Source organism: Pleuronectes platessa, chromosome 1 (genome assembly GCF_947347685.1).
Source record: "Pleuronectes platessa chromosome 1, fPlePla1.1, whole genome shotgun sequence".
Taxonomy (NCBI): Eukaryota; Metazoa; Chordata; class Actinopteri; order Pleuronectiformes; family Pleuronectidae; genus Pleuronectes; species Pleuronectes platessa.
This window is the reverse complement of record NC_070626.1, coordinates 20,297,392-20,441,570: the sequence shown is the minus strand read 5'-3', so window position 1 is coordinate 20,441,570 and position 144,179 is coordinate 20,297,392. Positions and strand designations below refer to the sequence as shown.

Here is a 144,179-nt window from a genome sequence, read left to right as displayed (position 1 = left end):
AATTCACAAATGTCTGATAAGGTCGATCGACATCATAATGTTCTGCAGTAAAGATTTTCAGCACTTCATGGGTATATTGTGACCATATCTTCTGTTTGGTCTGATAATTAATTGTTGACGGCTTTTCTATGACACAAGGTGGAAAACTGCCTGAACATCTCCTTTTGTCGAAAATAACTCAGGGTCATAGCGCCACTGACTGATTCGCTCTGAAAAGTTTTTTTTTTTTTTAACTCCACTCTGCATTGTCCAATCAGCACCAAAATTCTCACCTATGAGCCGAGTCCAGGCCTGAACAGATTCCTGTGTCAATATTAACTCAGGGTCATAGCACCAACTACCAATCAGCATGAAAATGAAGTTGTTATAACTCCACTTTACATTGTCCAATCGGCCCCAAATTGCTCACGCTTCATCAGAGCCCCGACCCGAACAGATCTAATAGTCTGTAGTAACAGTGATGAAACCACATACTGGCAAATGGAAGTAAGCCTTGTTTTACCACTTTAATTTGATTTACGAGTTTGCAAGTGGTTGGGCTGCACAGTGCAGCTCACAGTCCTAGTTTGAAATTATTTTTATTGGTCTCAACTCATGACAATCTTCAAAAGTCAAACACCACAGTGAATTAGTAACTCAGACGTGGAGGTGGTGTTTTCACCCTTGTCCATTTGTATGTGGGTCTGTTTGTGTATTTGTTTCTAAGCAAGTTTACATTAAAACAATTTCCATGAAACTTGGTGGAAGGATGCGGTATGGGTCGAGGAGGAGCCCATTCAATTTTGGTACTGATGCAGGAATTTTATTTCGCTTTCTTTAACATCGTGCGATGGGGCATTTTTTTTTACATTTTGACAATTTTTCCCAGAAATAATTCATTAGTCTTCATTTAAAATCAGCCACATTTGGGGGACAGACATCTATGAATGTTCGGTGCAGCTTGATTGAATTTAAGGGGAGTGTTGTGCCCTGGCAGAGGTCTGTGCTCTACTGAGTGCCATTGTAGTTTACGTAGCGCGAAGAAGAAAAAGGAGAACAGGAAAGGCTGAGAATAGATGAGATGGATGGAGTTTTATCGGCTCCTCTTGATTTCTGCTCATACTTGAACTGACACACTGAACTCATGTGATTTTAAAGACATGTCCATTGTCACGAACAAGGAATGAGTCACTGAGAGTTAATTTTCATACCACAGTGTCATGAACATGAACTAGTGGGTGCCTGGATAAGGGGCCTTGGTTGACAGTAATGTAAGGAAGGGAAATTGGCGACAACATAAAAACACCAAAGCAAAAACACCACTTTGATCTAATAATCTGTACTCTACACATGTACAAACCCACTTTGGTGCCTTCATGGGGAGTAAAGCTCTAATTACTTCTCCTTCACCCACTATAGCTTTTATAGGCGTTGAACCTCCTTGTCGTCTCCTTCGTTCCTCTACATCCTCCTGAGTGCCGGTGATTTCACTAATATCAAATGTCAGATAGCCCAGGTGGAGGAGAAAGAGAGTGGTCTCAGAGACAGGCTGAGTTATGTGGCTGTCTGAGGTCTTATTACTGGTGTACTGCCTACAGACAGGTTAGCCATTAGGGAATACATTGAGCATCGCTCATACATTAACTCAACTTAAACAGCTGATCAATACTGGATATTTGGCGAGTTCTCCAAAGTAGGAATCATTACATGACACTTACCATGTGATACATCCTGCTGCTTCTTTTTAGTTTCTAGGATTCTTTATCTGATGTGGTCATTTCAGTTCTACTGCACTCAGCACAGCACTTTAAGTTATTACTTCCGCTATGGAGGTTGCTTCCATCTGCGTTTGTTTGTTTGTATGTTTGTTAGTTAGCAGGAGTAAGCCAATTAATACTGGACAGTTTGTGGAGGGGAGGGACATGGCCCAAGGAAGAGCCCCTTTGATTTGGTGTAGATGGATAAGTGGGCGGATCCAAGATTCTTTTCCTTCTTTTTTTCTTTAACATTGCCAGAGATATATTTACTTCTTCATTTTTGTTGATTTCAATATCCGGTGGAGGTATGAATTCTCTCTGAGTGCAATTCTAGTTAATAAGTGTAAAGTAGTGTATGTGTAAAGTGTAAATGCTGAAACAGCATTCACACTATAGTTTTCCATGTTTTTTTTGTTGGTGTTAACACTGATTCAGCTTTCAAAGTATTGATTTCCTGTGTATTATTTTCCTTTGATATTTTTTCAACTAACAATATTTAGGATTTTGGTCACCAGTAGCTTCTGTATACTTCAACCAATTTCAACCATGCAAACATCAAAGTGTCCAGCATGATGACCAACATTCCTTTGATAATCAAGCAGTCTTGTAATCATAGTCCATTATCAACACGTTTGACAATCCACCATCACGATCATGATCCATCACCACTATCTATGAACAGGATCCAACATCCACCATTTTAATCTAGTCCCTACTTTGTACAATCATATATTTTCAGCCAGTATTTCAGCAACTCAGCATTCATGCTGCATTTTCAACAGGAAATGCATTTTCTAGTCTTAATCTGCAACCCACTCATACTTTGTCTCTGTTCTCATTCTTCTTCGCATACTGAGGCACAGCATGGTGTTCTCTTTCTCTTAACCTCCATGATGCTCTTTTAAAAGTTTTACAGTCACAGTCTTGGCGTCTGTCGCACTTCCTTTTAAAGAGATTTACTTATGAGATGTTGACTGCTGGTCTCCCTTTATTTCTCTGTCTGCATTAAGGGGCATTTGCAGCCAAATCCAGCACATCTCTCGCTCTGTCCGTCAGTCAGCCAGACGGCCAGTGTGGTGGGAGGGGAGGGAAGGAGACGTGGCCCAAGGCATGCCACTACACACCAAGGGGGAACAAGGCAGACACGACAGCCAGATGACACTTTCTTTTGTGTATCATATCATTTCACCAATCATCTGCATTTCATTTATGTGAGACTTGTTACTCCAACGCAAAGTGTCAGGCCTTTTGGCCTAGTTAGGCTGAGAGTGAAGTTGGCTTGGTAAGAAGTGAGCGGGCGAAGCCCATCCTCTTCGTGGCTCGCTGTCAGCCCTGGCACTCCGAATGAAAGTGGAACGGCAGCCTTATTACAGTATGTTTTATGCAGCAAATGGGGAAACAAATGTGACTTGATATCCCAGGATCCCTTTTTATTGTTGTTATTACAGCTGTTGCTACTGTCGATAATGGTGACGATAATGCCTGGTGTTTTGTTTTTAGCGCTCTCTTGTTGTCTTTTTGTTGTTCCACCCAAACAGGGTTTTTGACAGAAGAGCGGTTGCAACAGGGAAGAGACCAATTTCTCACAATGAGGGTTGCACTTTGTTTTTGGAATACCTACTTTTTTTAAATGTAAAACTTGAAGATTAAACCCCAAGATCTCAACTTCATCTGTCATCAGCAATGTGGTAATCAGCCAAAATCCAGATTTAAAGCAACAAGTTTTGTCCTCATTTAGATTCAGTCTCGTATTGATATTTTATCTTTCCTGCACAGACGACCATGCTCCGTTTAGGAATCTTCTATGTTTTAAATTATCTAACACTTTACGTTGGATTGAACAGTGGATCTTTTGAGAGATTTTTACAAACACCTTCCAGAGTGTATATTTTCAAAAACAATGAGCATGCGCCAAAAAGTGTTTTCCGTCATTTTTGATCAACTGTGGACAGAGATAATTTGTCAAACGAGGGTCGTGTGGACAGAGATTTTTCTTTAAATGGAGGGAAAAAAAATCTGCAGTAGTGTAGACAAGGCCTCAGTCACTAGATGTGTCCTTTAAAGCTGTTTGCATTCTATGACTTAGACCTGGTCTGGCCTTTTCGGGCTGTCCCGACTGGAGGTCAGACGGTGCCTGTCAAATAATGCTGAAGGGTGGGGGGGTTACAAAATATTCTTGATGCTACCCATTGACTCGGAGCTTCCCTGATCTCGAATATCTAACAGGTTCGATTTTTACTTTAACCGCTCCGACAGAAACCTGCAATAGCCAATGAGAGCGAGCTGACCAGAAGGCACCACGAACCAGAACAATGCGTTTCAAACTCACACTCGCAATGCAAATTGTATATACGACAATTCTCAGCCCCATAGTTTTTACCTTATTTGGTTTTCACTGCAAACAGAACACCAAACGTCAGTCCTCCTCCATGTTTGTTTTTCTTCTGATATCACGTTAAATCACGTGTGTTTTCCACACTCCAGTTCAGAGGGTGGCGGTAATGCACCTAAAAGTTGTTTGCCAACCACCATAAAACTAGCTTAAATGTTGTATATTTTATGTGACACAAATGCACCTTAGTCTGTTGTAAGACAGCACAGATTAGCAATTAGGCCCTTTTTCACTCTTTGTTGGCACTGCTGTCGGTTTTCCATAGAGACAGGAGCACTCAGAGACAAACATTTAAAAGCTCTTCATGTAAAAACAGTAGGAGAACTCTGTCTGAAGAAGGTCTAAATACAGAAATGAATAAATAAATACAATAAAATGTGGGCACTGTTCTCATTTTGCAGCTTGGATGCAGCCTTGTCAAACGGCACTTAAAAGCAAGGGAGCTGGTCTTGGGGGAGGTTGAGATGTTTATTCTAATGGATGCCATAATGAATGCTTACGGACTCAGGCCTTGGCTTCGATAGGGGGCTCTGTGCCAGCATGGTTTTAAAGGAGAGCCGCCCCTGCAGCAGCCCTGGGCGCTTGGCACGCCGAGTTCTCCACAATCTCTCGGCACACACAGAAATGGCAGCAAGGACCTGGAGATAACCACCCGTGAAATATCTCATCACAAGCCTTTGATTACTTGTCCACTATTTACTGTTTTTAAACCCTGAACTTCAAACACAGCAAATAAAACACAATTCCTGTGAGGTCTCTCTCCTCATAGGGCCATGTTTATTGAAGATGCCTGTTGACAAATTGTCCCAATGTTGTGTTGTTTCTCTCTTAAGACTCTTTGGAAGAACAAAAAACTGAAATCAAATGCTGGGTTGTCACCAACTATCTAATTTGTACACAGTTGCGTGGAATCATTCAAAAATATTTACCCAACTTTTGAAAGCAGGGACAGCTTTTTGTAGATTTTATGAATCTGTGTCTGTTTTTCCAGATTATGGTGTGTGCAATTTGTATAGTGTATGCGTGCGTGTGTGTGTGTGTGTGTCTGTGTGTGTGAGTGTGTGTGTGTGAGCGTGCCTGCTGGGGGTGAAGACTGAAGCGCTTTATTAAAATGATGAGAGCAAGTTCAATTTGAATCATGCAGTGCCTGTCAGTGGCTTCTCGAATTGCAGGGCTGATGAAATTGCTCTTGCGGTTATTTAAAAGCAGTTGTAATCCATCTGAAAATGCTGTGATATAATCCATTTTATTTCTTATTCCTCGCAGCAATAACATTGAGTAACAAAAATCTATCAAAGCAATGTAGCCTGGTGATTTAGTAATTATCTTTATTCTACATTACTGCAATTCAGCCAGGTTTAATTGGAGGCTTATCTGAACAGAGCGGCAGGTCACTTACCTCAATACACCACAATGTGTTTTAATCTTAATCATCAACCTCCACAAACTCAATTGTGAGCCGCTGCGCCTTGATATGATTATTTTCCAATGCATAAAATCAGCAGACTAGTGTACTAAAACCAACAAATATGTAAGTGTTTTAACAGTTTAATTTGTAGAAAAATATAAAACATACAAATAGAGACCCCATTACAAATATACTCACAGAATATTGTAGAAAAATAATTGTCAATGAGTTTTGTGAGTGAGGGTCATTCAAAATTTCACTATATCACAATATCATCATTTCTTTTATTTTCATGATTAGACCATGTTTGGGTTGTTCATCCACAAGTACTGTACATTGTCATCACAAATAACATCTCTACCTACATTAACATATAATCACTTTTATACGGACATATATACATTATACACACATCCACATCATACACACATCACACACACGAACAGACAACACAACAAACAGGACAAGACCACACCAACAAATCTATGGAATCTGTGTACATTGAGCAGATCTTTTTTAATTTTTGTTATTTAAGTGCCTCTTTAATTTTCCAGTTATGCAATAGGAGCTTCTTATAAACTAATGATGAAAAGAGAATTTGCTGTCCAAATAGACAAATCATTGGTGGAAGTGCATACAAATCCATCTTTCAATGTTGTCCTGAGTCTTTCTTATTTTTCTTACAGTACCAGAAAGCTTGCCACACTCTGTAGGAGCTTGTGTACCATTTGTTGATATTGTCTCTGCTATCGTTTATGCTCTTCATACATTTTAATGAATTATGATAATTGTATGTGTTTTGTAAATTCAATCTTTATTCCATCTATTGTATGTTTTGTAGAATTCTTTTAAGCTTTGTTGAGAAATTCATATGTTGCACCTGTTAATAATAATTTCTTATCTCTTATTACAAATATTCCCACTCTCAGATCCAAATGTATTTTTAAAGTGAAAGTAATTATTTTTACAGTTTTCAAATCTATTAAATGTCCTTTTTTCTTTTTTTTGGTCTTTGGGGTCAAGGCTAGGATTTAAAAAAGCATACATTTCCTAACACCATTCTTCTTTGTTTGGTTTATTGGCGGATGGCCATCTTCTATGTATGCTTAATCTTTTCACTGCTTCTCTAATAATGTTTCCTTTAAAACTGCTATCATCTCTTCATCATCTTTGATGGGTTTATTGACTGTAGGCAAAGATGAAATGAATGTGTTTAAACACAGTCACACCTGAAAGAATCAAAGATCAAAACAAATTCCTTTGAGATCTAGGGCTTTATATTGTTTTCCTTATTTCCTTTATTAATGTAGTGTGGGGTTCGGCCAACATATATACAGTACGCACATAGACGGCAACTGAATTTGAACATAAAACCATTTAATTGCTCATCATTTATTCTAAATGGATAATGGAGGAGACGGACAACAAAACGGTGAAAATCGTAAGTACTTGGTTCATCATTTTGCACAGTGCTCTGATAAACAGTCTTTCAGAGGCCATTGAAGGGTGACTGATTCCCAGTTCAGTTCAATGAACAATCATGATTACATGATTCTCTAACTTCTCTTGCAGATCCACTACCCTTTCCCAGGAATTTACCAGCGGGTCCTGAAAACATTCATATGCTTATATGGAATGGGAGAATAAATGACGAAGTGTTAATTTTATGGCAGGAGGCTTTGGGGAACATTGATAATGACAATGTTTATCACAACAATAATGCACATGCAGGAGATGTGGGAGTTCAGGTTTATCAGGGTGTAGAGGATCAGGTTTATCAGGATGTAGAAGAAGATGAACCTCTGCCTGGATTATCCAGAGAAGAGGATGGACAGGACTCTGATCAGACAGATAGCGATGGATTTAGGTGGTGGGATGAGTTTTATGACAGTTGCCCTGATGTTGACAGCACCGACTGTGACGACCACAGCACTGACGAGAACACAAGCCCAGTCAAAAGTGGAAGTGCTGAAACGGAGGTTGTTGAAGAGGACCCTCTTCCTGGCCCCTCCAGGAGAAGATCAAGAGAGGATGAGACAGATGAAAATGAGAGATGTAAGAAAGATTTACGGCTGTGTCATGATTTTGCCGACGGCAACTGTGACAATGACACAGACAGAACAGTGCGAGATCTTGCTCACAGTAGTACTGGTGCTGCATATCTGGCTGAAAAGGTATGTGCTGTCGAGGAGACAGGTTGGGCAGTTCACCAACGGGTAGAGGAGGAAGTCACACACCCAGGACCACGGAAGAAGAGGTCAAGGAAGAGGTTAAAGAAGATCTCAAGAAAGACCTCAAGGAAGTCCTCAAGGAAGAAGAAGAATAAGAGGAAAAAGGGCATTGATAAGAGAAGTCACAAAAGATTCTGGTGGTGGGATCTGCTTAATAACAGCATCCCAGATTTTGACAGCATTGACTGTGACGATCATAACACTGACGAGAACACAAGCCCAGTCAAACGTGCAAGTGCTGAAACTGAGGTCGAGGAGACAGGTGAGGCAGTTGACCAACAGGTAGAGGAGGAAGACACACTACCAGGACCACCGAAAAAGAGGTATAGAAAGAGGTCAAGGAAGAGCTCAAGGAAGCGCTCAAGGACGAAGATGAAGACACTGAAAAAGGACACTGATAAGATAAGTGACAAAAGACTCAGGTGGTGGGGTGAGTTAGATGTAAGCATCCCCGATTCTGACAGCCCTGACTGGAATGATCATAATACTGACGAGAACACAAGCCCAGTCGAACTTGCAAGTGCGGAAACTGATGTTGTCCAAAATCACCCTCTTCCTGGCCCATCCAGGAGAAGATCAAGTGAGGATGAGACAGACGGAGATGAAAGATGTAAGATAAATCTGAGGCTGTGTCATGATTTTGCCGACGTTCACTTTGACAACGATACAGACACAACTGTTTATGATCTTCCTCACAGAACTACTGGGGCTGCTGATCTGTCTGAAAAGGAAAGTGCTGTCAAGGAGACGGGTTAGGCGGCTAAACAACAGGGAGGAGGAAGTCACGCAGCCAGAATCACCGAGGGAGAGGTCAAGGAAGAGGATGAAGATGAGTGAAAAGCAGCAAACGTTTCAGTTGAGGGATGAAGATGCTGACTCAGACGGCAGTTGACTTTAACTATGAGAGTTGGATTAAGGTTACCCCCCAATCCATCCTCTAACCGTTCTCTGGATGCAAGATGGACAGGGGCTAACTTTTACCTTCTCTTCATTTATTCTGTGCGTTCTCTCCTTATGTTCTGACTCTATCAGTGTCAATTATCAGTGTATGGGTGTTGGTTTTCCAGAGGTTCTCTGGTTTTACCCAAATCATAATTAAATTGTGAAATTGTGTAATTTCTTTCTGACTTATTTTGGTCACAACTCATGCATTCTTTGAATGATTTCCCACTGTACAACTACTAAAGCTCATTCAGGACATTACTGCTCTTATTTTTCTTATTCAAACTGCTCATACTGAATGGAATGAAACTATTGTTTTTTTTGGAGAAAAAAAAATGCGTTCACAACAGTCAGTTGCCAAAGCCATATGTTTTTGGATTATCCATGTGTCCTTACCATTTTGTGAATGCAATATTTCAGGAACACATTGAGGGAACTTGAGCACATTTGGTAGAAACATTTACTTGGACTAGGTAACTCTATTTGGATTTATTATAATCGTCTTTGTTTTCTAGAGTAACTCAGCATTCACACTGCCTGTTCAGCGGGAAATGCATTTTGTAGTTAAGTAAACAACTCTGCAGCGGTGTAATTTTAGATGGTAAATGGACTGTATTTATATAAGCTGATTTAATTCACACTTGTACATCGGTTGGAGATCTAAAAAGGATTCAGACCTATCTGATGAAACTCTTACTGTTCATTGCACTCTTTCAGTAGATATTCAGTGGATTTATACTTTTTGTAAAAAAACATCTCATGCTCTTCTGACTCCTGCTATTTATGTGTTTCTCTATCATTCCTCTATATAAACAATAGGGGGAGCAACGAGGGAAAAACACACTGGTGGTGTTTCTTGGAAATTAAGCAAATTGGGTCATTTGCTGCTTGGATGCGGTAGAATGATGTTCCTCCTCTTCAAATTTAAAAGTAAAGTACCTAATAATGCCAAGCAATTAGGAAGGACTGCCACTACACAACAGGGACTGGAGTGATTGCTAATGTGGATTAGGCTGCATTATCCAGCTGGTGGAAGGAGAGGGGTCGACACTGAAAGGTGGTGTTATACAAGCACCAAGGACAATGCCTTAAATGCCACACTTCAGAAGCGAGAAGGGATTTGTCTCTAATTAATTTCCAGAGATTTCTGTCGTCCATGTTTCTGAAGGCCAGTCTGGTGGAAACTCAACAGTGGAGTGCCCTCCAGTAGTTAAAGCCCTGAACAAATGTTCAACATCATTAAAAATATCAAGTATCTTTTGCTTCCTCCACTCTCCCACCACGTTATCTGCAGTGGATTTGCTTTTACCATCAGTGATAAAAGACTTTGCTGTTGCAGTTACAAGTTTGAGTCACAGTATAAAGACAGCATCCATTTTATTCCCTACACGAATAAGCTAATTTACAGCATTTCTTTTAACAATGGATCTCAATTGTAATGAGATCTCGTTCATCTGTTTATTAATATACACTTCACCAACTTTAAGAAAGGGAATATCACTACATTTCTCCCTCTGTTTCTTGAACTACGAATGTGCTATTCTTTCATCTGAGAAATAGCTGCAGTAGAGTTTATCTGAGCTCTTCCATCTGACGAGAGGCTTTGCCGGCAACGACAGGGGTGGTTCTGGATGACAGATTTTAATTACAGGAACACAGGCGAGTGGCACTCGAATGACCAGTGGCCGCTCACCATCAGCCAATCACCACTGATAACCAGATGATGAGCGTGGAGTGACCAATTAGGTGTGAGAGGGCAACAGTGCCATAACAGCTATAATGCTGCAAATCTTAGATGGCACAATTCAAAAGTTATCTAAACAGGCCAAAGTAAATTTAAAGGCCCTTGTTTTGTTGCTTGTAATAAATGACATGTCTTTTTCGTAAAAATCTTGACATTATAACAAATACTAGTCTAGTTAAAGTTTTTAGGCAAAGGATAATGTTTTGTCTTTTCGATTAACCAATCAGGGGCCATGCAACATCAGACCTCCCTGTCCAAGTAGGCACTAAATCCACTTAAACCAGTTTCTCCCATGATAGAGCAACACTTAATTAATGTGAGTTTGTTAAGGTGTTTGAATAATTATAATTGTTAGACATATTATACACTTGCGCAAAGTTGTCAAAACTCAATTTTGACACAGGGTCTCTCAACAAGACAATGAAAACAATGATTGTCAGGTTTTTATTGATATGTATATACTTTAGTGGTGACTAATACTTACATATTCGCAAATAATCAATCTACAACTATGACCTGATGTGCAGGGAACTTGGGGTTGTCGGAACCCCTTGCTCTGCCCAATTGGTAATCCAGCATTTTAATGGACATCTTGTCATCCAGATTAAAGCCGGTTTAAAACGAATGTTCCTGTTAATAACACGATGACTTAATTTCAATGTGTTTCCTGGAATGTGTTTAACATTAAAATGAAGTGAATCAAATGCTGTTCAAACTGTGGTAATTTGTTACCCGATTGCCCATTTTGATAGAACTCACCTGTGTCTGTATAAATTGTAGTGTGTATTTTTGTCATAACATACTGAGGAGCAACACATTATTTATGCCTCCAGTTTTACTTGATGCCGTGTTGTCTGTTTCGAACACACATGACAGTGAATAAAATAGTTTTCTTCAAAGTGCACAACAACTTTCAACAGCCGGCTTCAGTGCTTGATCGCTCTAGTTGTTGTAGCGAGAGTAGTTAATATCGTTAACTGCGATCATATTTGCTTTAGACCAGTGGTCGGAGCAGTGGTGTGATGCTCAAGCCAACAGCAGCACATTGCAGAGGCCTCTCCTGCTTTACACAGAGCGTAGAGTAGAACCCGAGCAGCTGCATTCTCGTTATTCTGTAGTCGCAGCCTGCTGGTCTGTAGATACATAAGCATTTGAGCGAGTGGCTGAGACTAGTGCAGTGTGAATGGTTACACCCAGGACAAATTACATGGCGAGAGAAGAGGGGCCTCTCCCCCGCTGAGCCATGGTGGCATCACAGGGGCGGAAAATGACAATTCCTTGAAAAGGTCATACACGACGCCTGCACTGTGATACGAGCTTACAGCCAATCTGACAATCTTAATTCAAATCATGACATTCTTCCAAAAAGTAGAACGTTTTCATCTCGCCATGTCAGAACAGCAGTGTGACCTTTAGCATGCAAGAACTTCACTGAGTTTTAACAAATGCTAATCAGAGCCCTTCATTAACAGATCTCTTGCACGTTCCACGGACTGGCCCATTTGCAATTTAAGCATTTCACACTGAGATTCAAAAGAGTAATAGGATTTCTGATATATTCTATTAATACACCTCTGCGTACAGTACAATGAATTGAACTATCTAAAATGACATGATGGATTTCAATATAACTAAGTGGTCAGGATAATACGAGAAACATCTTTTGTCAGATTCTGCAGCATTTAATTCGATGTGTGTAATCTCACATAATTCATGCCAACGAGAAGTGTTTCCTGTTATTTTCCCCAGAATGAGCATTTTCCCCCTGAAACTTAAAGAAAGAATTTGACAATGCATTTCAGCATGGCCAGTATCCCCCCCACACCTTAACACAGCAGCAGATGAAATGTCACTGGAATATCCACCTGTGGCGACACATTCATCAATACACTCTGTTTGTTTTTGCTTTGCAACACAGGTCAGATTACATCAAGGATTAGGTAGCAAGAATTCACTTAACAACAAAATATCCGCGATATACCACGATGTCAACTGCACCATTGAATTGACACTCTCTTTTCCCCATGTAAGATTTTTAAGCAGGTTATTACACAGAACACAGTAAGGGTTGTTCCTTTTATGGGGCCACTTAAAAAGATACAAAATAATACATTTTGACAATTTATCAAATCTGTTTGGTTCAGCTGAGATGAATTTATGGTACATTGAAATAATGGTCCATGAGGTGCCAGTTGGTGGGTTACCAGGATGTGACAAGTGTACTCACTCAAAATGTGGACACTCAATTCTTTCCAAAATCTGGTGAGTCTGTTTAACTGCTGCTCTGCTGAGGAAATGCATGATGGAGAAAATTTTATATTTTTGGTTCTATTTGATTTAGCTTTTTTTGCACAATGTTCAGACTTGATTTATTAACTTTGCTTATTTTGTACATAAAAACATCAATTCACTTAGAAATGAATATATAAGTGTATTTTTGAGGGAGAAAAGTCTCAATAAAAACTTCCCAGATATGTACTCAACATAATTATGCTAATCAAGCTGTACCCTGGAAAATATTGGTGGTTTTGTAATTACATTATGTTTCACTCAGAAAGTGGAAGCTAGCAAGCTAGGCTAACTTTACAATTCAGCTGCTTCCAGTCATGCACTGACCTCTGGATAATCTTCTGATATTCTCCGAGGGGGCTGTGTGTGAGAACTCATCTACAAGTCAGTCAAAATATCTGAATGAATCCATGTGAGAGGGCTTAGTCTGGAGTTCCTCTCTGAAACGGCTGCTGTTAGGGTTGTAATAGGATTGAGTAACTCACTCAGAAAGTGGAAGCTAGGAAGCTAAGCTAACTAGCTTACAGTTTCGTATTTATAGATGATGTTGTAGGCCTGCTGTCGAGTACTAAGTGCTAAAACATGTAGTTTGTGGGAATGCTAACACGTTTTTTTATTACTATCTCTACCAAGGATGTTTTCATTTGAGTTTAGGAAACTACTAGACATATTACCTTGAGACTTGGTAGATGGGTCAGAGAGAAGAAGAAGAAGAACATTTTCCAAGATTTCTCATGGCAAATGTTTTCATAATGGGACAGTTGGGCCTTGGAGGAGGTATGCTACTCCACTAGCTGACGTTCTAGTTTTACTTATTCTGCCTTTTTTGTGTCACAATTTTTGGGATTTCAACTACCAACAACCCCTGCATGATTAAAACCATTCAAAAGTCAAAATGTTCAGCTCTTTAAGGAAGTGGTTGCTGTCATTATTTTGTTTAGTCAACTTCTCATATTTTTGGTATTATTTAACCTTTTCTGACATTTTGGGATTTTATAATTGGTGTCTATGGGAGGATTCTAGAGTGGTGACATCACGCAAGGACCTGGTGACATTATCACATGTTCTCGCATTCACACTGCATTTTCATCAGGACATGCTTTCTCTAATTGTCAACTAAATCGTTATTACTATTATTATTTTTAATATTATAAACGTGTTCAAAGTGTATCTTTTTTGGTCAGTATAATTTTATTGGCTTGCAGTATATACATATATATGTATATTAATTGCCTAACAAAATATTTTTTCTATTTAACGTTTTGTGATTCTATTGGAGCTGCTAGGTGTCACCTGCAACATGGAGTTAAGCTGCTCCTTTGCATGACTTTATCTACCTCCGTGTTCATCTCCCTGCATCAAATACAGTTATTTATTGAGCTGAAAGTCACATTAAGTCGCTCATATTCCTGGTCTACAAAGGGAGCTGCCATCCCAAAGTACAGGTTCAAAATATTCACAGAGACAGACACAATCCATTCTGCAGCGCGTTTTGATCTGTGTTACATTGCAGTGGTCCCGAGGTTCTCGATGAAATCCAAACACGGGCAGCAACACCAGCGGGCTACTGTGTGGACCAGAGGAGATAGGGCAGCAAAGCCCTCCTCACAGCTGGGTGCCCAGATTAATAGGCAAGATAGACACAGTGTATGTGTTTACTCATCACCCTGATTGTGTCTGTCTGGGACAAAGGCTTTGTTTGAACAGGTCAGGGCTATAGATGAATGTGTGAAAAGCATTAGAAATGAAGATATGCTGAGAGGACAAGGTAATAGCGCGACGATTTTTCGCTCACTTTAATCATAAACCACATAGCAAGCTCATAGCTCCCATCAGCCCTGTCTGAACCACCTCTGCCTCCGAATGTTTAAATCTACATAACACAATTCCCAATTCTCCTCTCACCAACTATCCCTCACTCCAGAGAAAAGGGCCTTTTAATATACGAAATGCCAGTGCTGCTGTGTCAGTTGGTGAGAGTTCAGGTTTTACAAGGAGCACCACTTCAGGATGTGACCCAGCACCACGCTCATCCTCTGTCTCATCGTAACATTTCTCTTGCCGAGGTTAATGAGCTTGACACCGGGTGCCTTCAGCCCGAGTTACCTTGCCCTCCTCCCTCTTTTTCTCTCTGCATGCCATCAACCTGCAGCCTTACATCTCCGCACCTGAAAACAGCAGTTTCACTTAGCCCATGCCAAGGCAAAGTTATCAAGCGGCAAAGTGGTCACCTGAGCTCTTTCAAGGCTGTTCAGCAAGGTCACCGACTCTGCAATGAGCTGGAGCCACTTTGTCGGTAAGAGCCTCGGAGGTGTTAATTGTCCCCGCTCAGTCTCATTCATGGTCTTTGGCGGACACGTCCATGGTTTTTCCTTTTCATTTTGCGATTTAATATATAACAGTTCTTCAGTAAAATATCTAAAACCAACTAGACCTTATTATATATATTTGTTGATATTTGTGTACATACATTATCCAAAATGTTTCCAATACTGTTCAAACCCAGACAACTCCCCAGTTTTATTCAAGGTAACGGGACGTCTCATTTTGGTTGCCTTTTGAGTGCGTCATATGAGCTTTACCCGTGGCTTTGCCCGTCGCTACACAACTTTTGTAGCAAATGATGTAGGAGAAAGGACGAAGCCACTGCTCACAATGAATCCTGAAAAACGCACAAGGTAACCAAGCCACCCAACAAGATTATGGGACAAGAAATGGTGGTGGAGACAACATCCGTGCTGCTTCGCCACACCATCAAACTAGTCTTTTGTTAGTGTTTGATTGAGATTGATTGCAGCTGAATTTATGTTTAAGCTGCCTGCAGAGCAGTAGAGGCCATTTTTTTATATTGTCTATTTTTTTTTAGCCTAATTATTTGAAGATGAGTCAACACAAGCCATTTTTAAATCTGTGACCTCGTGCTTTTTTTTTATTGAATATGTTTGTAGCATTAACAGCTGAATATACAGCCAGCCTTTCCTCATGTCTCCCTCAGTACTAAGTGAAAGGGCCTTAAATTAAAAGGCTATAAAAATCAATACGGTGAGTGGTTTCCATGAGAGGGCACATATATTTGACAGTCTGTCTCCTAATGCATCACTCACCACACGTGTCTAAAAGCCTGCCTCAGATGTTGCCAAATAATAATTATGACTTTCCTGAAAGGTATTATTTGATTATTTGGACTTATTTGTAAAAGTGCTTAATGGAAATTTGCAACAAATTTAGACCTGACAACCAAAGTTTGTCTCAAAACAAAAATTCTACTACCATTTTATATAGACAAAACTGCTATTCTGTATGTTATCTGGGTGTCGATAGTATGCTGGAGATGATTTAACATCATGTTTGTGAACCACATCAAATAAAATTCATTTCAGAAAGAACAGTGGGGATGACTGGGAGACTGAATCTCTAAGCTTTCTGACACGGAGAGAGATGGAGGTCTGAGCTGCCCACTCCAGGTCATTTCCTCAAAACAGTTTGATACAAATTTCTTACTGGCAGGAGATTGTCCGTTTTCCTCTTCTTAAAGGTGTACTTCCTTTCTTGGTATGTATCCCTCATCTTCCTACAACTGCAGGCATTATCCTGCTTGTACACTGGAACACACAGATTTGTAAGAGTAAAATTGCGAATCTGCAGCTCCAGCAAACGAGGCTGCAGAGGACTGCATGAAAAGAACTCATTAAAACTCTGACTCACACGAAGGCGCTCCAGCTTGCACAGAGTTGAGATAATTTGGGAGTAAATCCAAGGCTGTTGTCCAACAACATATTTCTAATTGCCCCCGCGCGCACACATGCACGTACGCTTGTGCACATTTGCAGACACCTGTGCGTGCACGCACACTGTGGCACATAAGATCTTCCCTCATACAGCGAGAGTCAAAACTGAAAAATAGATGAGATCTTTGTCACTCAAATGGCTGTAGGTTTCTTAAGTGCTGTCAGAGTACGGATGAGGCCAACATGCATTATGGAAGACATTGGCTTGCTAAGCGCCTCAGCTCTCTGCCTAGTCCACAGCACAAAACTGTCTAATGGAGTTGAAGACATGGTAATTTCCTTAGCAACCTAAGATTCTATAATAATATCTAAAGTTAGAAGCTAATTAATCTCAGAGGTATATCACGGGCTTAAGGCCTCTCTGCACTGTCTGGGGGTGCTAAGTCCTCCCATATGGGGCATTTATGGGAGTTTACCAGATTAGCCCCAGACACAGGATCTTTAAAGGGAACTGCTTGTTCTCTTCAGATTTGAGATCTGTCCTCCTTGCACCCCTTGCAATGTGGGGGATAGGCTAATAAAGCCCTATTGTGTGCTTAAGTGACTGGTTTGACTGGAAGGCTAAAAATGGAACCCATTGCATGAGAGAAATTCCTTTTTTATACTGATGTGTAAAGCAGGACATGTGCAGTATTAATTTAAATCCATGTGGAGTGCGTGCCTTTCCAGTTACACTTGTATTGGACTTTCTTCCAGAACATGCACTTGCAAAGAAGCTTATGGTCCATCGAGGTAGATACGCATCTTTGTAGATTAACCAGAAGCTACTGTATCACACATTTTTTAAATGAGACTTATCTAAATCTGTTGTTGTCGCTGATGAGATGGCAGAGATCACCGACTTCTCATTACTGCTACCACACTATGGTTTATGGAGGCTAAATCTGAACACGATGACGGATGAACAACACATGTGTTTAATGGTAATGTTATGTCTTGCTGGTTTCTGTGAGATCTGGACCTGTCCTGATAAAACCAAGGTCATCCGTTAGCGGGGTCTGCATAGCAAATCAGCGGCAGCTCCCAGCAGACTCAGCAGGAAGGCTGAGGAAATGAGTTAATAGTCACTGCACTGGTTTTAAAGTCTGTCCGTGCGCCTCTTTGAGTTTCTCATTTTCTGTCCATGGGTGGAACAGAGAGAGGGTGAAAGAGAGGTTTGAGAAAGAGACTCGGTATAGCAGGGGGACAGGAAGAAAGAGACAGACGTGATAGTAAAAGAGACATAACACACGAGAATAAGGGTGTGTTCACGTGACGCCGTCATCCATCCCTTTCACCTAATCATTTTCAAAATCATGTCCCCCTGTGTAAAGCGCAGGTTTTCACTTTTTATTCACACACCCAAAATTCAAATTACCCACAGTGCTGCAGAACGGATCCGCAGTCGACTGCGTTAGTTAAGTGAATTTCCCCATGTGCCATTTTGGGTGGGCACGAGAAGCAGTCTCACCTCCAGTTTGTGTCAGTCACAGCTGGCAATGACGAATTATTAAGGCGGATTTGACATGAAATGTTGGACGTAGTCACCCTCTACCTTTTCTCCACCCATTAGTCTCCGAGAGGGGTACTTGACAGGGAGTGCCATCAGCTAGCATCAGCTCAGGCAGCACAGTTCTCTCCTCCCCCGCAGATGCACCTTGGGCCTGCAGTGATCTCCTCCTCTCCTTTGTTCGCTGCATCTGTTCAGCGTCAGATGACAGCACTGATTAGCCTCACTCAGGGTCTTAATAAGACAACCGGAGTATGGAGAGGCAGCTCAAGGCGAATTCAGACATACACACACACCAAATCACCTAGTTGTAATCACTTCATGCCCGGCTGTTAAGCTTACCCTACTCCCTTACACCCTTAACCTAACTATGAGTCTGTCCTTAACCCTAATGAGGTCTGGAGAATGTTCTTCACTCGTGGTGATTTGTCCAGCTTTCCCAGTCTTGGCATTTCTGCTGTTCTTCTTCCGACGTCCACACTGCATAGACAGAGAGCCACTTATTTTTTATTTCCTTTGCCGTGTCTGTAACTTTCACTAAATGTCAACCTCTGGATCATGCCCAAGTTTAGTTAAGGGTGAATTCAGCACTTTAATTCGCATTGCTTTGAATGTTTGCTCATCCTTTCTTTGCATTTTAAGGCTTTTTCAGACATTAACTGGGTAAAACCTGGATTATGGAGTTTGATCACAACAATAGGAAAATGTCCAGAACAGACAGGGCATGTCTGACGTATACATTTCACTGTGGAAATTAAATCACATGTTTTTGTTTAAAGCGCATCAATGCCTGTGCTGGCCCTCATCACCAAAAGCTCTCAGATCATTGTATTTCCAAGCTGACATCTTCTTCAGCGTCTTCTACGTGTATGGCACCTTTTTTATCATCTTGAGATATTTGCATTCTTACAGTTTCGCTCCTGTCACATGTTGGAAACATCATCATTCAAACATTTTCCTGCTGAATTCTCATATGTTCGGAGCAGCTGACATTTGCATTCTCCCAAACAGCCCCTGTGATTTCAGGAAATGTTCAGTGTATGTCTGAAAGCAGCTTTTGTAAAGCAAGTGTGCACCTGAATTTCAGTTTGACAAAGTCTTACGAGATTTTCAACCTTGATATGAGCAGAGATTGAAGTCACTGCAGAGATTTGAGCCTCCCTTTGTTTTGGTTGCTGTTCTCGTTTGTTGGACGTGAATCTCTCGTTGTTTAACTGTTTACTTTCCCCACATTTCTAAAGCAAGAAGATTCCAGCTGTGATCAGCACTGATGTAAACATGAAACCAGATTTTGGCCCCCTTTTCCCCATTGTAATGGATTTCACAGACAGAACGCTGTACACACACCTGTCATAGAAACACAATAGCTACAACTTATTTTTATACATTCACACAGCATGGCACAGCAATGCTAATCAGGCCAGCAATGCTAACAAGGCACTTGCTCCTATGCAGGCCTGCTGAGTGTGTTGCACTCTAAGGTTTTCCTCAAATCTCTAATCAATGTTTTTGTATTTTTGAAATTTAAAAGAGATGCAGTCTATCGCAGGTGGGACATGCACACAGAGCAGTACACAGGACATAATTTATTTATTTTTTGTTGTTGTTTCTAGTCAGATATGTTGCAACGAGTGGGTGTGCAGCCTCGGCTCAGTCTATAGGACGGCGTTCCTGCAGGGTGAACTTCTCCCACTCGTCCTCACCGTCTCCCCCACCGCCTCCTGGTGGATGCTCCTCACTCTGATGTGTGTGTCCCAGCCCACCTGTTCAGGCCTCATTACTGTCAGGCCTGTGTTAATAAATATCCAGGTGTAGAGCGCTGCTCGGTGCCTGTACTTCATCACCGAGGAGCTCAGTCTGCTGGGCGCGCCCTCCTCTCCTGCAGCAAGGCTGACAGGAACCATGATTACACTGTAAGCACTGTAGTTATTCACCTTCTGCCCAAACTCCGACACCACACTCCATCTTACACACTGGGACCAGGGCGCACACTCATACAATGCTCATGCACATGTATATACATCCATACAGGAACACACACACTGACAAATACTTACAGATATTTGCTCTTTCATTCCCATTATTTTTCTCTTCCGTGCAACTGTGTATGCAAGCAACATGGCTGATAATACTCCACTGCAGTGTTTGGTGACAGCTCCCCCATGAAGTCATTATTTTAATGTAGGTCCACAGCACCGAGCAAACAAATATTCATAAAAAACGTGTTGTTTTAAAATACAGTCAACAATCTGCATTGAACTCATGTCATCTAAAAGAGAACATGTTTGTGTGTTTCATGCTAAAAGCTTTCTACTGTCACTTGTTTGACGTGGGAACAAAAAGTGGTAAAAAGCCATTTCCGTCTTTGTCTGACAAACCGAGCCAATATTCGTTTTGTCATGAAGTCTCAACCCCTTTGAATGTTTCATAAATCAACTTTTTTCTTTATAAATTTGATTTCTTTTCCCTGGCGGCTGTGTCTACAGACATTTGCTTTTGCACTCACTGACTTTGCTTGTGCTGTTGTTCAGTCACCTAAACAAGTAACAGATTGTCCAGTGCCACCGTAGCTGCATGTTAGCAACTACTTTCTATTCATGGTTGATCGCTAAAGGTGGTGTTTGTTTAGAATCAACAAAGTAGCGGTTAAATCTAGTTTCTATTAAACATGTTAACATAATCTCGACATGAGCACTGAAATTAGTATGAATCACTTTTTTTTTCTAAAATGTACATAGAACTAAGGCTTAAGTTCTTAATCAAGAACGTTGACCATTATCCCAAGTAACTGTTTTTCTATAGTTTTTAGGTTGTGAACGCCCCTTTTCGAACAAACACAAACTCTTCTTAATCATTGTTTTAATGGAAGTAAATCAAAAGACTCTTCAACACATTATATGTAAATGTACCTCATACGTAAATGTGGATGTGCCTAAAATCAGTTTTTTCTCAAATAAATAGCAGGGGGCGACTCCAGGTAGCTAGAAGAAGCCTGTGTCTATCAGAACATGACCCGACTTCTCACTTGATTTATAACGTCAGTGAACATTTTCCCAAGGATTTTATGGATCCAATCGCTCTTTTCAGTTGTTTTTCAATACACCGTGATGATTATAAATTATGGTTAATACTGTGAGTTTGACAGCTAGTATCGTCCAATGGGTGCAGGTCAGCGGTGTAGGTGGGCGTGCGGTGTCCCTGAGCTCTCAGTCAGACTCACCACCCACTCTATCATGTATGGTTACTGCTGGTATAAAAAAAAGCAAGATGGCGCGGGCCAGACTGACAAACTTGTGGCTTCAATTGGCAGTTCACAATCTGATGGGTGACAACACGGTGGGTTGCCTCTTGGCCCTTGTAATTTGGATTTCAATGTCATAGCTGTCAATAGAATGAACAGGTTTCTTTGTTTCGTATTTCACTATTTCCATTTTTTTATTCAAAATTGTACAGTCTGAACTCTCTGTACACGACTCTACTTGACCACACAGTTGTCAGAATCGAAAGCATCCTCTGATGGCAAGGTTACAATAAATCTACAGGGACTATTTAATCATCTTTTGACTTTGGTGAAACCCTCTCAAAAATATCCACCATGTTTAATTTACTTATTTCAGTCTTGGCAGCCCTTAAAGCACACCATGAAAGTCTGATTCCCTCCTCTCATTGTATGTATGAGGTCACTGTGAATGGGGGAGTGGGTCAACCGGGCCTGTGTGAGGGCTCTCATCTCGGCAGCTCTGAGCGGCGATGGCAGTGGCCAGGGGGACGACAGGCAGGACACAACCACTTGACTCTGGAGAAGCAATCCGACACTTTGGGGTTTAATGCACTGCCTTGGGTCTGAGCCACAGCAATTGGGTTTGATAGCCGTGTCATTATGAGAGGAGGCCGTCTGGAGGTCTTCAGCGACCGGGGATTAGAGGGGAGGACGTAGAGACGGAGAAGAGAAGAGGGAGGAGGAGAGCGTGCAGTGGGAATCTTTCCTATTTGGATGCAGGCCTTTTCTGACCTCCTCAACTCTCTTGTCATCATCACACAGCAACCGCACTCACAGATTCCCCTTCACATAGAGAGAGCCAGCCTTGAGGAGAAGGCAGGTCACTCCCACATTGTGTTTCTAGGCTTGTTTCACACCAGACACATTTTAATTTGCTGCCATGGACACACAATTATAATTTACTTCATATAATAATCTTCACCAACAGCTAATTAAAAGAATACCCTATCAGTGACAGCGTGTTTCTCTTTTGTGTTCTGAACACCTCCTCCTCCCTTTGGACTTTTTCATCTGAGATAATCTCACCACAAATTTCAGACATTCCATGAAAATGACAATAAAATCTGACTTTTATAATCCAAAAATAATTTTACTTAACGATTGTCTTTGCCAATTTGATGGGAGGAATTGGCCGGAACTTTTTCCTGTCTGTTTACTCAACTCCCGTATTCATGCTGGTGAGTGAGAGCTCATGTGCCTTTAAGAGGCAGAGAGATGAGCGAGAGTGAGAGTGAAAGAAGTCAACCTGTGATGGATGCGATGGCAGATGCTCGGGTAAGAGTTGTCATCAGCATTCCCATAACCTTATGGAAGAGAGCCAGGTACGGGGCTTTGATTGGGCCTGCTGTGGCTGTGCTGTTTGCCACGGAGCAGCTTTGATTAGTGCCTCCATGAAAATGTATGTCCCGGTGCTCAAAGAAAACTGGGGGAGTAACTACCTGTCAGGAAATTCACAAACAAGGCTACTTAGACTACAGGGAACTGTATATTTTAAAGTCTAATATTCCCCCCCCATTTCGTTTCATTTCAGTGTGGGAGGTGGGGGCTCATGAAATCCCCGCTGGTGCCCCACCCCACGGCACCCTCGCAAAAGGTCCCCAGATAAGGAGGAGGTGCACCGCTATACACCCCCGCACCCCTTCCCAAAAAGAGAGTGTGGGCGAAGACGCTCTCTCAACCACACAACAAAGGCTCCCCGCCAGATGCTGTGAATACCAAAAAAATGCCTGCAACACAAACACAAAATATATAAATTAATCAGAGTGCAGGTAAATAAATAAATAATGTATATGAGGAGCTAATTAAATGTGTTTATTCCTGTTATCATATGCTGCCCTCATTTCCACCACTTGAAGTCATGAATCATTAAGTGGCTGCTAAATTGGTCTCTGGGGCCGTCCTAGTGGCAGGGGGCGGTCAGATCCTGTCTGGCAGGAGGCAGGTGTGCGGCGGACGGACGGATGGCCTGTGCTCCTGTAGTCCTCGGACAGCGGCGCCTGACAGAGGGGAAACAGGCGTCATGCTGGGAGGTGAGTGGCCGGTGGGGAGCCTGTAGCAGAGCGGCTGACAGGGCCGCATGTCACCGGGCCGGCTTCGCTTTGATTAATGAGGGCATTTGAAAGACAATTAGTGGGAGCAGATTTGCCTTCAACTACCTTATCAATCAGAAGTCTTTTAATTCAATGTGTAGCACCTTCTGCGCCGAAATGAGTGTGTAAGCATTGTGCAGCGGGGACAGCCTGCCAGTCAGCAGGAGGCGGGAGAAGACGGCCAGTCTATAAGATCCATGTTTCCACTGGGATTTTGGAGAATTAGGATGTTTTGTTGATGTAGCTACCAATACCAGCTGCATGTAATATTTGTTTGGCTTAATGCACACAGTAACTTAACTCGTACTATTACTTTTATTACAAATATAAAAAAATATTTTGTGATGAACATATATTTTTTGGGCCATAAAAACAGTTATGGTACTTTTGCATGCAGTTATTAATGTACAGTATCTATACCAATGCAACTCTTTCAGATATGACCTGCGGATAATGTCTGGAGAATTGGGTATAGACTTCACCTGCCATTTGCTTTTCACACATGGCAACTCAGTCTCAAAAGATGTAGTAGCTATGTTGGTCCACTTGTCAAAACGTAGCAACCTCACAAATTGACCTATCAAATTGTGAGATACCTAAGTTTTTGTCTGCCCATTGTTTTGCATTGGCCCGTGCCCACGTCGACTGACTCTCAAGTTCCCGTCTGCTAAAACGAAAACATGGCCGACATTCCTTGTATTTTTAAGAAAAAAATGTAATATTATAACAACGTTGGGGCAAGATAATACATTCTGACACCATTTCTAGTGAGAAATGTGCTCTTTGCTTCCACAATCCTTAGCCAGTTCATGCTTATGATCTATATTTTATTAATTATCACGATTATCTTTTCAATCTCTCTAGAAAATTGTAGAAATGTAACGTTTTTAATGTTGCTATCTATCCTCATCATTATTCAGCCGAGAGGTGGAGCAGCTGGGTGAGGCAGCCAGAGGCAGGAAGTGACGTATTAATTCCACTGCAGAGACCACAAGATTTTCACACAGAACCTCTGCTCGCTCTTATCACCACATTTTTTTTTTCTATTGTTTGCAACATGTCAGAAGCGTCATCCACCCTCCCCACTTGCTCGTTGTGAATCTAGCGATGGGGTTCCCCTGCTGTGTTCTCATATCAGACTCTGTGACTTTCTGCTGACTTTATACTCAGAGGTCAGTCGAAGAAAGCCGGCAGATACAATAATCCACAGGCTGTCACTTGGACTTTTGGGTTCACACATGCACCTCCTGTGGAGAATCTTCGGAGTTCAGTGCATGTTTGACAGCAGCTTAAGAGCGTCTGTTGTATGGAGAATAGTCAATTAATGAACAAACAAGTCACAAAGAGCAAAATAAACTTGAACGTTTAACGTTTCTCTGTGATTTTCTGAAACAACCCTGGCCACCAACATGTTGATCTATCACATAAACAAGTTCAGACAATCACACACACAGTAAAACCTGCTCCCCAGTTTCTCCAAGGCCCATTTTACTAGTTTCTGACAGCTGCAAAGGCCAATATCCAGCAGATATTTCTTTAAGTTCAAGACAGCTCAGAAAAGTGCTCAACAAACATACATATTAAAAGTTCACTTGAGAGCTGCAGCACTTCATCCCGTTCTATCCAGTCACCTTCTTGCACAATTACACTTGCCAATCATTTGAACTCAAATTATTTGAACCACTGGAGAAATGATGTAGAACTGCCAGTGTGCTTAAAAGGCTGAAAGATATGTTTTCATAAATCTGGAAACAAGCAAGTGAGGAAGTGTCTATTGATCCGACTGCCTGTAAATAAAACAGGGGCAATGGGCAAAAAGAAACAAAACAAATCTAGCGAAGACAACATGGAAAGAAAAATCAATAGGTTCCCTCACTGGTGGGTCTTCTCTGGTCAGACTATTCTCTGTGGGTTAGATTGTCTGCAGGCAATGAGGAGAGCACACAGTCAACATCCTCTTGATTTCCAAATTTCTCTTATAATGGAGCTCTGCAGAGGATGCAGCTTTCATCCATTTAACCCTACCTGAGGAAAGCACACAGTTTGTTTGGATGGAAGTTCATCTCACAAACAGATAATAGCAGTGAGCCCAAATTATATTATGTTATTAAATGGGCTTGTGAGATCCTATGTTCATGTTTTAAAGGGACACTGAACACAATGTCAACACGTTTAAACCGTTCAGAGGAAATTTGGCAAGTTTTAAATTGATTTTTAAAACTTGAGTGAGTTGTTATTTATCTGAGTTGATTTCAGTGAGAGTCAAAAGGTATAACAGACACTATTAACATGTCAACATTGTAATTGTATGATCCAGTAATAGGAACTAGAAGTCGTTGTATTTTGGCATCTGCATCATAAATTTTGACCTTTTTTTGAAAATCTATTTTGAAGCTCAAAAATACAATTCAAAGGGCGATTGTCCCAAATTATTATAAACAGGTTTAGTGAAGTATTGATAATAACAAGACATTTTTACATGTAAAATATGTACATTTTAAAAGAAGTTGACAAACTTGTGAGCAAAAACCTCCAGGACACATGAATCAACATGTAATTGCATCTGGCCATTTGACAAATTGAATTGAGGAGATATCTGTGCCCCCCCCACCCCCCCCCCCCCCCCCCCCCCTTTGATCTCTCAATGTGTGTCAATTTTTTCCCAGCTGTGTTTACATGCAAACTTTTATTTTGAATTTATTTTTCATTCTGATTGAAGATTTTGAGATGACTGTTGACTGGAAATACACAAATATCGCAAAAAAAATGTCTTTTGATCAGCTCATAACAATATTGATATCATAAGCTTTAATTACACAAAACATTTCTTACCAAGGTTTCATACAAAAAAAGAAATTCTGTTTTGGCTTGTTTACTCTGACTGAGTTTAAGGAACATTTTTATTCTGTTTGGGCTCTAAATTCAATTTTCATCAACATTTTAGGCTGTAACTGGTCATTCTTTCTGTTGGGATACGTTGCTCAAAATACAATTAAATAATCTTTAATTGGGAAAAATTCTCTCACAGCAATGCATCGTAAAAGCCTTTTCATTCTATATTGAATACTGGGGTGGAAGATAATATTGTCGCATGTGCAGATGGAGAATAGTATGTGGGGAAGTGACATGATATCATGAGCCAACCTATTTAACTTCCTCGTTTTACGATGGCCCATTTGGCTCCATTGTGTTTAAAACCAGGCCGGTTGTGGACATTCATGTGTGCCTGCCTCCTCTCCCTGTTCCAGCTTAGTGGGCAATAAGGAATGCTGCCCGCCGCCCTCCTTTTCCCATTAGCTGTTTTATTTCACGGGAAATTTACTTCCTGCTTGCTGTAATTGGTATGCAGGCACCTCCTGATGTGGGCATTAGGATTTTTAATACAATCTTTTACACAGGTGAGAATGTGCATGTATTACCCTTTCAGTCGCACATGATTTGATTGTCATTCACAATTATTTATCCACTCACTGTGCGAAACAGAGTTAAAGATTGAGGCTAATGTTATTACTTAAATACAACGAGCATACCCATTCCACGCCCATACTGCTCAATGGTGATAATCACGTCTTCTGGTGTCTTCAAAACTTCCACAAAAGGAGGAAGGTGGAGCATTTCCCCTCCGAAAGAGGGTGTTGTTTCAATATTAGACATTAGCAGACTTGCCCTGAAAGGCAGCACAATAACTCAGGAACACCAATGGACAAAGATTTCTATTCCTATTAGATGTGCACTAAACTCGGGACAGTTCCCTGATAATTTCCAGTGTGGCTTTATGTGAGAAAGCAAATGTCCCAGTCAGTAAACAGGGGCATATTCAGGAAATTTTTCTTCCTGACCATTGGAAAGACAGAGTCAGCCCATGTAAGGTCATGTAATATCGTTTCTGACACACTGGAGGTCAAACATATGAACTACAAAATCAATCCAAATACCTCAGGATGAATAAGTGGTGTCATGTTCTGCTGTAAACAAAAACACTTCACATTTATATGTCATATCCTGCCTCCTGCATGATCTACCCAGGCTCCGCCCCTCGCCTGGATCTTCCAGACGTGTTCCTGTCGTTGTGAGCATGGACCCACTTTCTGGGCATTTCTTGGAGTTTGTGTCTGAAGACGGCTCCAGTGACACTTGGCTTGAATTCACCACAGAACTGGCGACGACCACGTTTCCACGACCACGTTTCCTACGAATATTTTTTACATGTAGCACGAAAAGAAAAGAGTTAATCGTACCTCCTGGAAATGATTTCCGCCTTTGCCCTTTTAATTCATAGCATTTCTAAGGGTTTAGTTACTGCAAATTGGAAGCCAATTGTGTGTTTGGAATTCAAGACACATGCGGTATTGAATGGCCAAAATTGCAGCGAGTCTTTCTCCAGCAGAGGCCAGAACTGGGCGCAATAATGATATTCATTTTCAAACAGGAGAACATTCTAATGGGCAATTAAGATGATCAAGCCTGCCAAGATACACGTGAAGAACGGAGTGCTGGTGCCAGTGATTACATGTCCTCCGCCCCTGCCTCCTTCCTGCGCTGGCCCGAGCTTTGTGTAATGTGTGTGCATGAGTAGCAGGGAGTGGAAAGAAGGAAAAGGCTCCAAAAGCACAATATAATTGAACTTTCCACATTATTTCTCACTAATATGTGCTGCCACTTGGTCTCATTAGTGGAATGATGTGCTCTGCCATTCTGGAATGAACTCTTTGCCCGAGTAATTAAGGCTCCTAAAGTTTCTAGTCCTTTGTTTAAAGAATTCGTCCTTGTGCTCTCCATGCCCCATCAGCTGCCTAATTAGCAGGGCCTTTGTGTGATTAAAAATTCTCACAGAGATTCCGTTGGATATTTTCCTCTGTTAATGAGTGTTTGTGGACAGCTGGGAACGGGCGCGGGCTCCCTGCTCGTAGGACCTCCTGTGCATTGGGCAGACCTCTGTCAGGGCCCGGGAGTGAGGGCTGTCATTTCCGTAATGGGGATGGAAATTGGTCAGAACCCGCCAACGCCCCCGCAGGAATGGAAATGCCTTGAAATATAAATGAGGATGAATATTCATATTTCTCCCACTTCGATAAAAAAAAAGAAAAAGTGCTGAGTATTAATATACATGTCGGTTAAAGAAAAGTGGCATCGGGAGCTCTGTATGTGTGTCTGCCTATTAACGCAGCCCTGGGCTTCATTTGTTATTATCCTCAGGTTCCTTTTCTTCCTGAAGTTGGGGTCACCCTCTCCACTGAGAATTGTGCATCGGAGGCTTCCCTTTTGTTACTGTTCTCCCACTTAGTGAGTGAGAGAGAGAACGCCCCGCAAGAGCAAGAAAGGCATTTAATGAAGCCCACTCGGAAGTAAGGTAAGCAGGGGTCAAATCCAAATGAAACGAACAAGCCTGCAATGTGTACGGCTGGAGGACAGCAGAAATCCAGAGGGAGAAAAAAGGAGTTACGATGTGAGGAATAGGCCTGGAGAAGAAGTAGTCCACATTGGTTTAGCTGCCTGGGACAGATGCCCTTCAGACTTGTAGCCAGGTCCTTAGCGCCGCTCTGTCTTCTTTGTCTTCTGTTCCACATCGGTGGCAAAGGAGGAAATGTTCATAACATACCTCATATTTATCTGTTTAGTAACCCCACAAATCTCTGTCTGTATGTGCATGGCTCATCTGGAGAATCCTTCATCTTATCGGCTTTACTCTCAGCATGTGTGTTGTTATGGTGCGTACACTCAAAACACAAAGCACATTTTTACATATGAGTCAAAGCAAGAATGTGAATAGCTGCAAATTACAGTGATAGATGCCAAATCTGCTTCATTTACATAAATCACTTTAAGCCAATTAGCGTTGAGCATGAAACCCACCAGAGTCCGGCTCTGAGAGAGAAGGTCATGATACTGGTCAGCCTCAGGTTGCCCCTGGAGTTGGTCTCCTGGTCTTGTGGACCCACACACAACAGCTGGCTTCACAGGCTTTTCCACAGCAGATACAACAAAGCAATTGTATTCACTTCTGCCAGTTCTCCTCTCTTCTTTTCCAGAGGAGAATTGGCAAATATTTCAAAAATATTAAATAAGCTGGCAACTCAACTTATATGTCACGTTATCAATCAGGACAACAAGTGCATTTTGATTCTCCAGTTAAGGTTCTGCGTATTGAGTCTCGTCAAACTTTGAACAAACTGGTGAACATCTGTTTGTGCAGCAGCAGCTCCAGGGTTCTGAAGACCGAGTCCAGCAGCTGGTCTTTTTTATTGCCACGGCTCAATTACTGCCGTTCACTTTTACAGTTTCAGAAAGAAAGCTCCCGCCAGCATCAGCACAGACCACGCAAACAGCCCGTTCCAAATAGACATGCCCAGAACAGCCACTGCATTAGTATTTGAATAATGAGCTTTTTCCACAGGGAGGATTCTGCTCTGTGTCCACTGCTAAAACACACAGTGCCCTGCTGTGTGGAGAGGCGATGTGATGGTGTGTGTGAGTCTCGCCTCGGTGAGGCTGGAAGCAAGAGAGACAAATCAAAGCAACTCCTGCGACTTCACCACAAACTTGACTCACACATGAAGAAACTGTTGAACCAACTGATGAAGAGATGAAAACATCATTATAAATACAGACTGGCATAATGGGCTGATTATATTTCATTTTTAAAGATGGAATAAGATGGCTATCTGATTGAAGAATTTACACCCAAAAGGGCATATTTCGCTTTTTAAGTAAATTCGATTCAAATTCCCCAAGAACAAAGAGAAGTGGAATCATTATTAACCTCTGGTTGTCAGAATCATGGTGGATGGACTCAAGTGTCCACAGTGAAGGTTAAAGAGATAAGATTGATTATCAAATAATAAATCAGCCAGTGATGATTTCCTATTTTCTGGTCTCACAGGGTTTATGTGTTGATGTTCGGGGCCTCGTCTCTTATCTTATTCCATTTGCATGTTTTTTGATCTATGAAAGTCTTTTGATGTGTTAACTCCCCTCTCAACAGATTTTTATGAGCGTACCTGTAGACCTCCTTACAAGGATCGTTTCACAGTTAAAAGTTAGTGCTATTTGGATGGAGTTAAATTTCCTGGATGCATGGAGCTCTGGGTAATTTGTTTGTTTTTAATTAAAATCTAATGTAGCTCTCTCAGGGCCTGGCAACTCTGCAGCTCTGCCCAGTGACTGGGGGATATTTAATAAGCTGCAGTGCTGAAAGTTGTTTCATTAGGTGTGAAAAGGGCTGATAACTCAATAGCCAACAGCCAAACATCCTCTCTGTGTCGGTTTCCTGCCTCTTTAATCTGTTTTTCATTCTGCCTGGCATGCTGTAGCAGTACAGGGGACTTCACAAAAAGGAAAAGACATTCATCACCATCGGGCCTCCAACAAACCAGGGTGACAGAGCGGGGAAGCCAGTTTGGCTGAGGAAGGAGACGATCAGACTGCAGAGCACGACAGCTCAAGCACCTCATCTGAACTTCAGTTTGAGTTCCTGTATGTTCCTCTGTATACATTGAGTTGGAGGAGTGTAATCTTGTTCTCTATCACTCAAGAGTAAATGACACAGGTCTCCCCATAGCCTTCAAATGACTGTTTCGCTCATTTATTTTGTATTATTTCATCCTAATCTAAGTACGCCACCACGACTGTCAGGTATCAGCCTGTGCATGGAGGTTGTTGATTTATTGATATATTATAGAGGTATATTCAGTGGGGGGGGGGGGGGGGGGGGGACTTAAGTACTCGACACATTATGATCAGCCATCTTTTAGAGCAGGCTGTTTTGTTAGTATTCAATTTATTATTACATGGCTCGGCAGCTGCGTGGTCATATTGTAGCTTTGACTTATGATCATGTAAGAACAAGACTCCTGTGCTTCACGGCAGAGAAGAAGAAAACCTTTTTGTCTTATTTAATTATTAGTTTCAATGTAACAAGTCTTATGTGTGTTATATCTAAAGGGACGATCTGAGCTGGAGCTTGATGGATTTAACGGTTCGTCGATTAAATTCCGCAAATATAAGATATAGAGTTAGACATCTTTTGGGTGTTCTCCCCAGTCCGGTGATACATCTCTACTTTTATAACGGTTTCGGTGCCTTAATGGTGCCAGAACTGATTTAATTTTTTTTTAACTTAAATATACAAATATGAGTAAGTACAAAACTCTTAACAGATACCATGACAAATAAACCTGCCTAATTGGCAGCGGATTCCAGTGCCCAACCCAAAATATTGATATTGGCATTTATATTTGCAAATATTTACAGAATAGATCAGTTTACAGAACAAATATCTGTATTTTCTTAGTTCAAGCTCTAATCACCAAGGTTTTAATGAAAATTCCTTAGGAATCTATATATAAAACATAGGAATCTGTCTAATTATTGGTATCAGCATCAGATCCCTAAAAATCTACATCGGTGTGACTATAGTCTGAGCTGTGTTAGATAAAAAATTATATCATTTACTCATCAGTTTCCAAACTGATCGACTATCTATAAAAAATCCAAGGCTGCCTGCTGCTAGCCGCTAAATGCTAACAGCTTATTATAGGATGAAAGGAGAATTCCTTGTCAAGACCCTGAACATCTTTTCCCACATCAAATTACATTTTATGAATTGTGCAGTTTATTCTACAAAGACTAGACTTGAGACTTAATTATATAAGTTATTAACACGGAGCAGTATGACTCAAATCACTTATCTCCGAATAAGATGTGGTGGCAAGTGTTTAACCTGCGGTGTTTTTGTTTGCCTTTAATTTCTGTAATAACTTTGTTCTCTGTTTTTGATTCATCCTCATAAAGAACTCTGATCCTTTGATGCCTTTAGTTTTGTCTCCGCTTAGTGTTGGAAAATGATAGAGGCATTTATAAAAACCCACGGACTGCACAGCTCTAACAAACACAACAAACCTGTGTGAAGTTGCCTTTCTGTGAAATATTCTGTGCATATCCTTAAAATTAAAACCCATCACAGAGTTATTTTCCTCCACCTGAACATATCTGACAGGCCGAGTATCTTGCAGCCCCTTTTTTAGATAGTGAACAGATAACACAGTCTCTAATTTGCTGCCAGAGATCTGTGGCATAGCTGAGTGCCCCCCCTCCCTCCCTCACTCACTCCTCACTTCAGGGAGGACTTCTGAAGCTCTTACAGTAATAAGGCGACAAGTATGCCTCCGCGTGCTGAACTACATCAAGCCCACTAATCCTTGTGGATTGAAGCCGCCCACTGACTTAGATCGCCATTATGCGTTTCATAAACGTTACACTCTGAAATGTTATATTCAAAAAATGGGCTAGGGGTGGAATAGATGGCGTAAACGGCCCTTTCATTACCGCCCATCCGTCTGTGTGCAGCGTTTAAACAGGGCAACGCAGATATGCTCAGTCAGTGGCTCTGTTCCACCTGAGATGAAAGGCTATTTACATCCAGCCATGATGATGATGGCTGTGGGAGCTTGTGTCGTTTCCAGGCGACTGGGTTTTCCACACTTTAAGGAGAACACTGTTCAAGCTCCTCAGACGTTGTGACCATCACGCCTAATTGACCAGAGGGGCTGCGCCTTAAGTGAAACAGAAGTATAACAACTGAAGAAATGTCCTCTGCAGCACCGACGTGACAGCACCCCCCGGCAAATCACAGGTCACCCACTTTATACGTGTGACGCCATTTAATTGTTTAATTTGAGAGAAACCGAGCCTGATCTTTAAATGTGTAAACTCTCTATATATTAATATGTAAACTTTAATAAACTGGACCAGAGTCACTGAAAAGCCGCAAGCAACGTTTCTTTTTTTTCATGTCCTGCTCATTCCTATTTCATTTGGGGTTGATAAGTTGATCGCTGATAAATGTTATTCATTTTAGTGAGTAAGCCAATTAAAAAAGGGTTTTTATCTAATTTGACAGTTAGACATAATTTGCAAGAGTTTAGACTGAAAACTCTCAGTTAATAGTGTGGTTTAATTTAATTTTCCACTTTTTTTTCTGGAGTATTGGATTAAACGGATTGAAACTTTGTCTTCCAATTGCAACACTCTATCGGGCTATGGACGTTTTTACCACCAAGACATGCATGAGGCAAAATCCTATATACCAGAAAATAAATGAATAATTAAAATAAATGAAGGCTCAAAGGCAATTAAAGCAGTAACTGCCCGAGCGCCTACATTAGTAGCACTTATCCTGGAAAGTGTCAGTGAAGAAATGTAAATGTGCACACACTGTTACTTGAGGTCTTGCAGGTGGAAAATGGCCTCTCAGCAAACTCAAAGTCAGAAAATGGAGCCACAGAAACCGACTCCTCCATTTCTCTAGAATAAGGTCACTTATCAGTGAATGTAATGTCACCAAGTTCTCTTCATCAATTCAATAACAGCGCGAAAGTGGGGGGGGTTGGAAACAGTCGGGTCATTTCGTAGTAATACACCCCATGGGCTTTTTATTATGACTTCATTTCCGTTGTAATATTGGAACGTCTCTATAATTGTAAAAGTGTAATAGACTCTAATATAATTTCATTTTGAACCCTGAATGGTCCACGCCGTCTCTGCTCAATTTGAGTAGAATAATGATTTTTAATGTCCACACATGGCTTCCCGTGACCTTATTCAATCTCTGGGCTGATCAGGAAATATATTGATTCAATTACAGTGCTGATGACAAGCGAGCAAGGGAGAGGAGGGAAAAAAGGTCAGCGTATATTTGAAAATGTAAATCTTAACAATGTCTTTTGGGTTTGCTGAAAGAAGCTATTATCAAATGCCATTTGGCTCCAATGGCATGTAGCCCTCTGCCTTTTTCTCCCACACCAATGGGAATAGTTAGAATATTTAGGATAGCCACAGTGGATTTTCCCTTTGTCAGAGAGTGAGTTATATTCTGAGCATGTGCCTCTATTTTGCTATTTGCTGTGATTGTGTGGAATATAATGGCTCACATTATTTCTTTGACATTACGTGTCTACTACTGGCCTGTTGGAAATGTCCTAACGACCTTGAGGTAATGACTTTCCAGTGCTTTTGTATGTGCCGCACAGTTCTTATGCTGCATAAGCTGCTCCATGAGTAAATTAGCCTGTCTGCACTCAAACACTGAACAAAGCTCTCAAATTCATTCCTCCTCAAAATTACATGCACACCACACCGGGCCCCGCTAATTATTTGTTTGGTCATTAAAAACTCATTAAATTTAAATTGTTCATTTGCATACCACTGTGTGTTGCATCATAAATTATTAATTGAAGATAAATAAATGAATTCAATTAGAAAAATAAGTAATGTAACATATGCACCAGGAGATCTGGCGCTTGTCTTTGTTTTGACATTGAGAAATGCCGTGCTCCAGCTCCTTTTCCAGTTGTTTGAATGAAAAAAGGCTTAATGTGCGTGGAGCCGGGTTCCTTGTTGAATGAGAATGACTGGACTCGATGAGAATTCCAGAAGCAGATTTGAGTTGGTGCTGATCGAGTGCGGATCACAGCTCACCGGGCCGAGATGAACATACGGGTACACTCTTTCTACAGAAAGAAAGTGGAAAATATCTCCGTCTTTTCTGTTCTACATTTCACTGATTAACTCCCCCCCTCCTGCTGTCACTGTTTGGCTTTGATGTATTTGAACAAACTGACTTTTTCTCTCGGTGACAAATGTTTAAGCAATCCAGCCAAAGAAAGGCAATTTTCCTTAACCCAACTCATTACCTCACATCTGTATGTGTTTTGTGGTTGGATCGTCTTGTCTCCGCAGTGGAATGATCTTGCATCTCATCACAAACAATTACTCAGCAACCAAACTCTCGTGCTTTCACATGTGTGGAGTTTTCAGTTTTTCTTATGACGCTGTTGCTTGTCCTGTTGCTCTGGTTGTTTCAGTTATTTTATACGCCCACTATTTTCCAGTTGCATTGATTGGTAAATGTTCCCCCTTTTTCAAATCACTTCATTAATTAAATAGGATTGGGAAAGGTTCTGAGTTAATGGATTAGACTGGGGATGGCTGGTTCAGGCCTTTTACCAGAGGTCACATTTCATTTGCTGCCTATGTCAAGCAACCAGCAGCAGGGCCTCAGAGGCAATCTAATCAATGCCGGCGTGCCGTAGCCCTTGAATGAATCCATTAAAGTTATGTGGATGCATCCTGCACAGAGGAAAAAAAGTCTCCTGATACCTCTGATAGAAATTAGCCATGAATTAGGAGAGAGGCTGGGCTCATTTTGGATGTCAGCCAGAGCAGAATTAATAGGCCATCAGAGCCTCTTGTGTGTTAAATCCCATTTGTTCGCACATGGTTTATGAAAACTCCTCCTCTGTTGCTCCAGGCTTGGCGTGAGACCCCTGAACACCCACCGCAAAACTTCACTCATTAAATAAAGTTCTGGGAGGAGACGAGGCGGTGAGGACTGCAGATCGCAGGCACAGCTACAGTTAAGGCCCGATGCTGCCGGAGATGATGATTCTGAGGGGCCGGATGAAGCTCGGGGTGTGATTGCTTTTGGGGTTTGGATGAGCTTAGTCTGTGGCCGGCACTGGAGCTAAGAGGACTTTAGCAGGACGCAGGGGGGGACGATAGTCACGTGGGCCTCTTCAGTACCAACTTTATCTCAGCAGTGTCCACTAATCCCACACATTTATCCTCAGTGTTTCTGTGTTTAAGTGGAGGAAAAGCTCAGACCAAATCTCGGTGGAATAGGATGTCTGAATGCCTAAACCTATCAGAGGAGGAGGTTTCATCTGCGCAATGTTTCAAGCTCTTTGTGGCGCACAATCATATTCTCTGTATGCCTGGAAACACGGAGCATCGTGTGCGATCATTACTGGACACATACTTTATTTAAAGTGTCCCTGCTTTTGGCAGGTCTGACTCACAAAGTCAAGAAGTCAACACTTGGAGTTTCTTGCTTCGAACATGTGTTACAGTAATATTCTCTTCATTGTGTTATAGAGCTTCATATTTATCAGCTTCACTTGGACCAGTTAATCACATGAATAACTTTAAGGACTTTAAGAATATTGCTGTAAAATCAGTGCTGAAGACTTTGCTACAGGCCAAACTGCACAATCCAACAAACTGTTTAATGTTAGCAATGATTTTACCCATGCTTTTTGGATTTGGATCAATGACAATGAAGGTCCTGTACAACGCCACTGTAGTGGTGCTGTTTTGAAAGATACTCAGGTCACATCAGGGACAAACAATCTACTTCAGGTTGAAGGTCTTGTGTTTGCAAACATCCTCCCACAACGATTGCACAATTTGTATGTGCCATCGCCAGTAGACGAGTTTGTTATTTTGCGCCAGTGAGTCATGCTAGATGTCACAAACGCACTGGAAACTAGTGCATTGGAAACCTCCGCGTCTTGTCAGTGTTGCATCTTGCACTATACACGGAAATAATTGTTGCTGCACATTGTTCCCAAGAAATGGGTACACAAGCAGTTATGGCTATTTATAAGCCTATGGCTGGAAGTTCAATGCCCATCAAAAGGTTGCACCAGAAAAGGTGCAGCATCGTTATCTATATTGTCAAAATGAACAAGAAATAAATGCATTCACACCGGATATCATGTTTCCATCCCTAGTGATCGGAGCCAGGGACAATAAAAATCTGTCTATTTGGGTAAATTTGGAGTGAATGTCGATTGTGACATACACTGCAATTGTAAGCACGTCTGTCTAACTAACTTCAAACTGTAAAAGTAGTAGCTGAACATCATAGTTCTTCAGTCCGCAGAGAAAATCAATACTGATATCAACAACTAATTGCATTATCGGGGAGATTTTCAGATTTATTTGTGCGCTGGAAATTGTATCTTCCAAATCTGTACAACTTTGGAGGCTGAACGGACTCGGAGGGGATCTCGTGGCCTCATGTGAGCCGGGCAATGCATCGAAAAGCACTGACTCACCTTGACAAAAGCAGCTGTAACCTCCAAATGAACCGGTCCCGCCCCAAAACAAGCAGCCAACCAAAATAACACAGCGATGTGCGTCTCAGGGGGGAGGCCTCAAACTGCTGCTGCACACAGAAGTTTGCATACCAAATCCACTGGAGGGCCATTACAGCTCAACCGTTCTTTTCACTGCGCCGATAAACAACAATTCCCAGAGTCCCAGGGTCTTCCATTGTCCGAATTTACATGAGGTTCGGAGGCTTCAGCGCATGTGAGTGATAGAGGTCAGAGCCAGTGTGTATTCGGCAGCACACGCAACACAGGGAGAATGATAAGTATAATCTTTCCCCCACATAACTCACTGTGTGAAGCCTTAAAACAGAAAACTTTTAAAAAACTGCTCGAATGCACGAACGCATGCTGCATTCTCACCTGCTGAAACACGCACATGGTCAAAAACAAATGCATTTATTCTCCTGCTGTTATAGACACACTCTATGCAAATGAGATCTAAAATGGCTCTCATGCTTTGCCCTCTTCCTGCGGTGCCAGAGTCACGCATCATTGTCAGCAGCCAGCAAAACAAGATGAAATAAAATTCTAAGCCGTCCTGGCAGTCAAGGACACCATTCCCTCACCGTAATAGCCTGTATCGCCTAGCCACTCCATGTGTAGCTTTTCTTCATTGCTCTGGGCTTTTATTCCTGGCAATAAGCTCTTTATCACTCCTCAACACAATTCATTTAAAACCACCGTCAAGAAGCAATCAAACCTTAAGTAAGAGGATTCAAAGTCAGTGTGTTATTGTTAAGCAAAGTAGCATTACTTCATTTCCATAATGCACCCAGACAGAGATGCCACATAGGTAATAATAAAGGACAGTACACAAGAAAATAAACAGTTGATATTTTTCTCATTTTCGGGGTGGGGGGGCGGGGGGGGGGCTCTAAATCTAAATGCATTACTTTATCCACTCGTGTTGTCTCGCCCTCTCTTCTTCTTCTTTTTGTTTCTGCCTCCTCCTCTGCCTCCGGAATGACATTATGTTTGGGTTAGTTGTCTTTCTGCCTCAGACACCTATGATTTAGCAATTCTTGACATATCCATTACACCTCACAGATTGGCTGCGCTCCTTCCCTCGTGTCTTTGAAACCTATAGAAATGACATGTACCCCCCCCCCCCCCCCCCCCCTCAGATGTCCTCAACTCACATCACAGGTGGTGCGTTCAGAAAGAAGTGGATTCTAATTTCAGGAGTGTTCCCTTACTAGTAACTATAGCTACAGGACGGACATCAATCTTGACAAGGTCTTTTTGAGCCACATCTAGAAATGCAATGTTATTGTGTATTTTTAACCTGCTCTCCACAGCCTGACCGCAGATAGGCATTTTGACTGCTGGCTTCTTGATTTACTATCTGCATTATCGTTTGGTTTCCATTGCAGCGTTTGGGAAACAGTTCACATGACATCATTATGTATGTTTTATATGTTGATTGCTCAGGTAGAATGACACCTCCCTTCTATTCTGCGGCAGTAATACAATCTACTTTTATAACAAGTGCAATAAAAGATAGAATCAATGTCATCATCACCACAATCACCTTCACCACCCCCCCACCAGCAGTGCATACGTTACTGTTACACCGGCCTCAGCTTCCTCCTCCTCTTTCACTGATGTTTACTTGTGGTCTGATCGTCATCCTCGCGTATCTGCAGTTCTATTGAATCTTGAATTTTACATGCTTGACCATCGACATGAATTGATCCAGAGAAGGAGGAAGTTCATCAGGCAGCAACTGCATAGACCTATGAATGGATTTTATAAAACCACATGGCCACACCAATTAGTCTAGTACCCATTGTAATTACATTGTGATTTCCAATGGACAAAACATTTTGTTTCGGAGATTCCTGGGTCTTACTTCCACTCAAACACCTCAATGATTTTAACACAGATTATGAACATTATTTTTGCATTAGGAAATCTCTTTATGTATCAAAAACCATCCATTTCATCCATTATCTATTCCTTTGTTGCCTTCGCTGATTCGTCAGGTTCCTATCACATGACACCCTTTAGATAGAAGATGCCTCAGCTACGAGTGTAGAAGTCAACATAGATAATCACTTACAAGCATTGCTGACCTTTGTCTCTTTACTGACAGTTGTTGTGTAGTTAAATTCTGTATTTTACAATGATACAACTGCTTTCATACTAACTAGACTAACTATTATTTCGAATAACCTGCAACAGTTCCCATGCCCATATGGATATAACGCTTTTGCGGACATAGTAGTTTGGATGTAGCTTTGAACTGTATTATTTGATTGAATAACTAGTGCAGTTCCCATCAAGCTGGAGCGTGACCTTTAACGTCATCAATGGTTATATTAACATGATTACAGGAAGTCCAATTTACATTACAATAAATGGAGTCCCTCTCTTGTCCCTTTTGTCGAGAACTGCTCATGCAAAAATATCCACAGTCGTCAGTGAGCGTCCTTGGGTCCTCAGCAACACCCCCGCAAACTTTAAAGTCAATCGGATGAGCTGTTGTTGAGAGAATCCAGAGGCAGAGATTCCTCCATTTATGGTTAGACGGGGTCTTAGTTAGCAAACACATTTTGCAGGTTATTAGTTGGGAGTCATTATTAAACAGCCCAATAAGTGGTAGTGTTTGTTTAACATGGTTTTAAGTATGATGGCTTAATTCCATGTCCACTGTTCCCTCCCTCCACTGCTTTCTATTTAATTCACCAACTTCATCACCAGGGAGATTAAGGCTAATGCCTAAAGGAGCACAGCCCAAAATTGAAAAGAATTAACTGTAATTAGCGCACTAACAAATGGCTAATACGATGGCAATTGTTATATTTTTATTAAATAACCTGTAATCTTGCTCTGGAGAGCCTCACTTGAAATTATAGTGAAATTGGGGGATATTTTATTATCTTTCATTTCAATTTGTTAAAATCCATTTATCAGATAAATGCTGGGTGTAAAAAAAAAAAGGCACAATTCTGCTCTGTTCTCACCAGGGTCTTTACCTTTCATGTTACATCCTTTAGTAAGTGTGACACGACACTGCTGAAAACAGCTATGCCCAGTGTTCATCAAGCACTGAATCATTCCACCAACACCACAGCCGCAGTAGGCAGTGCCGGCACATAAAAGAGCCCGCTAACTGTTCCCCTCAGTCTGTAAACTCAGCTAATTAACAGTGGATTCATGCTTTTCGAACGCTGCCAGCTCTGTGTGTTTCTTCAAGGCCACGGGATGTAAGCCCTGCTACAATCTGCAAGCCAGTTGTCACAGAAAGAAAGAGTGAGACAGGCAGCGCTGCGCAGGGATTTACTGGCTCTGATAGTTATTGGATGGGTGCTTTTCCCATCTTTTCTCACCTTCTGCTTCGCTGTTGCTGCTATACCATCGCCAGTGTCTCTCCACACCAGCAGTAATGAAAATAATAACAGTGATAAGAATAGCATCACTTCAATCTCAGTGATTACATTGTTCCGCCCGTTTCCGTTTCTGCTTAAATTATATTTAACTTCATCTGCTGTGGTCCGCAAACAGGATTACTGGTACTTATCTAAAATGAAAGTGCATTTTTAACACAGTTTAATAACGAGAGTGGAAAATCCAGTCCGTTGCAATAAAGCTGAAACTAATTCATTTCAATGGCTGTCAGCAGAGAGTTTCTATTATTCCTCACATGCCCATTGCCACTGTTAGAAATGGTTAAAAAAATGAGGCAGAGGGCTACTTGTTTAATCTGCTGCAGCTTGACATGAGCGCCGTGATCACAGAAACCCTGAAGAAGCTTCATGCAGCCTTAAAGAGTCTCTCCAAAGAGCCACTAAGGGGCAACTTAAAAGAAACCGGGATCATCAAACTCCCCAACTTTCCTGAAGAGTCTTGAGCGGAGTGGAGGGTGAAGGGGGGGGGACCGGCACCACGGAGGAGAGTGAAACTGCCGGGTGTCCTCGTGCATCTAAAGTGGTCAGCAGTTTGAACCTGTCCGCGCCTCCTGTTCCATTATGGAATAGTAACACAGGGGCCTGTTTGTTCGCCAAACACAATTAACAAGGTTTCTGCGGCACATCAATACCGCTATTTGCATAGGGTATTGATCTGCAGTCCTTATAATCACAAAATGTTAATTGCACCAATTAATTCTCAATCTGTTTGTGCCCTTGTCTGGCCGCCTTGAGCCCTGAAGGTCAGTGTGAAAATGAACTGCTCTTTGATTCTCCTCCAGGAAAAGATTTTTTCCCAAGACAACACAGTTTGCTACTTCCAAATCAAAAGGCCCGGCCATCCTTTATCATTGTTATCATTCCCTGTGAGTAGCAGCTAATGGGTTTGAAATCTGGTGATCTGATTTGTCCTTTTAAACAAGGTTTTTCTTGTCTCCTTCATTAACCAGGGCTGCCTCCACTTCTCTGCAGAGCCCCGGCTATTTACGCCTCAAAGACACAGTATCCCCCTTTGTATTGACTAATAAGTCATTTTCGGAGACAATGCGTTGCCCATTTGATTCATAGCCCTCGCGTGGTGTGTGTGGGTTTCCCTCTGTCTCTGGTCCTGCTGCTACACCGTGTTATTACATGCTGAAACATGACCTCCTGGTTTATTGTCCGTTTGAGATGATCAGAATAATAAGTCAGAGCTGTCCACTCTGCTGCTCCTCTGTCAGTGATAGGTAGGTACGGGCCTCCTCTCTTTGTTGTGTGCGACACTCGCATTTTTCCCCCTCCAATCATTAAACCACCTCTATTGCTGCTGTCATATTTATATTGTTAGAGTATAAATACATTTAACGTGTAGTAAATACATATAACTCTCGATTAAAAATGAATGCATGTGTATTGCTTCTCTAAATTGTGGGAGTAAACTATATTTTCCCACTGGCTGTATTTACCAGTATTGATTGGAGTCTGCGTTAATTGCTTTTTGCTCTATCTTGATACGGCCAACAACAAGAACACAATTATAGGTTTCTGCGGCGTGTTTTCACACCCGATATCTGAGCATAACGCCGCAGAAGGCCGACTCTTCCAGTCCCCGTCATCCATGCCTGAACACAGCCAAATGACAAATGAGCCGCCCCTGTGTGAAAGATGAATTTCAATCCACTACACCTGTGCCACCCGACCAAATGAAAGGACTGATTGCCTCCAATTGCATATTTAAAATGCTTAATTCCTCCATTAAGAAACCTATTTACATGAATTAGGGACAATTAGCATTTTCAGACCCACTTCAACTTTGTTCGCCCCCATCCATTAACATTTGAAAGTGTCGGCTGCCAGACACAAGAAATCCCCTGCATCTGATTTGTACTGACCCCCCTACGGCGGCTGCCTGGATGGACTTTTTTTTTTATCTGTCCTACCTCACTAAAGGAGGGGTGGGGTGGGGGCGCGGCCTTGGGTCTATAGTAAGTCACCTCATTATGGTTAATCAACAAAAGCCGGAGAATGAAAGACAACATGGCGAAGGGAAGTGGAGAGGCGCTAAGGTGCAGGTCATCAACCTCGCACACCTCTCTCTGAGTGATGTTACATTCATTTTATGTTGCAGAGCTCCTGGGTTGTTTCTCTAATAATCTGTTGCGCGCCCAGCAGTCGAGAGAGAAGGGGGAAATGTGCAGCCTCTAAACCGACGGTGGTTAAGTGGAAATAATGAAGAAAAAAAGTTGATGAAAGCGGAGGCGACCACAGTCTGCACCTGCTTTCTCGAGTTATTGGACCTTGTAGTTTAATCCAATCTGCACAACAGAAAATAAGGTCTCAGTGAAGATTGTTTGTACACAGCCTTGAGAATTTTCATTGGTCGGCAATTACAGTGTCTGATATGAGGTCCTTACACATCCTTAAGAAGATTTCTCATATTTTTGATGGAGAAAAGATGGCATCGTCTAATGAAGATGACAGAGCCGGTCTCGCTCCTCGGGGAATTCATTGGGAAAAGGAGCCTTACATCATGTGAGTCATATGTAATGCTTTCTATTGCTGCAGGCGCAGGCATGTGAGGGAGGGAGAGCTTGTTTTGATGATTATATTCACTCTGCAAAATATATTATCCCGTTGAGTTGAATACATTTTGGTGTGTGTTTGTGCGTGCGCTCATCTCCAGCGGTGGTTGTGTGTCCACCTGTACATCGTGTTCGCAAGCATCTACTTATGTGTATCAAGGCTGTGTGTGAGTTTTTTGCTCTCACGATATTTTCAGAAACATTGCCTGACAACCAGGGGCGGACTGGCCATCGGGAATACCGGGGACATCCCCGGTGGGCCGATGGCCGAAAATATAAATCCAACGGCCCATCACTATGATGTACCGGCCCACGCCCATCATCGCATCAGCCCTACAATGGTTGAAACAGCGGCACAAGCGTAATTTTCTCCAAGAGCTATACCTATCTATTCGCACTGACTGCTTTTATACTGCTACTCGCAATCGGTCTTCACACTCATGGTGACTATTTTTCGATTTTTTTTTAAGTGTCTTTTAATATGTGTTTTACAGACTTCGGAAGTCCAAAGTAAGAAAAGATCTCCACCTTATTAATAAACACCTCTAAATTGGTTCTTACACAGCCGAAGTGTAGAGAATTTGGATTTGCATACATACACGCAACGCGGCACCCAGTTATACGCATGCGCACAACCCATGAGGCCCAGCTCTTCGTTGCCTTCGTTGTTTTGGAGAGTGCGAGAGCATGCCGTCGGCACCAAAACGAAAAGGTGGAGCTGAAAAGAGTGAGCTGCTGCAAAAACTACTCATGTAGTGGGCTTATAATAAAACTGTTATAGTATGGAGTATACTGATATTGTTTTTTATATCTATATATATATATATATATATATTTATTTATAACCATATATATATATTTATTTATTTATGACCTTAAAGAACCTGGGCTGCTAGTTTAGGTTCTGTTATGTAACTTACTGTTTTGTTATGCACCTTCAGCACCCCTACACACACAAACAATCACACACCCAGCATGCAACACTACTGATACCACTGATGTTCACACCCCATCGTATGTTCTGTTCTATTCATTTCTAATATATTGTTCATACAAATTCTACCCACTGATTCCAGTTTCTTTATTGTGTGGTCTTTCTCTGCTGACATTCATTCCTTAAGGCTTGGTAGTTATACTTGTATAACCATCTGATACTAGCAAAGAGTTAAGCATATTCATCTAGCAAACTATACCTACCTTGGAGTGTTACAATAGCCAATAATCATTTTATTCCATGTGTCCATCCAGGCAAATTGGTGGATCCAAATGTTATTAAAAAACAAACATACATATATGATGTAATTTCTTTGTAATCATCCAAAATAATGTTAAGTGTATGGGTATTTTTCCCAGAAGGCCACTGACTGTTCGATACGCGCGATCCATTGAGTGGGCAACGCGGCTACTTAGTGGGCCGCGCGCCGTGTATTGAGTGGGCCGGTCTGACAGAAACTCCCGGGCCACTTTTTTCCCCCAGTCCGCCCCTGCTGACAACCCTTGAGTTAAATGTCCGGGAAATGTGAGAGTTAGAGCTCGTAAGAGAGTGCAGCACGTGAGATACTGGGCTTGTTGATGATGTTTCTAATGCATAACACACACAAAATAGAAGAAAATTCTAGGAAAGAGGTGCCATGAATGGAAGACACATACAAAGATATCAACTTTGACGAAGAGACAAAGAGATTTGAGAGCTTTTGACCATATACACCTGCATGCTCTACCACGGAGCCACCGTCACCTGAATGTTCGGGAGCTTTTCCTGTTGTTGTGAACACATCTGATCAAGACAATCTGTGATCTTAGTGAAAGGAAAACCCCAGAGAATATCCGGACCCTATTTCTCAGAGTTCGTTTGTGAACACCTGAATACTCTTGTGAACTGAATTTAATGTTGTCACTTTTGAATGAAGAACGTGGTCATGGATCACTTATAAATTTAAGAGGAGAAAAGGTTCGAGGATTTGAACTTGAAGATCCAAACTGGTACCTGTAGATTCAAGACCCAAGCTGATCACAAATTGCAGCACGCTTACAACAAAAACTTGAAATTGCTCGGCTTACTACAATGTTTTAATAAAGTGAACGAAGAATATGTAATGGTTTTGGAAACATAGCGAAGTATTTGCTTCAACTAACTGTCTAGTTTGTAGAAGTTGCCCTCAATGGTGAATTTATGTTGACAAAACACAAAATTATAAGTTGTCTATAAGTTAAATAATGAGGTCATGGCGAGCAGTGACACCAGTGTATAAAACTCAAAAAGTTAAGTTCTTCTAACTATGAAATATTTAGAACAGCAGATCATGAGTTTGGCAGAACTGTGTTTAAGATTTAGTTGGCCTCAAAATTTTAATTTTAATTTTGAGTTTTTCTAAACTTTAATTATTTTCTAATTTGAGCGCTGAAGTGAAACCAAGACCTGAAGCTAAACAGCAATTTTTAATATTTCATTAGTGACTGTTAACTGTTGCTCGCTATCACATCGGCTACACTCCGTCTCTTTCCTTCTCCCCATCGGGCATTTGCATACTGAATTGCTCCACATGATGAAGATGGACGCGAGATGACGAACACAGTCAGAGAGAATAATGGAGAAATCTCATAATAAATTACATTTGAAAATAATCAAGGCCAACTGAAGCCTGAAGCTTTGTCAGTCCTTGTTGAGTTTGTGTTGGGTCGCAGCCGCTGCGGTTACAAAACACATCAATTTGGACATGAAAGAGAAAACTGACAGTGAAATATAACAGACTAATGTCAGGCTAATGTTAAAAATAATGTCAGGTTTTAAGGGTCAGGTCTCCTAAATAACAGGGGGAAAAACTACTTACCTGTTTGAAGCCGAGAGGATGGTTATGAGGGCTTTGAAATTCAGACCTTGAACCTGATTACAGTTTTAATTAAAGTTTTAAGGGAAATATATTCAGTTACTTGTTAAAAAGCAAAGTTTTTAGCCATTAACTCATGTAATATCAGAATGAAGGGTTGGAGAGACTCCATTGGCTTGAAATGATACCTTGAACAGTTCGAGTTCCACTCTGTACAAGAGGTAAAGCCAGAGGTGGTTGAACCTCAAGTTTGAAACAGTCTGCTCACCTGCTGACCTGCGGGATCCTGCGTTAAACAAATTGTAATATTTCAAGGATAAAGTCATAATATTAAGAAAATAAAGACTTGAGAAAACTCAAGAAAACTATACAAATGTCCACCCCCTCCATCTGCATCCCTTCACTCCAAAGCTCACAGCTTGCATGTAGAGAAACCGCTCGTTTGCATGGTGCTCTATAGTCAGTTTGTAGCCACATGCTGAACTAGTTGCATACTGTAAACATGCATTATTTAAGTATTGGATATATTGTATGGGCATTTATAAAAACGTGCAAATGAAAAGCACTGGACTTATTTGGATCTGCAACATTTCAGCAGAAGATGCTACTAGGATATAAATAAAGTTTGATTGAAGAAATGCAGTAAGAAAATGTAAAAATACACTGATGTGAGAGAATAATATGACAGATTATATCATATATATATACAGGCTGAGTAAAAAACTGCGGCTATCCTCACCAGCACATCCATAGGAGGTCATACATATGTACGAAAGCTATTAGGCATGTAGGCATGTGTGTAGATACCTGTCCACCTCCCAGATATATTCTCTTGATTTGCTGCTCCACAGCTTGTCAGCTCACATTCTCTAATCCCTGACTTCCTCTGGCCTGTGTGTGCTCAACAATTCCTCCAGCACTCATTTATTATGACACACAGAGTTCCCTGTCTACATGGGCAAGTTTAATTATTTGTTTTTACTTTCCAACACTTGAATTTTACCAACAATTGTGAAATCCTTGTACCTTTAAGTGTTTCTGAAAGAAGTTGCCAATGATTGATCATCCACTATCTAAGAAAACACATGAACTCTAAGAAATGTCCCAAAGATTGTCTTCCTGTATTCTTACATGGGTTAACTTACACTGGGATAAGTTCTGGAAAAATGTTGGATTAACTGACTCGGACATTAGCGTTCTCACAAACAGCCCCTGCAGGTATATCTGGAAAAGGTTCGGACTTCTCTGCAGGTCTGAAAGCAGCTCTAGTCTAATAGTGCTACTCTGCCCAGTGTCTGGTTATTGTGTCAACACGGAGACATCCCTTTCTGTCCATTTTATTTTTAGGTGGTGCTCTATTGCTGGTAACTGTATGCGTCTTTGTTTCCAGAACTTTTGAATCTTGACAGAGTGCCAATCTGAAAAAAGAAAGCAATTAGTGTTCTTGTATATATAGATGATGGACAAAGACTAAGTTGGTTGTTCACGTATTATTAAGATGTTTGACATGATGTAGAAATAAAAACTATGTGGAATCTAATATCCTGAACATTGATTCAAACACAACATTTTATATGTTAAACCCTATTGTATAGATTTCTTCCGTGTTACTTTTGCTGAAAACATCAGATCACATCCGCCGACATCAGATTAAGCTGCTGAGTGTGGAACACCTCACAATCCCTCCAATATTTGAGGGCACACCAAAGGACAATCAAATGCCATTGTCTCCCAGGATTTAGCAGCCTTATTGTTCTCTTCCTCTTTCAATCTCCTCCCGACAGATTTCAGAACAAAACTGGTAACTGCCATATTTTTTTCAACCATTCATGGCAAAGTGTTTGTCTCGCAAATCCCACTGTGCCCAATGAAGAGTCTCTGCCTCTTTTTTTTTAATAGGACTGTGATCAACATTTCAGTTCTATGATTAATTAGCTGCCTGAGATGTTGTGCGTCACCATAAATAACTAAAGTGATACCAGTATCAACACTCAGACAACCACACACGCTTGTGCTGTAATAAACACAATGCCGCCGGTTTGAATGGACTTATTGTGTGTATTGCACAGACAAGTCCTACATACTATCATAATTGTGCTATTGATTCTACATAACTCACTTTGTCTGATTATGATTACAATTTAATACTGACTTCCCACGTGCGATGAATTCACTCTCCTGTTGTCAGTCTCGTTGACTTGTATGATCTATGATTCATCAATACCATTGATTCCCCCAAAGTTCATCCATCCATATGTGACTGGCACATCAGTATTTTACATAAGAAAGATTGAGCGGAGGCAATCTGCACGTCAGCAAAATGTCACCATAATTGAGCCTGGCTGATGTTATTGTCCCTTAACGAAGTTCTGACTGTTTTATAAACAGGGCTGGGACAAGAGGCATCAGTCACAAGGGAGACTGTTAACATTACCAAGGACACAAGCGTCACGTATTAAACAGGAGCGGCAGATGTGCTGCTCTGCCCCTCCCGGGGAATTTGAATGCACTCTGCAGCTCCTATCTATCTATCTATCCATCGAACCATCCATCCATCCATCCCCTATCTATATATCCATCTATCCGTCTATCCATCTTTCCATCCATCCATCCATCCATCCATCCATCCATCCATCCCCTACCTATCCATCTATCCATCCGTTGATTCACCACTGTGAGGTTATACAGTAGAACAAAAGGAGAACCTTTGGTACTACAGTAGCATACAAAAATGACAACACACTGAGGCTAATTGGAAAAGGCCTGTCACTGATTACACACACAAACACACAACCAAACTTGTGTGTCTGGCAATAGCTGTGCTGGTGGACGCCGCTGTGGCACTGGGCTGCCCTCCGAGGTCTCTGGATATCCAGTGTAAATCCAGCCCAGTGGAGCTGTGAAAAAAGCTAATAATATGTTATTGCAGTCTGGGTCCCCCTGACGCCTCTCCATCAGAGCACCACTGTCACCTTACACATGGACCGCGGTGTGATAATGGACAATAATGCGGAGTAGCTGAGGGTGAGAAGTCCAATCTGCTTCCTGAGTGGTAAAAGCACACCCCATGTGATGTGTGAGAGCTCCTGACCACGAGGCCGCGTGTCATCCTATCATGAACCCCCGGCCACGTCACTTCCAAAGGGGGAAGCATACATCTGATTGATTACTCTCTCATTTCATAAAACTGAGGGTCTCCTCTGGATGTAGTTGGCTGGAAATGCTACATCCCACCTTCCAGCCTAATTTACCATTCTTTACACAGTCTTTGCATTTCAGTCAAACAACTCACGTGTGAAATGTTTATTGCAGCAGAACATAGTTAGTGTTTGGCGTCTAGGCTCCGACTTCATCACTCCTCCAGATACGGTGGATGCTGGGGTAATACTGACACAGCAGTGGCAGGGGGACATGTGAAGGGAGTGACGGTAAATTTTTGCACCTTGAAAAGACCGGCAAGTTAGGAGGGTGTGTATTAGAGAGGATTGTGGTGAATGAGAAACGTCACATGTTTGGAGCATCGCAGCTAGAGTTGGCTGCCTGAACTAGCTCGCAAGGTTTGCTCCATGATACACTTGTACGTCAGTAGATGGCGCTGAAGTGCTGCCGTGGATCAACTTGAGGGACCGTAGCTAGCAGCTCTGCTCATCCGCTAGTCAGAAATAAATGAGCTCTGGCACGAGGATGACGCTTAGTTCTAAAGTGACATCTTAAAGGTTTGTTCCTGATGTTACGTAAATGTGATGTTGTGTGTTTTACAATGTTGTGACGTGGTTTTGAGAGGTGTTTTTGTCAAGTAGTTGACATTAGCATTATGTTGGTTTTTGTTCACAGCACAACACCGGAAATGGGTGTTAGCCCTTATCGCCAAAATTTCTCAAATCTTGTCTTTCCAAGTTGGCGTCCTCTTTGTGTATGACACCTATTTTTTTAATTGAATTATTCTTTTTAGTTCAGAAACCGTTGCCTGTTCAAATCGTGATCAACACTTGCTAGCTGGGAATTTTCAAGACATTTTCCTACTGTATTCTTAAATGGGATCAATCAAACATTTTACTAAAAGGCTGACAGGAAACATCCAGAGCAACTGGCATCATCTGGCACAATCATTTGCTTTCTTATGTCAGGGCCTCCGGAAAATGTCCGGAAATGTCCTGAAAAAGCAAAGTGCATATTTGTTTCGGAAAATATTTGTGTTTAGTATCCGATGTCTAATATCCCTTTGTTATATTTGGAATTGTAATGAACATGCTTTACTGAAGTTTTATAGATAGAAATAAAGCAATTATCTCTGCATTATTTGACCCTTTGCCTTATAACCGATGGAGTAATTTTGACCAGTTTACAAATATTTGACACGACAATACAACTCATGAAAGTCAGCTTTCCACTGAACTGCAATCACTTCCTGGTGGACGATCACTTTTTTCAGATGACACCGATCCAGATCACCCCCTGGTCTGGTGTCAGTGACATTGACAAGAGAGGCCATGTGTGTTTTCTCAATGTCAAATTCTGTAATCACAACTGAGAAGTCAAATTTCTTTGTTAATACTACCCAACAGTTTGTTGTGCAGATAGTTTTTCTAACCAGCTCCACAGAACACCCTTGCCTAATTGTTTCATCATGAAGTGTTTATTCATATTTAATGTTAAGGCTTTTTCTCCTGCAAAAAACATGGTCATTAGCGGAGGATTCACAAAGAAATAAATACCCAGATTCATTGTTAGTGTTTAAATCTCTCAAAGAGATTCTGAAATCATGTTATCAGCTGTGACTCTAGGCATGTTTGCAGTTAGCGAGGCACTGCACGAGTTGATGAGCTATTGTTGTGCTTTCTTTGTTAAGAACAAAGTTTTATAAAATAACCCTCAGAATGTAAAAAACAACACAGCTTTCAGACCTAAACACATTAAATATGCTTCCTTTGATCAACCTAATATTTCTGGTTTTGCTCACAGTGAAATGTTTCTCTGCAGAGAAAATGTAAAAAACATAACAAGAAAAAAACACCAGCAGCAGCAGCAGCAAAACAGTGCACGGAAAAACAGAAGTGATACAAGTTTCAGCCTGACTGAGGCCTCTAGTGGCAGCTGATGGCAACGTCCTCCTCCTCCTCAATGAAACTTCTCTGAAATTAATCAACTTTAACATGACAAGATCAGACATGCAGTTCATCTGGCCAGCCCCAGAATTGAAGATGTCAAGAGTATTTTTATATATAAAATGCAAACTCCGGACCCCATTGTGCTGCCATTTTGTGGCATTTATATCTGCAAAAGGCTTATAATGTAGGAATTTTCATTATGATTAACCTAACCATCACACAGTTGACATGGCATCTTTGTGGGTGAAAAATATACCATTTTCTCATAGATCTACATAAATTATCTCAATCTTCAATAGCAGCTTAGCGATTACCATAAGAAAATCGTTTCCTGTTGTCCCTCTCACTCACATCCCTTTCTCGATTCATCAGGTTCGAGTAAATAACAGCAAATGACACTCTCCCTTTCTAATTGTGCTCATTGTGATGTCGAGAGGGCACACGGCGCCTTTTAATGCCCGATGATCGAGTTCCTGCCTCTCTCCTGCACCGAGCTGCATTTTTGGTGTGTGACCACGGGCTTTGTGGTTTTCCAAACCTTGAGGGACCAATTCCCATTATTTACTTGACTGTGACCCCGTATCGCGACCTCTCGGGTCTATCATTTTCCAGGAGGCTACTTTTAAATTGCCCAACTAATGGCAACCTGCATTTTTACTGAACTGTAATGAACGCTCCAATTACACTGAAGGTGATGGAGGCGATTTCCCTATCATAGAAGGGGGTGATTTGATCTCCCACACTCCATTTCACTATCTCTCTCTGCTCCTCAGTCATTCCCGCAGACCTGTGGTCAGCACTAGCTGTTGGGAGGAAGCTAAGCCTCCACTTGTGGTAATGCACCCTCTGAGTGCACTGCCAAGCCGAACACCAATGAGGTGACTACAGAATTAAGTGCTTGAAACAAATGAATTCATTCTGGCAGAAATGTGTCAAATGACCTTTCCGCTGCTCATTACACATGGCGCACATTACACCAGAGAAATGCTCCTGTTGTGTGGGCTCCTTTGTTTCCCTCGTGCTCCTCTGCCTTGTCAAAGGGGATTGGTAATTAATTGAAATCATTTCCATGTGTAAGGATGTGCAGACCCTCCCCAAGGTGTGTCAATGGATCGATAGGTATTTAGTGTGTATAGTGGAGCGAGGTGATAAGAACTCCACTCATACTTTGCTAAATGGCACCGAAAGCCCCATAAAAACCAATTCAAGGGCAGAGGATTTTTGAGGGCAGGAAGCAACTGAAAGAAGAGGTGGAAGGCATTGTCCCCAGCGGACGATATTCTGACAGCGGCGGCGGTGGTCACCATCCGCAGGAATTGAAATGTTTTGGATCATTCAAGGTTGGGCACATTTTTCATTTTCCAACCTTTTTTCGGTCTGATTAAAAGGTTGTTTGTGAGAACCGAAAGTCTCCTTGGAGGTGGTATCCTCCTGCTTGACTGAATAGCGGGGCGGTACACCCGGCGCGGGTGCACGAGAGAGGGGAGCTTATCCTAATGCAGAGGCTCCCTGTCTGCCTGCCAGGGAGAGATGTGGCTTTAAGAGGCCCATACATGGGCTTGATTAGTTTTACAGAGCGGGTATGCAGAGACCAATAAATTAAATATGAATAAATTAAAAATGTACTCTAGCAGAAAATTGCCGTGAAAACAACCACCTCCCCATTAAAATATGTATAGTAATGCCTTTTATGTGAAGTAACTTGGGATTAGATATCACTCTGAATTAACACGCCATCCAACCGTAGTCGAGAAGTTTTCACTTTTAACAAGGACTTATAAAAGAGGTATTTACTCCAGTGTGTTCGGTAATTAATTTGATATTCAAATGAGCTTACAGTGTGTGTAATAATTACAAATATTCCCAAATAAGAGTAGATTGCGAAAAGGGGTAGGGTCAACAAAGATTGATGAGGCTGGCTCTTGAAATTGCCATCTGTTTCAAATGTTTACTTGATGTCAGCCCCCCTCCGCCCCCTCTGTGAAAATAGAGGCATCATGCTTTCCTCCTGCCATTTGGCCATATGTATCTGTTAGTTTGTGGGGGTGGGGGGGGGGAAATTGTTTTATTTATTTATTTATTGCCGTGATGCAGCAGCACACATGAACACGCACGCGCGCCTCCGCACACAATGCAAACACTGAAGGGGATCAGGAACATCAGCATGTGTGATGAGCTCCCACAGATAACGTCTCCGCAACATTTCCATGACATTGTAGCTGTGTTACCTCATTACCACAATGTCACAGCAGTGGTGTGATGATGTTGTGTTTGGGGGTAAGGAAGGAGCGGCGTGGTGGTGGTGGTGGGGGTGGGGGGGTGTCAGCTGCAGGTATCGGGCCTCTGCAGATGAGCTGATTAATTAAAGGAAGCTCTATTAAGGTTATTGAGATGCACCCCCGCCTCCCCTCCCCTATGGCAGCCCTCGGTGGATAAAGGTGAATGGAGCAGAGGGGGGGCCCTGGGACAGGAAGCATCCTTGCCTCTTTTGACATTAGCCCGCGTGCGCCCTCTTCACAGGCCCTGTGACTCCCTCCACAAGTGCCTCTGCACGTGTGACGCTCTCTCCGGGCCACAAAACGGGACTGCAGAGTTTTTAATCCCTCTAGCCCGTCAGAACCCACCCACCCTCACTTCCATCTGTCATGAGCACTGCTGGAGGGGAAAGGGGAGGGGGGGGGGTTGTTTTTTAGGGGGAGCGGGGTGCAGGGGACGCATCCCTTGTTCCATGTGGGCGAATTTTCTAATTTCCTTTGCCTCCATGCTTTGTCCCAAATTCACGCCCCTAACCTATCCATCGGCCTCTTTAGTTCCCCTCCCACCTCTTCTTTCCTCTTCTTTCCCCTCCTACCTCTTCTTTCCTCTTCTTTCCTCTTCTTTCCTCTTCTTTCCTCTGTTCCTCTTATGGCCGAAGCGGTGAAACTCAACCTGGATGCTCCTGGTTCCTCCACAGAGATGGGAACTGACAGTGTTTTAACAACATTTTGAACCTGCTGTGAAGAAAACTGATTCTTCCATATTTTCTTAGTGTGTTTCCACTCCCAGGCATGTGTACGAGCTCTCCTATAATTTGCTGTAGGTCATATTCTCCTCGCACAAATCAATTTGAAGACCCCCCCCCCCCCCCTTCCCCCATAATTAATTAAAAAGTCTGGCGCAAGACAATGAGGACCATATGTTAGAGTCCCTTCTCCTCCTCTGACAAAAATTAGCCATACATGAGGTTATCTACACAGACTTCATGCAAATCACGTGAGGTTACTTAAAGGGAAAAGAGATGTAACAAACGAAAGGAGCCCGTGCTGTGTGTGTTTTCATTTTCCCCCCAAATTATCGACCACATTTTGTGGATGAGACAAACCCCCAAAAGAGAAGCCGGCCGCCACCATCAAGACATAACCATTCAGCATATTAATTAGTGACAGATTACATGGACATCACAGTTTTAATGGGCACCGACTCAAGCAATCAATTCTAATTACACATCCTCATGCACAAAACTAGGTTTAGGGAAAAGCACTCTGCTGTCAGATTAAGTCCAGGAAATGAATTCGGCAACTCGCTACAGCTCCATCTGCTGTTGACACTGGTCGGAGGAAACCGAAGGAGCACGGTACGTCAATAATGTTGCAGGGTTTGTTTTTTTATTTTTTGCAAGCAGCTGGAATCAAAGATAATTGTTCATTCAGTTTCAAAAATATATATATATTTAACAGTTTTGATTCTTTATTCATGATGTTAAGAAACATCAGAGTCACTTTATCTGCCTGAACAGACATGATGAGGGTAAAAACTATGCAGATGCGTTTTAATCCTCCTCCTTGAAATGCAGAAACACATCTTGAAAAACAGCTTCGTTAAATGCCCACTACATTTACACATGTGCACAAAAACACAGAGTGCGGCCATGAACACCGGGCTCCACGGTTGGCACTCATTCACTTCGAGATGCAAATGGGTGAATTTGAAATTCAGCCTCTGTGTGTTCTGCTTGGCTACTTTAATGTTGTATCTATGCTGGGGATTATTCTCTCGACAGCGGAAAAACCTGTGTTTGAATGGCAGTGTCCTCAAAGTAGCTCCGACTGCTTTCAATGGCCTCCAAACGAGATTAGACCCGTGGCTGCCCCCGGTCCCAATCCTCCGCATTCAGATGGAGCGTAACCAGCCTGTGTGACAGTTCCTCTGTTTTGACACTGACTGGATGCAGTCACTGCATATAGGGCATTTTTGGAATTGAGAGGTCAGAGCAGGAAAAAAAACAGAAAAGCCCAATTGTATTCGTCAGTGTTGTGAAATAATATCCTGTACAATATAATGATAACAGTAATGTCCTTGTAGTCTTTTTTGGTATCTGAATTTGAGCTTGTAAAAGTAGTTGTATTGAACATAAATACCCAAACAGTTTTGAGTTTTATGAAATATATGGGGCAAGTTTAAATTCCTTACTAAAAAAATGAATTACCAGGGAACAAATGGGAATTTATTTGAATGTTTAAAATATTGTCTGACCATATTTATGTTTTCCTTTTGACCCCTAACCAGTAAGTTATTTCTCAGTTCAATTAAAAAACACTTTTTAAATGTTTTTAAGTGAATGTTATAAACAGGGACACCATACATTGACTGTGTATGTAAATAAAATTAATAAATTAATAATGAAAACGTGTGCTTCTAGTATATACAAACAGTTATACTAAGGAAATAGCCGAGATGTCCTCACATCTCCTTGGTTCCTCTGTCTTTATTTAACTAACTCTATTTGGCTGCTCCACAATCAAAAATATTCAATCAGAAACGAGCCCAATTTGAAGAACTTAAAAACAGAGTAACAGTGAGTATTTTTCCAGTAGTGTTCTATCCCCATCTGGGTGAACCCCTCGGACCAGGACCCTTCCCTTTGGCACAAGGCCCAGCTGAGGCCGTCACTCGGCTCCAGTGGTCTTGGAACTCTTGTACTATTTTGCTGCTTCTGTGATCATCACTGTAAATCTTAACCACCAAAGCTAAAATCACAGAATGAAGTAAAATTACATGAAATACCGATAAAGTCTACCTCTAGTGTTCCTCATTTAAATGCTCCGTCTTATTTACCCTCTACTTCGACTGGATCTTCCTCCGAGCTCTCTGGTGTGATGTCTGTCCTCTGCTCACTGTCCTCCCCGTCCTGAGGCCTGTGCTGCTTTGCACTTGGCTGACTGGTTGGTTTCCCACTGGCATGAGACCGCAGTGATGAGATTCATATTCATCTCTCACGACAGAATTAACCATCACATTCATTTAAAAACAACTTTATTAGCATCTTCTATAATAGCTTAATCTGGCGCCATCTAGTGGTAAGTGGATATAAACAATATTAAAAAAAGTATGTAGGCACAAAGGCAGACTGATGAGAAAGTTGGCTTAAAATCAAAAATGTTTGTCTGATAGATATTTGTCGCTTAGAAAATTACAATTCAACTTCAGAAGTGCTACTGGAAATACAATGAATTTTTAAATCCTAAATTTTATGTATCATAATTTATAGTATATTCTTTTTATTTAAAGAATCTGTCTTACCAAAGATGGATACTGAACTCTTATGCTCAACAGTAAGGGTAACTGTGGCTTTTCTCCATGTCAGTTGCTGAAGTTAACTTGCACACACATGGATGACTTTCTTTATCTGGAATGTATAAATCTGGGCACAGGAAGCTCCTGGTAAACTACTGGTTACTGCTGGAGCTGATCAATTCTTCAATAAATTAATCCCATATTTTTTTATCATGTTTTATTATCACATTCCCGAGGATGTTCACACACAAGCACTACTATCACAGGGGGGATAGGATAGATAGGGTGGTAATGCACATGAAGACTGAACCGGAGCAACACAAGTTTAACAAATTTATAAAAATGCTGGCTACTATATTATAATAATATAAGCATCAACTTTTTTTTATTATGTAATTTGTCAAGTAAAAAATGTTAAGATGCTGCGTTAAATGCATCTTTTTGAAAAGCATCAAATTTAGCAATGGCATAATGTAGCTTGTTTAGCATTTGCATTACTGCACCAATGGGCACATGCAAGCTCACAGCACCACGACTGGTAACTCTACAGAGCATATAAGAGCATCATAATGTAAATATAAATAGTTACAAAATACATTTCTAACATTCCAAAAAAACATAATTACTCTCACTCACACTTACAAACTAAAAACCAAAATGTGTAGGAATTGAAACGTCTCACTTGACATGGAAAAATCTAAAGGATACTGTGGCAGTTTGCAATGCATGCTGGGTACAACACTCATTCAAATGTATTGCTCTCTGACTGTAGTCATTTGTTTGGAGATACAGGCATCACACCTGTATACGTGAGAGTTCCACAGGCCTCTGCCATTTTCTCAATCCCTATTTACCGCCTGACTGCACAGATAATCCAAAATCTGCCATTCAGGTATAAAAAAACACAAAGTTATTCAGGTAAACATGATTGAGATGTGCTGTCAAAACCCATTTTATATCCTTTGTCTCAGGTAATCTTGTGAATAAAACAATGATGATGAGTTTTTTCATGAATGCCTTCATGGCTGTTAAAGCTGTGCAAGTTCACATATTTGCAAAAGGGGTATCACAATATTGCAAAAGAAAAACCTCAACAAGAGAGGACTAACTACTGCGAAATGAAAGTGACTTGTCTGTGTGTGTGTGTGTGTGTGTGTGTGTGTGTGTGTGTGTGTGTGTGTGTGTGTGTGTGTGTGTGTGTGTGTGTGAGTGAGACAAAGAGGAAAACACACAGAGAGGCGTTTATCCTGTGCTCTAGCCTTGTTTTAGCTCCCACACCATGGCTGGCTGGTTGTCAATGCACAACACACGCTGAGCTCAGCTGGTAATTTGTTTAAGGATACAGTTGAATCTCTGTGCAGGTGGACTATAAAGGCAGACCAGGGGGAGTCTGCTGTAATGAGGTAGTATTTAAAGCCTTTACTAAATATAGAGATCAGAGATTGGTATTGGGAGAAGGGATAAGAAGCAGCGATGTAAAGCTTCACAGTCTGAGTTACCATCTTACCTTGATGTACATCCTGTCGTTATCACTCTCATCGGGAGAATCTGTCACAAGAATGTTCTCTAGTTTCAAGTGTCCGGGAAATGTGAGGAGAAAAACAGTTGAGTGTGTGTGACATTTGTGTTTACGCTATTAAATGGGTTTAATCAATACTTTGATACCTTATACCAATAATGGATTGAAAGGCTGCTCGGCGTAGTGAGGAGAACAGTCGTCGTGGTGAAAGAGTTTCATGTTTCCTGGTGGTTGAGACCCAAACAGAGCTTAAAGGCTCAAATTAATCTGCAGCAGACACAGGTTTTTCATCTAGCTTCATCGCAGGTGATTGAAATACACACACTAATTTCAACTTCTTTTTGTTTCGGCTGCTGACACTTCCTGAATGTGACCAACAGCGACTGCAGCTGATGAAGCACAGCAAATATTTGATCCAATATAAAAAATTTAAACAAAACATTTATAGATACATGGCTGTCATGTTGGCTCATTTGAAGAAAAAAAAAAGGGATCTAGTGATATCATTACTGTGTACAGAGAGGAGTTAAACTAACATGAGGGACTTCCCATGTGAAAACACACCTATTAATAAGTATTGCTCCTTATCTTGTTATAAATTAGTCATTAGCCACATGTAATGATGCCTTAATTCCAGACAGTGTGCTTAATTACCTCCATCCACAGAATTCACCATCAGACAAGGCAAATTCATTTCCAAATATAACTGTTAGATTTAATTAAAATCTTTATAATGTTTTTTAACTGCCAATTGTTTTGTTATTTCTCTTTTATCAAAATAAGCCACATTTCTTCTTTTAATGGCTGAAAATGTTCCTGTCAACAAATCTCATGGTATTGAGAGCGACACAGTTAGAGTTTTATAACGGGACTGTGGAACCATAACAACCTAGGTGAAGCACTTTTCTTAATTCCACCTGCAGTAGGTGGGATAAACAGAAATATAGTAGTAATAGTCATTATCCTATGCCGTTCAATACTAACGTTATTGGGATGGAGGCTCGTTTGTTTATTCACTCACCATTTTTTTAGGTTTCTTTGGCAGTCGTTGCCTATGCTGGAACAGCAACCCTTCCTGTAGGAGTTTCAGCCATTGATTCACGACAAGCGTGTCATCAAAGGGACATACATGTGCTGCTGCTTAGTAGAGCAGCCAATAGGAGCATCGGCTCTCTCTGAACTGCCCTGTGATTGGTCAAAGTCTCTTATCAATGGCCAGACTTCCCCTAAGGATGGAAACAGAGCCTGGAGGAAGCATAGAAGTCTATTTACGATATGCTGAAAAGTTCTTATGGAATTATTGCTACAAGTATGTTACCAGCACTAGCTTTAAAAGCTCCATACCAAGATGTAACTGTTAACATGTCTGTTGCCACTATAACAACTGAATTATGTCTCACTTGTAAATATCCTTATCAGTGATTTCAGGATTCAGTCATCATGACAGCAGCAACAACATTTTAAGCTAATTATTAATTTAACTATGCAATACTTCTTTAATGTCTCCTCAATTTCAATATATTATATGTGTACTCCTGTTCACAGTGTATACAGTATATTCTGCCTATATCATATATATTATACAACCCTTTTGCATATATCTCTTTACGTATTTCTTTTACTTATTACTGATGAGTCATAAGCTGTAAAACGTGCTCTGCGGCGGGAATCTCATCATATCTTATCTTAAATGATTTTCAATACTGTCAAACTGTAGAATAACATTCCCTCCATTGTGAAGGGAGACAACGGCATCAGGCGAGGAGCAGATGATGTGCCTCGTCTCATCCTCTGTAAAGCACTTTTTCCGCTCTAACAGCTGCATCAGTTCACCTCCAGCGCACAGCGGAGTAACCAAATACACCTTCTGCAAACAAGCAGAGGAAACGCATCTCACCATAAAGTCACTTTGTGTGGGTTTAACACAAACGTTTGTGAAGACACGCACAGCAACAGGAGATTATGATGTGTCACATGCATCACTTGTAACCCACCCCCTTAATTCGGCTTATTTTGAGTTTGTGACTTAAAGAACAGTGATGCTCCCCCTGGGCCTGTTGTAGCTTCCTTTACATGTATAATGTGGGGATGATTCACTCGTTTCCTCTGCCAGAGAGGTTGTGTTTTCAGCCGTGTTTGTTTGCTTGTACGTTAACTGGGAAGATTATGCAAAAACTACTGGACAGATTACCACGAGACTGGGTGGATGGCTGGGGTCCAGGTCAGGAAAGAATCTATTAAATCTCGGTGCAGATACGGATCATTGAATGTTGATGAAATAAATCAGTTTTTTTTAGGGGACTGGTGGGAACTGATTAATGAGTGTGTGCAATTTGGTGCAGATCCAAATAAAAATCAGGATATTGTGAATTTAAATGTGGTTTCATTAGGGGACTGCTGGGCCTTGGTGGAGGTGGATTCAGCATATTAATAGTCATTTGTTTTTCTTTTTAGTGCAACTTTTTAACAGATCAAAAAACAGACTTCCCACAGGGAGGCCAAATACTGTGAACCATCGTAATAGCCCAGTTTCTTAGTGTCTTGATGTGAGCGGTCTCGTATACAAAACCAGCTGGACCCTACCAAATTTATAAATTCCCTATGGGGGATAGGAAAGAAAGAAAACATTTGTACAATTAAATCTCCCATAAGTTAGGGACAGAGAATTTCCCTGCAAACTCGTGTTTAGTAATTTAGGATATTTTTGTTGTTTTTGAATTGAAAGAAAACACATAATGTCATCAAAAGTGTATCCTAATTTCTAAACCCTCTGAAGAAAGCTAAAGTTGTCTGGTCCCCGGAGCTGCAGAATATAGTATTTCTAATCAAGTTACAAATGATTAAGTTGCTGCTGCAGTTCGTTCAATCTCAGGTCTAATTAACTTGATCATTATCTGTGTGCATGCAAGGCTGAGCACTGGCTGTTTTCGAATTTGGCAAAGGGAGCAGTGAAATTCCCCGGTGAAGGGGGTGGGTGGGCCACACGGCAGAAAAGAAGTCAAATCTGATCCTCCTGGTGCCGATAGAGCGTATTCTGTAGAGGTCACCACTGAGTATGTGTGACTCCACTGGTGACCACATAGCACAACACAGGACTGGAGTGGACTAATGTATCGAAGCTCTCCCTACCCTGAGTTCAGCTGCATTCTCAGGGTGTTTTTCCATACTTGCTGGTTCGCGGGGACACCAAGTCCGTGTCTAATCCACTAATATCCGCTGCTGTCATTTACAGATGGAAGGAGAGGGCAGTCATTATCGCTCTGATTGTCCTCATCAAGCCGGGAGATAATTGGGCTGCCCATGACAGATGAAATTCTTAGTGGACAAATAATAACTGCATCGCTCCGACCAGTCAACCACTTATTTTAATGGAACATCTGTTGCCATGGGATTTCTTAAAATCCAGTTTTTAATAAAGACCAACATGTTTTGTTGTGATAATTGTTGTGATCCAATAGAAATGGATATTTTACATCAGTTAGTGATTAAAGATTTAGAGCAGGCAACACTTTTAGAAAATATGCAGCCGATACATCCCATTCCGTCTGGCTGAAGACTACAGACATGTGCAGTTAGAGCACAGACAGTCAGTGTGCAGGCAGGCAGGTTCATTAAGGATGGACAGGTACGCCAGCAAATCATGTAATTCGGTCTGAATGAAAAGATTCAGGCCACAGACGATGGCTTTGGGAACGTGAGAGGATTTTAACAAATAAGACAAAAACTGTTTCAGTAACAACTCACCAAACCGTTCTTTAAAAGCTCACGTTCAACCTACAAACAAGACTGTACTTTACATTCTGTCATGACCCACTTACTGTTGTGCCTAATCATTAGAGTCTAACCAACAAAAGACATTGGTCAACTCAATAGCTGGCTATTAACTTTACTATTACTGGTGCAGTGGCCATGTTAATCCTGCCTGTTTGCAACGGGCTGTTGGTTTGGCCTTTTTTCAGAACCTGTAAAAGTGACATGCAGTGATGAGCTATAGCGAGTAGGTCTCAGTCCACATTCAAAGTTCAGTGACTCAGGGCACCGAACCTGAACCGGTGAATCAGTCGCCGTTGCTACAGAGCACTGATCACATGTTTGTTCGTTATTTATTAACATTGAACATTTTGTGTTTCCAAATATAAAATATGTCGAGCCTACAAAGAGCAATGTTTCTAGTTTTGTCAAAATTTCAAAATCAAATATTAGTGACTACCCCAAAATCCTATATGTTCCCTAATAGGAACCATCACCACTGCTGGTTTCAAAAACCACATTTAGAAATTAGTTGAATATCTTTTAGAAAATCATTCTAACAAGTATTGAAGATATTATTCTTTGTTAATTTACAAAAGGTTAACTCAACAAGTCCCCACTTCAAGAAGAGTTGTACAGAATCACTGAATCTTGTCACTTTCTTTATCATTGGTTTATGTCCACCCTGCTGTCTCTGTCTGAACCCATATTAACTTTAAGCACAATTTACCCAGTTTGAAAAACAGTCTCTCAAGCCAAATTAAATGTAAAGCAATTATCAAGTGATGCCTGGGAGCAATGAAGTGGATCCACCACACGCACAGCAATTAATTATTAACAAGGAAGCGGTGTCTTTAACCTCTTCACTCTGATACATTATTTTAGCCCTGACAGGGCTCTCATAACAGGCCTGTCCTCCCCATTATCTCCTGTCTATTTTCCAATCAAAACGATTGTGACAGCCTCTGGAAATTCCAATCACCTCAATCACAGCTCATTTGTGGAAGACAAAGGCATGTGACGAGTGTATCACTGGGGACTTGAAGTGACTCTAGAGGCGGAAGGAGGACGAGGGTCCTGTGCACCTTGTGCGCTTCCCACCCTGACCAGTCGTTAGCCTCAGATCCCACACTCCAAGAAAGTGGGATCAGAGGGTCAGGTCACAGTGAGAGGCCCGACCTGCAAAACGAGTCACTGACAAAAACAGGTCTTACGTTGCTTTAAAGGACCAGTGTTTAGGATTTAAGAGGCTCTATAGATAGATAGATAAATAGATGGATACTTTAATAATCCCGTGGGAAATTTAGGTCATCCAGTAGCTTATACACTTAACCGACATACATACAAAAAACACGTATACATAGGTAGAACATTGCAGATACAGGTACATGAATGGGTCTGACCCTATGCTACAGAATGCAATGATGTGATTGTGTCAGTGTCTAGTAAAAAAGTGTCCTTGTGCTGCTGGATTGGAGTATTACAAAAAGATAACTATATAAATATAAAAGCAACAATATATATATATATAAATATATAAGAATATGAAGTAGTAAAAGGTAAATCTAATTAAATATTAACAACAATGTCTATGTCATAATTAATAATGACTAAGTATTAAGGCTGTATTGACAAAACAATTCAGAGGTGTCAAAAATAAAGTCATAATATTACAAGAATAAAGTATAAAGTTGTAATCTAAAAAGAAAAAGTGTATAATAATACAGGTATAAAGTCGTTATTTAATGAGAAGAAAATCACAATAATACAGGTATATAGTTTGTTTTTCTTTACCCATGGTACCTGATGAGGGGGAGTGTGTTGAATTCAGCTAAAGGATAAAGAACACAAAATCAGTGTCATTTTGGAACAACGGGTGACTGGGATCCTGTGTTTCTTCCCTTTAACCTGCTTGTCTTTCATTAACTTGAGGTCAATGTTTATTCACTCTTTCTCCCGCTCTTAATGTCAATATCACTTTTACTCGCCCCTTTGGTTTGCAATGTTCTTAACATCCCACAACATCATAACATTTTTTATCCTTTTTTATAAGGGTAAATTCAAAACTTTTAGCTGTTGACTGTTGTTCTCACCTCGGGCTTTCAGTGATAAAAAATGTATCACTATTTTCAGATTTCTTTATAGACTAAACAGTTTATCGATTCATTATTTGCCGGTGGAGCAACAACATACCACACGTCAGTGGTTCTGTATCCCAGAAACAAACAGCACAGACTGCTGAGGCCAGCGTCAACACTCTTTTCACTTTTAACCCGATATCACACATTTCTATTCTTTTACTTTACAAGTTGTTTTTTTTGGTGAGTGGCCTGAACAGTCGACTCTGTAATGACAGAGCCTCCAGCTGCAACAAGCAGCTGCTAAACTACAGCCTGGAAATCAAATAAAAAACAAAATCTCACTAACTGCAATTAAAATGTACACTGCTCGCCGTTTTGCTTGAGCCCAAATATTACATTTTCCTCATGTGAAACTTAATCATTTATTGACAGCTTGGCTTTGATGACAAATGATAAACTTCACAGTCCTAATGAAGCGTGGAATTACATTACCTGATGAGGCAAGAAATTGCATGTTTAGAATGCAAATATAGAGCCAGTCTACTTCACTAAGTTATGGGGTGAACCCTAATGTTATGCAGAGAGATTATCAAAGCTTCTGGTCTAAATGTAATTAAGTCATTAAAGAACAAAACACAAACACACAACAGAGCGGTGAGGAATGCCTGACAGCTGTACGGTCGACACGACTGACAAAAAGGAGCTTTTCACTTCCTCTTTCCTGCACACGGCCAACAAGCAAATGCATGTAGTGTCCCTGTAAACAAATCATTTAAAATGCCCCTCCAAGAATTCCTCCCGTCTTCAATGGTCATGTTTGATAAGTGTCTAGCGCAAGAAAACACGCTTTGCCAAAAGGAGGCGAAAAAGATCAAATTCTGCTATTTGCCCAGAGCACTCCACATGTTGCTATGAGATAAGGGCCAACAAATTCAAATTTTCTCATTGGTTTAATCCTGGTTAAAGCTAATCTCTGCCCTTGCTGGGCTCAGCTTTTGGAAGCTAGGAGGGCAAACATCTATAAAGAAAAAAAAAAAATGTGGGCCAAAGCAGAAACAAGAACAAACCAAATTCATTTCAATGACAAGGGAAGTCAGCACATTCGTCTCAGAACACACACGTCTCCACCTGCAGTTCTAAATCACCCGTGGTCCATCTGCCGAGCTGATTTTATAACTATAATAAACGAGCGAGGCTTAATGACCGAGATGTATTTTCATCAATTACAAATTTTGACAGTTTGTAAAAGGGACCATCGTGGACAGGAGTCAGTACTGAGTCATCCACTGCTCCAGACTGACTCCTGACTCAAACCACACAGTTCAGAGGGATTTTAATGGTCTGATATTTTTTACAGTTAATTATCTTATGATCAAGGTGAAACATTTCAATTTCCCCGATAACTTAATATATTAACATCTAATTAAAAGCATACCTCCGACACAGAGCTGAGACACTCGACTCCACCAAGCTAATCTGCTCTTATTAAAACATGAAATAGCTCAGAAAGACCAACGAGCGACATTAAGTTTAAACAGCATCCACAGTGGCACACGTGGTCAAGGCAACGACACATACATTTGCACAACAGTCTGCTCATGTGCACGTGAAAGTAAGTTGCCATTAGGGAAAACTTTCTTACCTTTTATAAAATGTAATTTTCATCAACAAGTTGTATTTGCAAAAACATTTTTTTCAGAGTGAGTAGGGATAGTGCAGAATTGGCTGATGTGTGTCGACCAGATGTTGTAAAGTAGAAAGTAACAATCATTTTTCTATATGTGTAAACTAAAGGGGAAACAGTGTGTATGTATAATTCCTGGTTCTTGGTCTCCATCTAGTGGACAAGTATTGGAACTTATTAGTCTCTTCCTTGAATATGTTACTGATTTATTAGTGTTGACACAATAATTGATCAATTAAATCCACTGAAATTTGGGACTCAACATGTTTTTTAGGAAACCAAAGTTACATTGTTAAGGAAAGGTTGAGAACAGACGGAGCTTTCATACACTAAAACACAGATTCCTATGATTAAAGCTACTACAGCCTAAAGATTATTCAGTGCCTTCTACCATAACAAGATCTTTGAATATCTGACTACAGTATTGGAAATACTTGCAGGCTACACACATTATCATTATAATTTGTTTGATATGGACTGACAGACATTCATAAAAACAGACACATTTGCAGAGTGTCTCATTATTATCCTGCAATGTTAATACTGTGCATTATAACCAAAACACCTCTGCCATATCACTTATGTGTTCTTTAAAAAGAGACATTGAGCAGTGATACGGTAATTAAGAGGTAACTATCGATCATGTTTTATCCTTGTCCCTAAATAATCATTAGATGTTACAAAATTAGACAGTTGATAATGATGTTTATTAATAGTGATAATTATAATAAGGGTTTAAGGACTGACAACACTTCAACCGTGAACAGTAAAAGTCAAACTAAAGCATATGTTTTGTATCTAGACAATTCAATGCAGTTTCTGTTTTTACAAGGTGAGAAACCTAATTAAAAGTTGGTTCAGGCTGAATTTGAGTTTCTGCTTCTTTCATCATCGATCTTCCCCAATGTTTTCAGGGATGCTGCAGGATTATCGATTTGTAAACTTTGTTATTACCAATATTTTAGTTTATTTTTCTGAAAAGACTTTGTTCCCAATGTGTTTGACACAACCCTTACACAGCCCCTTACATAACAATCTCCAGTGAGGCCTCCACTGCCTCTCACAGCCCTGAAACCATTTTATATCGTTCAAAACACTAACACTGGATTATCAAACTCATAGAGGGATTTGGCATTGAATATTATAATCATCACTTAGTTTAATCAGAGACAACACGATAATAAAAAAGTAGATGATGGACCTGAGAATATATTTTCAGAGGGAGCCAAAAATCCTGTTTAATTCTTGGTCACCCAAACCTGCAGCATCCAAATCAAATGATTACTGATCACATCTCTTTCTATTGGTTTTACAGTGTTGAAATTGTCTGCACGATAACGTCCAATTTTAATATGATACTGTATTTGAACAACTGGAGATTCACCATCTCCCAGAGTGAATACAGGTGAAATAAATATTAAAGTTTTGAATTCCCTATATTGCTAATACTTTTTTGCATCTATACTGAGATCAGTATGCTATCCAGCTAGTCCCAGCCCGACTGGCCCGTCTGGTCACTTTCTGATAGGGAGTCATCGTAACCTCCATCCGATCTTTAAGAGGTAAAACTCCACAGAGGACGAATTATGTCTTTTCTTGTAAACATAGCAGCGGCTGAAGCTTTTGGCAAACAACCATCACTCCCCTTGCTCCTGTCAAGAAACCATGTTCAGTGGTGGAGAAAACTTACATGTAACAGGATAAAGTCTAATTATAAATGGCAGCAGTCAGTGGTTTGGATGTAAGTAAGTACTTTTAATTAGTTATTGTACTTAAGTAAATTTTTCATTTATCTGGACTTAACTTAAGGACTTAACTCTATTTTCAGGGACTTTTCCCTTTTACTCCTCTACATATATTAGCAAATATCTGTTCTTTTTACTGCACTGAAGTTTCACAATGAATTGTGTCACATGTACACAAAGTTTTTTATGGTTTTAAAAGTAACCAATAACAAAAATGTATTTGTTCCATCGATCTGATCAGAGCAGGCAGGTTAACATTAGACCGTCCTCCTGCAGCAGCATCACTGGTGAAGAAACATCAGAAATGTATTCTTTCTTTGGTTTTTACTGAATACATTTTTGTCTACTCGTTTGTACTTTTACTTCAGTACTGCCTCCACCACTGGCTGCAGTAAATATTGAGTGCTAGTTTCACACAGTACATTTATGCAAACTCACTGTAAAAATCTGTGGGAAGCATCTGCCCTCAGAAATAAATGGCTGTTCCTACAAGGATTAATAAGGGCAGATAGTAAATAATGAGAATTATAAATATACATATAATTTTTTCTCTTGAAAGCATTTTATTGATTTTAACATATGTCCATTTACTGTTGACTGTTACAGTAAAAAAAAGTTCTCATGAAAGATTGACAGTAACTAAAGTTAATCAGTTTTCCCTTCTACAATAGGATATATGATCACATCTATTGATTTAAAAGGAAATAACATTACATACATGTATATTCATATTCACTAGTCTTGATGATGATCAGAGAAGAAACAGACTTGTGCATTAATTACTGTAAAAGTCAAGTAAATTCTACCTCAAGCAGCAGGAAGCAGGTAAAGGAACAAAAAAACTGGAAATGCTCAACAACAGCGTGTATTCTTATTATTAATAATTTAAAATGACTTTGCTCTACAAAGTTTTTAAAATAATCCATTCTGAATGATATCAATACCTTGCACTCTTATTCAGCCTGAGATATTTAGATATTAGAGAAGTTACGTAACGAACACACAAATTTAATCTATGGTTTAAAGCAAAACAAATATTTTCTGGGATAATATAATTTAGATATTTCAGTAAATCCCCTGACCAACATGATAACACAAAAGCCGTGTTTGAGCTCCATCACCAGTTACACTCGCTCAGGATTCACTGCTGCTTTTCAAAATAAAAGCTACTAAGACACATAATTATATCAACAATCATATATCATCTATATCAAACCTATGATAGTAAAATAAAGTTCTGTACAGTTACACATGTATAAATATGTCGAACATTTACGAATAAATACAGAACTGACTAATATCAAAGTTTCAAAGTGCTCGAAGAAGTTCCACTCAGTAAAGAAGCAAAGTGAGATTCATGAACATCCAACCACAGCATCATCTGTGTATCATGTACATGGCATATATAGCAAATTAACTGATTGTAAACACAGTAAGAAATGTCCAGTGCATCAGGGGCAAATCATCAATGGCCTAAATATGATATGATACAGTAACAAGTCGACTGGTACTCAGAAGAACGCATATAACTCCGCCACGTCCCGGCAGCCATCAGATGGCAGCACTGGGATATTACTACAAAAAAAAAAAAAACATGTACTTTCAGATCTCAGAATGGAAACACTGCTCAATTTAAACAGAACAGTCAAATGAAACACTAATAGCATAATTGTGTTTGTAGCTGCCTCCATTCACCTCTGGTTAGAAGTGTTGTCTCCTCGACTTGAGCGAGTGTCTCCTCTTCCTCTTCCTGTGGCTCTGCTCCCTCTTGTCGGGCCAGAGGAAACCCCCCTCGGCGGTTCTGTACGCCTCGTCGTACTCGTCGCTGTCAGAGTCCGCCTCCGCTGCCGAGAAAACTCGGTCTGGGAAAACTTCCTTCAGCTTGGAGTTGAAATACGCCACAAGGCTGCGGCCTGCCTGGGCCACCTCCGAGTCGGGCTGTGGTCGGACACAGAGAGCGGCGACATTCAGACAAAAGTATTGACTGATTTAACTGAGATTATTAGAATAATGAGAGAAAGTGTTCATTTAATACACACATGCACGATCAGTTCTTAACTTACGTAATTGAACTTTGCACAGTTGCGGAACATGAGATGGAAATCGGCGACCAGCTGATCTGCTGAGTTGTAATGCCGAGCGTTTCTCTTTTGGAGTCTCGCTCTGATCACCGACAGGTCCATTGGCCTCTTGATGATCTGGTAATAATGACGAGCCTGCACGAAAGAGCAGTGACATTTCCCACTGTTATTCTTTCCACTCAGCCACTGTGGTTCCCTCCAACTCATTCCAGTTTAATTACCTCGGGGGTCTTTCCCCTTCAAAACACGACAAACCAACGTTCCAGGGATCGCACTGTGCATCACTTTGACATTTTGTTCCTCCACTTGCATTCATGGTATTTGTTTAGAATCTAATATGAAGGGTTATGAACAAATAAATGAATATGAACTGGACTCAAAAGAAGGTAGACGTCAACATGAGGGTTAAAGGCTTTGTCATGATTTTTTTTATTGTCTTTCATGTGCAGTAAAGCCCACATGTATGAGCATTATCGAAAAAAAATGTGAATATAATTAGAATAATGTATATGTGTTTTTATTTATTTGATAAATGTGTTGATAGCACAGGCTAAGGCTCTGACGCTGATCTGCTCAGACTGTTGCACATGTGTTAGAGAGAGAGAGACATCAAAAACACGATTAAATCAAATTAAACTAAATAAATTTTAAATAAATCACTTATTGGCAAGAATTGACGAGATCACAGCACAAATGAAAAACTTGTTTGGCCCTAAACAGACAGTTACTGTGACAACCTGACCTCAGTGACTGGTAAAAACCTGAAGATGACATTGACAATGTGCATTTTATAAAATTCCAAGAAAAATCCCAGCTCATTCAAAAGGAAAACAACGAAGTGCTGGCAGCTAAATATGACACTTCCTGCCACAAGAAAAGAGACCAGTGGGACATAGACATGTAATTTATTGTTCTACCACCATCTCCTACTGTGTTATTTTTCTTTCATTGTGTCTTTATTCAGTTATTCCTTGTAATTTAGAGAGAGAGAGAGAGAGAGAGAGAGAGAGAGAGAGAGAGAGAGAGAGAGAGAGATAATGCACCGGAAAAAACTGCTGTGACAGACGTGGATATTGAAACTCTCATGAAAGTTGTACTGTTGTTGGTATGATGCCAAAATGATTATAAACACATCACTGATTTTCAAGACCACGAATCTCTAGAATTACTAATTAGTATTCAATATTAGATTAAAACCCACGAACCCCTTCAAAGACAGCAGCTACTTGTTTGAGTCCAAACATAAGAAAAACTACTGAGATGCTACTGTGATCTAAGTACAAAGGAATCTATGTAGATGACACTGAAGCCATAACTGGACTTTAAGAAAAGTGTGTTGACTCACGAGTGGACTGACGGGCTCGTGGAAGGGAGAGCTCAGGACGTTACTGAGGATCAGAAGAGTCAGCCGCTCACTTTTCTACAAACAGTCGACCAAGCATGAGAGAGAAAAGGGTTATTAAAAAGAGAGAAAAGAAGAGTCACAGAAATAACCAAATCAGACATAAACCCATTGGTTAACAATTATTACCTCCGTCAAGAAGGTCATGTTTTCATTTGTGTTTGTTTGTTCGGTAGCAGTGTTACACAAAAACTACTAGAAACTTGGTGGACTGAAGAGATTTGGGTGAAATCAAGATCAGGGGGCAGATCCAGGAATATTTTATTATTTCTTAAACTAAGAGAACAACTAATGGGTCTCGATGAAACTAGACTTCCTACACTGCAGTTGTATGCCTCTGACAATCGGTGCGGTTTCCTTGTACATATTTCTAAATAATTATTTTTCCAGATTCCTACAAGGTCACTGTAACGTTTGACCTTTGACCACTGAAATGTAATCACAACAATGACACCTTATCAAAAGTTTAAGAAATTCCCTAAAGGCAGTCTCGAGATATCACATTCAAAAGGCCTGTGACCTTGACCACCAAAATCTAATCAGCTCATTCTTTTGTCCGAGTGAACGTTTGTACAAAATTTGAAGAAATTCCCCCAAGGTGCTCCTGAGATATCGCGTTCACAATAATGGTACGGACGGGATAACCCAAAAACAAAATTCCTCCGGCCACTGATAAAATCAGGGACATTTAGGGATATGATATCTTTAAGTGTTTGGAATCTAGTGCAGTTTGAATGAATTTCAAGAGACTGTTGGGCCTCGACGGATGTTTGCGCTCTACTGAGTGCTATTCCAGTTTTGAATGCGGCTGATGAAAGGACCTACTCTCTGGTCACTTGCAGGCAGTCCGTGTGCCACCGTGTGTTCTCCAGATGTTCTCTCATTCTCACAGTCGTACTCAACCTCTGGCTGCAAAGCATCTCTGCACAGGCTGCACACCCAGTCGCCCCTGAACAGGATATGAAACAGCATCAGGAAACAGGAACTGAGTAAACAGTCTCAAAGGAGGTGAGAGGCTAATATGTATAAATGTCATGTTTCTGTATCAGAAGCTTACGTGGGGAAGGTCAGCAGAGACGGGACATGACAGGACAGATGAAAGACTTTGGGACAGCGGTCACAGCACAGCAGGTCGCCTCCGATCAGACACACGGCACAGAAGTCCTCACTCTCCATCTCCGCTTCGTCCTGCTCGGACTGGATGTCGTCCGTCCCCCTCAGAGGAAGAGGGTTTGCGATCAGAAGTGACCTCAGACCAGGTCCGATGGGGGACGACTCCTCCTCCAGGTCAGAGCGAAGCGGCTGCGGCTCGTCAGTTGTGAACTCAGCCTCCGATTCAACGTCCAGCTCGGACTCCTGAGAGTCTGGAGGCTGATCGGACGCTACGTTGGAGTCGGTCTCCACCAGGAAACGGGGAACATACTCAGGCTGAACGTCAGACTCTGTTTCTGCGTCCGCGTCCAGCCCCTGGCCGTCCTCTGATCCCACCTCTCCCTCTGATTCTGGGTCCTCGTCATATTCAAGACTTGGCTCTGAACCCCCTGCGATCTCGGTGTCACTGCAGGGCCCCATGTCGCCCGCGGCCTCTGAGATCTCCTCAGCCAGATCTCCAAGTTCAGCCTCCGATGAAGACTCCGCGTTTGGGTCAGAGTCAGGCAGTGATGTATCTGAGTCTATCTGTGGGTCGGGATCAGCGGGAGAAAAGGCTACGTCGTCCGACAACGATTTTAGATAAGAGTTGGAGTCCAGATCCAGTGGGGAGTAGCTGTGTGAAGCATAGTTGGGGTCTGTGGAGGGAGGTGTGGATGCCTTACGAGAGCTGAGTCTCCCTCGGCTCTCAAACTCGCTGTTGGTTGACTGTGCGGTGGACTGATTGCGAGTTTGCCGCTCGGCAGCATACAGTGGCGCTGTGAGCGAGTGGGAGGTCCTCCTGGTCTCAGAGCCTCCAGATAACCTCTATGTTTACAAGAGAGGAAGAGGAGGAGGAGGAGGAGGAGGAGGAGGAAGAAGAGAAGGAAGGAGAAGACGATGTCGCTTTTATTAAATATATTTCTTATATTAGCTGCTGAAGCAAACATCCTGTTAACAAGAATCACTTGTGTTTAGTGATGAAAAAGATAAAACAAGAACTTGTAGCTAAATAGAAGAAATAAAACATACTTGAGTGTTTGCATCGTGCCAGAGTTTCTGCTGTGGGAGCGTTTCACTCCTCTCCATCGAGCCGGCAGGTAAAGGGTCGCTCTGCCGTCGTCCGTGTGGGGGGAGCCGAGAGACCAGTATCTTCAGACGCTCTAAGCAAACCACTGGAACCCTGGGCCTCGCTGAGTCCTTGTGGACATCCCCGTTACTGTTAAAGCAGGAGAGTTATTATTATTTTCATGATTTATGCACAGACAGATGTTTGAACTATTACACACCTGTTGTGGCCGTTCCTCGACAACCTGCACTTCTCCTTGGCCTCACAATCAATCTCTTCATCTACATAAGTGAAACAATGATCTACAAAAGAGAAAGATGGAGGGCACCTTGTCACAAACTTTTCTTTTGAGAATATCAGTAATAATTATTGTATAGTATCATTTCAATGCACCTGGCTCTGTCTTATAGGACAGTAGAGGATAACGGTGGCTTCTGGGCAAGGCCATGTCAGACGAAGTTTCCTTGACAACACAGAGCACCCCATCTGACGCTCTCCTCTGTCTGGGATCCGCATACTGACAACAACACAAACACAACAATCATGTCAACCGTATCAACTTCTTCAACAGAGAAACTGTCTTATTGTTTACCACAATTCTTTCAATTTAATTTAAAAAATAGAGGTCAGAGTTTGCCAAGCACCCTCCGGTGCCACAGTAGGCTTTAAACAACTTTTTTTCACATATGCAGTTGTTCTATCTAAAGTAAACAGACTTTGATGTGTAAAATCAATTACCCTTTAAATTATGCATTATGCCAGAAACAAAGAATAAATATCTGGAAGGTTACAACTTGACCTTGATAGCAGCAGAGAAAACAAACGCACCTGAGGTTGTTCAGTTGTCACAAAAATCTAATAAAAATCTTCAACTGTTTTCTTGTTAACATGGATGAAAACAAAAACAACAGTGTTTGGAAAAAACTGATATTTAAAGAGAAACAATTCCATGAGAACTGAGCATCTTCATCTGCTGATGAGGATCATGCAAAATGATGGAAAGCTCCATAAAAGCTACTAAACAGAACTAAACAGAAACTGATGTCCTATTCTGAGTTAGATATAAGTTGAAATATTCTTGTATAATTGTGTAGAGACTGTTATCAATATTTTTTTCCAATACCAGAACCAGAAAGTGAACGTGATAACTGGGATCACTAATGAAGCTTAGTGAAATTCAGTTATGAAAACTGTCCTCTTGTACATGCCTCCTAACTCACATGCACAGTTCATCCAGTCACAACTTCACAAGCTCGTCTTGAGCCAATTTCCTTTAAACTGTTCAAGTTCCATCACAATAAATTCATATCATTCTTATTTACTCATTTTCATTCGATCAACAATATGTCCCTCCTGATTGAGCTGCTGTATGTGTGACTATATGCTGATGTGGCGTTACCTTCTTTCCTGCCTCTGGGGCGTGGGTGCATCCTGTGGGCCTCTCGGTGTGAGGGCTGGTGGACGGGGCTGCCAGTTCTGCCGGGATGCTCTGGGAGCGTCGGGTCCTCCTCGCGCACGCTGAGCTGGGGCTGAGCCTGCTGCTCGGCACATCAGACACACCGTCGTGGGCTGTCGCCGGCACCTCCAGGGACGTGGATCTCTGTCAGAAACACACACACAGAGCCGGGGTTCTCATGCTCGATCACATGCACAGATGCACCTGTTTGTGCCTTTAACAAGAGGAAGCAGAGACAAGCAGTGGGACGTGTGTGGTCGCACAGGTGTGCAGAGGAAAACATCGCTCAGTGCTTATTCCGCCACTGAATCAAAACGACTTAAAAAAAACACACACAGAGAATGACCCACACAGCTGCATATATTACATTTATTGTACAGAGAATGAAAGGTTTGGTTACTGCAGCAATTATCACATGTAAATTCACCATTAGACTCAGAGTGCCCTTTGATTAAGCCTGAAAATCAGCCTCTCCCTCCCTCGTATTAGAATTTAACGAAATGCAAGCGTCCTGAAAAGCTCCTTTAAATGCCTCGGCTCTGTGTCTTCAGCTAATATAAGCAGGGTGTGTGTGTGTGTGTGTGTGTGTGTGTGTGTGTGTGTGTGCCATCATACATATTCAGGCCGGGCTGACACTGCGTACTCCTAATATCATGCGATTAAAACATTTACCTGATCCATGCCCCTTGGGTGAGGTGTGCAGGATTCAGAGTGTGGAGGGAAATAAGAGTATAATCCTTCTCTCTGGAACGAAGGGGGGGGGTTGCAGGAATTTATCTCGGAGTGCAAACCAGCGCTCGACTCAAACTCCCACTATTCCCTCAGTGACTCATTAATGACAGGTGAAGCACATAAATGACTGCACCCAAGTGGATTCGTGTCGCGTTCACATGCGGTGGCCTTACAACGCACAAATAACGTATCTTCTCGCTTGTAATCTTGAGAGAGGTATTTTTTCTCTTTTCTGAGAGGTGATTATGAGGCCGCTCAACCCTCTGGCATCGAGTGTGACGATGATGAACAGCGCTCTCTCGCATTTTTTAGGATGCACCCCTACCAACGGCTCTGCTTTAATTGTCAGAGCAGCTCTTTGTTTCCCCATCATCCTTTCTTCATCAAAGCAGGAGCCGGTTTCTGTAGCGCCATCTGTTTTCAGGCAGGCTGTCAACTGTGGGAAGTGATCATTCTGGCATTTAAATAAACACTGCTCCCTTTTAGTTTGGTTGAGCCATTTATGGATATTAATTAAAACTGAATGCTGCCGTCCATTTTAGAAATATGCAATCACTGCTTCCCATATGTGAAACATTTTCCTACTAGATATATATTTAACTTAAATGTCACTTTCTCATTGTGATATTTTTGGAATTTGGGTTTGTTGCATTTTTGCCTTGTTTTTCTCCAGGCGGCTGTGGCTCGGGAGGTGGAGCGGGTCGTCAACTAACCAAAAGGTTGGTAGTTCAATCCCCAGCAGCTCCAGTTGGCTCTCCGAAGTGTCATTGGGCAGAATGCTGAAACCCAAATTGACCCACTGACTCTTCCAAGAGTGTACGTACGGTCTGTGATAGTAAAAGCGTTGCATATAGAATGTGTGTGTGAACAGGCGAATGCGACTTGTAAAGCTGGTTGGTGAATAAGACTGGAAAAGTGCTTTATAAATAAAGTCCCTTTACCATTTACATTCTCTGTGAAGAAAGTTGTGCTTCATAAAAATACACTTGACTTTGACCGTTACGTTCTGGTGCACGAAGCAGCCCTCTGTGGTTTACCATGTCATGAGCCTTGTTAAATTTGTCTGTGCCTATAGAAACTCTGCAGGAGCACGTGTGACCACAGATAGACTGAGCTGCACAAACTCTCCCACATGGTCTGCTTCGTTCTCAACTTAGAAGTTAGTTTACTCTTGTTTCAGAAGCCAAAATATCTTGCTCTTTTCATGCTAAAAGTTCAAACTCAAAAAAGATCTATTGTCAGTTCTCACCCTTCCATCCCTGTGGTCCCCGAGTGTCAGTGAAGGTCTGGTCCTCTGCTGTTCTTTTCTCAGCTCTGCTGCAGGAGGAGCACAGTGCTGCTGCTGCTGGGAGGCAGGACCCTGCTCTGCCCTGTCCTGTTGCAGCTCCTCATCCAGCAACTCTCTGCTTTCCCCTGTTGCTGCGTGGCCACAAGTCTCCTCCACTCTGCATCTCTCCTCCCAGCTCTCCTCAGTCATCACATCTCTGTCCACCGCTGCTCGGCTGAGCTCCTGCTGCAGAGCTGTGCTAATCGACAGCTTGCCCTGACACTGACCGGACCTGCTGCAGTCTGCGCTCAGCGGAGCCTGGCTGCCTGGGGGAACTTCTCTCTGATGCGGGTGATAAGATAGATAAGATTTGGACTGAGAGTAGGGTTGGGAGTCGGTGGCTTGCAGCAGGGATGTGGCTCCTCGGCCGCAGGTGAGCAGGACGGGTGTTACGAATGGGACGGGTGATTTCGGGGGAGGCCGGTGAGAGGAGCTCTCTGTGTCCCAGCACCTCTGGAGCTGCTGGCTCTGGTGCAGGGGGGGAGAGATGTGAGCAGGTTGAACGCGGCTGGTATAAAGAGCGGCCTCCACCTTACTTTTGTCCAGTTTGGAAGGATCTGGCTGAGAGGGGAGGCCGTGCAGGCAACACATCTGGGGCTCACAGCAGGACTGGCACCCACAGCCTGGCTCTCGTCTGGGAAACACAGGCGGCAGAGCCAAGCAGCTGATTGGCTGAGGCCTCATAATACTGGAGCAGGACAAACTCTGAGGATAGATGCAGTTTCCCCCTTCAACAGTCAGCTGGCCTGCAGAGCAAATCAGAAACTACATGTCATATGTCATAAGAATAACATTGATAATAATAAGTGAATAAGTGGTTTGTAAGTTAAGTATTTTAAATGATATGTTTGTGTAAATTAAAAGTTATTTTGAATTAATTTGACATTAAAGACAAACTGACATTTTGTCAAACACAACATTTCATTTCATTCTTATGCATACACATTTTATTTGGGGGCTTATTCCTGAGTTCAATAACATTTCTAAGAAATATTGTCACATTGTCTTCTTGCTTCAGTAGCCTTCATTTTACCTAGAGAGGAAATGTGCCTCATCCAGTAACTTGCATCCCAGTTGAATTTGATTTTGACGGGACTCCAGGACTCTGAGTGCAGTGATGGCTCCAACAGCTGCTGCATCTGGAGTGAAATCTGAAGGTATCAAATATATTATATTCATTTTTCCACACTGTCCTAAATAATAACTGTCGGTCTTTCCACAATAAAAAATATGACAAGAAGTGCATTCATAAGACGTCCCTGGATAATGATATAAGAAAACATATTTAGATTTTCTTTGAAACCCAAGCTGCCAATATCACTGTACTTTTGGCAGCACCAGTGGATTTGAGTTTAGTTGGTTCATTGTTTAGTTTAGGTGCCAAAAATACAAAATCCTTCTGTCCAGCTATTTCTGTTTTTAAAACCCTCCCTTCCTCTAATGAACTTTACACATAAACTCTCAGTTCACAAAAAGGCTTTTCCGTAAAAAATGTGTAGTTTCAAAGCCCAAACTGAAACAAATCCACTGATACAACTTCAGTAATTTTTACTTAAACAAAGAACTTAAACAAAAACACTCAACACAACATAGTCCCACCGTTTCCACTGGTTCATTAACCTGACCATTATGTGTTTAATTGGTGGAGCTCCTCTTTAATATAAACGAGAGGGTTTATTTCTCTGACGAAGATAAAACTAGGCATTAATCATGTTCTACTCTCCTCATAGAAATGTGTGCGTGTGTGCGTGTTTGTGCCTGTGCCTGTGCCTGTGTGTGTGTGTGTGTGTGTGTGTGTGTGTGTGTGTGTGCTGTCAGCGTACCAGAGCCCTACTGAAGAGCACCGGGCCTCTGCAGTGGTGGGACGTAGCCCAGGTGATGAACTTCTGAACGTGGTCGAGCTGGCCACACATCTCTATCGCCCCCTGCAGCTGGTCGTCCAGACGCTGCTGAAAGTCCTCTGAGATTTTCTGTGAACACACCCATAAAATATACGCTGTTATGTGTGATTACTGGCACAGGGAGAGCACCGGGACTGGACTGTGGTCTGAATCAACGATTCTTTATTTGCTGTCTTAAGTCACGTTAATATATTTGTACTGGCTCACAGAGCTCCCTGATCGCGGCGCTAACAGATTCTTCGCATGTATATTCACGGCTGGCTGAAGGATAAGAAGGAAAGACAGTAAGAGAAAGTAATTACCTCCAGTTGCTCTATTAATAGGTTGGCTCGTTTGTTAAGCTCGTTCATCATAATCATCTTTGCCATTTTAATCTGGTTCTCGGCCTTCCTGTGTGCAATCTTTACCCCATGAAGGCTGTGAGGACATAAAGGACAAAATAAAGGGCTCAGTCCTGGTGGGAAAAATCTGAAATCTGGAAGAAGATAGCAGCAGAGCAGTTCATTTCTGCATAAGCTTGCGATTATTCACCCCTGGTCCTGCTCAGAATATGACGACTCTGTGTGAGTCTAAACCAACCTGCCCTCTATCTCTTTAGCATTGTTCTCCACCGCAGACCTCCTCTCTTCCACCTGCACCATCAGGCTCTCAAACAGCCACTGCTGATCCTGCAGGGCCTTCTCGATCTGCACCACCCTGAACACACGAGAGATCACAGCACCAGATAGAAAGTTCACTAATTTATTCCTCGGGAACGCAGAGCACCAGAATTAAATTTGTTTTCACCCCGGGGACACAACGTTGTGCCGGTGACCTTAGAGGCAGCTACTGTACTGTAACATCCCAGAAAACAAAAGCGCATGAATACTTAATGGGTATTAGGCAGGCCAAGGGTAGTGTATGCAGATACAGACGATAAAAGTGACAAGGCGGTTAAAGAGTGTTGTTGCTCAGAGGAAGTTTGTAACCTGTGGTTAGCCCCTCGCTGCGGTGTCCTTGTGCTGCGCGTCTGAGGACTGACCTGTGTTTTTTGTGGGCGGACAGGTGACAGCTGCTGCAGCACAGAAGGTCACATGACTCGCAAAACAGCTCCAAGGGCTCCTGTCTGTGAGAGTGGCACATTAGGAGGGAGCAAGGATACGACCCCGGGCCTAAAAGAGACAGGCAAGGGAGGAGGGGAGGGAGAGGGGAGCATTAGTAACACACTCTGGGAGTAGTTTACACCCAGAGCCAGAGGAGGGCCCCCAGTGTGCAGCACTTAAACATAACACAAAGAGTTTATGTTAAAAATGATGCAAGTAAATGTATATATCACATGTTCACATTCATATATTTTCATTGTACAAGTGGTCTGTGAAACTTGTACTACTACTGTCCCATAGGCCGGAAACGCAAGAGGTTAAAAGATGTGACAAATCATGACAACAGGGTCTAGACTTTATCTGGACTTTACCTTCCACATATTAACTAAAATAAACAACGCAGGAGATTGTCCAGGTCAGCGCGACCTGGACAATCTCCTGCGTTGTTTATTTTGCATCTGTTATGTGTTAGAAATGTCATCAACATGACTTATTTGTGTTCTTACATACTCTGTAGAAAAGCAGCTACAGTATGTTGACATGTGAGATTAAAGGTTAAATGGTGTAAACAGTTTAGGTGAAATTGATCTATTGTTAGAAATTAATATAAAATAGTGTGTTTCATCCAAATTGTATGAATTGTTGTTTTGGAGCCTTTATATTTAAACACTTCATATTTACATCGGTAGCGGGTCCTCTCTTTGGAGGCCGCCATGTTGTTTTTTAACAGCTGTTCAAACTGGACAAACAAAACTAAGTTTGCATCACAACTGAAGGCTCCTACAGGTTCTCTTTCATATTATTAAGGAAAGGGTGAAGTGAGGGGTGCTCAGCTGCAACATGCATCTTTACAACTAGATATCACTAAACTCTACACTCTGAACCTTTAAAGCTCACTTTCCTGTGCACTTTCAAACTTAGACAATGGCAAACTGGGACAGCTGGGTGTCAAAGATGAAAGTGAACAACACTTCAGTGCTGTCCAGCAAGCACACACACACACCCAACACTAAAATATCAAATAACTAACACTAAAAATATCCCTCAGATATTTCTAAATGGGTCACTGTGAAAACTGTCGACTTACAGAGGGTTTATCTAACAATAGCTGGATGAGGCTAATGAACGCAGGCCTGCTGCTCTCTGATGGCCAGCTCACCTCAGCCAACCCTGCCTGCACATCATCACATCTGTGGTGCACAGAGGAGCTTCCCCCTGTGTGCATCAGATCCATTTGACTGACCACATCCTGTCAGTCAGCGCAGTCACACAGCGTTTCTCACAAGTGCAAAAGCAAAACAGTGACACTGCCATGGCACAGTCAATGTGTCTACGACGTGTGCGTTACGATTTGACAACTCGAACGAAGCAGACCTGCAAAAGCAGCCGCCAACGGACCTGCCAGGCAGACTGGAGGGTCTTTAAATAGCAGCACACTAATATTAGCAGAAATGAAATTGTGTGAGCCTTTCAGAATCTGGGCCACGTGTTAAAGATGGGTGTAATAAAACACAGGGATCTCCAGAAGCTATCATCCACCATCGCCACGTTCATGCATTATTCATAACAATGGTTCCTTGGGAGACATGATTAACAAACAGAGCACAGAAAGAAAAACAAAGGAGCACAAACAGGTTTTCAGGGGACACAGAGAGAGACAGAGTGCGTAGCCCCATTAGGAATCTGTCAAACGAGAAGTGAGAAGTTGATGTGATAAAGTCCGGAAGCACTCAAACATCTTGCCTTGTCCGGTTGGTGGCATGGAACTGGAGCCTCTCTGGTGCTGCTCAGGACACTGGGGGGCACTGGGCCTCTGTTGCTGGTGCAGGTCTGCGCACTGGGAAGTAGCAGGGACTCTTGGATGCTGATGCACATCTGTGCACTGGTAACACAACCACTTGTTGCAGAGTGTACACAGGGTCTGTGCAAGTGTTGAGTCTGAGCACTCTGAGCAGATCTGACAGGGACACACAAAGAAAATGTACATTGAAAACAGGTGCACACACACACACACACACACACACACACACACACACACACACACACACACACACAGACACAGAGCTATGTGATAGTAAGATAATGTGACATATGTCAGAGCTATTCGTGTTGCTCTCATACTTTTTGTTAAATCCCACTCGTCGTTCTTGTGCTTGTAAATGGCTTTGAAAATAAAACTAAACCTGTGTTAGAGATTACTGTGTTTACAATCATTTAAATGCTGATTTAATCTACCATTTAAAAATCATAATGTATGTAAACAAATGTATGTAAAATCTGTTAAAATTATGATTTTTATATTTTTATTATTCAATAAGAAGATTAAAGTCCCTTGTGTTCACTTGTGATTTTCTCCCAGTTAAGAGCAAATAAAAAAGCACATTAGCTGTCAACTGAAATCTAGTGAGAGGATTCGCAGAGCAGCAGTTTTCACCTAAGTAATACTTTATTAATCTCTGTGGGGAAATTCATCCTCTGCAGTCGTCCCTTCCGACCAATTTAGCAGCAGTGAGCAGCACCTCAGGACCAATTCTCACTCTAATATCTAACGTGGCTTTTGCGTTGGGAAGAGAGCAACACAAACATTCAAAAGATGCCAACTCTGCACGGCCTCAAACTGCCCCACAGGGGTTCATTCACAGGATCAACTCAGACACTGGTGCAAAAAAGAAACAATCTCCTGACGAATTTAATCTCAAGCTGTGTCAGATAAAGAGGGAAACAACGGTAAACAAAACAAAATCCCCTTACCTTCTCCATTTCCGTGCTTTGAGAGTAGAGCAGTTTGGAGGGAGAGGAGAGCGAGAGCAGTCTGACGCCTCAGCAGCAGAAACACTGACGCTTCTACCTAAAGGCAGGAAGCAGTGCGCACCGAGAGGTGGCCCCAGAGGAGACGGCTTACATGACAGTCTCACTGTGCTCCCTCCTCCCCGAGTTCATCCATGTGTAGGACCCCCTCGCTGCCGCAGAAGAGAGAGGCATCTCGTTCAAATCCATCCCCTGCCTGATGGTGCAGCTAACACACACAAAAAAAGAGAGAAAATCTAATCCTTTTTCTTAAATAAGCCTGTGCATAATAATTGGGAATTAGGGAGATAAGATAATTATTTTTTTTGTAGGGCAAAATATCCCCGCAAGCCCTTTTCCAAAATGGAAGAAGGAGGACCAAGTGACCTACAATGAGGAAGGAGGGAGAAAGTGTAATGTAAGCAACTTTTGGGTGTGTGGATGGGGCGTAGTGCGGCAGCAGTAGGTGATGCTAGGCTCCGGTGGTGTCGAGCCGGGCGAGGGTGGGCCGGCTGTGGCCTTCTTCTCCTCGTCAGCGCGAGGAGGGGACAGATCCCAGCGGAGCAACACACTAACGTAGCACACGGAAAGCGGGTCAGGCTCTGATGAGCTCCAGATGGGACCAGGATAGTTCTGCACTTCCCTCTAACACTGTGAAATCAATTAAGATTTTTAACGCAGCAACCACACAGAGAAAAGAAAAGGAGACAACTTCAGACAAAGGAAATTATCTACAAAAGCAAGAGTTGCATGGTGATATGAAAGTTGAAATAGGGGACGGGGTGAACCAAAAAACACACACTCATCATCAAATGTAGCCCAGAATCAAACCAGTGGGATATCTGGAGCTGGGAGCGAGTCTGCCTGACAACAACCCCTGCAGCCTGACCTACAAATCTGACAACTTTCTCATCCTTGGGTGCTTCAGTGGGGAGCTCAGAGCAATCCCATTCCCCATTGTGCACTCAAAGACCCAATTTGAAACACAATTAGTGAGTCGCAGTACGCCCTGCCTCTTCCTCACTCAGTTCTGTAGCATTTTCAAACTGCGCACTAGTTCCCTCGCACCTCCGGCAGCTTTTATCTGAAATCTCCACCGCTGGCAGCTCCTCTGCTCTGCTGAGTGAAGCTGGCACTGGATGTGCGTGCCATCTCAAGAGATGTCACAATAATAGTAACCTGTGCAGTGAGCTGTCCCTTGAAAGCATCCCCCCATGCAACTTCTATTAACACTGCGGTGATGAGATCACAGGAAGAAGCAAGATTACCTTCAACCACTCGGAAGTTATCAGGCCATTTTAAGGCTGTATCTCCCCAAATCAAATATTCTGTTCTGCACAGAGATCCAGCAACAGGAGCATCTTCACTTACTTTCTGTTTGGAAAATGCAAACAAATCTTCAATACAACCTACAGCTGGTTATCAAAAGATCTCGCCGACAGAGTTATCCTCTGTTAAAAAGTCAAGCTTCAGAAGCTGCAGCTTCGCACATAAACAAGATGGTGAAAAGATATTTGCCCATTTCTCTTTATCTTCTCATCATGTGGAGCTTGAACTGCTGCGGCTGATGAGATCTCACAGTGTGCTTCCGTTGAAATGCTCAAAACTGCACTTTTACTTTCTGTTTGCTGTAGCAATTTACTCTTTATTCAAATGTTATTTCTCGTTCTAAAACACAAGAACAGGAATGGCCCTCAGCAACCTGCACACCTCCACCAAGGCCCAACACTCCCCTGGAATTCATCCGAGTCTAACCAAATTGGATAAAGTCAAAGATTATGCATCATAAAGATTCACGATTTATTCTTTGTAGAATTGGTGAAAAAAAAAGAAAAGTCCTATCTCACAAAGTTGAAGAAAGTGAAAAAGACAAAGTCCTAGATCCATCGCGATATTTAATGGGTTTCTTGTCCAGTTTGTTTTTTCCTAATCTTGCTGACAAACCAACCAAAGGAGAGGGGTGAACAAATAACCTTATTTATTTTAAAGTGGCACTAGGAGGCACTGACATATTATTGCTTTTCTAAAGGTGCTATGTTTACATTATCTCTCCCCCCGAATGAGGTTTCTCACATGAAGACGGTGGTTGTGATGGTCAAAACATGAAGCGTGGGTATCATGGATGTGGCACTGGGTTGGCTGACCTATTAAATAAATAGGTCTTTCTCTGTTGTGCTTGGAGAAGCCTCCTCTTCCTGTGCTCCTCTGTTTTGTGGAGTCCCCCAAGAGTTCACTTTGGGTCCCATCTTATTTAACATATACATACCTTATGGGGAAGATATACAAAAAGCATACCACTGATTGAAGCCTGGTTCCACCAATATTTCACATATTATTCGAACTTTTTTCTTGCAATATTAACACTTTATTCTTATCAAATTAAGACTTTTTCTTGTTAGATTATGATTTATTCTCATACTATTTTTTGACATACATTACTCTTATAAAATTAAGACTTTTTTCTCTATGTTTATGACTTAATTCTCAATCTATAGATTATCCTCCTAATATCAAGACTTTATTCTCTAAATTTGAGATGGTTTTAAGTGGCCCGAATACTCCGTTATATTGTATGGTTGAAACTATGCATAGTATTTTATCTTGTTATACGTTACGTGCATTAGTTGATCCACTGCACATTACTTTGTAACTTCAAGCTGAACCTTTATGGACACACTAATGCAGGTGCGTTGTTTTGCTCAAGCTGTGGGAATTTGGGAGTAGCAGTGATTTCCTTCTGGCGTGTTGCACTGGCGACCTGCTCCATGTGCGCATGCATGTGACAGACTGACAGCACGTTGTTATTAACTGCGTATTCGCCTAATAACAAACACGTCAGTCAAACCTCAGAGAGGTACCTGCCCCCGCAGCCTCAGACTGCTGCTGCCTCTGCATCATCATCCTCCTCATCCTCCTCATCCTCCTCATCCTCACCTCCAGCATCACTGATGCTTTAGAATGTGCGCATGAGATTACGCCCCTGTCATGGCACCATGGTGCAATCCACCACAAAACCAGTGGACAGCCGATCCCACCGATCATCTGGAGAACACAGCATCCGTCTTAGAGTGTGTGTGTGTGTGTGTGTGTGTGTGTGTGTGTTTGTGTGTGTGTGTGTGTGTGTGTGCGTGTGCGCGCGCGCGCTATATTAGCTGCAGCTCGTGAGACGCACAGCTCGTGCAAAACATCCCATCAGGTACAACATGAGTGTGAGCGCGCGTGAGGATATGAGGAGCAACTTAACTTCTGTCAGTCAGTCTCATGACGGCAGGTGTGCAGCTCTTCTTTTCCTCCTTTCCTTCTCCTTTTCTCCCTTCTCTTCCCTTTGTTTCATTTACCTTGTCCCGTGCGTCTCCGTGCGTCGGTGGGTCCTCCCCCATCGGATGTGTCTCTTTAGACCTTCCTAAATATTTTGGAGAGCAGACACCAAGTCTCGCAGTTAATCGTGAGACTTTCTGTTTGTTCTCATGCAACACTAATGACGTCTCTCGGAGCGGTAGTGTGGCACTTGGTGGTGTGACTCGACTGTTTGTGTTTTTAGGGGTGGGTGACGTCACTGCTGCCCATGTGATATCAATTTGCCTAAATAAAAACAACAACAACAACAACACGAGGTGAAACGAATCTCTCTTATTAATAAAAATCACATATTAGACCATTAGTAATGCACAGTTGTATCAGTGCTGTAAGAAACAAACAGCACTTTGCCACTGTTATATTTCAACGTTATGTTGTTGCTGTTCACATTCAAGCAGCATTTAAATGTGATAGATAAATTGAATATGCTATAAACAGTTTGGTTGATTAAAGCATTTCAGGCTAAATACCCCAAAATTGCATCTGAGGATCTGATTAAAGGTTGTTTAACTTCCAGCACTGCTGCTGACCGCAATCAACATGATTCCTATTCACGTCTTCATATGAATGATTCACTATTTAAAATATCTACCCTCTTCTAAACTAGAATTACTGCTATGTTTTACTTGCCTTTGCCAACCAGTGAAGTTTCAGTCTCCATATTGTTATTCCAGACTAATACAGTAAGAGGTCAGCATGAAATCGTATCTGTTAATCTTTGAGACCAACATTTCAAGAAGTTCCCTACAGGCAGATTTGAGGTATCATGTTCAAGAAGCCCAAAACAAGATGTGTGCAGCCACTGTGACCACAGGCAGTGTTGTGCGTGAACGAACGCAAAAGAACGCGTTCAATGAACACGTTCACTTTTATGAGAACAATGAACTGAACTACACATTGACAAATAATGAATTTGAACGGTGAACACGATCATATTGTAGCGTCCTCGCGTATAGACGACAGGAAACTTCTCTCTTTATGTGTAACTTTATTAAAGTCCAGCGAACACGACACGCTTCTTGTTCGTTACTCTGACACTCCTCTCATCCACCACTGTATTCTTCACTCCTCTTCCTCATTCACCTTTGATACGCCAACTCATCAGCCAATGAGAGCCTGGCATCCCACAAAACCCTACAGCCATTGGCCTAGAACTTTCACGTGCCCCAACCCTACCTGTTCACTGACCCTCGGGACATTTCAATACTTTCTCCTCAGGAGAGACTAAATCGAATGCTTTCACCATGTCGTTGCTCAGTGCCCGTAAAATGTCCGCGATTTAGCTTAACCGAAACCAACTAACTACACTTATCACTACGTTACCCATCACCCATGGCACACATATGCAGACCAAACAAGCAACGTGGTAGAAGGAAGCTTCATGGATCAGTGATCAGAGATGAACCTGAATCTGGAATCTTCTCTCCAAAAATATTTTGGTTATTCTCTAACAATAGGTTTCATCCAGTATCTAAAAGCCAGAAATGTAAAAGTAACTTTTAAGTAAGGCTGTCAAATATATGTAGTAAAGTAGAAAATATTTTCTCTGAAGTGTTTATCAAAAGCAGCATAAAATGACACCGACACACACACGATAATTGGTTCATCGTGTGTGTGTCGATGTCACCATCAGCTGAAGTGGCCTAGTCGGTAAAGCGTTCGGTCTCTAACAAGAGCGCACCGGGTTCGAATCCAACTCATTCCCATTTTCCAGCTGGCAATATGTTACACTCAAAATTGGCAGGACTTCTCCTATTAATTACAAAATAACTTACACTATGTTGATTAAAATTAATTAAATATAAAAACAGGAAAAAATTTAATTAAAAAAAAAAAAGAAGAAGCTGCGCGCGCAATTCCTGCGCATTGGGAATGTGCGCAGTAGGCCTCTGCGCAGGATGTGCGCAATGGGCTTCTTCGCAGAATGTGCGCAGCGGGCTTCTGCGCAGAATGTGCGCAGTGGGCTTCTGCGCCGAACGTGCGCAGTTTTTTTTTTTCCCCATTTAATTTAATTAAAAAAATATATATATTTAATTCTGTTACATTTTTTTATATTTAATTTGATATTTAATTACATTTCATCATCATTTCTCCGCGCTGGTTCAGCTACGCAAGCCTGTAGCCGCCACCCCCACACAGGAGATCATATGTTTGTGTGTGTGTCTGCGGCGCTTCCTGGTTCTTCCCGGCACTACGCTGATGGTGCGAACAGCCAAAGTATTTAACATGGGCAAGGAAAGCAGGCGGAGCGTTTTTCACAGCGCTTCTACCTCCGGTGCGTCCCCGATTTTAGAGGATGTGGTGTGACGTTAATGTATTGTTTTACATTGCATGTGTCACGTCATGATAAATCATTCTCCTATGTCGCCTGTACCAGGAGCCGCCCCTGTCACTGGTTATCTTGGCTCGCTGTCTGGCCGGTAACCAGCCGTCCGGACCGCTCCGTGAAGAAGGAGGAGGAGATGTTTCTTTACTTGGAATGCGGCCACTTTATTTATCGGATCTACAGCAGGAGCAACACTCGCATCACCTCTAGGTGCTCGTCACTTCTCCTTATAAACACACTTTTAGCGTATTTTCCCACAATACCCTGGTGCACTACGTCACACACTACAAACTTTCCTTAAAGGGGCAGGCCATACCTGCAACACAACAGCTCTCGGTCTCATATACAGACGGCAAGAGAAAGCAGAGACGCAGACTCAGCAACTACATCCGAGATCCGATGCACCTTATTATTATCTGAGGGATTTTTACACACTTTCTGATAAACATTCCAACACTAAAGGCAGAGGGGTAGTGATGGATAAGGTTTTCTTTAACAAGTTAAGTCTTTCATTCTCACTGTCCACCTTAAAACTATGAAATGAACTGAAATATTAACTAGTTCAGAATTTAAATGATGAACTATGAACGTGAACTATTCATGTTTACTTGTATGAACTGAACTTTGAACTAGTTCATGAGAGTAGTGAACTTGCACAACACTGGCCACAGGTTCTCTGTAATGTTTTAGAAGGGGAGGCTGAGGTGAGGGGTATTAAGCTGCAACATCTAACTTCCCCACTAGATGTCACTAAATTCTACACACTGAACCTTTAAATAGTTACAATTTTATATTTTCCATCTCTTGGAGGAAATATCGATTATTCTTCTCCTGAGTAAAGGGACCTTTCAATTATTTTGTTGGGCATATTAAGGAAGTAGCAGTTGAATATAGTAAAGTATAGCACTCAAAGTTAAGAATCATGAAGGTTTTTTGGTATTATTATTATTATTATTATTATTATGGGTAGCGGTGGTAGTGGCTGTGTAGTTGTATCTCTAATACACAACAGTTATTTGACAAATATCACCCATTAATTGCTTGGAAAGGCCTCGAGCGGAGGAAGAGGTAATACGGCGGAAGGAGTGAACAGTGAGCGTCTCAGTGAAGCGAGCTAATAACAGTGACAGCCACCAGAGTGATGTGCACAGACGTAATTAGGTTACCAGCAGCATGTGGCGGCTGCTGCTACACTCACTGTGTCTTTTGGGATCTCACCAGCTTCTCATCACACACACAGTGGTTTGGGGGAAGCTGTCAGCGAGATAAGAGGTGATTTAACGCTATGTGGTAAAGTGCGAATTACATATTTCTGTGTCCAGATGTGCTATGTGTAGGTCTGGGCCTTTGTTTATGGGAGGTAACAAAAGTTAACACTAACACATTCTGATTGATCTGTAAATCTGATCTGCTGTCTATGTTTCCGTCAGCATTTGTTTTGTCTGTTAGTAAGATAACACAGATCCTACTGGACTTTCTTTTTACATTGCGTGATAGTGCATTTTTCAAAACGCTCTTCGATATCTAAGAACAGAACTACACATTTAAGGGACTGATATTTATCTGTCTGTGAAATCTCGTGCAGATCAATATTAAAATCCAGATCTATTCAATTTAAATGTCGTTTCATGAGGGGACTGTTGGCCATTGGCGGACATGTCAGATACAGTTTCTTTGTAAAGTGAAGAAATAGGAAGTAATTCATGACAGCAGATGAGTCAAAACAAGTCTTGGAACAAAAATATTTACTATGTATCTGTTATGATTGAACTGTGCACTCAGGCATTTGATGTATTTTAACTACCATTTTTAATAAAATATTGCAAAAGACTCTATGAAGAGTTACAATCATTTTCTTCATCGTCTTGGTGCATGTACAGTTTTGGAATAGGTTTTACACTCCTTAAACAGAGGACAACACTGTTGTGAATTAATGTAAAAAGAATACATATACAAACTGTACATCTTTGCCCAAGTAACACACACTCACACATTCTGACAACACTCTTCATAAGCACAGTGGTTAATCTACAGCTCATTAGTTGTGTACCGCCCTGCCATCACTATAAACATACACTGAAGGGTCTCACAGCCAGTTTACAGTGAAATAATAATATGTACATGTTTACATAAAAAAGGTGAGAATGATCATGATGCAGAGACTCGAGACATCAGGTCTTCAGTTTGGAGGAAGAGTCGACCTCAGTTCTTTTTGTGAAGAAACTTCATTTTATTTCCTGAAAGAAAGAAAAACAGATCCATTAACTAATGTAACATGTGCAACATTTGAGAAGATCAATTGAATCAGGATTTTATACAGTATATGAAGATTTTTCTGATCAAGTTTAAAAAATCCCCCAAGATATGTTTAGAGACATAAAAATACCTGGCTTTGAATAACAAGTTGTGTTTGTACATAATACTCTTAAATTAGATCTGCTCCTTCACCCTTCAATCTGAAAACAGGATTTCTGCAATACTTTTGAAAAACCATAATGAAAGAAATTTAACAACTATGAGACGAATTGTAATTTGTGAATATGGGCTATACAAATAAAATTTGATTGATTAATTGATTGATAACAACTATTGAAGATGACGGGAAAGTAGCCTTGTAGAGAGAATAACCCTTAAAACGCTGCATTATCTCACAAACTACATAAAGAGACAGTAAGTAGCCATAGTCTTTCCCACAGCCAAGCTGAGTGCATGACATTTTAAGATATTTAAATTTGAGACTTTTTAAGACCCAGCGGAAGCCCATAAAAACATGTGACTGTTGTTCATGTTTATTTGCTGAACACATGATATGTCCTGCTCCACAGAAACGTCACTTGTCAGTTATAGGTATGTTGATTCCAGTTTCCACATCATACCAGTACAAGTTTCAGATTTTGGAGCACAGACAAACTTTTTCCTTTCAGCAGGATAATGTGAAAACAGAATTTTAGTGTCAAACTCTCCACAAACATTATCCTGCACAGTGAAAGTCGAACACCCAAATTGGAGTGAAATATAAAAAAAAACACATTTAGAGCCCTACTATTAGTGTGTAATAGTAGGGCTCTAAGAGACAGTCGTATAATGATAAGCTTGATTATTTCTATCATGTTAGTTAACATCTGGAAAGAGGAGATGAGTAAAACAGTACAATGTCAAGTGATATGATCCTGTCAAGAGAAGCAATTTATAATGTTCTCTTCAAGGGAGTCATGCAGAACAATTCAAAACTGATAAAAATGTCAGACATCCAGAATGTGAAGGCAGCCTTGTAAAAAAGTCTGCGGCAGGACTCACCAAGGCCTTTCAGGAACTTGTTGACTCCGCTCTGCTCTGTGTCTGGCAGCTCCTCCAGATACTGATCCACCCTCTGCTCAAACAGACCTGGAGGAACAGAGATGAGGGGAAAACTTTCAGCCACTAGAGGCCAGTGTTAGCACAGTATCCTATCCTTCACAAGGAGTAATAAACCTCCAGGGGGGGGATATCCATACAGGAAAATGCTCAAAGGCAGAAAAAGGATATTCATAGAAATAAGTGACACTCATGCAAACGCCAGTCTACCTTTAGCACGTGTCTTCCTCAGCTCTCGATCCTGAATGAACCCTGCAAACATCTGAGACTCCATGAAGACACCGAGGAAACGCCGGATGCTTTTGGACGCCACAGACTTGCGGAAGGCCTCCCTCTGGAAAACGCGCTCCCCCCGCTCGTTCTGCGTGATGAACAGAGAGTAATGGCCGATGGTCTCCAGAAAGAAGCGGATGAAGGCCTCGGACACCAGGCTGTTCAGGGAGTTATACTCTGTGGACGCAAACGAGAAGGACACAAACACAGGACTCAGTTTTTCACAGTACTTACAACAGTACCTGGAGTCAAACGATAAAACAGACGATGTCACCATGTTCCAAAGAAAGAGCCAGAGTGTAAGAGTAATAATGGAGAAGAATACAAGGTTTGGCTCGAAGCTTACAACAACAAAAGCTCACCCACTGTGTGGATATCTGGGGACGTATCTTATAACTCTTGGTCAAATCGACTTGAATATAATCAAACCACAACATATGAAACAATAATAATGAGGTTGCCTCTTTATTATATCTTTTGCTCTTAAACTGGAGCTGTCAAAGAACGCCAAAAGCATTAAAGAAAGCTAGAGCTATTGGAAAATCTGAGCAAGTTTACAGAGACTCAGGGCTTCCAGGCTCAAGACAACACTAGGACCATGGCTGTCACTTCTCTGAAATTCAAATTAAAGAAACTTTGAATGAGTCTGAGGAAAATAAATCTGCCCAGAACAAAACACACACAGTGAATTACAGAAAAGACTGAAATCCTTTAGACTGGCAACACCATAACAACCATAACTGTAATGGCCTTACCAAGAGTTACTTAAGGACGTTTCCATCTTTACTGGACCTTTTACTTATTTCCATATACATATTTTCTCATCATATTAGCGTTTTGTACAGTAAACATTAGGCAGCTGGCAGCAGGGTTTCTGCTGGTTCCAACCAAATTAAGTTTAAGACTTTTAAAGAGCTTTTTACAACCATAATAAATAACATTTAAGACATATGTCAAGTATGACAGATAATAAGTATTATCTCAGTCCCAGACATTATATACTAATGTATTTCGCCAAAACATCCATTCATAAAGCACGGCGTAGGTAGGATAATACTTTAAGATATTTAAGACTTTGTAAGGTCTTAAATTCAGACGTTGTTTTCTTCTGTCTTTGTAAGTATAGCATTGGTGTTATCAGCTGTTTATCAATATTCTTAGACTGTGAAAACTTCAATTAATTCTCCAGGTATATACATTTCAGATTATTCCCATACCGGGAGTTGAACCCGGGCCACCTGGGTGAAAACCAGGAATCCTTACCGCTAGACCATATGGGACATGTATGAACCTGAATAGATATCCAAAAACATCTGCTACATTAGAAAATAAAGGAGAACGATAACACTTTTTGGGTTGGTTGCTGTTGACTTGTTTTGTCAGTGCTGTTTGACCTTTGACTTGTATTACCTCAACTCTGTGGCTCACATAAAAAGAAAGCGTAATCAGACAACATCAACCTTTCATCATTAGAAACCCTGAATCATCTGGAATCCTTTGTGACTCAGTGACGTGGGAACAGAAGACGTCACAGAGAGTTTCACAGACAGGCCTGAACTGACGTGGGCTGAACAGCAGACGTTGCTCTAATCAAAAGAAATATAAAAAAAACGACATCTGTCTCGGTCTGGACCGATGATTTCTCACTTATTCACCTTCGTCTGACTCGCTGTCAGAATCCTGATTGATGATGTCATTCCTCTGCTCCAGCGCTTGCTCAAGAGCTGCTTGAAGTTTGCGCGGCAGCAGCGAGGCCTCGTCGTCCATCTATAAACAATCAGAAACATTGCAGTCGCCAGTGATAAACAACCATGTTTGCAGAGTAAGTTTCAAATGCTCAGATGTTATCGAATGAACCACATGTCCTATGACCCTGTTTGAAACACGGAGAAGAAGAATAAGACAGTTTCCTCTTACAGATGAAAAGTTGAATACTTAAGAAATACAACTCTCCTTCACTAGTCCAAAACATTCACAGCCTTTACTGCTTCAGCCTTTCATGATCTGCCATATCCTGAAACTTCTGATGGCTGACACATTTTTTAGCACAAAAATAGACTGAAACAAACATATCATACATGACCTAGAGCCATATTTGTTTTATTCTGTTTGTGGCTCTATTACAGTTTCTATAAAGATATTTTTTCCTACAGTTTTGCCCTGATTGCTAAAGGGATGAAACGTAACATGGTTGGTGTCTTAAAGCCATAAAACACCCAGAGGCTCGATAATGTTTTTAAAGCAATCGATTCCAACCTGTCCCGAACTCAATGGTCAGTTTTATTTTCAGCGCTCACAGACTAACCTGTCGGATGAATCTGTCGGTTCCAAGGTCGACCATCAGAGCCTGAGAAAAAGAAACAGAGGCACAACATGAAAACCTGCAAGTTTGTCTCTTTTATGCAGAGCTACATTTGTTCTCCTTCTCTCTCTCTCTCTCTCTCTCTCTCTCTCTCTCTCTCTCTCTCTCTCAATGAATAAGATTTCATTTTTCATGAGTCAGTCAGCAACAGAACAAGTAAAGTAACAGACAGCAGATGTTGACAGCCCATTAACAGCTCTGTGTAAACTGTGACAGATCTTTTCCCAACTACCAGTCTGAGATGTGTATACACATGTGTTCAATGCTAGAGACTGACTCATATATACAAAACATTTAGAACTTGAAAAAATTGAAAAAAAAAAACTGACCTCTTCCACAGGCAACTCTTTGAGTTTAGGCAGCGAGCTGGACAGCAGCCCCACCAGGAAGGGAGTTGGACAGCAGACGATATCCAACATGGACCCTGGCAGCACAGGGATGAAGGTGTGTTGCCAGGAGAAGGGGTAGAGCAACGCCACCACTGCGTGCATGCAGCTGGACAGGGTGCTGATGATGAGAGGCAGAGAAAAACAAAGACACACACCATCAATCACCGTCACGCTCACGAAACAAAGGCCTGCGGAGGCCACACCAGATTAAACCAAACACGGTGAAAACATGGCAGACGTTTCAGTAGATAATGAAAAACCTTTGAGCTGGGGTGGCGGAATGCATGATGAACCATTTTACTAAAAATATCTCCTGCCATCATGAATAGCTCTGTCATTAAATCTTTAGTTACACACTGAACCATTAGAACACAAAAAGGATTTCGATGTCTGCACTCATTTTCCAAGTTACATAACGGATTCATTCTCTCTGAAACGCGTTCTTCATTTGAGGCGGAACATTGCAGCTATGTGAGTCCGGCTTTGGCGCTTTGTTCTTCCTGTAGCCCGTCTGAGGGACGCCAGGATCCAGCAGACAACTCTTACACTCCGACAGCGGTGGCGTGACTCTGACATGTTGCTATAGTTAAGCTGGAGGCTTGTTGATGCAATACCAGAAAGAGCGAAATTCGGATTAACTCCGACAGCTGTGCCATAACATCGAGATCACAAATAGCGGCCCGTCTTTCTCACGATCCGTCGCTTGTTGACAGTGGCTGACCCTCCCCCCCCTCTGTCCTCTACATACTGTCCGCTGCATGTACACAAAGGGAGTGAAAATAAACTGCGGGTCCAATCACACAACACACATAGGCACTAAATCAGTATGGATCAAAAACAAGACCAGGGATCAAACATGGTATGCAAACGCATCTTACTTGACACATGTACGCCTTTAATGAGGAATCTGTTTCACGGTTGCTGCAGACAGAAGATCCAAGTAAACAGAAGTTGCTCCCTTTTAAGTGACCTCACTCACGCTGTGTCTCAGCCCACAGAGACTGAACATACACACAGAGCTGAGATCAGTTCCAGCATCCATGTGCTTAGGTAAATGACAAACTGCCTCAAACCCTTCCACAGCTTTTGCTCGGGCCACACATTGGCCACCGGCCTTTTCATCTTCACTTCCCTTGAGTCAAATTGCCAAGATTAAAATGTGTTTTCTTGACAGAGTTACACCAGTGACAACCCGAGGCCTATGATAACCACAGCTCTCAGTCCTTTCAGGTCCTTTTCCAGTTCAATCTTAACATGAAGCACTTGCAGCTTTGCTTTGGCCGGTCTGATTTCCATTTGCCTGAGGAGGGCTTGATAATTCCTACCAGATCCCGTCTCCTGGGCTTGACAGGTTCCAACAGGGAGTGATGGGGCACAGATCTCAAGAAAACCTTTGCCACAGGCTACGAGCGGCCCTGCACGCCACTGAGGATCAATTACACTCCCTCCCCAACCACACACTCTTGGGAGAAGATGAACTTGCAATAAAAACACTCTGCACCAGCGAAGGTTGCCACTCAACTCTGGACAGAGGGGGGGGGGGGGCGTTCCCGTTAGATTCAGGCCAAAACTTGGATTTGAAATGGAGAAAAAAAACCATTGATAACAGAAGATGTTGGACATGTAGCAGTAGGACAAGCACACGTGTACATAATGTGATGAATAACTGGGACCGGGTTCATGTTATCAGGACAGCTTTAGCAGAGGGAAACAACTCATTTTCTCTTTTGAATTAAATAAAGTAATAGTTTTGGGGGGTTCAATGAAACTTTGCATTAGTTCATGCAGGACATGGAATTCATACGCCCCACAGCCAGCTGATCGTGGTCCAATCAGTTGGAGGTCCACTTATTGTAAATATGACACCCTCCTCACTCCCTGATACCAGACTGCTGCCTCACACTGCTGCTGAAAATTTGCCTTCCCCATCGCAGCGTCCACTTTTCTAGTTTGCAGTCTTTACCAGGCTCAACAGTTTAAAATGCTACTCGATGTCCTGCTTCAGGCTCAGTCTTATATAGAAGGATTTCTGCACTGCTGTCCTTGTTTAGCTTAGGATGCTACTTGGCTAATTCAGGGAGCATTTTACAAGTGGAGCCATCAGCACCAAGCCAAACTATGTTTCCATCTGTTCCTATAAAAGCTTGAATTACGACGAGAGTGTTCCTGACTGAATATATGTAGATAAGTGTAGATTTGGCTGTCTGTTTGCAGGATTACACAAATACTACTGAGCTGATTTTCTTGACACTTGGTGGAAGTGTGGAGTTATGGGTAGAGAACCCATTAACTTTTGGAGCAGGTTTTTAAGGACAGGTCCAGGAATATTTTGATCCCTTTCTTTCCCCATTGCTTGATAAGACATTTTAAACGTTTTTGTGAATTTCTCAAGAGATAATGCAGAGATCTTGATTTAAAAAAAAAATCAGGCATACTTAGAGGAGCGATGTGTATGACTGGGTGCAGCTTGATTGAATTAAAGGGGATTTTTGGGCCTTGGTGGAGGTATGCGGTCCACTGAGTGCCATTCTAGTTGTATGAGTCATTTTAACTGACCGCAGAAAGACGACAGCTGATTTTGACTGATCCTCACTGAGACCCAAAGCAACGAGCTATGAGGGAATTAATCTTACCAAAGTGACGCACATTTTGAGTCTGTTTTTAATGTTTAACCCACGTTTTCACTTGTAAAAACTACACCACGCAAGCATAACCCAAGATTAATTTCATTAAAATTTCCCTTTCATGCCCCCAGTCTAGGAAAAAGAAAGTGAGCCAGTTCTGCAGAGGTGAGATCTGAGCAGAGCTGCGATGTGTTGAGGTTTGGGGGCTAATCCTGACATATTAGCTCTCGTAGGTCTGCCAGGCCGGGTTTAGTGTGTGCGAGGCTGAACTGGCAGATACTCCAGGAAACATGGGATCGAGAGGCTTAGCCTGTGAAGCCCAGAGGATGACTAGGAGGAGGGGAAATTTCTGTGCTTGAGAAAGTGAGAGGGCCGGAGTCAAGAGGCTGTATCACCACATGCTTCACTGCTCTACTAAAGCAGTGCACTGTGTCTATCAGTCCTGCCACGGCTAAGACTGATTCCACAGACAGAGGACCAAGAGACTGAAGTACAGCTGTCAGACTCCAGCTGTGGCACAAAGCTCCGCAAAACCATTCTTCACTGTTAAAACTTTTCCCAAGCTCGAAATAATACCTAGAGATCATCTACAGAGGCTGCAGCGTACGCCTCCACCTGAAGGAGTTCTACGACAAGCTGCACGTGCACTTTCTATCTGATGTTCCTGTAGTTCACTAATGGTTTTCCCTCACTTCCTGTTAATAAGCACCTGCACTCACTGGTCCTCAGTCTACAGCTCGACAGCTCCACAAAAGGAAACAGCAGAAGTCATTTAACAATGAGAAATAGCTTCCTGGTGGGAAACTCTATACGGGCTCTTATTAAAACCTCAGGAGTGTCTCAGTGTGATTGAGGCCGTCCTGAGAGCAGATGAATGTGTGCAGGTGTTTGTGTATATGAGCATCTACATGTGTATGCGAGCGTCAGCGTGTGGGTGTAAACATTCACGAGAGCGGCTATGATGTAAAAATCAGCTGTGGCGGCTCCGGTAATAGCCAAGGCTTTTTGAAAAACAGAAACATTTCACGTGTTTACAGTGAGCGGGCTTCGCTCTACCCCAGAGCCAAGTACCACATGGAAAACAGGTTAAGTTGTTAAAAGCGGTTTTGGCTTCATGCCATGTCTGCAGAGCATGTTTCAGAAAGTGTCTGAGAAACAACCAGAGACTAAATGAAACGAGAGCCAATCAAAAATATGCCGGCGGCGCAGGCAATAATTCTACCTGTCAGAGGAGTGCAGTCACATGTTGGTGCCTCCAACTCACTTTCAGACACAGAGTTATTACAAAAACAAAATAAAAGCCCAGGTAAGCTCCTCAACATAGACTCTTAGATTTTTTATTATGTTGTTAAATAACCAGTTTAAAGTTTTTACTAAGGGGACACCAGAGAGTGAAACTCAAGCTTCTGTATGTTGGAAAAGGGAGCTTGATTAATTCCCAGTGTCTCGGAAAAGTTCAGAAGCCACTGTTTAGTTTTCTTCTATAGTCTCTTCCCTGTCCATCGCCCCCCCCCCCCCCCCCCCCTCTCTCTCTCCCTTTCTCTCTTTCTCAAACAGATTACTCTTCATACCCTTATGTGTTTTTCTTTTTCTTTCCTACATCAGTCAATATGTGAGACACTCACTCACTTTTTATTCCTGGACACCCACTAGAAAAACTGCATGATTCACAGAATTTAAAAACATTCCTTATTATTATGCAGTCCCTCAGTTGAGCCTTTGACATCAACATTATATAAGATAATATTAGACCGTCCTTTGAATGTCCAAACATCCACTTTATCCTCTGACTTTTCTTTGGGATCTGAAAGCAAACTGTAAAACTGCTGACTTTGTATAATGATGAACGACATGACAGAGCCTGTGTTTTGATCGCCACCTGTTGGCTGGTTGCAGTTTAGGTCATAAATCCCAGCTCCTCGAAAATAAAGGTCAAATAAATATTACTCAAGGATGACTACTATGATTTTAGGAAGTTCTCATCATGTTCAAGGGATCATTTTTTGGTTTGAATTAGTCATTTGAAGCTATAAATGTGTGAAGCATCATTTACACAAAGCCCCTAACTGACAACTTCGGCTGAAAACGTTTGATTTCAGGATATTCAAAGTTAGCATCTTTCTGTTCTGACTGTACCGTAAACCTGTGTTCTCACATGTGTATAATGGAGGACATTAAAAGACTGTTGTTCAACTCAAGAACTCAACAAGTTTATAGCATCAACTAAATAAAGAAAGAAAAAAAATCAAAATCTGAAGTTCAGTTTTTATCTTTGAGCTTTTGTCTCACAGAGATTAGTTGTAATAATAGTTGAATCTTTGGCCAAGTGGATATATATTGGATTAATTAAAAAATGAAGTAGCACAGTGGAGAAAGTCGTCTAGATCCAACATGTAGTTATACTTTTACTGTAGTAATATTTCACTGCCATGCCAAGACATGCACTTAAGTCTGGTAACCAACCTGAACTCTATCCTGCAGACTGGCAGACGCTGTTCACATTAGACTGCAACACAAACTCATTTAGCATCTGCAGGTCAGTTGAGTTAAGCAGTTAAACAGTGACCTCGCTGGTGATGAATCTATCTGATTAGGCATTGTTATTACAGGCATCAGATGCTGAAAGATGCTCTTAAAATAAATTGTCTGTGGCGACTTTCATGTAGAAGCAACGACCCCTGACGAAAAAATATTTTCTCACTACAGCAAGAGTTAACATGCCAGAAAACAAGCAACAGAAGACCCCACAGAGAACTATTGCCTAACATGGTGTTTCCCCTCGGCCCCTGCTTGCACTGAATGTGCATTTTCAGGGAAAGAAACATACATCATGTTCCAGTGGCGAGGTATTTTGGGAATGGATTATATACCACAGCCCCAGAGGGAGCAGCGCTTTTTATCATAAAAGTCATTAATGCTGCAGTGAGGCCCTTTCGCTGTTTTTAAAACAAACCAAAACACAGGAGCTCCACATGCACCCCTGCATGCTTGCACATTTAAAACCAACACACATACACACACACACATGGTTTGAGCAGATTATAGATCATATTTGTTATTTTGTGTCATGAAATTTCACTTAGTGGTATTCTACCACTACAGACTTTTTAAATGATCTTTTGAACCTTTGACAACCCAAATTTAAAAGGAGATGTTTAGCAATAATAACGTGCACCGTTTTCCTCTGGGTATTTTGTTAAAGATGGATAATGACATCAAATTGAAGGAGCCATCAAAATAATTAGAAATCCTACTGAGAAGAACATAAATGTCAGTACTTCATTTCATGGTAATCAATCCAACAGCTATTGAGACATTTCCCGAAAATAAGCGCACACATCAAACCCTAATGGGGGGAAAATCACCAAATGGGATTCGTCCTGTGCAAACCACAATAATGCATTTTTTTTAAACGTAAAATGCGGTCCCCGGGGGTCTCTCAATCAAAATAATAATGAAAGATGACATTATGAAGCAGCGTGGGATCATGGGAATTGTTGTCCTCACCACTGAGGTGAAAATCTTCCTGGCACGACTCAGTCACAAATCATGAAATGGATAAAAGGAAATTACTCTTGTTATGCAGAAAACGGCTCAAAGAAGTGCTGCATATTAACTCTTTTAAATATGTCATCCCTTTAGATCTATGTTCATCCCAGCAAGTAAACAGATATTTAGATTAATCACATATCACTAAATCACATAATTGCCTGTTATTGGATAATAAATCTTGATAATATTGTGTCGTGAGTCAGTTGAAGATCCCTGCCCAGTGACTCCTCGATGTTATCACCTCTGGTAATGAGGAGCGGAGGCCGGTTTCCTCCGGGGACACAGAGAGTGCCACTCGTACACAGGGAGTGAATGTGGCATCATATGTCAAATAGTGACAGTCGAGCCACAGATCACACAGGGCAGAGTCGTGCACACAGGAAGTGCATTCCTTCCCCTCGCAGTCACTGCCCCCACTGATGTTTGTTTAAACTGGGCTCTGATACATGGAGAGATTACTCCTCTTCTCAAATCTCCTCCCACTCCACCCTCGCCTCCAATCCTCGAAAAGCAAGCCTCTCTTTTTGGTAACAACAGGACAGACTGGGACACTGAGTCCTTGGAGACTCTTATCAATCGCACCCTGTTCCCCCCTTGTTGTGACTCTCATTCGTATGACCCAGCTTTACTTCTGGTTATAAAAACAGCCAGCTGACTTAATGGACTATTGCCTGACTTTCTAATACTAATCAATACATAATAATCAAACAGTTCGACACCAAAAAACACGGACAAAACCACAGCACAGGGCTATGGATAAGGAGGCTGCAGCCATTCTTCCCCATCTCTTCCTATTTAACGCTTGTGCTGTCCTATCCATAAAGGCCAAATAGCCAAAAAAATATATTTTCAGATGATGTGTGTTTACAAATTCTCCATCATCCATCCATCGTCTAACCCCTTCTATTCTGTTGATGGTGACAGGGACCTGTTAAGGTGTTTGAGTTGCAAGTCTGTCATATGGCTCCACCAGTAGACAACCAGCTGTGACAGAAGAGGTGAATTTAATGGCTGGCTTTCATTTGAAGTTTGTTTTTGAAGATGAATATTCGGGCTCACCTGAGTTTCTCGGCCACAAAGATGACTCTGCGCTCCAGCAGCAGCGAGGCAAAGACTCGTATCACCTGCCGTACGCTGAGGCATCTGAACAGACTGTCAAAGTCCACGTGCTCCAGTCTGGAGTCGGTGGGCCGCCTCAGCTCGATGACCTGCATGAACACAAAGGATGTGAAATTTGTGGCGTGGTGATGGGATTGATCCTGGAAAGCCGGATAATTTACTGCACATCATCCCTCTGCCCCTTTCCCCACATTTCCTGACGTGTGCGTGATTTAAGTAGTGCCAGAGATGAGCAGAGGTGTCAGGCATTGTTGGCAGCTCTCACCTCATTTCCTGCTCCAGGCAGAAAGGTCTTCACTTTGATAATCTTCCCTGGTGCAGGGAAGGGCGACTCCATCAGACTCCTCATGAAGGGATAGACCAGAGCTGCTGAGACACCTCTCCGTCTCTCTACCTCATCCAGGATCTGAACATTGGAAGGAGGAGCACAGACGCTTTCATATATATTTTCAAAATAACACGGCACAAGGTTTATGGTTGAATAGCCAAGAGGGAAAAAACTGCCCCTTCGTCAAGGTTATTGATCAGGGTGACAATTAATGGAAACATATTTTTATAAGTTTGTGTAAACGCAATTGTCTGGAACCAAGTATTCATTTTCTGTTTGGAAAAATAGCAAATGCGTTTCTCTCCGTGTCTGTGTGATTGGAAAATTCCACCCAGTGTGCCTGTCTGCCTGTTTGGGTCCAAACGGCCTCTGTCTGGAAAGCTGCTTGGAGAATTGCTCATTTTCGAGGTCATGTGATATCACCTCTCTCTCTTCATCTGTCTGTGTTTCTCTTTCCCAATGAAATCAAACACCGCCATCAGCTCCCAGTTACCATGAGAGCACTTTAAAAATAGCCTCCTTTCATTTTCAGGTTTGTGTCTGCACTGTTCTCAAAGAAGAGACGTCTGAGGTGTTATATCACATGATGCAAAACCAGACAAAACATTTACCATTTAATTAGTTGTGAAGCACGAGTTCAGCTCAGTGTAGAAGTTATTCTATATCACTGAACTACGAAAGACACGTTTCAGATTTTTCCTTTCAGGGTTCAGGATTTACAACTTTTCAAAAAGCTCCACAAGGTCCCTATTATTAAATAATGGATACAGAACACACTGTGTGCCCCGTCTGCCATGTTTTTATTATTTGTATATTGTCATATAGCAGCCGCTTTGTTTCCACAGACTGGATTCACTCACTTTGAATTAATGAAGTAATCAGAAAAAAAGGTCGCGACTGATCTGCTTCATGTTAGCGCCACTGAGACAAAAGTGAAGGAAACATTCGCTGTGGGAAATCAAAATGTTCAAAAAGACAATGAAATAAGGTTAACCGACAAACAGGCCTTCAGCAGACAGCCTGCTGAAAGTCATTTAGTTCAGCTGTGAGACAGGCTGAACCGCAGCTACAACACCACACAGTTAATGTTACTGCGTGTGTGTATCTGGGTGTGTGTGTGTGTGTGTGTGTGTGTGTGTGTGTGTGTGTGTGTATGTGTGTGTGTGTGTGTGGCTAGAGGGCCAGATTGAACTCACTGTGGAGAACAAGTCGAAACAGCCCAGCCTGCTGATGACACAGTACACCTCTGGAAGACGCGGCGCCTTCCCAGTCGGCTGTGGGAGAAAATCGACAGAGACTCATTGAAACACTTTCAATCGACTCAATGAAGAGACACATTCACAGATGTTCTGAAAATTGACCACAAAAACTCCTGGGCCAGCAACTCAGCAGTATAGCTCTGCACTTCAACAGGCCAAAATATAAATCAGGCCCCCGAATCAGTGGATCCTGCATTTCCCATGATGCAACTCTCCTTGTCTGCCAAATGCTTGCATCTCATCCCCCCCCCCCCCCCCCCAGGCTTAAATGCTAAAAATGCTGTCCTTAAGCCTGAGATGAGATAAACCCCGACATTGTAAAGGATGTTTTTTCAGCTTTAGAGAGTCATTAGTAATTTATATTCACAGACTGAATAATTATTTTGAACTACTTTGTCTAACTGTAGCATAGGTAGCTTGGGTTCTCTCAATCAAAACGATAACCAAAGGCCTAGTTTAATGATGTTGTGAAGCCGCTTTGGCATCATGGGAGATGTTGTCTTCACCATCATTGATCTACCAGACATAACTCATGTTCATGGATGAGGTAATAAGTTTGTTTTCAGGCAAAGCAGCAAATGGGAATGACTAATCACGTTTCATTATGTGTGACCAATGCAAACAGAGGAAGGTAGAAACGGGCTAGCAGTATGTTTTCCCTTCATCATATGGAATTTGCCCTGGAAGTTATGGCAGACTGACAAAATCATTAAGAAGATGTGATGCAATTTAAAGGCGACAAAAATGAAACGTCCTGTTTCCCAGAATAAATGTGTGATTTCTCTGGGGCTGATCATTTTGGATAATGTTGGTACACAAGTTAAAATAATATATTAAACAGGTCTTGTCATTTTTAGGCAATTAAAGAATTGTTGCCTATTGTATTTTTAAAACACACACACACACACATATACTGTATGTATATATATATATATATATATATTTAAGGGTCTGATCATGATAATATAATATGTAGATAAGCTGTTTATATAGTGTAGCTGAAGTCTTCAATCTAGTTTGTCATCTGAGGTGAAAGTCTTTCATGTGGTTAAGGACTTCCTAAACACAGGTGGTTTATCTGCTGCTCTGATCATATCTACCTTCCTCTGTACGCTCACAGACCATTATGTGCTTCCACACACACACACACACACACACACACACACACACACACACAAATGAACACAAGCACTCGAGAAATGCCAATTCACTTGTCCATATTAGGTATACAATTTCTCCTCTTGTTTCTCCTCCGCTTTTCCAAATGGACGATTAAATCAACTATGTGGAGCTTGATTCAAGTCCTCAGGAATGCTTGGTTACTGCCAAGTGCTGGACAGACAGCGGGGAGGAAACGGAGTTACTGGAGGAGAGCAGCGCACCTCTTCTTCCACCTTCATTAAAAATCTGCTTCTATCGAGGAGAGCAGATCAACAGGGCAGATCAACCGTGAGAGCAGAGTTAAAAAGTGTTTTTTCTTTATGTCTTGTTAAAGAATTTCCAGTCGGGATGTCCCGCTGGATGGCGAAGACACTCCCTGCTAACATCTGAGAACATACACACTGCAGTGCTGTAAACGTCCTGAAATACCAAATGGCAAACAAAATCACCACCACATTCACAGAATCCCACACAGTCATGCTCGCTACCCGCAAGCTAAATAGGAAACTCAACGACTTCAAAGCTCTTCCCGGGCTCGTTACGGAGAAGAAATGCTCGACAATGACAAGGTTTGGGTTTTTCATGGTTTCTCTTTGTCTCGACTCTCCTGAGAAACTCTTGTTAAAACCGAATGAGTCATTTTCAATCATATTTTTAAACACTTTATGACAACGACTGAATGTGGACATTATGTTGTTATTTCTCTCTCAGATAAAATTGTAATTATATCAAATTTTAAATATATTGAAAGAGACAGATTTACATTTTTGCAGAACTGAAACTAGGTCCATGCATTTTTGTAGCAACTGAGATCGGCGATAGCGATGTGGTCTGAATGTTTGTTATTCCAGATGTTTCTGTTACTACTTCTAACCATAGCTATTTCCTGGGCAGACTTGAACAACAACAGAAGGATGAGAAGTCTTTGGACCATCAGGCTGATCAGCTGCTATAATAATGACTGGATTGGTGTTCAGTGTACTAAAAAATGCTATACATTTTTTAACCATTAATAAAGATTTACACGAGGTTCAGTTTCAGGCAATTTTCCAACAAGGAGGTTATGTTATGTATTTCTGTTGGTTTGTTTGATTTGTTACCTCCACCAAGGGGGTTTATGTTTTCGTCTTCATTAGTCTATTTGTCCGTCTGCTGGTTAACAGGATTGCGCAGAAACTAATGGACAGATTACCACGAAGCTCAGGGAGAAACTCTTTAAATTTCGGTGAAGATCCGAATCAGGGGGCGGATCCAGGAAACGTTCTTCACTTTCTCTAACATTTTTAAATGAGGCGTTTTCAACATATCCGTTGTCGTCTCAAAACAATTCAGGCTTGTTTAGGGGACAGATATTTATGAGTGTGCAAAATCTGGGGAAATCCAAATAAAGATCTGTATCTTGGGCCTTGGGGGAGGTATGCGCTCTACTGAGTGCCATCTTACTTTGTTTATTTCTTGGCAGAGTTACACTAAAAGGGCAGATTTTAACCTTTGGATTTACACTCTTTAGTTGTGCGTCTCTCTTACTGTTTTGTATCTTTACCTCTTAACCTGATTTTAACCTTGGTTCATTCACAGTATTCCTGTGTCACATACAGTGTACTGGTAGATGTTTGTGTCTCCTAATCTGATTCTAACATTTGGTTTAACTGTAATTATTCATGTGTTTATTACTGATTGAATGTGTCCTTGGGTGTTTAAAAAGACACAGTGAAATAATGTTTCTTTGTTATTATTAAAGTAATGAGACAATTTGCATCCAACTTGATGCAGGGATGACATATTGGTGAATTTTGGATCTGGATGTAAAAAAAAAAAAAAAGATTTATGATGATGACATCTATGTCTAAACCAGTCAGTGATGAGTAGGATTGTTTGGCCGTGGCAGAGGTAAGCGCTCTACTAAGTGCCATTCTAGTTTTCCCTTTTTTTATATATACGATCTCGTTCCTGCTGCCAAGATGGATGGTCATGAAACACATCAGTAGCTCCACAGGAAACCATTACAACATGTTCACATAGAGCGCTCTGTCACAACAAACAGGGCTCAGCAGGGAGGAGGAGATGGAGAGTTAACGGTGGCTTACCAGCAGGCGCCTGCAGTACCCGAACCTCCTGCTGCCGTCCTCTCCAGTCAACATGAAGGAGAAGGTCTCGCTGTGGCAAAAAAACAAGACACATGTAGACACACTGCACATACGAAACAGACATGGCACAGGATTTTTACATTTATGTGAGGGTGTAGCAGCTGTAAAACACAGATAAGGTTTTATCTGACATGCCATCAACACGGGTGGAGGGGCTTTTGAGATAATATCAACAGTATGCTGTGTCGATGAGCATCTGTCCAATAATATTATTGTTGGTAACACAGCCTCAAAATATTCTGCTCGTATAGCAGTTGTTCTGTTACCATGATAGTGACTTTGTGTTCCCTCTAAACCTTGAATTTACCCATTTAACAACAGCTTATATTGTTTGGTGTTATGGCAAAGAGTTAAAGGGGAAGGTCAATTTACTCAGATGTACGAGATGTGGCTTTTAGAGAAAATGGCATGAAGAACATTTAGTGCATTATACAAATTTTGGATTTAGATTTTTTTTAGAAAGTTAGAAAGATGTGGTCATTTAACAGAACATTTTTGGATGGTTAAAAGAAAGATTTTGATATATCTTGGCCGCTGTAGTACAAGGCTTCATCGCTGCTCCAACGATTATGTACATGTACAAGATTCTTGGTCATACCTGGTGTACTCCGAGACAGGACTCCAGTCTTTTGCATCTGGGAAACAGAACTGGGGAATAGCTTTGAGCCTCTGCTCTGCCTCCCTCATCTGCTTGGTAGGCCTCTCTAGCTGTGAGAGGAGAGAAGTTTCAGTCAGCTCATTCTCCTACAGTTAACTCTGTCCTACTTTTTTTTTTTTAAACCCCCCCTTGATATCAGTCTGAATAGTAAATGACCAGAATATTATTTCTCCCATACAAGGTTAAAGCGTTGCCCCACTCCGTTCTCATTAACTCACAACAGAGCGAGTGTTTCCCCTGGCTGGCAGAGATGAACTTCTCCCAGGAGACACTTCTGCTGAACCAAATCTAAAATAATAATCCCTAAAAACTTCCCTGGCACAGAAATGGATTTTGGGTATTACCCTGCCAAGGAGGTTACGTTTTCATCTACATTTGATTGCTGTTTATCTGTTAGTTAGCAGGATTACAAAAGAACTACAGGGCGGACTACTTCAAAATTTGGTGGGAGGATGTGTTAGTGGTCAGGAAAGAACGTATTACATTTTGATGTAGATCCAGACCAGGAGCTTGATCCAGGAATACATTTTTCACTTTCTTTAACATTGTGAGATCCGACATCTTCAACGATTTCTCAGGGTAGAATTCATGGATCTTGATATAAAAATCATGCTTATTTATGGGACTGATATCGCTGAGTGCAATTTGGTCGAACTTGATTGAATTTAAGGCGACTGTTTGGCCTTGGCAAAGGTATACGCTCTTGACATTGCCATTTTAGTTTTTGTTATTTCCATCTTTAAGATCAGTTCCTGCTGACAAAGTCATTCACTACTGTTGACAATGGGGCTCTGACCCATCTTAAGTCTTGTAAAATAGTCAGCAGCTCTGTGAATTATTTGTGATTTCTAATTCCTGAGCTTAAACACTTAAAACCACTGTAAAGGTCCGGATGCGTGAACCTTTTCACTATTCATTCTTGTTCTGCCAATTTTAAAGGTGAGAGTAGCAACAGAGGGAATCAGTTATGTCTTTCATGCTTTTACCTTTGGGAACTGGTAGGTGACCTCTGGGGAATAAGAGTTTTTGCTGGCTTTCTTTTTTAGTGAAACAACCACAAAATACTCAAAGAGCTCTCTCTCCTGCCACTCAATGAGCTGCAGCTCCAGTGTGCGGTAGCTTGGGGCCCGTCGAAGGATAGACTGCAGTTTCAATAGCCTTTGGGTGTGAGCTGAGGGAAATGAACAGAAATACATTACATTTACTGACCAAAACACTTTAAACTACAACATGTTAATTTAAGGATCTCAGTCTCTATAGATAGGCAGGGAATTGTATTGGTCTTATTCTTTTTCATTGAAGCAACAAAATAGAGAGAAAATATCAGTATTCATGCCTGCTATCGTATCTCGATGTGATGAAATTGTGTGGTCTACTGATAATCTCTGCATGTGGCAAATCACAATTTTGTGGTCTCGGCCATTTTTGCTAAATCCAAAACTGAGAAGCTGCTGCAAAAACCCTGAGAAAAACATCTCTGAGAAAAAGTTGAGCGCAAACAGAAGTGCAGCATCTCACCCCTGCATATGAACGCTAAGGTCACTCACCTTTGAACCTGTCATCGGAGTCGCTCTCACTCTCACTGTTGTCATCTGGAGACAGACATGAGATGGACATGAAGGTTTTCCACGGGTCAAAGGGCAATTTAGAAGAAATGTGTTATGAGAGGAGCACGACGACCACATTGCTAAGACACAAATATTTACTCACTTATCTGGTCAGAGGGTAAGGGGAGTACAGAGAGCCCTTACCTCTCAGAGATGCAGTTTCCACATTGGAAATGGTTAGCTTCTTCAACCTCTTCTTCCCACGTTTAGTGCAGTAAATGGAGTTGATCCTCTGGACCAGCTGTAAAAAGAAGAAAGAGGAAAGGCTCTGTTGGGTAATCTGAGGTTTTGTTTATTTTGATCATGAGTATAGAGGAAGTAGAGGGGTATACCTGGCCAAAAGTAATAGTGTAAAGTACTGTACATGTGCTTTAAGGTCGTCGAACAATAAAGCATAAAAAGCCCAATGAGGGTGGAAACGCATTTGACATATTAATACATGGAGTTTTAAGAAACATCTTGTCCAAACTGAGGAATTAGCAGTGATCCAAAGCTGCCCTGCCTCTGACTGAGAAACCTGATCTGCTCTGTGAACACAGAGCAGAGCGCGCAGTCAGAGCTCTGTAAGGATTTAGTGTAGATGTTTGAGTAGGATCTAGCAGTGTGTACCTTGGGGATCCTCCAGTGCCTCTGCGAGGCAAGCGTGTCGCCGGTGCTACAGAAGCTATCATCCAGGAGGCCGCATTGTGAAGATGTTACACCCATCTGGGGTCGAAGCAGCATTTCATCGTGGCTGTAGCGTTTGGACAACTGTGACATCCGGTGGCTCTTCCTGTCACTCTGACAAGAGAGGCGAAGGGACTGGCTACTGGGTTTGGAAGGCAACTAGTCAGGGAATAAAAGAACATGGAAGGTTTGGTACATTTAATTCATTCCCATTCTTTCATAAAGTATTTACAAAGAATTACAGTATCTAAGGGGCTTTAACATCCAATAAGCTTGATCTACTCATTCTGAATTTTCAGTTTAATCGGAGCCCAAAACAACAGGTGTCATATTGGAGTTCATCATTGCTGTATTCATTATTGCTTGATTCAAATTGCCTATCTAAGGGATGTACAGGAAACTACTTTCATCTCATTGACATGAGCCTCACTGTTAACGCTTACCTCCCTAATGTAGTTACATTTATTTACTGCTAATGTGAATTGAAAAATATAAAGAGTTAAAACTGTCTAACCAGGGGAATGTGGGTCATTGTGAAACCTTATTGATTTGTGTTAAAAGTTAGACAGCGGGAGATCATAAAAATTCATCTTCTAAACAAATCAAGATGACTATTTTTCTATTTTTGACAGCAGATCAGTTTGAGATACTGAGCAGAGCAAAGTATAGGAAGCAGACACAAACTGACTCTTCATCAAAGTAGCTTTACTAGGACCTGCTGTCTGTCTCCTCATGTGCAGGAGCTGAGATGATCGTGAAAAGTTTAGGGATGAATAATAATTGACTAACTTTTATTATTTATGTCTTTATTAGAACAGCAAAAGTTCTGACTAAGACCGTGCTCTTAAACCAGTCTGTTATAACCAACATTAACTGTGGGTGTCTGTCTTCCTTTTCTTAGTGAGACATGAGCTTGAGCAGTGAAGAGGGGAAGCCAAATCTACAAATGGGCCTTTCTGTGGAGCATCACCAGGTGTAAACACATCAAACTGTTTCCCGTCGGGCTAAAGCTAAGGTGTGAGATTCTTTAAGAGATCTTTTCCAGGACTCTGCATTGGAACGTACACCGAGGGAATTCATAGTACAACAAGAAAACATGGCTGTTACGTTTACCACAGTAAAAGACATTAGGCTTGTTGATGCCAGCAGGTTTATGTCTTTACCTCAGGCGGAGAGTTCAGCTTCCTGTCAGAGGTGCTCCAAGATCTGTTGCTCTCGAACAGGCAAGACTTCCGACCCAAACTCTTCCGCTTCAGGTCAACATCCTCGTATGGGTTCTCCTTTTCTGTTGGAGAGAGGGACATATAATAAATGTAGCTTGAATATAGTGTCAGTAGTAAAAGCCAAGAAATGTCCATAGACAAAGGGTGTTTTTCAACAGAAGACAGATGAGGATGAGGGGGTCAAAAGGGTAAAGAAGAGGGCAGTGAAGGGTGTCGGGGGCACAAGAGGGCCTCCCTATGGTTAGTCTGGGAAGAGACGGGTCAAGGAAGGTAAGTCAAAGGTCACTCCCAGCTCGCTCAAGTGAACTCCCATTTTTCAAAACAGTTACTGTTGGCAATGGGCCCCGCAGGCCCCAGTGGGCCCAGCTGAAACTTCTGGACACAACACTGCTGGTGAGTCACTGTCCAGGCATGTAAACTGTCTGCTGAGAGACATGAGGGGGGGTCATCTTCTTACACTTTCATTCTAGAAGTAAAATTATTCAAATGATTTGTATATATAAATTATTAAAATAACATTTACTAAATATATTGGCCCCTCTGACAAGGAGGTTATGTTTTCATCTGCATTTGTCTGTTTGTTTTTTGTCAGTTAGCAGTTTTACCCAAAAGGGGTGGAGCATGACCCCAGGAAGAACCCTTTCCATGTTGGTGCAGATCTGGATCAGGGGGCGGATCCTGCACATCTCCTTCTTCTTTCTTAAACATTGCAAGATTGTGTTTTTCAACATTTTCATCGATGTCTCATAGAATAACTACCTATTTGTAAAATGTAAAGAATGTGAAAATGTATTGTAGAGCTGCAACAAAAGCAGAACATTTAAAAGCCATGGTTAATACAAAAAACTAAGGTCTCCATCGTCATTAAATTGATATATTATAAACATTCATTAACCTCATGAAGTTACAATCAGGACAGACTCCTTTACTTCTCCACCTTAGCCAATAAGCGATAGCATAAAAGGAAGTAAATGAACATTACATAGCCCTGCACTGCTCTCACTGATGTCATCTGGCTGAGAGCCAACTTCAATAAAGAAAAAAGCTTGTGTAACACCACCGTCCATGTCTATTCAGACATGTGCTCTGAGAATAGCTTTTTGGCCGGGTCTGAAAAAGGTTGTGAGAAAGTGAAGCAACCACATCGAAGAATAAAAACAGAGCCAGATGGTGTTGAAAAGCATGAGGGGAACTTTTAAAAGAAAGAAAAGCAGTGTTATCTGTCAGCAGAAAAGGGAAAGAACCAAAAAAAAAATCTATTTAGTAGCTGGGTTCCTTCTTCCTGAGAATGTAGGAGGAAAACCTGATGAACTCCGGATCTCAAACGAGTGAGTGTTTTATTAAAAACACAGGGGATTAACCTACAGGCTGAGCTTTGTTCTGTTATCTATTTCTAGGTTAATTATTGAAACGGTTTGAGGTAAATACACACATGCACACAAACGCAAGCGGCAAACGCTGCCAAGGATCTTTTAGAGGGTTTTGCCGTGTCACATAGTAAACTAGCTTGGCGGAGTGAGTTTCTGTGCATCATTACAACCGAGGAGCGGAATGAGAGAGCGCAGTCTGACCTCACGTTGTGTCGCTACCTCATTAAACTGAAGCAACACTGTAATGAAAGCCTGCTGGGAAAATGATATGTCTATATAGCTGCTCATGTACTGGAGGGTACTAATCTACTCCTCTGATTACAAACATCCACATCTCTCACGAACACACCCCCAGACACCGAGAGAATTAAGCAGGGAGGGGACACACCTCGGCTGCAAACTGTGATTTTACATTTCTGTGCACACAATGGAGTCTGTGGGCGAGGGCGAGGCACAGAACAAGCTACACCAACAGTCAGTATCAGCTTACCCGGTAAAGTGGACGAGCCACAGTACAGTGGCACCGCTCAACCAATCATGGGCTCAAGGGAAATATGTGAGGGACGAAAAAAAACCCACTGGTTAAAGTGTTGTAAGAACATCTGGCAGTTCCACAAAACCATACAGTGTGTCAGTCATGAACATCAACTACGTTTGACCACACTGGAGAAAAGCGCAATTGTATTTTGGGCATATTTTACACCACAGAATAACAACAACATAGATCCAACTATGCATGTAGCTTTCAAAGTGTATGTAAGAATTGAAATCTTTCATTGTATATACAGCAGTCTCCCAGGTTTATTCACAGGAGTAAGAGCAGACAGCACCATGAGCAAGTAACACGCACTCCCTGAATCATACAACCGCCGCTGCAAAGGCTGTGATTCATCAGTGTGTAAACAGATCACTTAAGTTGCTTTCAGACATGCACTGAACTCCGGCTATTGTCCTGACAGCGCCCTTTGAAAACTCTGGATAACGAGGAGTTACCACAAGCGTTGATGACGTTTCAAACACACAATGGATCCAAAATGGAAAAAAAGAAAAATAACACAAATATCTCAGGATGAGAAAGAGGAGCCGCACATGTAGACCACACCAACAAATGTCAAGCTGGAAGGACAAAGAGATTCTAGAGGCTTTGGTGATCGTGTGGTCTAAACAACAACTTGATTTTCACTTTGGAATTTGCTTTCTGCGTGGTTCATCTAGACGCCAAGCAGCACCTGAATGCTCCAGAGATTTTGCTGTGAACATGTCTGACCCAACTGCTTTATTCATACATAAAGGGGCAGAGTCCGGAGAAAGTCCAGAACCAGTTTTCCAGTGTTCATGTCTGAAATGGGCTTTTTGGCACTTCACCTATCAACTACACTAAAATCAGTCACCCTAATATCTCAAACTTTCATGTAGATTTAGCTGTAGGTCAGGTGGAGGTGCCAAAACTTTATTTCCTTCTGCTGTGGCTACCTCTGAAATGGATCATCTGACCTTTTAAACAACTGCATCGTGTTGTTGGTGGAAACAACGGCCCCCCTGCATTAAGACCTCAATTTAAAAGCATTTTGTTTGAACTAAGTCGAGACTCAGAGATAATTTCTTTGTCGTAAACAAACAGAAACTGGCAAAAGTGAGACTCCCACCTGCAGACTGGATGAACAATGGGGCCTTTGTTGGGATTCACATGAAAATCAGTCTTGCTCTGATGCTGTTTCTACACATTCTCAGCTTAAGAAAAATTAGCACACTGGTCACGGATTCGCAGACAACAGCACGGCTACTTGTGATACAATACTTGCATATAAAAAACACATTAGTCCTTATTTGGTCAACCCTGAGCATTTATCATGACAAACTATCTCAGTGTGTGAAAACTTTGAAATCCAAGCTTCATCGTGAGACCTTACTCACACTGACACACATTTCCAGCACATTAAGTGTGCACAGGGGGAGCTGGCAAACAGACTGGGCACAAGGCCTGGGGTCATTTTCTAGTGGAAAGGAATTTGGCTCTTCAACATGTCCAGCATTTCACACACAATATCTCAGAGTAAATAAGTACTGGGTTGATCCCATTTACACTGAGATGCATGAGGGTTGCAATGTCAGAGAATGGTGCTCAACCATAAAATGTTTCAATTAAATAAGTATCTTCTTTGCCATAGGTGGCGTTGAAAGTGGCTTCTATTGATTTCAATATATACTGGATGGCAGTGAAGACAACCCATCCATCATTATATTAAATACAACCTACACCTGCACTTTATCCGGTCAACTTATGTTTCTGGCCTCCACACCTGGCCATGAGGGAGATGCAGGAGGTGGAGTTACTCTCACAGTCTTATCGCATTAGGCCACGTTGCACAGGAGCTATCGCTTTCAAAACATCTGTCTTCTATGACCTCCGCCACACTCACATTAACAATATCATATCAGTATTCACGCTTCAACACATATTTTCTTTTGATACAGAGAAGAATATCGCATTTAGTATAATCTGTAGTCAATACTTTCAATTTATAATAAGATATTCATTTCAAGTACATAGATATAGATAAAAAAATTCCTGGATCCACTCCCCTGATCCAGATGCGTACCATCCGCAATTTACTGGGTTCTTCCTTGACCCTTATCTTATACCTCCAGCCAGTTTTGTGATAATCCATCAGGTAGTTTTTGAGTAATCTTGCTTACAGCAATCAAACCAACCAACAAACAAACAGGGATGAAAACATAAGCTTCTTCTTTTTTTTTTTAACAACCATGACATGTGATTGAATATCAAAAGTTGTCATCTAATTTTTTGTTGATCAATTAATCAATTGGTCTATCATTCCAACTGTATCTGATATTGACCCCAGTCAGACAGAAACCAGTGAGTGAAATGAAGGTTTTCAAAGCCAGTGAACCAATGCTCTTACCTACTATGTCCTCATAGGTATTCTCCTCTAAAGTGCTTTTGGAATTGGGTCGTTTCGGTGAGTCTGTGGTCAGTGTGCCATTCTGTGTGGGTGAGGACGGATATGAAGACGGTAGACTCGCAGCATCCTCTGACTCACACGACTCTCTGGAGAGAAATAAAAAAAGTTAAATCAGAACAAGATGAGGGAAGAAATGTCATTGTTACATAACCAAATATTACGAGGGAAAAAGTCTGTGTCTGCATCAAAGAAGGTGGAAAGATAATGGTAACAAGAAAAAGTCCAGATGCTTTTAAAAATAGTCCAGACGGCCAGTTTGACTTCTAATAGTCTCCACTTGCTATCTGGGAAAAAGAGAGGCTGAACAGGTGGTTAAGAAAATTCTAGTAGTTATAAAAACATTTTCTTATCCCTCAAAATCCATAAGTTAGATGTAATAATTATAAAACACAGAAACGTCCTGATAAAAAGGTGCTGCGATCATAGAGAAATCCCGAGTAAGTCACGAGTGAACACACAGTGTTGCTGTGTTCTTCGTACAATGTAACATCACACGTCCAGCCACTGCAGAGGAACCAGTCATGTCCCACCATTGACTTGTGGCTTTTAAGCTTGGTCTGAAATGGCTAGTGCCACAGGAATGTTAAACACAGAGTCCAGGGGAAGAATGTTTAGGGATTTTATCCCCATTTCACATAGAGACGATCTAGAGAGGCCCCACCCTCACATACAATCACTGAGGACATCAGATTCTGAGTTCTGTTGGTTAAAAATACATAATCTACAGTGGACTGAAGTAACCAAGACTCATGCTATGCATGCAACAAAAGGGAATAGTAAAGTGTTGGATTTCTCTGGTATAGGATATGTGTTGCTGCTAGTTTAGAGCTGGAGAATGTGTGGCCCTGTTCAGACCTGGAATTAACATCCATCCTGAGAGATCCAGACACAAGTCGACAGCTCGAACTATGTGTTCACACTTGGCATTCAAATGTGTCCTGAATGTGTCTCCTGTGAAAACTTCATCAGATCTCACTCTCCCGCACTATATGCAAATAAACATGTACGTCACTTCTGTTCTTAAAAACAAAAAAGGATCAAATGGATAAAACAATATGTGTTGGTCCATGTTTATATTGATGCGGTGACCACAAACAAACCAACATCTTACATAACAATGAGTAGCGTAAAGATGAGTTATGATTCCCTGTGAGACTGTAGTAGTTCAGGTCTGTGCTTAGTGCCAACCACATGTGATCAGTTCACTCCGGACAGACGTTAACTCATGATCTGAACCGGGTGACCTGTGTTTCACTGCAAGCAAAGTATGAGTGAATCTCTTAAGATTTCAGGATCAACATGAAGGTCTATGCAAGATACCTGTTATTGTTTGTATTGGCTCTTTAACCATTGAGATCACGTAGACATTTACCTCATGATAACCTATGACGTAAATTATTAATCTTCAGTAGGCTTTAGAGAAGCATGTGGACGGATTCAACGCTGATCTCCACTTTAAATCGTGACTAATAACAAACACAGGATAATGAGAGCAGTTCTCTCCAACACCTCAACCTGAGCCCCTGATCAGTAACTCGTTAAACTACGTCGCCAACAAAGCGAACACTTAACCTGTGATCCACATTACTCACAAGTTTATCAGAAATGCGGGAAACTTTTCCAACTCCAACGTGCGTATCTGCCAAGTGCAAATTTATTACAAAGTGAGTGGAATTCCTTTTAGGTAAGGTAGCGGGAGGCCAGCTGGTGACTAGTCGGTCTGAGATTGGTCTACTGTCTTCTCGAGTAGTTTTGTCAAAGTTAGGGGAGACATATAATCACACTGATAGTCTCACCTGTCCTGGATTTTGGTGGAGGGTTTCCCCTGGGTCTTTCCTGTGATGGTGGGTGCAGGGGTGGAGGGTAGAGGAGGTGGAGACTCAGAGGCCCTGCTTGGAGGTAGTCCATTGATTGGCGACACACCCTTCTCGTCCCGTTTGGCGTCGTACTCAAAAGTGCGTTTGGGTTTGGGTAAGGGGTTGACTGGTGTGCCAACAGGGGTCTCTTGACTGGGTGGCTCTGGGCTCTCGGACCTAACTGAGCCCACACTTAACCTTTGTCTGAGTTTCGAGAGCTTATCTGGCACCAAAACAGCATCTGGCTCGGTGGTCACTGAGCAAATGCTGCTGCGCTTACTGGTGCATGTACTGTCCAAGTCGTCCCCGATCACAAAAGACTTTTGTCTTGTCTTGTCTGGAGCATAGCAGTTGCTCAGGTAACGTGGAGGGGAGCTGGGGTTGTCCTTCAGGGCTTGTTCTATCTTTTGTATCCTATTGAGGACGGCTGACTTCTCCTTCCGAGCAGACAGGGAACGCGCAAATGTCCCTGACGACTCTGTCTTGCCTATCCTTTTCTGGAAGCGACCTAGGGTGTCTTTGTCTGAAACGCCTTCCTCCGCCTCTGTCTCTGTGTAGGAGCATTCTGAGAACGCTTTGCTCATTCTGCGAACCCCCTTGAAGTCAAAAGTCTTCTCGCTACAGGGAGACGAGAGCAGGCTCGGGCAGCCCTCGCTGCCCCCTACACGCTCTCCTCCTCTTTTATCCAGACACAAGCTCATCCTAGGTAGAGCCACCCTTCTGCACTCCCATTCTGAGATCTTTTTGCGGATGGTGGTGGGGGGAACGCCTGCTACCGAACGGGTGAGAGAGAGGGTACGCTTGTGGCTTTGGTTTGAGGAAGGTCCCAGTGAGAGTGTGCTCCAGCTCAGTGGTCTACCATTTAGTCCACCTCCCGCAGAGAGATCCCCTTTAGTGTCCTTCTCCTCCTGGATGCTACGACTTTCCTCACAAGAGTTGGTTTGACCTGTGGGCTTGTAGATGGAAAGCCTGTTGTCCAGGCAACTGATACTCTTTGACTTGGTGAGACGACCTTGGGTGTCGCGATCCCCCGCGAGAGATGCACCACTGCACAGGCTCGCTGTCTTGCTGTTCCAGCCAGCACGTGCCAGGAACCTGCCGTCAGTGCGGACGTACCGACTCTGCTTCTCACTGTCGCTGAGGATTTGCTGCTGGCTCTGCCCCTGGCTGGCCGAGAGAATGGGACACGGTGATGTAGCCCGGCACCTGAAACAGGACAAAGAAAGGTGTGAGCTAACATTGTAAACATTCTTATTCTCTCTCAGAAATCCCCCGACATTTTAGGCTTTTTATAAAATAGATTAATCATGAGGGCAGCCTGGAAATGCACCATGAGAAGTCAGAGAAAGCCAATGCGAAACAGATGGAAGACATTTTCAAGAATCAGCTGAAAGTTTCGAATTCATTTCCAAGTTCAAAGGCAGAATGAAAACCTGAGCCACTTATTTAGAACAACCACAGGAAAGTATTTTGTCTTTGGCAGCACAAGATTAAAATAAAAGCCAAAGGAAATACAGACTACATTAAAATGCCGCTGTGGATTTTTCCACTGGAGGAGAATCACGGTGGACCTCACACAGAAAGCAAGATTTATTACAGCGTTCTTACCTGGAAGTCTCACTGCTCCTCTCTGGTCCTCAGAGCCTGTTCTGATCCCTGCAGCTAAGTGAGACTAGGTGTTACAACAGTCCCACTCTCACTGCTGACTCTAGCATTGTGCATGAAACACACACACACATACACACTGTGTGCTCACCTCCTTTAAAATTTCCAGAGAAACAAACTTTCCCAGTAGTTCCCTCACACCTTACAACTCATACGCTTTCAGAAACCTTGTCATGACTTGGGAGTCTGACTAACTCTTGCGAAAGGGAAGCGTCGGGAGATTTGATGTCACAGCCATGGTGGGAAAAAACTGGCGTTATGGAAGGAGGAGAAAGCTGAGGGCTGCAGAGCAAACAATGCAGGTTGGGACAGATCTCTCTTCACACCTATCTGCCCTTCCCTGGTTTCATTCCTCCTGCTCCAGGGTGGGGAAACTTTTTAACAACAGCTAACAACCTGCGAGCTGCAAGCGTGATGGATGCATCTTATCTTACTTCCCCTTGAAGACATGAGAGAATTCAACGTGACGACTCAAGTCTGGAGACGTTCCATAGTAGCCTGCAGTCATCTGAGGTCCGATGAATAGATATATACAATTCATTAATATGAATTATATATATCATTAATATATATAAACTGATATATTAGTCAACACCACTTCACACAGTTTTGTTAACAAAGAATAAGTGGATATAAACCGATATGACACTTGCTGCTTATTTATTACTCACATTAACTGAGTATGTCAGAATATATTTCTCGTGTCTGGTCGTTTTGTTTCTTGAGCTCCTGTAGATACTTCACACAGGGATCTACGGTGAACTTTATCATGAAGGAATATGTTTGTAGCTCTGATAAAAACATTTATTGATACAACAAAGTATAACAATTCCTGGGTAATTATTATCAGCAATATGTGGTTTAAGTATCAAAAGTAAAACTAAGCCCCTGTGTCTGACAGATTATCATATACTACATTATTTCATTATCAATATCAAGGCACAATTTGGGGTTTTGCAGATGATGATATCCTATCAGCAAACTGTCATCAAATCCGATCTGTTTACAAAGTAGAAGATTTAATCAACTGCAATGTAATATCAGAAACAGAACAAGACAGATTTGACATTTTATAGCCTCATTTAGCCAGAATAAGTACTTACAAAAGACTACAGCACAAAGACCTCTCGATTAGACTCACTAAAAGAACATATATGCAGAACTAAGTCTATTTAGGTTTCTGGGAGTTTCAGGGGTTTGTAGTGGTCTGGATCAAGCTTGCAAAAATAAGCCCAGTTTAGTGAGCCTCAGCCTGGCCGGCCACACATACAGTACTGTACAAAGAGCTTGATGCCAGTCAAGGGCATGCTCACCACAAGCTACTTCCTTTTACTGACCAGGATGGAGAAAGCAGGGGAACAGCACTTCTGATATCACAGTTCAACATTCATACTCATCAACCAGTTATTCTGTTATTATTTGTGATTTAACTCTAGAGCAGAGGTCATCAATTAAAAATATGAGTCTAGATAGAGAACATTTCCTCCAGCAAGGGTCCGGATCACCACAAATGCTCTTTTTTCATCTCAAGTTAAAATAAACTGCATGACAAAAAGCTTATTTACAGAAAAAGACTACTAAATTTCCCTATTTCTTCTTATTTGTTCATAAATTTTCACCTCAGTTAATATGTCTCTTACATCCCACCTCCAATCCTCCTGCCAAGATTCTAAATCTGAGCCGGAATTGTGTCGTGTTGTTTCACATTGCTGCTTTTAACAATCGCCGCATATTAGACAACCTGTCTTTTAATTACCCGTCGGAAGAATGAACATGTAAGAGTTTGTTCAGTCTTGGTTAAAAACTCTGCTTTTGCTGTCTACTTCTCTCTATTTAGAGGAAACCTTGTGAAGTAAATGTTCTTACTTTCACTCACTGTCAGTGTATTCCTCCTCCTCTCTTTTCCCCTGACGTGTGCATCTCACTCACCGGTCCGTCATAATGATCATGGGAATTCCCAGATTTGATTGGCTGAGTGGCATCATTGACTTGATTTACAACGCATGCAGTTGGTTTCCTTTGAGTTGATTTGAGTTTCCTGTGCTGATAACCCAGGGCTGTAAAGGCTGGGAAAGCTGAGCCTGTTCTAATAAAAACGTGCTGTCAGAATGATTTATAAATTATAGGTCCAGGTCCGGATGGGGCCTTCTCTATATGTTGTGGAGGTTGTATTTACATATTAGTAAGTAATGTATGGATGTGTAGAACATTAGTATGAGCTCTGTCTCTCTCTTATACAGTCATGTCAGTGTATTCTGAGTTGCCAAAACAATTCTTTGATCTGCTTATAACTGTAATTGTTGAGGTTTATGACAACATCAGAAACTTGGCAAAGGAAGATCCTGTATTTTGTAAATTTTGAAATTAGTCCTTCCCAGAATTTCAAGAGCAACAACTGAACTAGTCTCAAGGTCTTTTTTGTGCCTCTTGAGGCAACATAGTTAAACGTGGGTGTAATTGGTTCTCGACATGGATCACTGGCTGATGTCATAGTTTCGATGAACGCATTGTGCAGCTCTGTCCAACACAACTGATTCCTCCTCATGCAGAGAAACATGGAGCTGCAAAGCGTCTTTGTCTCAAGAGCTTTTAATCTGAGATTTAAGAATCTGTTACTGTGATGGCACTTATCAGGAGAAACTCAATTTAAATGCACAGTTTTCATTCTAGAGGAACACACAACTGAGGTAACTGTTTTTCTTACATCTACTTTAATCAGGTTTACCATAGGGAATGTGTATACTTGACAGCTCCGTGGTGAGCGTGCTCATTTAGCAACGTGACAATTACCTCGATTATAATACGATTAACAATTGTGTGACTGGACCCAAAGTACACGACAGGCAATTAGGTGTTGTAAGTAATATTTTTGTCTGTGTTAAATTCCATCCAGAAACAGTCCAACAATCGCATCATATGTAAACACCTTCAGGCGCACGATTTCCAACAATCATCTCGTCAGACTGACAGAAGCTGATGTGTCTGTGAACAATGTAAATGCAGACTATGCTTCACAGCTGCATTACGTGATCGTGTGCAGCTTCCTGCCTGTTGCTACTGAGACTTTGAGCTTGTTAAAAATGGACAGGATGATAGACTGTGAGAATGAATACTGTGTAGATATCACATATCATTCCCAAAGTTTATTTTCCTCTCCCGGCAGGACACTGCCAGCTCTCAACATGCTAACACAAGCTTCAGCTCACTACTCACAGTTCAGAGACGGATGGGGCCCTTGTCCAGGATACAGGATTGTACTTGTAAGAGCTTTGGAAGTCTTATTGTGATTGACAATCACAGGTCGTTGTTTTCCATGAGGTAAAAAAAAAAGAAAACTACTAAAGACTGATCACCGATGGAACAACCAGGTTGAAAATAAATATTACTGTAAGTGCAGTGCTTCTTTAAAAATCGAAAAGGAACAAATCTATATCTGAAACCATGTGACACAAGTGGAAGTGCACATTGACCAACCAAACCCTGCCCGTCCCACATGTCACTGACCTTTCGGGGGCTTCCCGGGGAGTTTTACCCCCTCCTGCACGAGGCGCAGCCTTCAAACTCTTGTTGGCAGTCATGTTTGTCTGCAAACTGCCAACTCTCCTGTTGGAAAACACAAGGACACAAAACATTAAAATGACTGCAGCATTCAATGCATTTCAATCAACTCCAAACAATATGGGGTGATATTGCAATCTAAGACTCTACCAAACTAGTCTGGGTTTGTCAGTAACAATTATAAGGAAATTCTTAACATTTTCTATAGAGCTAAAGCTGGTACAGAAATAACAAACCTGATATTGTAATGATTTAATCCAGTGCCAGATAAAAAACCGGACAACCTACATTCTTATAGGACCAGAGCAAGGACAAAACTGGGAGTGCCAAATTAGTCTGAACAGGTAAACTCATGTTACCCAAAATGGCTACTTACAACTTTAGTTAAATGAGCATCTGTCTCTGCATATCAAAGGTAGTAATACATTCAAACTAGTTCCTGTAAAAACAATATAATAAAACAGGGCAAATTATAAGTTCTAATACTCTTAAACATAAATCTACTTTTCCCAATCATAGATTAATATGTAAATACAAGGTGCTATGATTGCACTTGACAACCAGGAGTATAGGAACCACTTCACCACATCTGCCACATTGAATCGCCAGTGTAAACATTGCAGACATCTTTCTACAAACCAGAAAGTAAGTGACATAACGAAGACAGACTGTCGAGCGCATTGTGCCAGAGAAACTTAAATATATTCAGACACAGATATTCCACTTCAAACAAAGAAATACTGCCACTTAAAACATCTATTTAACAACACAGTGCTACATAACTGAAAATAACACAGCTAAACACACATTATTTGAACAAGCTCCTGATCTAAATTTCAGATCATAACCAAAGAGGAAATCTGGATTGAAAGTTATTATTCGTGCAGCTGCTCCCCTCTTGATGGTTGTGTAACGCAGAAACCAAGAAAATTCAAAACTAGGCAGATTGATGTTTGCAGACTCAGAGGCTCTGACATTTGTGTAGTTTTTTGTAGGCTACAGAGGTAACCACAACAGATCAACTTGCAACCTGTGCTACACTCAATTAGAGGTTGCAAACCTGATGCCTTCAGGTGTCTGCAGTCACCTGTTGGGTAAAGAGGGCTCTCATACACACTAGCAGAGCTAAAGAAAATACAGGTGATGGTCTCATTATAGCAACAGTTTGAACAAGTCACTGCCAGATGACCCTAAAACAAAGGTCTTCAACAGGGGGTCCGCGGGGTTACTGCAGGGGGGGGGGGGGGGGGGGTTTCAAAAAAAAAAAAAATCCACAAAATTCACCTCTTCAGAACCAGAATTGTATATATTGTCTTTAGATACACATTGACATGAATTCAACATATTGTAGCGAACGGATAAATTGAGGCAGAAGACGTTATCTTTCAGTCAGCAATGCACACATTCAGCTACACACAGTAGCTCTCTCAAGCTGGGCACCGGTTCACAGCCCCTTTCATGCAAATACAACAGCACAGGCACTAGCCAATCAGATCGCGTTTATGCTCACGTCTAAAGACTGCGAAGCTCAAAAATAAAAGATGGCGTACCAAACTCTGTAGATGGTCGTATTTGTAACTAAAAGTTGTTTGTTTGACTTTTTTTTGCTTCGATTTTTTAAAATTTACAGAGAAATAGACACTGTACAATGTAAAAAAAAACATTACTGTAACAGAAAATTAGTCTGAGAGGATTTGCGAGGTGTCTGAGCCACCTTTCTAATGTTAGCATGCTACTACCCACAAGGGTAGTATTGAATGCACAATAACAGGGTAGCTATGTTTATACATGGCACTAGGCCCAGAATAATATAAACACTATTTTATGCAATTTATATAGTAGGGGGTCCCTGCTCCATCTCTCCATCAGTTTGGGGGACCTTGGCCTGAAAAACGTTGAAGACCCCTGCCCTAAAACACTTTGCCTGGCTAAGGGAAAAACAGCGGCTTTTGCTTCTTTCGAATGAGGTACATTATCACAGCTTCCGTCATCGTCATTGGAGTCAAAAACTCTGTGATGCCTCCCATGTAAAGGCCATCCATGTAGTATGTAGTAATGGTTACATTGTTTCAAAAGGACAAATCTCTTTGCACGTAAAGGAAGAATCTTTAACCTTTTGTTGAAAAACATACTTGTCATGGCTCTCTGGGGGACAAAGCATATGTTTCTATGTATGTTAGCATTCATAAAGTATATTTGGCTTTTCTACACAATAATTTATTTTGGCTAATCAGCCAATGTTGATATTTCTGCGTCATATAGTGTGCTATATCAGCCCAGACTATTTATTGGTCTAGTTCAAATAACAGTGTAAATAGTTTTTCTCAAATTCTTTTTAGAGATTACTGTCTCTGCCAAAATATAATGAAAACATATTCCTTTTAATGAGCTTTTCCTGAAATAAACCTCAAATTAGACAATCAGCAAGTTGAAACCACCCTTCAAACCGGAGGCCATTGCCCCTGAAAATCACTTTTGAAATGCAGCAGTGACCCTTTCCAAAAGGCTCAAAGCGATTGTTCTGGTGCGTTAGGAGGTCAAATGGAGATCCCTAGAGATCAGAGGTGGAGGATGGGAGGGTGCTTGGCAGCATGACTTGTTTACAGGAAGTTGTTGTATGAAGAAGCCAGCCAACCAGTAGTGTAGCTTGGTCCTATAGAGACAGATGAGGGGAGAGGGGGAGCATTCCTGTTGTCAGCTATTTCCTGTCACTGCGGACTGCTCTAAGAGGACCAGGCATGCATCACAATTTTCATCAAACACAAAGACTGATGATGTCCTGTCCTTGTTACAAATCTCATTTGCTGATGTCAATCTGTGTTGAAGGGAAAATGAAAACCATCATACTCAAAGTGCACTTAAACTTGATTTTGGCTCAAGAAATCTTTGTGAGATTTAACAACTGAATTCAAACGTAACATTTGACTGTCCTACTATAGATGTTACAGTGCATAAAGTAATATGCACATGACTCTCAGCTGGAGCTACTCAAAGATTATAACAAAACAATGAGAAAAGGTAGCAGAGAAAATTAAGCTGGATATTTTGAAATTACTACAGTTCGCTACACCTAAGAACACCTTGTTTGTTTAGTAATTCTTTCCATATTTTGGGACCGAGAAATCTACAACCACAAAAATAGGTCACAGAAGCTCAAAATGGACTTTACAGTATAAACACCAAGGCGTCAGCCAAATTACTTCCTGAGATCTGATCGCATCTCCCAGCACAAAATCACATGCTCTAAACAACCACTTTCAAGAAAGCTCTAGAGAACCTTTAAAGTGCATTCAACCAGATTTAAGACAAACTTTCTCCTGAGACAACTGAAAAACAGTCAACAATGAGAAGTAGAAACAGCTTCATGCTGAGGGGAGGCAATCGTTCAATGATCATGAAACACTTCACATTGATTTGTGTCTGAATGTGAAGTGTGAAGTGTAGTACAGAGTAAAATTAGGATTACGGTGTAATTGACAATGTCATCATTTCAGAAAGACGACAGCGTATTTAAAATCAACACAAAACCATCAATTTAAAGTTAAAACTGAAATAAAACTTGTGTTTCTTTGCCTAATAATGCAATTGTTATTATTTATTTTATTTAGATTATTATTCAATTATTAGACAGCTATGATCTTGTACTGTGTTAATATCATATTAACTACTAGATACAAAACAAGCACCAAAATAAGGCACAGATTTAAAATATTTCTGGTTGTATTGTTATATTGCTTGACATGGACAATTTAATTAGTGTTAAAAATGCCCAGGCTTTGCGCACATATAGGCTGTTATAACAGGAAAAACGACTGTTCCTGTTTTCTTTTGCGTACACGCCCACTTAGGAGACAGGAAGTTTGGACTGTTCCATACAATTAGTGCAGTTTGTAGTGCGTCATCTTTGTTATAGAGGATCTTTGATGTCGCTGAGGAACCAGGACACTTATAAAACATGAGAAAGATTACAGGGTGACACACACTGGCAGCATATGACTGCATGTCTGAACATCAGCACCCATTGTTTTCAATCCAAACACACACAAATACACACACTGGGGGCGTCTTGACGCATGCCATGATCATTGCATCTTGACAGGATAATAATAATAATCCCTAAAAGTAACTGTCATGACTTCAACCTCAGAACAGTGAGATGAAAAGAGCATCCATGAGTTTTCCCATCTTTGGCTCTTAGTTAAAAACAATCCCAAAAAGCCAAACTGTAATTTCAAGACATTCAACACCATCATCTTTATGACCCAGCATAACCATTACATGGTTTGTCATGGTTTTATCATGGTTATGTCCAGAAGTACTAAATGGTTACATGAGAGACATATCAATGACACATATTTTCCTCAGCAACATGAGCATATTCAACCCGGGACTACAACACATCTAGTCTCCATTAGACTATTCTGGCTGGAATGAAAGACCCCTTTGTGTTCAACACGACCTTGAAAGGGACATGGTTAAAAGTAAGTCTTTTATCAGCTGTGTGTGTGTGTCTGTCTGTGTGTGTGTGTGTGCATGTGTGCATGTGTGTGAAAAGGAGAGACTCAATTAGGTAAAATATATTTTTAAATAGATTCCACACGTCCTTGGGCCTGTCACACTTGACAGATCATCTGATAGACTGCTCTCTCCACTACTTTCAGGAATGTACTTATACTTGCCCTATCCATCAGGCTGCGGTCGATTTAAAAATATTAAAGAATGTTTTCAGAGGGTAAAAGAAAACACAGAAGAGAGTCAGAAACACCTGGACCCAGAGCCGAGAGCCTCCTTCTCATTCAACAAAGGCTGCAGAGAAATATGCTTTCTCTCAGCACCTGGCACCTGATGTTAGGTCTGTGAGTGCATTTTATGTAACAATCTTGTGACGTCGTGATGGACACATGTTCGATAACCTGGGAATCTAAGTCCTTTGCTCATCTTGACACATGCAGTAGCAAACACAACAGCTTCAGCAAACAAAGTCTAATACTGTCTCCTTCTGTCTCTTGTTACTCTACCCGATGTTCTGGCTGACCTGGTCGTCTCTTTCTGCTGATCAGCAACATGGCTTCAAGGCTTTTAAGACCACCGCAGAATTTCTAGGCAGCCAAGACGCAATGGAGAAAGGAAGGAGCGAAAATCATTGCAAATTCTCAACACTTTCCACACATCTCAACTCACTGGCAGGCATGAGTGCATGAGCCCACACATTCATTGTTTCAATATCTGCAGAAAGCCCAGTTTTGTTCCCCATGGACAAAAAGAGACTTGAGCTGATTGAGTCAGATCATGTCAGTACAGCAATGCTGGACTTGAGTCGCATATATATCCTGGTAGAGGAGAATCCAGCTCTTGATAATACAGGATAATACAGTTCACACAAAAACAAGTTACAACACTCAAACTGTGCATGCGAGACAACTTTGTACTGTAGGTCAAAAAGGTTAATAGAAATTCCCATGTGAAAACTTTGTAAGGTTGTAGTTCATTCTTGATATACTAAATGTACTCATTCGTTGTATTCTTAATCCCGAATTTCTGGATGGCAGGTTCTCTGTTTCTATGAAAACCCTCGAGGTTGATGCCGCTGGCAGTTGCATGTAGCCATACCTGTATAATTAGCCCCGCATGGTAAGCCGTGCTCTCGATATATAGCCCAATTGACCAGGTGGAACTAGTTCTTGGAAGCTTTTTGGCCACTTAAGCTTTTTTCAGCGTAATCGTGGCATATTTTCTCTTTTGTGGAGAAGAGGAAAAATCCTTCTGTGTAACTTAGATATGAGCGTGCACAGCTGCAGAGGCAGGCATGTGGAAAACAGGCTTATGAGCTGAGTGGGGGGGCTGAATTTGTGTCACAGAACTGACCCCTGACACTCAAATATTTCTCAAGGACATAAGAGGTTGATAAGATATATTCTTGTTAAGGTCAGAGTTTAACTAAGTCAACAAAACAAAGATTGTACATATCCTTTGTCCTTTGTTAGTGCTTACCAATTTAAAACAGGTTCAAAGTTTTAGGTTAGTAGACTGGACTTATTTGTTGGAAGTTGGACAATGAACTGTAATGTCCCTTACTTCATTTTCACTTCATACATAACCAAGATTGTGCTAAACCATTTCTTTATCGGCACACTTTCCCACTTCATTTAACATGACCAGATTTTCCCCCACGCAGTTGTATGTTACTATCAAAGTCGAGTTGCAGTTTACACCCCTGTCTGTCCAGACACATATAATACACTCAAGACTTACATAAGAGGGAAGAAGGAATTTAATAAAGACAGAATTTAATAAAAGGTATTATACTGCATGAATTCTTGAGTTATGGCCAAAAATGTGTTTAGCGACAACACAGGGACCTTGAACTTCGGTCTTTGACCACCAAATTCTTATCTATTCATCCTTCAGTACAACTGGCTATTTGTGCCAAACTTGAGGATATTCCCTTGAGAGAAATTACTGAGATATTGTGTTAATGAGAATGGGGTGGAGGAACCAACAGAAAACGTTATGTCTCCACTGGCTTCCAATCCTTGCACAAGTATTACCATTCATTCTAACTGTTTGAAAGTATATTTTAAAATAATACTCTAAGAAACAACCACTAGCAATACATTATATATTATCAGCTGTCTATTTTACAAAAAGGCTCAAAATTGAGGTCTATAAGAAAACAGACTGCACATCACGCAGACCCCTTAAAATTGCAAAACCCAATCAAATATACAGTACATGGGGGGGACATTAAATAACAGAGTAACTGCTTGCTTATTTTTAATTGACAGCCAATCTAGACTAATGAGAGTAAGGAGATTGCCACCTGCAAGCCAAGGTACCTGGGATTCCCACAAACCCCACTTGAGCACCACTTGTTAAAAGAAAATTAATAGTTTCTGCGTCAGTTTAGTCTGCTACGGTCTTTGTGATGTAAATGTCATCATCCACCGGATATTCACACTGCAGGTTCCAGGTACAATACATCCAACTACATGGAAAAGAATGGAATGTGTGATCGGGTAAAAATGCGTAGAACACCAGACCAATGCAGATCCTTATTTAATTAAACACATGTGACCAAAACGATAATGCAACTTTTAGTGGACATGTACGCAGAAAGTACGAAAATAAGCACTTCTGGGATAGCGACCTCCAGTCTTAGTATAATTGTAGTGAAGATGTTTATAAGATGAATCAAAGAAACTGGTCTGGAATAAGATGTGAGAGTTTGAAACATGTTAATATTAAACTGAGGATATATGGAAACATGCTTCTTTACTGCCACATACTATAGCTAGGCAGGCGCTACTATCATATCCTTAAAGTGGACCAAAAACCCACATCTAGGCAATTTAACATCATTATCTTAAGGTTACAGCACATCAGCTCAATTGCAGCCAGGAGAGGAAATGAAATGTGGAAGCCACTGACATTCTCTCAGTGGCTGATATCTTTAGTAGAGCTTTGGGGTAAAGTGAAGTGAGATTGACTTGTGAACTGAATAAGATCCCTGCCTGGGAAATCTGCTAAAACCATATGTTACAGAAGTACTCCCCACAAATCTGAGGCTACAATACACATGAATGCATTTTCATTTTATAACAGCAACAATCTCAGTCCAATCCAGACAAATATCAGAAATAAGCTCTACTAACACACCTGAAAACAAATATCACATGACCGTTGGGAATGTGTTTTCCAGTGTAAACAGGAAGCAGATTGTCTATTTTGCTATTATTGTTGCCGTCACTGAAAGTAAAGGATAACAGCACTTTCCACTCACTGCAGGTAGTCAAGTCGTGACTGTTAAAACTCAAACAGGAAGCATAAATGTGTGTCCACTGCATTGTTCTCAGAAATGTCTATTTCTGTCAATCCATAATAATATGCAACCCCAGAGTTTTCAAACTAAAACAAGTCCAATGGTTTTTCATACTGTTTTGGGGTCTTGAAACTCTGGATTAGTGCAGACACGAAGCATAGAGGCAGCAAAATAGATGAGTTTCCAAATTAAATAGTATTAGTCTGGACCTAAAAGACCTGAGGTACCAATGAGCAAGATATCAAAAAAAGATTTTCCTGTTCCTGCCCTGTGGATTGCAGTATCAGGCCCTCCCTCATAGACGCCCGACCATGTATCCTCAGTAAATCATGGATGGATAAATAGCACCAGGAAGACAAAATGTACTCTTAATTTACTTTTAACCCAAATGGGAGGTTCAACAGTCGCCTTAAAAGTGGCCAGGGACAGCCCAGACTTTCTCCTGTTCAAGGACAACGAGAAGAACTTCCTGAATAGCTTCTTGTTGACAGTCCCGTCCAGTGAGAGGGCCAGGTCATTGTTTGATCTGCACAATAGGACGTTTTAGGGAGAAAAGAAAGCTGAAGGAAACGCAGCTATAGGGTTTGCATTAACTCAAAAATAAGGATTTTAGATGTAATCTGTTTAAAACTCATAAGAACATTCATGATAGGCATACAATTAACTCAGCAAGAGCCAGTGTTGTTCTACTGAATGTGCATGATTTATCACCTTAATAATAATAAGTTTAACAATATTTTTGTAATCTGTATGCATCTAGATCTGCATAAAAAATCAGGTGACAAATTAACCTAAACATGAAATGAGTAAATAAAGAAAAAACCAATGACTTGTTGTTTAAAACATGGCCTAAATTATTTAAATTGATCATAATAATAAAAAATAGTAAGTAAGTAATGTACAAAGACATAATACAATAAAATACATAACATTGTGTTATTGATTATCTAGTACCTAGTTATACATAGAAGGAGAGCTAAAATGTAATCTCATCAAATATTTTGTAAGTAGCTTCAGTTATTTCTCATGCAAAAATGCCAAATGTTTTAAGGTTTCAGCTTCTTAAATGTAAGGATGTGCTGCTTTTCCTTCAATTTTATATTTATTTATTTATTCACAACAATCTTAATTGAGTTTCAAAACTTTTGAGGTTTGGACTAAAACATAATAAAAGTGTAGCTATTTCCTGATATTTTACAGTACAGTTTCCTGATTATCTGGAACTTACGTTATCTAAAGTCAAAAGATTGCAAGTCAATGCAGGACATTGACTGGCAATTGTGTATTTTCACAGAGTGATATTAGTCATCATACTTAGATCAAAGATTCTTAATGCTTCCTTCTACATTCCCCTATGTACTGTATGTATCGGCTTTCATTGTATGTACATATATACAGCACATACAGCGTCAATTAAAACTGCATGTTCTTGTATAAAATCTGTATTAATATACAAAAAACACAAATCTACATATTGTTGGGCCCTTCAGAAAAGTTCAGTTCAGTCATCTGGTCTATTTACCTCAGCGATAATAACTTTGACTAATTACTATCCAGAGTCACTGCCAGTTACTCTACTGGAACACTTCATTCAAAGGAGAAACTGCACACACACACACACACATGAACTTGTCCCTCTATAGTTGTGAGGACACTCATTGGCATAATGCATTCCCTGCAAGTTTTTGTAGCCATCCTTGTCAGGACACTGCATGGAAACCCACTCATTGTGGACAGACAAACAAAAAACCCTATCCCAAACTTAACCATGATCAATTCTTAGCTCGGCCTAACTGGTCCCAATGTGGTCTACTGGTCCCGACAAGGCTTATGCTGGATAAGGTCCTGAAGAAGTAACAAAAACCAGTGTACACATACACACACACGCACACACACGCACGAACGCACGCAGGCAGTATTTCTGCACTTCATCGTTTAGCATGTCGATGACCAAATATGGTCACAGTGAGTCCAGGACTACATTTAAACCTTTATATATAAAGTCTATGATTTAAACCTGAACTTCAGCTGCAGTTCTCGATGTGTTTTCGTTCCCCACTAACTCAGAGTGTGACCTTCCCGCAGAAGCTCGTCATTAACGCGTCGGATTAACAGTTACCTCCGAGTTCGTCCTCACGTCCATTGTCGCGGACATGTTCGGATTATAATCCTTCAGAGACGCACAGATCCCGCTTCGTCTACGCGCTGCACCCCTCCGGCCGCTCCAGAGGACACCTGGACCTCCTCAGTGAACTCCGACTCATGTCTTTCCAAAGAAAACCGGTAGAAAGAGTCCAGCCTCCTCTTTCACAGACACAGACACAGACCATAGAAACAGACCATAGAGCACAGACCACTGTGCTGCTGCAGAGAGGAGGCAGGACTTGTTGCCATGGAGATGGGTTGTTTGCCCCCCCTCGCCTCCTCAACTTTTCTTGGGATTTGCCCCCCGCTCCCCCCCCCCCCCCCCCCCTTCCCCTCCTCCTCCATGTGTGCCCCTCTCCTCAGCCATTCTCTCTCTCTCTCTCTCTCTCTCTCCCACTCTCTACCTCTCTCTATCTCTCTAGCTTCCTTTCTATATCTCCCTCTACATATCTATCTATCTATCTATCTATCTATCTATCTATCTATCTATCTATCTATCTATCTATCTATCCATCTCTCTCTCTCTCTCTCTCTCTCTCTCTCTCTCTCTCTCTCTCTCTCTCTCTCTCTCTCTCTTCCTTGTTTATTGTCATGGTGGGTTGAAGGGTTGAGGGGGGGGGGGGGGGCTGAGGAGTGCAGATGAATATTCACCAGCTGAAGACGCTGCCAGCAGAACTGCAACACATTGTTCTGCTCCGACCCTCCGCTGCTCCACACAAATACATTTCACCCACACAAAGATGTCTTTCATTTGTCAGACATGATGAATGTGCGACCAAGTATTTGTACTGCAGCACTTTTGTTCAAGTAACCTACCAAGTTTAGGTAGTAGAACTAAATGTAATCTCTAAATACTTTTACACAAGTGCTTTTACTCAAGTACAAATTTGATCACACTAAAACGAGGTACTAAGTACTTTTAGCTTATTATTTTATCTCAAGTACACATTCATTACTAAGTGTTGTAGCGCTAAATGTAGTTACTAAGTACTTTTACTATTCATAAATAAGTACTTCAGTACTAAATTTACCATTGAAATATTAGGAAATATTTTACTTCATCTGCGGCAACATTTATAAAACAGCTGCAGTTACTTTGCAGATTTAGTTCACTAATACACAAAACATTGCATGTACTAGCTCCTGCAGTTCTCATAAAAATATTTACCATAGGATAATCAATAGGGCGATATTTCCATCTGTAAGGTAGTTGATGGCAAGAAAAGAAAACAAGTATGTCCAAATAGTAACTGTGTTTGAGAACAACACACTCTGTGTGAATGTACATTCTCCTCTTTGTCGTTATGCATAGAAATGGGAGGAACAAAGGCTGGTTGGGCGTTTATTTCGTTCTAACCTCCTGTGGTTAACTTTCTAACTGATGTGCTGTGCAGGTGAACTCCAGGACCCTGTGATATCACCTGTGGTTACAGATGCAATAAAGCGAAAAACACCCAAACATGCCCGACAGGAACACTTGGTCCAGTCGACGGTGAAACTGTGTTGAATTGCTCTTTAAGTACAGTGATTAAGTAAATGTGCACAGTCTCCTCCAGCTATTGCACATCTCTAGACAGTGTTGTTGCTTTAGAGCTGAGCTAAACTAGCAGAAACCACAAAAATGTAAATGTAACAACTCTCTCTGTGCTGAGGTTCTGTAGCACACACTGAATAAGAAAGAGCGTCTCTGTGATGTCAGTAAACCATCTCATTGAACTGTATATACCAGACAACAGCAAGAGGAATTATAAAAAAAATAAAAATATACAGTGTGTCAAGTGATCTGTATCCATGAATCCATCGGTTTAACTGTAAAAACCAAGCAGTTCTTAGGCATGAATTGTCTGGAAAGATGGAGTATGGATATTCTCCGGAGATTGCCTTTCGGATTTCAAGAACACAGAAGGAGATTGTCCAGGTTGTCAGATGCGAACACAACTACAGGAAAATGTCCGGTGCATTCAGGTGAGTGGTGGCACCTGGGGAGAACAGCAGGAGGCAGGACATGACATATTTATTCCACTATGGAAATCACACGTTTTTTGTTTACAGCAAATAAACTCCTTTTTCACCTAAAGCTCTTGAATATTGTTGTCTTTCCAAGTTGTTTTCTTTTGCCTCTGACTCGCACATTTGCGTCCTCACCTACAGGCCCACCGGGTTGTTTCAGGAGAATATCCACAGGCCAGTCCTTGTCTGACAGCAGCACAAGTTGGACAAGTTATTTTATACACACAGTATCCCACTGCTTCATGATAAAAGAAAGAAGCAAGATATGCTGCATTAACAAAATAAATAAGTGTTTTTTTTTCTAGATCTCCTTTTGTCAATCGCTGCTAAATAGTTTGGGGGATATAAATCACCAGAGATCCACAAAAAAAGAAAGAAGGAAGTGGTTTGTCGGCTGCAAGGTCAAAGGTGACTTCAAGGACCGATTTTACTGCAAAGGATCAAATGATTTTCCATTTTTATCAAACAATCCCATCGAAATCCTTGATATTTAACAATCCCTTCTCCAGTCATGGTTACTGCCTGTACACCTACAAGTAACATCTTTACTGCGTATGTCAAAGCGCGGCTCGTCCATAAAACCCAAAGCTCTCGGTCTCTTGGGGGCGTCTTATCATCCCACAGACTTGGGAACAGAGGAAGTCACAAAACCCAGACATCCGTTATCACAGTTCGTAACATCAAGTCAGCAGGAAGCCGACGGCTCTGCCACTGTGCAGCTTTTCACTCCGAGACCCACTCGGAACCTTTCAAGGTCTCGTAAAGACCGTCCTTCCTGAGAAACACGGCGGGTCCTCAGTGTCTCAGCACAAAAGACAGAGGCTCGGACTCCTCTGTCTTTTTGTGGGACGTTTTACCAGAATGTAACCTAAGCTCTAACTCGTGGAATTCATTGTTCCATTGATCATCACAGGCAGTGCCATCTGGATTCCTCATTAAAAGCCACATCCTCCTCTTGCGTGACATAGGAGCATCAAACAGAGTTTAAACCAAAACACAGCATTCATCTGCTCCACGTAAAACAAGTCAGATACGTTCAGAAAAATCTAACGGCTTCTAAAAACCTTGTTTTACATTATTTGAGAAGTTAGAAGATTGAGCGTAGTGCTCTGACAATGGAAATGCTTGATTTTCTTTTCCATTGACATGATCATTCACCTGCTCAAGCCACAGTAACAAGGAGTAAGTGTTTATTAGCTCATGTGAAATCCCTAAACCTCTTGTGTTTGTTGAGGATCCAGCGTGAATCCCAAATCCTCTGGGATTCAGGGGGATTATTCCACGGCTCTGTGCGGCTTTTGCCACCTACACGCCGCAGATTCATCTCAGAGCTTTTCTTTCAGCTCCCGCACATTCCGGAGGTGCGAGGGGTCGAGGTGGCCGACGCAAACATTGAACCGGTTTGAGAAGAGCAGGAAGTCAACGACACCACACGATGATTGGCAGCAGCTTCAATAAAATACGCATTTTATCGTAATAAACACCATCTCAGAGACAGACCTGAGGCGGCTCTTAAACTCCAGGATTAATGTGGGTGAGTTGACATGTCTGGTCAACGCTCCTGCTCAAGGGCCGAGATACAGCCTGACAGGGGAGACTGGAGCTTGTCCTGTGAGGACGCACACGTGTCTATCTCAGATGATCTGACATTACAAATATAACACTATCACTTCATTTGAACATACACTTTTCCTTAGTGTAATGTCGCCGTGGGTTTTCCGCTGTTGAGTCTCAGTCTCAACCTGACTATAAAGTGCCTTGAGATCACGTGCGTTGTGATTTGAGGTTGATGGATTTGTTGTTGTTCAGACGCAGTCAACTGGAATCCGGACTGTTCGGTTATCCATTTTTTTCATTTTAAAGAGACGACAGGCCCAAGCACATTTGAAACCTGTTTGGTCTGCTCTTATGTTGTTGTTGTTTTCATGTACTCCATTTTGCAGTTTATGTGCCATCGAGAAAACTACTGACACCTTCTGTCTTTCGTCCCCTGAAATAAGGAAATTACATTTAACCTTAAGGGTATGTGCTGGCAAGGATGAGAGTTTCTTTGTGTGTGTCCCAATGTTTCCCTCAGAAACAAGTAACACCATCTGACTGCTGGGAGAAATATCTGTGGAATCGCTGCAGCTACAGTCAAAAACACTGCGGAGCAGAGAGGAACAACTTTTAACACGAGGTCGATTCTTTATCTTGACATATTTGAGCTTTTCACCACAGAGCAGCCACAACATCAGCCTGATTTCCTGCTGAGAAACCTTGAAGGCAAATGTATTGTTAAGATGTGTGTGTGTTTGTGTGCTTGTCTTTCTATAGTTGTCAGGCCCATTTTCACTGGTCCTAACAAATTGAAAGGGTTGGTTATATAGTTAGGGTTCGGGCGAGGCCTTGAGATGTAATGGTTAAGCTTTTAGGGTTAGGGTTAATTCAGTTTTGCCTCCTCGGACCTGGTCCTAATGAGGCAAAACTGAGTTCCTGAGCTCCTGGTTAACTCTAGTGGTCAGATGTGAGCTGTGGTGAGGGTAAGCATTAGAGTCAGTCATGCACTGGTCATGGTTAGGGTTAGGCATACGGTTTTGATTGGACTGTGCACAATGAATGGAAGTCAACGCAAAGTCCTAATACAGATAAGCTGTGCCACCCTGTGTGTCTGTTCCTGTGGCCCTTCGGAAACAACAATGAGAACCGAACTGAAACTTGTTGTAACATGAATGATAAAGTAAACACAGGTGAACAACACCTGAGAAGCTGTTGGAGACGTTGATTGGATTAGTATGGACCTATCAAATTCATAGGCTGAGGCGCCCCCTGTAGGATGTCCACTACAAATGCAGCACTCAGGCTGAGAGAGACCCACTTTCCCACCCAATCATCAACCAGTGGGTTAAACAGTTTACCAGCGTCAATCAGAGTCAGTGTCTGTGAATAACTTAGGGCTGGGTCATGATAATTACGTCAACAATACAACAGAGTGTGAGACACAAGGAGATTCTGTTATGAGCACAAACAAACTAAAGATGCCACAAATCCAAGTGGCTTAAAAGTTACATTTCTACATTCTGAACATTGAATGTGCTGAAACCAAAGTCCTACCTGTGTTTTCTTTGCTGCGGCAGAGTTTTTGCTCAGTGATCCATTCTGTAGCAGAGCCCGTGTCGCTTTCTGTCTGTGCAAACTGCAAACTGACTTCTTTTTTTTTCTTCTCCTGTGGAAAACAGTTCAACTGCATGCAGAGAGAGAGAGGGAGGAAGAGAGAGAGGGAGAGAGAGGGAGAGGGAGAAGAAAAGGGGGGACTGCTCAGGAAACGATGACGCAGCTGTATGAAAATCACTGTGCTGATAGTCTGGGTTTATCAAATAGTGCACAGACAGCCTAAGTTAATTAATGGAGTCACTGTTTCGTCCAACAGGTTTTAATGAGGCCTCCTTTCACTGCCCCCCGTCCAGTGGTTTCCAGATGTTTCAGAGTTAATAAAACTAACAGGAGGATTTCTGTCTGTAAATTAGCAGCATGCCATGAATACAGCGGCTGGAGTTGATAAAAGCAGAGATCAATTTTTTCACAGTCAAGGACCCCCCCTCTGGCCCTCATTCTACACCTGTAGTACTAAATATATTAGATATTTATTTAAAATAGCTTTACAATCTCAGCACAGAATTCGTCATGGTAATTTAAATGGATGAATCTGGACATTTTTCATGGACCCTCTGGCAATGGGCCACAGACTAGAGTTTGAGAACCACTGGTTTAAGGTACTTTTAGCCAAATTAATGATTTAACATCCCTTGTTGAGTCTTCATACCAAACTGTATTTCACGATACTGAGTCATATTGTTTTGAAACTGATATCTGATGTCAACACACTGATCAGATTGTCGCCGAAGGGGATTTACAGAGGGATCCGTGCATAAGAATTCATGCAAACTGGTTTGTCTTCCAACTGAAAGAGAAGCGGTTGGTTTTGCCTGTAGCTAATGCAAAAGAACGAGGAAGTGCACAAATGTATAAATCACAATTATTACATAAATTTATTTCAAAGTTAAAGGTATCACATGTACAATAGTCAAGAACCCTTTCAAAAACATCTTCCACCCATGTTTCTTTATTCACTCTGCTCGTGTACACAGCCCAGCTACTCACAAAATAAAACTTCTATGAGCTCGAAAAACACAGCTCTCCCCGAACAACAGGGACTTTTAATGTGAAATCCGGTTGTAGACCAAGCACAAAGAAGTGACAAAATAAAGCACTACACATTTAGAGAGGGCACTGATTTCAAAAGGGTCTTCAATGAGGATCAATAGCACAGCTACGTTCACTATGACATCACCAAGAAATTGCATCTGATTTCTGCAAGGTTCAGTGAAACTACTCACAAACATCAAATTTAATGTAGATGCATGAATCGATGGATGTCACACCGGTTAGCAGACGTTAAACATAGCGGTAGGAATACAGGATTGGAGACATGTTTATAAAGGATTTATTATAGAACATGCGTTTAGTCAAAGAATGCTGAGGGATTTCTATTTTATTACACTACTTCTTTTCCCCTGTGGTGAGAGCAGTTAGTTCCAAGATGTATATTAGCTTTTGGATGAAAACACCCACCATCTACATGCTAACTTTTCAGGACTGCCGCCAGTTATCCAGCCATGAAAAGTGGCACCAACCAACATCTGGACGTTTTTCTCTGAAAGCCATTTTGGCTTATAAAATTGAAAGTCCGCTTTGGACTGACGGGACGTCCTCTGACAGGTTGCATAAAGAGTGAGTAAAGAAAATATCTACTTTAAAGTTTTGCTTTTATCTCCCATTTATTAGTCTTGGCCATCATTGTTTTAATTTCGAATTTTCTGTTGACTTGGCACTTCTGCAAACTAGACCGCAGGCGGATTGAATTCTGCTTTTTGCAAACGTTATTTAAGAGTCTTCATTCAAGATTGTGCAAAAAGAAAAAATTCACTTTAATCTCTTGAGCTGCCTGCAAACTATAAACAAGTGGCCAGCTTTTATTACCCATCTGCAGAAGACCCTTTTCCCGTGTTTACCTTAGATGCATCACACTTGATGAGACACACAAACAACAAATGAGAGAAAAAAAGTGATAGAAATTTAGGGCTCATCACAGTGTTTTTTTGTTGTTTTCTTTTTTTCCTCCTTCATCAGTAACTCCTTCTCACGCAGCAGTTTTAGCTGAGAACAACGTGGCGGTCAAACACAGACTTCCGCTGCTCCTGGACCTGCCTCCTCCAGCGCTGCTGGGCGTGCTCCACTTTGTTCAGCATGTTGGGTCGAGACTGTGAGCGAGACAGCACGTTGTGAGCGTTGGCAAAAGGCTGCTGGTCCTGAAAACCCAGAAAGGACAAAGATGTGATGCTGCCGGACAAATCCCAGTCCATTTTCTGAGACTGGTACAAGATCCACCAGTAGAAAGACTATATCTCTAGGGTAGCAGCTCTACAATGGTGAGTGTTTTAGAGTGGATTTTAATGATCAACTTAAGGCTCCATTGATTTATCACTGCACTCCTGTAACGCAATCGGCACTTTAAAAAGGTTCACATCAGTAGCAGCAGAATCACAGATAAACAGATATTTTCATATCTGTTCATAACGTACATTTTGACTTGTTTTTTAAGTGCTATATGAATAAAGTTGTTATTAGAGAAAACACAAAATATTGTAATAATAATAAAGGATTTGGACACAGAGAGCAGTTTGTTCTTGAGTGATAATTATCAGTTGTGCATCCTGTGTATTAAACGTTGACTAAACATTACAAGCCCACCCTTTCCTCTGTAATTAATGTAACAGCAGCAGTTCCGGTTTGAGTGGTTTCTCTGGTAATCTGTCTCTTTCAGATTGGGTCTAAGATATAACCCAGGAGCAAGGTACTGTGCTACAAATATTATCTCTACATTTTGAGAAACCACTGAGATAAATTAGAAAATACCATAATTCTGTTTTAGTGTTGTTGCGCCATAACCAGGGAACCGACCAACAGTCTTTCACTATGATGCTGACCACTGTAAAACGTCTGGTGCTGGTTTTTAAGCGAGACCTATCATGTAACACTTCCTCTGGCTTGAACTTTGCCAGTGAAAACAGAACACTCAGTGCGGCTGCTCAGTTCTCTACCCTCAGGCAAAGGCAGTCAGTGACTCCATTTATTTAATATCTAAACATGTCTGAATACTGCGTCATGCTGAATCCAACCAAACGGCTTGCCTTCTCTTTAATGGTGCTTTTTATATTAAATAATTAGGAATGAAATAGAGGATAAGGTTGAGACATGAAATCTGACTTTGTGCTGCAGTTGCGGGATTTATCTTAAACCCCAGTTTCCTTCAGGTTTTGCCAGTTACAAATTTTCTTTCATATTCGTGACTACAAATGAGCCAGTACCGGCACGGTAATCCAACACTTGAGCTGAACTCTCCTGGTTTTATGTCTTTTTGGTAAGTAGTTGTAAAAGTTTCCAGACTATTCAAACTGACACGACAGCCTATGAAAGGTCTGTTACAGTAACACTGATTAGCGTCAGTTTAAAGAGGACGACACATGACTACAAGAAGAGATCTCATCCCACTGCACTACTGCCACAGCCCTACTGCCCCTGTCCCAGGTCTGGGTCAAGCCCATGCTCTTACAACCACGATTCCAGCCGTATAGTTTAGTCTTTTATTGCCTAGTCTATCATTTCTGTGATATTTTAGTGATGGATAAAGCTGCCTGCACCTATAGTTGTTTTGTCAGTGATTGTGGTAACTGGATCCTCTAATGAGCTCTCCCATGACATTAAAATCTGCTACGGAGTGGGAAAACATTTTTTAAAACTCCACATCACTTCCTGTGTCTCTCTAAATGACCTTACTACTCACTACTGCTTGAACTAGCTGCTCTTACACTCACATAAAAACTTTAAATAAATGGTGCTTAACTGAAAAGCTGCAAAATAAATGAATGTTATTTAACATTTTAATAAAAAAGGTTAATAACAATAACTCAGCAATAATTTGAGGTTTTTAATAGCCCAGCATTAATCCACCTATTCAACTTCTTGCCCACACACGGTTTTGAAAATGATTTGCAGGAACACATGACCGTGTTAAATGTTATCCAGAAACGGGTGAATTCCACGTGATGTGTTGTGCAAAGGGACATTATTAAACACACACACATAAACACTTCAGAGTGACTGTTTACAATGGGTCAGGCAGAAGCATAATCATCTTCAAAGAATCTTGGAACGCTGCAACGTGATAAGAAACACATACCCCGACATCATCGTCGTTTTGGATGAGCTGCGAGTGTCCGAACAGACGCCTCTTCAACACGGGCTCCAGGAGAGTGAGGTAGACCATGTAGAGCAGCAGCAGTCCCAAAATGGAGAGGTACATGATGATGGTGAACTGAAGGAACACAGTGATCACCGATTAGTCTGGCTTCCTTTCACACATGTATGACCCAAACATAGATAACAAAGTGATTTAAGAAACAAGTTGTCAGCAAGGTGATCATGATTTGAATGTTTCAATGATTTAATCACGAGAGACGAACATGAGGAGTTGTAAAAAAAAAATTGAAAATATCATATTATATAAGTGACAAATGTGACAAATCAACAACCGCCCACATTCTGACGCAGGCACTTCACTGTCAAGTCACCTTAATGGTTCCCGAGCTCCTCTCTTCAAATTTACACTCGCAACGTAAACAGTACGCCTCCACATCATTTCCATTCACAGGCATTGGCACAACTACATGGAGGCAGTTACTGAAAAACAAGAGGATAACATTGGCAGGATTGTGGAATGCAGGAAATAAACATTGAGGGAACTGCTGTGACAGAACTTTAACATACCAGTCTTTGAGAGAGACATTTTGATTGTAGATTTTCCCCCTAGTAACATTTTTGTATGGAGGGCAGATGCATTTGCAGCGGATGTCTTCGGAATTCTGTAACAGAAAGATTGTAATTGTTTAACACATCCCACGAGAGAAAGACTCACACATAGCACACCTAAGAGTTGAATCTGGCCATTAAGGTCATGTTTCTATGTTTCTTCACATTTCTTCTGTATTCTTTGAGATATATGAAGTCTTTGCTGAGTTCATATTTTGTTTGCTATTTACAAAATGATTCTCACTAAAACTGCTAATAGCGTTATTATCATCATCATCATTACTTTTTTCATTAGTTCTAGTTGTAGCATTCAGTGGTGGAACTCACTTCTATTCCATTACAGCTCAGAAGCAAAGAGTTTACATTTTACTCCTCTACATTTATTGGAAAACTTAAATCACTGAACCAGGTGAGTAATTTTAAGTATGGACAACAAATAAATGATGATATATCAGTATATGATTTAGAGATATCATTATTGACTCGCCACGCCTCCAATGCTGCCGTTTCTCTGTACAATTTTGTTTTTCAAAGGCTTTAACGTCAAGACACTCATGTATACAATATTATCATCCATATATAAATATGTCATTCTGAAGTGGGCCACTCTGCCTAATGAGTACTTTAACTCAAGTATGTGAATTATCTTTACTTGTTACTCAGTACTTCTACACTACGATACAGTACATGTACTTATGAAGAACATCTGTATACTTTAACCACAGTACATCACCTTAGGTTTTGGTAAGTCAGACATGTTGCATCACAGTTGTTGTTGTTGTGCATATCAACCAAATCCATGTCACATTTTTGTATCGTTCCACATTGACCAAATACCAAATATTGATTGATTGGTGATCACGTTAGTTTATATTACAGAATGCCCACATGAGCCAGTTCAAGCTACATCCGGTTAAAATAAAACATGCTCACATTCACCAGCTCGGTAATCAATTTAAATAAGTGATTGAATGGATATATTTTTGTTGACAGCCATTAGATAAAGCTCACATTTAGCACCATTAGCATCACTCTAGCGACATTTTCGCCGCTCATGTGTTAGCTCAGGCTGTCAGGCGTTAGTTTAACCGTGTTAATATTACACTGAGCAGTCAACACTAGACAGATCATTGCTCCTGAAGGCAGATTTAAAGAGAGATGTGTATTTCCTCTCGTTTCTTAACACCATTTCCTCACTGTGTGATGCTAACCCCCTGAAGCTAACGCTAGCCTTACCTTTGCTGTCGCTTGGCTTAACAGCACAAAACAAGTCACAGAGAAAACCTGGAGCAGACACACGGTGTTCATGTTCAGGCTGAGTGGGATGTTTAGTTTCTAAAGAGCAGCCCTCCCGCTGTTTCGTGATAAACCACCGGACAAGTGACAGCGTTAGCTAACAGCTAACAGCCTCTGCTTCCTGGCAGCTGACTGGCAGTTTCCGGGTGGGGGCGGTTGGTCTGTGCACAGGGACACACCGATTCTCTGAACTCGAAGACGCGTCGAGCGGTGATACGTTGGATACAACAACATGTGCGATCGATCTATCGGTGATTGGTCGGGTGTTCAGATCTATGATCAATTAATCGAAGGGTCGGTTGGTTCGGAGGATTTCTGAGGAAACACGATCAATCCCACTCAAGTGGCGGTACACCCCGCTCCTGTGGAAGAGTATCTGAAGAAAAAACGAGCGCACCCTTTGACGTGATGGTAAACATTGGGATAACTAGTGTTTGTGTGTTTGTGTGCGTGCGTGCGTGCGTGTCTTTGTGTGTGTGTGGGGGGGGGGGGGGGGGGGGGGGGTTCCATAGGGTGAAAAGACAATAGATCAAACACAAACTGTGCTTCTAGGTGTTCATTAATAATTTTTGCACAGTGCATTATAAGACAGCTTTAGTTACACATTAAAAAAAACTC

General features: G+C 41.5%; 3 protein-coding genes and 1 non-coding gene across 5 annotated transcripts; all 4 read right to left on the bottom strand.

Moving 5' to 3' along the window:
• Positions 1-68,120: 68,120 nt before the first annotated feature.
• On the bottom strand, positions 68,121-86,057 carry trim66 (tripartite motif containing 66). The gene is made up of 17 exons (XM_053423767.1): positions 82,510-86,057; positions 81,502-81,715; positions 79,698-79,827; positions 79,256-79,372; positions 78,979-79,093; positions 78,599-78,745; positions 77,809-77,926; positions 76,698-77,521; positions 74,660-74,860; positions 73,654-73,777; positions 73,481-73,562; positions 73,224-73,410; positions 72,121-73,019; positions 71,889-72,012; positions 71,007-71,081; positions 69,644-69,796; positions 68,121-69,518 (listed from the first exon to the last, which is right to left on the bottom strand). Exons 1-17 carry the CDS (start codon positions 82,516-82,518, stop codon positions 69,282-69,284), a joined length of 3,756 nt encoding a protein of 1,251 aa, XP_053279742.1. The 5' UTR covers positions 82,519-86,057; the 3' UTR covers positions 68,121-69,281.
• Positions 86,058-89,958: 3,901 nt separating this feature from the next.
• Positions 89,959-137,606, bottom strand: dennd2b (DENN domain containing 2B). Of its 2 annotated transcripts, none has more exons than XM_053447310.1 (20): positions 137,451-137,606; positions 122,330-122,428; positions 117,101-118,366; positions 115,245-115,390; positions 110,891-111,012; positions 109,671-109,886; positions 109,206-109,302; positions 109,002-109,046; positions 108,441-108,625; positions 107,395-107,504; positions 106,737-106,806; positions 103,426-103,503; positions 102,167-102,307; positions 101,842-101,990; positions 94,547-94,724; positions 94,161-94,202; positions 93,511-93,622; positions 91,793-92,032; positions 91,526-91,612; positions 89,959-90,465 (listed from the first exon to the last, which is right to left on the bottom strand). In XM_053447310.1, the coding sequence occupies exons 2-20, from the start codon at positions 122,401-122,403 to the stop codon at positions 90,431-90,433; spliced, it is 3,393 nt and encodes a 1,130-aa protein (XP_053303285.1). In that variant the 5' UTR covers positions 122,404-122,428; positions 137,451-137,606; the 3' UTR covers positions 89,959-90,430. The 2 variants fall into 2 exon arrangements, with proteins under 2 accessions (XP_053303285.1, XP_053303206.1); XM_053447231.1 differs by lacking the exon at positions 137,451-137,606 and adding an exon at positions 132,322-132,577.
• trnae-uuc (transfer RNA glutamic acid (anticodon UUC)) lies at positions 93,064-93,135 on the bottom strand. Its single transcript has one exon. It is a non-coding gene; the product is annotated as a tRNA-Glu (tRNA).
• A 756-nt stretch (positions 137,607-138,362) lies between the features above and the next one.
• tmem9b (TMEM9 domain family, member B) lies at positions 138,363-143,718 on the bottom strand. Its single transcript, XM_053423421.1, has 5 exons — positions 143,502-143,718; positions 142,224-142,318; positions 142,028-142,136; positions 141,637-141,771; positions 138,363-139,705 (listed from the first exon to the last, which is right to left on the bottom strand). The coding sequence occupies exons 1-5, from the start codon at positions 143,571-143,573 to the stop codon at positions 139,550-139,552; spliced, it is 567 nt and encodes a 188-aa protein (XP_053279396.1). The 5' UTR covers positions 143,574-143,718; the 3' UTR covers positions 138,363-139,549.
• Between the last annotated feature and the right edge of the window lie 461 nt (positions 143,719-144,179).

Coding starts and splice junctions, on each gene's coding strand:
- trim66 (XM_053423767.1), bottom strand. Junction 79,373..79,697: donor TCCGCCCACAAAAAACACAG/GTCAGTCCTCAG, acceptor TCGTGTGTTCAG/GGTGGTGCAGATCGAGAAGG. Junction 69,519..69,643: donor ACTGTGCAAAGTTCAATTAC/GTAAGTTAAGAA, acceptor GTCCGACCACAG/CCCGACTCGGAGGTGGCCCA.
- tmem9b (XM_053423421.1), bottom strand. CDS start 143,573: ATGAACACCGTGTGTCTGCTCCAGGTTTTCTCTGTGACTTGTTTTGTG. Junction 142,137..142,223: donor AATGTCTCTCTCAAAGACTG/GTATGTTAAAGT, acceptor CTTGTTTTTCAG/TAACTGCCTCCATGTAGTTG. Junction 139,706..141,636: donor AAAACGACGATGATGTCGGG/GTATGTGTTTCT, acceptor CTGGGTTTTCAG/GACCAGCAGCCTTTTGCCAA.
- dennd2b (XM_053447310.1), bottom strand. CDS start 122,403: ATGACTGCCAACAAGAGTTTGAAGGCTGCGCCTCGTGCAGGAGGGGGT. Junction 109,887..110,890: donor AGCTGAACTCTCCGCCTGAG/GTAAAGACATAA, acceptor TTCCCTGACTAG/TTGCCTTCCAAACCCAGTAG. Junction 109,047..109,205: donor GGAAACTGCATCTCTGAGAG/GTAAGGGCTCTC, acceptor GTCTGTCTCCAG/ATGACAACAGTGAGAGTGAG.